General features: G+C 42.6%; 1 protein-coding gene across 6 annotated transcripts; it reads left to right on the top strand.

Annotated features, from left to right (window-relative positions):
* Window positions 1-25,898: 25,898 nt before the first annotated feature.
* On the top strand, window positions 25,899-132,248 carry LOC138675614 (protein starmaker-like). Of its 6 annotated transcripts, none has more exons than XM_069763999.1 (12): window positions 25,899-26,057; window positions 28,246-28,322; window positions 34,509-34,556; window positions 104,498-106,105; window positions 106,192-106,269; window positions 114,155-114,184; window positions 114,761-114,790; window positions 117,950-117,982; window positions 125,807-125,836; window positions 127,661-127,685; window positions 129,168-129,198; window positions 132,100-132,248. In XM_069763999.1, the coding sequence occupies exons 1-11, from the start codon at window positions 26,000-26,002 to the stop codon at window positions 129,170-129,172; spliced, it is 2,022 nt and encodes a 673-aa protein (XP_069620100.1). In that variant the 5' UTR covers window positions 25,899-25,999; the 3' UTR covers window positions 129,173-129,198; window positions 132,100-132,248. The 6 variants fall into 6 exon arrangements, with proteins under 6 accessions (XP_069620100.1, XP_069620099.1, XP_069620102.1 ...); XM_069763998.1 differs by having other exon boundaries at window positions 106,189-106,269; XM_069764001.1 differs by lacking the exon at window positions 34,509-34,556 and having other exon boundaries at window positions 106,189-106,269.
* The last annotated feature ends 11,931 nt before the right edge of the window (window positions 132,249-144,179 follow it).

Below are 144,179 nucleotides of genomic sequence, written 5' to 3'. Positions count from 1 at the left end.
CTTAATTCTGTCTCCTGCAATGTGTGCAATGGCACTAGATCACCAGGGTGAACATGCTCTGTACGGTGCATTTTGAGTAGTGTTTCCATCATTTTCAGATGTTTTTAGACCTTAAAAGGACCCCCGGGGGATCGCGGTAAAAATACTTGGGTCTCCCATAGACTTACATTGGGCTCTTTGTTCAGGCTGAGTACCCGAGTATTCTAATCTGCTCGACCTTAGCAATGTGCACCCAAGCATTTTAGTGCTTGTTCATCACTACATGTCCCCAGTAAGGTCCATCATCTGTTAACGGAAATATAGGGGGCTTCCATAATACTTGTAGTACAAAGGCTCTGGCAAAGCACTATGGCTCCTCTCCCCAATGAATTTTATGCTCCCAAATCCAAATGCCCCTTTCCGGTCCGAGCCCCAGTGTGCCTAAGCCACATTTAGCTATCCACATGTTTGTCATTTCTGTAGTGATGAGAGGGGCCTAATTTATGGGTGCATGTTTCTAGAAGCAAGAGTTGGGCATTACCATGTACTGGACACTACAATGGCAGTTTGCAATTTTGGATCAGTAACATCCAAAAACATCTGGAAAACAATCATGGAGTCAAAATCATCACACTTGTAGATGAAATCTCATGGGGCAAAATTTCCAAAATGGGTTCACTTGAGGTGAGAGTCTATTCTTCTAGCACTTAGGAACTTTGTATATGAAGTTCGCAAACTATTTTAGGAAAATCTGCGTTCCAACAGGCAAATAGTTCTCCGTTCATCACGAGTCTTGACATATGGCTAAGCAGTACTGTACAGCCACATATGGCTTTTGCCACAGTCAGCAGAAATTGTAGGACAAATATTGGTGCCATTTTAAGTGACTTTCCCATACGAAAATGTAAAATCTGGGGCTAAAACAAAATTTGGGCCTTAAGTATGTATTTAGCTTTTCTTCACAATGGTATAAAATTCTGTGACCCCTCTATCGTGTCAATATGATCAGTGCACCATTAGAAGAAATCATTGTGAGGTGTAGTTTGTAAACTAGGGTCACATATGGGGGGTTCTGCTGTTCTGGCATGTCAGGGGCTCTCCCAGTGGGTCATGGCACCCACAAACCATATCAGTAAAACCTGCACTATAATAAAAAAGAGTATTTCCCAATTACATGTAGGGTATTGTCGCACTCTGGAGAAATTTTCACAGGAAGCTGAGGTTCCTAATAGCTCTTTGAAAAATTGAGAATTTGGGGCTAAAACAACATTTTAGTTGTAAAAATGTAATTTATTCTTTCTTCACAGTCCAATGGTATAAAACTCTGTGAAGCACATTTTGTGTCAACATTCTCTCTGTACCCCTAGATGAATTCATTGGGGGTGTAGTTTGTAAAATGAGGTTACTTAGGCTATGTGCGCATGCTAAGTATTTGCTTGCAGAAATTTCTGCAAGGTTTCTGCATCTCTTGGCAAGAAAAATGCTGCATCAAAAATATGCAATTTTGCTGCAATTCTTGGTGCGTTTTTGTATGTGTTCTGTACAGCAATGAAGGCTTTTTTGAGATACATAAAGGTATTAAAAAAAAAAGTTTTGTGATATAATTTCTTGGTTCAACCAGAGGATAAGCTGACTGCTGAGGGCTGATGTTAATATTCTGGAAAGGAGCCAATAGCCATAAAGATTTCCAGGCTTTTAATATCAGCTCATGGCTGTTTGCTTAGCCTTTACTGGCTAGTTTACAGGGGGACCCCAGAAAAAAACTTGACATAAAGTCCTCCAATAAAATCTAAGCAGCAAACGCTAGGCAGACAGCTGAGGGCTGATATTAATAACCTAGGAAACAATGTCCATGCGCCCCAGACTTAAAACATTAGCTCTCAGCTGCCACAGAAAAGGCGCATCTATAAGCTGCGCCAAATCTGGAGCTTAGCCTCGCTCTTCCCACTTGCCCTGTAGCGGTGGCAAGTGGGGTTCAAATTTGTGGGATTTACTGTATGTTACCTTTGTGTTGTCAGGTGAAATCAAGCCCACAGTTTAGCAATGGAGAGGCATCTATAAGACACTTATCCATTAGCACCCCATAGTGATATTGTATAAAAAAACACTCGCACAAAGAAAAAAATCCTTTATGTGAAATAATGACACAGACTCCTTTAATGAATCTTAATTAAACCATACTCACTGAACACCTGATTCACTGATGCAGTCTCCTGCAACAAAAATAAAATAAACCACAATATTCCTCATCTGTCAGCAGAAAAGATAATCCATAATGTCCCACAATGATCCTCATGACATTGAGAGCAGTTACTGATGTGACTGCTCTCAAAGTCAGCTGGCGATACACTGACAGGAGGTAATCGCTCGTGCAGTGTATCACTGAGCTGCCGTGAGAAAGTTCTCACACAGAGGTGCGGTAAATGAGAGCACCGGAGCTGATAAGCTGATGAACTCCAGTGAACTCTCTCATGGCAGCTCAGTGATACACTGCAGGAGCGATTACCTCCTGTCAGTATATCGCTGGTGGCCAGGTAGAGAAGTCACATCTCCTGATTTGACTGTTCTGTTGCATAGTTTGGTCACTGAAGAAACTTGTGAGAATAGATTATATGGGATGATTCAACTTTATCTTAACAGAACATGAGATACATGCATCAGTTTCTTAATACAGCATAACAGGAAGACTAAAGGACCTTTTACCAGAGAGAAAGTGAAACCAAAGTACAACAAGTATATGCATTACATTCAACTAAACATATAACAGTAACAACATCACCATCTACTGTCAGAAAAGTGTAAACTCATCCTGCACACAAATAAGTTTGTATCTGTTGTATATCTTCCAACATGGCAGAGACCGGGGAGCCATGTACACAAGGACAGGGACAGGGGAGCCATGCATACAAGGACAGGGACTGGGGAGCCATGCATACAAGTAGAGGGACAGGGGAGCCATGTAAAAACAATGTTGTCTGTGTATTTTGGGCAAACAGAAAATATGTACTCAAAAGGCAGGTTTATGAAAACAGCCCCTTATCACATGCCTTTTAATGGAATACGCAGGTCTTACAGTAGCCTTTGCTCACAACTCCGCTCTATAAGCCAAAGCATAAAACCTTAGCTAACAGCTGTTTTTCACATTGTTTGTGCGAGCACAGTGTCAATGCTTGAGCTGTACAACTGAGCAACTAGTCAGTGTGGTTACTTGTGAATGCAATGCCTTTCAACCACAATCTTTGTCTATGCCGGGGAAGGCAGCTTAGATGTCAAAGATCAATGACATGTTGACCAACAAGCTTGAAAATTGGTTACTGGTGCTCGTCACAGCACGCATCACACAATGGCAACATAAGTATACTTTCTGATTCTTCTGCTTCACAACCTGTATTGCTACCTGGCTGATTAGCGTTTATTGATATATATAAGGTCTTGCACTCCAGACAACTGCAGTGGCGGTCAGGAGATGAATTTCTGAGCTCAGCATCCAATTATATCTAACCCTGACAATCATCAGTTGCTAATTATTAACGTTTACTGACTCTGATGTGAACACAACCCAGGGGCCTTTGCAGCAAAGTTCAGTCCCTCTATACCAATGGAAGAGCAAATACCAAACTGTTCTTTGTAACATTTTGAGACCTAAAAAGACTGGTGTATTTACTATGCGAATCCAGGTCAGAATGGCTGTATAATAAAGAAATCCTGAAATTAGCACAAGTATTTTATGAGAAGAGCTATAGAATGACAAAAGTATTAACCTGATCGCTAAACAGCGTAGAGAGAAAAAATTCAAAATGCCAGAATTACTTTTTTTTCGTCGCCGCTACATTGCATTAAAATGCAAAAATGGGCGATCAAAAGATTGCCTCTACATCAAAATGGTATCAATAAAAATGTAAGCTTGGGGCATAAAAAATAAGCCCTCACCAAGCCCCAGATCGTGAAAAATGGAGACTATACGGATGTCGGAAAATAGTGCCATTTTGTTTTGTTAACAAATTTTTTATTTTTTTTCACCACCTAAATAAAAAAGAACCTAGACATATTTGGTGTGTATGAACTCATAATGATCTGGAGAATCATAATGCCAGGTCAGTTTTAGCGTTTATTGAACACGAAAAAGAACAAAAAAACAAACAAACACGAATAACTGTGGAATTGCACTTTTTTCCAAATTCACTTAACTTTCAAATTCGAATAATTAAATAATAAGTATGACCATCCAAGAAATTTGAGACCAAAATTTCCTTTCCTAAATTTTTTTTGGCTTACCATATCCGGAGATAAATGACTAGATGATTACCAGCTTGTGGGAAACCGGTGAAAAAGGAACAGATGGACACAACTTTAACATACAATATTCTGCATAACAGTTACATGATAAAAGTCTGTCAAATGGATGAAATCTTGAAAAGACTTCTATGGAAAGAACATTTATCCAGAATTATTTGATGTTTGGTCAAACACCTTCCATTAACTTCGTGGCAAAATTAGGTGTCTCGGCTTATACTTGGGTTGGCTTATACTTGAGTATATACAGTATTTCCTTCTCTGTATATGCAACCCCATCAATGGATAAGAAGTCCATATGAGAAACAATAATTAACCAAGGTAAGAAAAATTAAAAATGAAAGGGGAGAGAGGGAAGAGAAACAGAGAATAGAGAGAAGAGAAAGATTGATCATAAAAATTCAGCTTTGTATACGCAGCACATATTAATCATTGGAATATCCAAATATCTAAGATGCATCTTCAATTGATCTCTGTCCTCATATCCTCTGGCTATTCCCAAGAAACAGAAGCCCCTGTGAAGAAAAATATAAAGAAAAAAATATGGAAGTGATTAAAAACAAATACAGATATGGTACAAATGAGAAAAGGGCATATTCTAAATTAAACACGTGTGTAAATTGTAGTCAACAATGAGGCCCCTAGGTTGTAATGTACCCAGTGTAGAGATCCAACTCAATTCTTTCTTCCTCGGTAATTTCAATCTATCCCCCTCTCTCCTTTGTACTGGAAAACTGTCTATAACCCTAAACCTAAGTTGATTGACCGAAATATCTATATTCAGAAAAGTGTTTAGGAATTGGCAATTCTATCAATCCTATCCTAATAGTGCTTTTGTGCTTACTAATCAGGGCCTTAATTTCCATTGTAGTCTCTCCCACATAGACCAACCCCCATGGGCACACACTCATGAATGCAGCAAAACTAGACATACATGTGTATCTGTTCTTTATTAAATTTGCTTTATTAGTATGAGGGTGATAAAACGAATCCCCTTTTAATCCTTGATTACAAACTAAAATGTGCCCATAAATGCACAGAGAATAGGAAATAAACAAGGAGAACTGGAGCTTCTAAGACACGAAGAGAGATATGATGTCATAGGCATCACTGAAACTTGATGAGATACATTTGATTACAAAGCAAACCTCAAAGGCTGCAAGTTATTTATTAGAAACAGGATTAACAAGAGGCGGGGAAATGTTACATTTCATGTTAGGGAAACATAATATCTCCGTAGAGATTAAAGCTTCAGAGAATGGTAGCTCTGCAGAAACTGTTTTTGTAAGAATACAAGGAAAGAAGAGCAGAACAACATTGTAGGTGTTTACTATAGATAATGAACTCTTTTTGCTTCAGATGTCTCTATTCTCAACAAGTGTGATATAGTGACCATGGGAGCTTTTAACTATGCAGATATTTGTTCAGAATCTCAGGCAAAAATAATGGGTCTGGAAAGTTCTTATCTTCCCTTGCTGACAAATTTATCTTTCAAAAGGTAGAATAGAGAACTAGAGGATCTGCAATCTTGAGCCTAATTCGTACTAACAAGGAGGAAATAATTGAAGAAGCAAAGGAGGCTGGGAAATTAGGAGGCAGTAATTATATTATCCTCAAATTTTGGATTACAAGAGGAGGAAGACCAGCAAGGACTCAGATGTTAAGGTTGGACTTCAGACAAGCAGATTTTAATGGACTCAGAATGAGAGTAGGAAAGAGTCCAATGGCTGGTTGCTCTAAAGGACAGAAATGCCCAAGAAGGATTATTATTAGTGTTGAGTGATACCGTCCGATATTTGAAAGTATCGGTATCGGATGGTATCGGCCGATATCCGAAAAATATCGGATATCGCCGATACCGATATCCGATACCAATACAAGTCAATGGGACACAAATATCGGAAGGTATCCTGTAATGGATCCCAGGGTCTGAAGGAGAGGAAACTCTCCTTCACACCCTGGGATCCATATTCATGTGTAAAATAAAGAATAAAAATAAAAAATATTGAAATACTTACCCTCTGACGCGCCCTGGTCGTCACGGCTGCAACCGCCTTGCTTTTGTTCCGAAGAATGAGCGCGTTAAGGGCCTTCGATGACGTCGCGGCTTGTGATTGGTCGCTGAGCGGTCATACGGTCACTTACAGTAAACTAACTATCAATGAGAGACTGGTAAAGAGGGAAGAGGAACCTGCCCTTGCGGGCTTACATTCTACAGGATTATTGGGAAAGAGACAGTAGGTCGAGGGTTGCAGTAGCTCCGATGGTGTTGAGGTGGCCGTGTGGTCATTACAGGCTGTAAGCTTCTTTGAAGAGGTGGGTTTTCAGGTTTTTTTTGAAGGATCCAAATGTGGTGGATAACTGGACGTGTTGGGGCACAGAATTCCAGAGGATGGGGATATTCAGGAGAAGTCTTGGAGGCAATTGGGTGAGGAGCGAATAAACGTGGAGGAGAGGAGGTCTTGGGAGGACCAGAGATTGCGTGAGGGAAGATATTGAGAGATTAGTTTAGAAATATACGAAGTAGAAAGGTTATAGATGGCTTTGTAGGTCAGTGTTAGTAGTTTAAACTGGATACGCTGGGAAATTGGTAGCCAGTGAAGGGATTTGCAAAGAGGGGAAGCAGGAGTGTAGCGAGGAGAGAGATTAATTAGTCGGGCAGCAGAGTTAAGGATGGACTGGAGGGGTGCAAGAGTGTTAGAAGGTAGGCCACACAGGAGGATGGTGCAGTAGTCGAGGTGGGAGATGATTAGGGCATGCACAAGCAGTTTGGTAGAGTGAGGGTGTTAGGACTGGCGGAACGCACCAAGTACAAGATGAAATGGAACTAGGTGCGTTCGCAGTCCGAGGTCCACCGTGCAGGTAAAAACCCTGCTGCTAGTAAGACGGACTATATGGCGGTACTACAAGTATACACGCACGGGTTAACTGCACCCTGCGTGAAGTAAGTGATCCTGTTGCATCACAGGACTGCGGTACCGCACATAGAGCGCGAGCAATAAGTCAGCGAACTCAACCCCAACTAGAATTGAAGTCCGATTAGACACTTGCTGGCACAACACCGCAACTGGGTGTGTAAGGAAACTAAATAATAATATAAAGGCACAAGAGTGCGTGCGGTGCCGCACAGACAGACGCCACCAACCACCCAGGCTTGGGTCAGGAAAGCGCAGAGCAAGCGCACGGCGCCGTACAGGAACTGGTAGCTGTAATGTGTGTTACCTGCTGTTGGATAAGTCGGGCGCTAGATAGCAAACATACACCTTCCGCGAACAGACATTCAATAGGGAGGGTATTTAAAGAGCGACTTTCACTCACAACACACACACATATTTACAAGACAATACTAGCGCATGGCCTTGCGGTCATGCGCAGTTTATATAGCTGCAGCACAGGAAACAGCTACAGAAGTTTTGCCCTTTCAGGACCAATGGGATGTGCTGCAGTACCTGAGCATGTGACCCTCGATCTCCAACAGGAGATCTTGCCCTGGGCATGCTCAGTGTGTGCAAATAAGGACTTAGATCCAGAAACGTCCACTCGCCGCTGCCCAGCACTGGCTTCAATGGCAGAAGCAGGAAAAGCAGCAGTAACTCTTCGCACAGAGTCAGACTGAGCGAGACGCTGGGATCGACGTCCCTGCTGAGCAGACTCCACTGCGGCTGGAGGAGAATGGGAGACCGCAGCGGAGACGGATCGAGATTCCCCCTGTGCAGCAGAGGAAACTCGACTCCTAACATTACCCCCTCTCCTATGGCCCCCCCTCCTTGGGCCTCGCTACGTTCGAAGGCAGCAATGAGCTGCGGGGCCCGAATGTGCTCAACAGGCTCCCAGGACCTGTCCTCGGGGTCATAACCCTTCCAGTCTACGAAATAAAAAAATTTTGCCACGTACCACCTTGCACCCCAAAATAGCGTTCACCTCATAATCGTCCGTAGATGAACCCGATGTCCCAGCAGATGACTCGGAGAACCGGGACATATACACGGGTTTCAAGAGGGACACATGAAAGGTGTCGGTGATACCCAGGCGTGGCAGAAGGGCCAAACGATAGACCACAGGATTAACCTGCTCGAGGACCTTGAATGGGCCCAAGTAGCGAGGAGCAAATTTAGTGGACTCAACTCACAGCCTGATGTTACGGGCGGAGAGCCACACCAAGTCACCAGGAGCAAAGGTCGGAACGGGGCGCCGATGAGCATCAGCGGAGGACCTCATTCTCTCCTTAGAGGCCCGAATGGCATCCTGAGTGCGGTCCCAAATATCCCGTGCCTCCACAGCCCAGTCTGCCACCCTGGAGTCTGCGGAAGGCACGGGCATAGGCACAGGTACCCGTGGATGCTGACCATAGTTGAGGAGGAATGGGGTTTGTCCAATGGAGTCGGCTATGGCGTTGTTCAGTGCAAACTCTGCCCATGATAGCAAGGATGCCCAGTCATCCTGCCTGGCTGAAACAAAATGTCGCAGGTATGTGACCAAGGTCTGGTTGGCCCTCTCTACCAACCCATTCGTCTCGGGATGATATGCGGAAGAGAGATTAAACTCAATGCTGAGAAGACGACAAAGCTCTCTCCAGAACCGAGACACAAACTGGGGACCCCGGTCACTGACAATTTTGTCTGGCATGCCGTGTAGGCGGAAGATGTGTCTTATGAACAACGCTGCCAAGGCCCGTGCAGAAGGTAACCGTGGGAGCGGCACCAAATGCACCATTTTCGAGAAATGATCGGTAATAACCCAAATGACGGTACAGCCGCGAGACTTGGGCAAACCCACTACAAAGTCCATCCCGACCATCTCCCAGGGCCTGTCTGCCACCGGCAAGGGATAGAGTAACCCAGATGGCCGTTGTCGAGGAGACTTATTTTTGGCGCATGAGACACACACCAGAACGTAATCTCTGACATCTCGGACCATATGCGGCCACCAGTACGTCCTCGCCAGTAGCTCAGATGTCCTCTTTGTCCCAAAGTGTCCACCCACCCTGGACGAATGAGCCCAAGCGAGAACCCCCGGTCGCAAATTAATGGGCACAAAAGTCTTGCCCGGAAGCACAGACTCTAGCGAAACCCGGCGCTACGGTTCTCAGGCTCTCGGAAGGGACAATAAGCCGAGGCTCCTCTTCCTCCTCCTCAGTTGACATAAGGGAGCGAGAGAGAGCGTCAGCACGGATATTCTTCTCCCCGGCGAGAAAATGAAGGGAAAAGTGGAACCGGGAGAAGAACAGGGACCATCTGGCCTGGCGAGAATTTAGCCGCTGGGCTGTCTGCAAATAGACCAAATTTTTGTGGTCCGTGTAAACTTGGAAGGGAAACCGCGCACCTTCCAGAAGGTGTCTCCACTCCGAAAAGGCCAACTTCATTGCTAGCAACTCCCTGTCCCCGATGGAGTAGTTTCTCTCCGCTGGCGTTAAGGTCTTAGAGAAGAAGAAGCATGGATGCTTCCGACCTTGAGCATCCTTTTGATAGAGGACTGCTCCAGCACCAACGGACGAGGCATCCACCTCCATTAGGAATGGCTTATCCACATCGGGAGAATGTAAGATGGGAGCGCTAGCAAAGTGGGACTTTATAGAAGTGAAGGCCCTGGAGACCTCTTCATGCGCCGCCATTACCGCTCAGCGGTCTGCTACTCTATATAAAAGGACCGCCATTTCTTCCTTCACTAGCGCCCCCCGAGGAAGCAACATGTGCGAAACACGCATCGGGGCCTTCCTTTTCCACGCACGAGCAGCAGGTTGGTTCACTGCCTTTACTGTTACTTCTGTTTTTCATCATTATTCTCTGCTACCCTGTAGGAAAAAGCTCTGGCCTTACATACTATACACTTTTATATGGGACTTCCCGAAAATTATCGGCAGATATACGGTGGCGTATAAGGTATACAGGGTTCCTTATGGTATTTGTAGTGCAGTATACATTGCATATGGACGCTTAGGCTTTGAACCTCCTTATGAATATATGACGCTTTGGAGCCGTACATTGGTGGTGTGGCTATTTCTATGCTCTATTAACTATTGATATTATCATCTGATTGTATATAGTGTTATCAGGTTACCAACTTGGATTTCCTACTCAGCATTTATCAACATATTTATTGATATATATAGGTATATGTTGTACGGCTCACCTGCATAGTCTTCTTGTGCGTGGCACTAGTGTTGCCTTACTTCTATCTTTTGCATCGTTTTTATCGTTGTTTGCATTTATGTATTTATATACTTTTTTAGAATTTTGTCTTCAATAAAATTGCTTATTTTTAGCTCCTGTGTCCATCCTTTTTTGGTTTTCTTATATATATATTATGGCGGAGTATTTACAGTTAGGGCCAGAAATATTTGGACAGTGACACAATTTTCGCGAGTTGGGCTCTGCATGCCACCACATTGGATTTGAAATGAAACCTCTACAACAGAATTCAAGTGCAGATTGTAATGTTTAATTTGAAGGGTTGAACAAAAATATCTGATAGAAAATGTAGGAATTGTACACATTTCTTTACAAACACTCCACATTTTAGGAGGTCAAAAGTAATTGGACAAATAAACATAACCCAAACAAAATATTTTTATTTTCAATATTTTGTTGCAAATCCTTTGGAGGCAATCACTGCCTTAAGTCTGGAACCCATGGACATCACCAAACGCTGGGTTTCCTCCTTCTTAATGCTTTGCCAGGCCTTTACAGCCGCAGCCTTCAGGTCTTGCTTGTTTGTGGGTCTTTCCGTCTTAAGTCTGGATTTGAGCAAGTGAAATGCATGCTCAATTGGGTTTAGATCTGGAGATTGACTTGGCCATTGCAGAATCTTCCACTTTTTGGCACTCATGAACTCCTGGGTAGCTTTGGCTGTATGCTTGGGGTCATTGTCCATCTGTACTATGAAGCGCCGTCCAATCAACTTTGCAGCATTTGGCTGAATCTGGGCTGAAAGTATATCCCGGTACACTTCAGAATTCATCCGGCTACTCTTGTCTGCTCTTATGTCATCAATAAACACAAGTGACCCAGTGCCATTGAAAGCCATGCATGCCCATGCCATCACGTTGCCTCCACCATGTTTTACAGAGGATGTGGTGTGCCTTGGATCATGTGCCGTTCCTTTTCTTCTCCAAACTTTTTTCTTCCCATCATTCTGGTACAGGTTGATCTTTGTCTCATCTGTCCATAGAATACTTTTCCAGAACTGAGCTGGCTTCTTGAGGTGTTTTTCTGCAAATTTAACTCTGGCCTGTCTATTTTTGGTATTGATGAATGGTTTGCATCTAGATGTGAACCCTTTGTATTTACTGTCATGGAGTCTTCTCTTTACTGTTGACTTAGAGACAGATACACCTACTTCACTGAGAGTGTTCTGGACTTCAGTTGATGTTGTGAATGGGTTCTTCTTCACCAAATTAAGTATGCGGCGATCATCCACCACTGTTGTCATCCGTGGACGCCCAGGCCTTTTTGAGTTCCCAAGCTCACCAGTCAATTCCTTTTTTCTCAGAATGTACCCAACTGTTGATTTTGCTACTCCAAGCATGTCTGCTATCTCTCTGATGGATTTTTTATTTTTTTTCAGCCTCAGGATGTTCTGCTTCACCTGAATTGAGAGTTCCTTTGACCGCATGTTGTCTGCTCACAGCAACAGCTTCCAAATGCAAAACCACACACCTGGAATCCTCCCCTGACCTTTTAACTACTTCATTGATTACAGGTTAACGAGGGAGACGCCTTCAGAGTTAATTGCAGCCCTTAGAGTCCATTGTCCAATTACTTTTGGTCCCTTGAAAAAGAGGACGCTATGCATTACAGAGCTATGATTCCTAAACCCTTTCTCCGATTTGGATGTGGAAACTATCATATTGCAGCTGGGAGTGTGCACTTTCAGCCCATATTACATATATAATTGTATTTCTGAACATGTTTTTGTAAACAGCTAAAATAACAAAAACTTGTGTCACTGTCCAAATATTTCTGGCCCTAACTGTATATTTACTGCCCCCCTTGTAGGTTTACTGATCTAAGTTTTGTGTGTTTCAGCACTTTCTTTTTCTGGGCTATGGATCTCAAAGCACGGGATCAATCCTGGCTGGCACATATAGATGCAATTTTTAGGAGCGAGGCGACACCTAGTGGTGAAACTGAAAATGGGACTATACTTGAAATTAAAACTAATCTGAAGTTTATGTTGAAAAAACAAATGCGTATTTGGTGTAATAAGGCCACCCTGGAGAGTTATCTATCCAAGAACATGATCCCTAGGGGTCTTCGGGTGAAAATTCTACCATCATTCCCTGTCGAGGATTCTTTTTTTCGCTCCAAATGGGAAGAGGCTTGTAACATATACTCACGTTCTCTTATCGAACTCCTTATTGGATTAAATAAAAAAAGCCTGGAAACAATGGAGGGTGAAATTGAGTCCCTGCAGAAAAAACTCACCGAGTCATCAAGTCCAGGGGATATGGACGCCTTCAAAAAGGAGTTGGATGGGCAGTTCGTCATCTGGGAAAAAGAGATCCAGGAAGTTAAGACTAGTAAATTCCTGCGGGATGTCCAAGACTTTAAAACCAATTCCGTGTACAAATGGTACAAACCACGAACATCTACGAGATCCTCCTCAATCTCCTCCTTATCTTCGGCTGAAGGTAAAAATGAGAATTTGGATGTACAACGTTTCTCTTCTGTTGGCCGAAACAAACGAAAGGGTACCAACTACAACCGGAAGTATAATTCATCTAAGCGTGCTCATACCAATACGGCGGGACCATCCAAATTACAGGTGGTTAATTTCACCTTGATCATACTCACAGATGCACAGTTGGAAGTATTGGGTCTAGGATTATCTTTTTCTCCCACTTCATCTTTCAATTTCTTTACAGCTGTAAAGGATCTCCATTTATTCGCGAGGAAACTGGTACTTCATAAATTACATCAGAGAAGGAATCTAGATAATATGCAATGGACAACTGAAGAGCTAGAAACTATTGCCATTCTAAATGAACTCTGTGAGGAATCTTCCTCTGATGCTTCCAAGGGTAAGTTTGCACTATCTAAGCCTAAACGCTTCCCCCCTTTAAACTTATTCCCTGAGATTGAGCTGTTTGTCAAAGTGGTCACTGAAGGTTTCAAAAAAATTCCAGGGGGCCTTCAGCATGATAATCTGACTCGTGAACAACGACGGGCTTTGTCTGAATTACTATCTATGAGTAAAGTGTTGATCAAGCCTGCCGATAAAGGCGGCAATATTGTGTTGTGGCCCACCGAGATGTATGAAAAGGAGGCTTTTCGGCAATTGCGTGACGACAAAACATACAAAAGATTGAGCTTCAACCCCACCTCTATCTTTCAGGTTGAGCTGTCAGACATACTTGAAGAAGCGTTTATTGACGGACTTATCACCAGGGACTTAAGAGATGGCTTGGTTCCCACTGCACCACGGACATCATGCCTGTATTTATTACCAAAAGTCCACAAAAATCTTACATGCCCAACTGGCCGTCCAATTGTCTCCGGAAATGGTGGACTCACGGAGAATATAGGTAAGATGTTGGACTTTCATCTCAAACCTTTAGTCGAAACATTACCGTCTTACCTTAGGGATAGAGGGGACATTCTTTCCAAAATATCGAACATCAATCTAGAGCCTGATATGTGGCTGGTAACGTTAGATGTAGAGTCCCTCTACACGTTGATTCGGCACGTAGATGGTATGGAAGCTGTTAGCTTCTTCCTGTGCAATTCTGATATGGATGATCACTTCAGCAGATTTCTACTATCTCTACTTGAATTTGCGTTGACCCACAATTTTTTCATTTTTAAGGAGGCACTCTACCTACAGCTCCAGGGAACAGCCATGGGGGCGGCCTTTGCGCCGTCCTATGCGTGTCTGTTCCTGGGGCTGTGGGAGAGAAGAGTTTTTATCACTGATGCTACTCCTCTATCATCGAATGTACTTATGTGGGCCAGGTATATTGATGATGTGTTTGCAATCTGGCAAGGCACTGAAAAAGACCTCTTAAAGTTTATTGATGAACTTAATGTGAACGATTCTAACATCAAGCTTACATGCCATTACAGCCGTGACAGCGTCGATTTTTTGGACGTGTGCATTCGCAGGGATGGGTATGGCCTCCTACAGAGTGATCTGCATAGAAAGGAAACATCGGTCAATAGCTTACTACACTCTACATCAGCCCACCCCAGACATCTAAAAGACAGTATCCCTTATGGTCAATTTCTCAGAACTAAGAGAATTTGCTCGGAAGATGCATCATATCGAAAACAAGCAGAAGACATTTCTAACCGTTTCTTGGATCGAGGCTATTCGTTAAGGACAGTTCGACGGTGTAGGAGGAGGGCCTCACGGGTCGATAGAATGAACCTCCTGAAGACTAAAAAGGAACCCCAAGCATCTAATCAGGTGAGATTTATTGCCACTTTTTCCACCAATTCTACTATGGCAAGGGATATCCTGGGCAAATATTGGCCCATTATTAAGCATGACCCAATACTGACCAACTGTCTCACCAACACACCATCGATTACGTACTGGAGGAACAAAAATCTAAGAGACCTTCTTACCCACAGCCATTACAGGGGTCAGGAATCCAAAGGCACTTTTGGTTCAAAAGGCCCGAGATGGGGTTTTTTCCCGTGCCGGGATTGTACGGCCTGCAGGAACTTGGAACGCTGCTTCACGTGTATGTCCAGCGATGGATCAAAAGAATTCAAGATTACTCAACACATTACCTGCTCCACTGATCATGTGGTGTATTACGCCACATGCCCCTGTGGCCTCATTTATGTGGGCTTGACGTCACATCAGTTACGTATCAGAATTAGGGAGCATATCCATGATATAAAAGCAGCACAGAATTCATCGGCTGATGAATTCCTGAAGCCAATCCCAAGGCACTTTAAAGAGAAACATGGCTGTAATAGTCATTTGTTACGAGTTCGTGGCATTGACCGAGTTTTGATGGATGGACGAGGCGGAGACACAAAAAAACGCCTTGCCCAACTGGAAGCTGAGTGGATTATTCGTATTGACTGCATTCGCCCTAAGGGCCTTAATGAGGTCCTTAGTTTTGTCCCATTTCTTTAGTTTCCCGTGGTTTTTATGGTTTCTGTTGACTTTCTTCTATTTCCATAAAAACCCTTTTATGTCTAGTGTTAGTGGTTTTTAATTCTGTTTTTATTTTCTTGTTACTCACATTGTTCCTTTTTATATCCATTTTTTTTATATCCATTTAACAGATCGTCTTGATTTAATCATTTCTTGTGACCTCAGGAAGCAGTGACAGACGTTGACATCTCAAACAAGAAGCCAAGAATTTTTATTGCTTTTATTATTATTTTTTCTAATAAATATTTTTTCTCTAATCAATATTTTACATTTTTTCATCCTATACATTTTGTTACGTTTTGTTTTGTTCCACTTTGTTATGTTATGTTTTGTATCTACTTCTTTTCTTTCTCAGTAAGTGTTTATTTAATTCTTGTTATGCAGTTTATACAATGCCTAGCCTTAGTCCAATATGCATATATTTTTATGTCTTTTTTCGTATATAATATAATTTTCTCTTGCAGTAATTTGCTTCATACAAAAGAGAGTTAAAATAATTTTTCTTCTTTTTTCACATATTTCTCTTTCCCTATGACTTCTTTTGCTGGTACTTCTGGTCTGGCTTATTGTCCAATGTATTTGCCCACATAGTTTGGGGTCACTCATCATCATCTTTATATCATATTTATATTATTACACATATATATTTTTTATATATATCTTTTTTAATCTCATAGTATTAGGTGTGTACTAATATTACATTGCTCACTTTTCTTCTCTTTTTTCGCTTTTATGCATCTTGGACTTTGGATCTTATATTTCTTATATGTGCATTTACATCGCATTGCAATTGAATTTGTTTCTTTTTGAATACTGCTTATGGCTGGTTCCTATCATCACATTCACTGATCCTGTTCAATATGATTATTAGTAGTGCTCACTGCAATCTTTCTTATTTATTTTTTCTTGCCTGCCACCGGGTGGTTAGTGAGCACTTCACTCACTTTCACTTTCTCTTTCACTATGTCCTTTCACCGGCCGGTCAGGTATGTGCACTTTAGTTCTATGTGCTTCTTGCTTACGTCAGTCGCGCTGTCTCATACTATCTTCTATTGCCTCCCGAGCGGTGTGCGCTTCTTACGGCTGGCACGGCCTGGTTGCCATGGAGATGCGTCCTCTCAGCGTCGCACGGCTGGCCCCTCCCACTGACGCGTCAGTGCGGGGCGCGGCCGTGTGACGGACGCTGAACCCACTGCTTCCGGCCATCGCTATGCCGGGGCAAGCGCCGCCATTACCGCTCAGCGGTCTGCTACTCTATATAAAAGGACCCCCATTTCTTCCTTCACTAGCGCCCCCCGAGGAAGCAACGTGTGCGAAACGCGCGTCGGGGCCTTCCTTTTCCACGCACGAGCAGCAGGTTGGTTCACTGCCTTTACTGTTACTTCTGTTTTTCATCATTATTCTCTGCTACCCTGTGGGAAAAAGCTCTGGCCTTACATACTATACACTTTTATATGGGACTTCCCGAAAAATATCGGCAGATATACGGTGGCGTATATGGTATACAGGGTTCCTTATGACATTTGTAGTGCAGTATACTTTGCATATGGACGCTTAGGCTTTGAACCTCCTTATGAATATATGACGCTTTGGAGCCGTACATTGGTGGTGTGGCTATTTCTATGCTCTATTAACTATTGATATTATCATCTGATTGTATATAGTGTTATCGGGTTACCAACTTGGATTTCCTACTCAGCATTTATCGACATATTTATTGATATACAGTGGGGCAAAAAAGTATTTAGTCAGTCAGCAATAGTGCAAGTTCCACCACTTAAAAAGATGAGAGGCGTCTGTAATTTACATCATAGGTAGACCTCAACTATGGGAGACAAACTGAGAAAAAAAAATCCAGAAAATCACATTGTCTGTTTTTTTAACATTTTATTTGCATATTATGGTGGAAAATAAGTATTTGGTCAGAAACAAAATTTCATCTCAAAACTTTGTAATATATCCTTTGTTGGCAATGACAGAGGTCAAACGTTTTCTGTAAGTCTTCACAAGGTTGCCACACACTGTTGTTGGTATGTTGGCCCATTCCTCCATGCAGATCTCCTCTAGAGCAGTGATGTTTTTGGCTTTTCGCTTGGCAACACGGACTTTCAACTCCCTCCAAAGGTTTTCTATAGGGTTGAGATCTGGAGACTGGCTAGGCCACTCCAGGACCTTGAAATGCTTCTTACGAAGCCACTCCTTCGTTGCCCTGGCGGTGTGCTTTGGATCATTGTCATGTTGAAAGACCCAGCCACGTTTCATCTTCAATGCCCTTGCTGATGGAAGGAGGTTTGCACTCAAAATCTCATGATACATGGCCCCATTCATTCTTTCATGTACCTGGATCAGTCGTCCTGGCCCCTTTGCAGAGATACAGCCCCAAAGCATGATGTTTCCACCACCATGCTTTACAGTAGGTATGGTGTTTGATGGATGCAACTCAGTATTCTTTTTCCTCCAAACATGACAAGTTGTGTTTCTACCAAACAGTTCCAGTTTGGTTTCATCAGACCATAGGACATTCTCCCAAAACTCCTCTGGATCATCCAAATGCTCTCTAGCAAACTTCAGACGGGCCCGGACATGTACTGGCTTAAGCAGTGGGACACGTCTGGCACTGCAGGATCTGAGTCGATGGTGGCGTAGTGTGTTACTTATGGTAGACCTTGTTACATTGGTCCCAGCTCTCTGCAGTTCATTCACTAGGTCCCCCCGCGTGGTTCTGGGATTTTTGCTCACCGTTCTTGTGATCATTCTGACCCCACGGGGGGGGGAATTTTGCGTGGAGCCCCAGATCGAGGGAGATTATCAGTGGTCTTGTATGTCTTCCATTTTCTAATTATTGCTCCCACTGTTGATTTCTTCACTCCAAGCTGGTTGGCTATTGCAGATTCAGTCTTCCCAGCCTGGTGCAGGGCTACAATTTTGTTTCTGGTGTCCTTTGACAGCTCTTTGGTCTTCACCATAGTGGAGTTTGGAGTCAGACTGTTTGAGGGTGTGCACAGGTGTCTTTTTATACTGATAACAAGTTTAAACAGGTGCCATTACTACAGGTAATGAGTGGAGGAAAGAGGAGACTCTTAAAGAAGAAGTTACAGGTCTGTGAGAGCCAGAAATCTTGATTGTTTGTTTCTGACCAAATACTTATTTTCCACCATAATATGCAAATAAATTGTTAAAAAAAACAGACAATGTGATTTTCTGGATTTTTTTTTCTCAGTTTGTCTCCCATAGTTGAGGTCTACCTATGATGTAAATTACAGACGCTTCTCATCTTTTTAAGTGGTGGAACTTGCACTATTGCTGACTGACTAAATACTTTTTTGCCCCACTGTATATAGGTATATGTTGTATGGCTCACCTGCATAGTCTTCTTGTGCGTGGCACTAGTGTTGCCTTTCTTCTATCTTTTGCATCGTTTTTATCGTTGTTTGCATTTATGTATTTATATACTTTTTTAGAATTTTGTCTTCAATAAAATAGCTTATTTTTAGCTCCTGTGTCCATCCTTTTTTGGTTTTCTTATATATATATTATGGCGGAGTATTTATATTTACTGCCCCCCTTGTAGGTTTACTGGGAATTAATAGAAGTGAAGGCCTTGGAGACCTCTTCCGACCACAATTTGGGTTTCGCTCCCTTCTTGGTGAGGGCTACCAAGGGAGCTACCAGAGTTGAGAAGAGGGGAATGAACTGGCGGTAATAGTTTATGAACCCCATAAAGCGCTGCACCGCTTTAAGAGAATGGGGCTCTTGCCAGTCCATCACAGCCTGTAGTTTGGTAGGATCCATAGCCAATCCCTGGGAGGAGATGATATAGCCCAGGAAAGGTAAAGACTCCTGCTCAAACATACACTTCTCCAACTTTGCATAAAGAGAGTTTGCCCGTAGGAGGTCGAAGACTCTGCCAACATCTCTCCGGTGGGAGTCAATATCTGGAGAAAAGATGAGAATATCATCCAGATAGACTACAACTGAGGTGGAAAGCATATCCCGGAAGATGTCGTTGACAAAGTCTTGAAAAACGGCTGGGGCATTACAGAGCCCGAAGGGCATTACCAGATACTCATAGTGCCCATCTCTGGCGTTAAACGCCGTTTTCCATTCGTCCCCCTCACGGATGCGAATCAGGTTGTAAGCACCCCGCAGATCTAGTTTAGTAAACACCCTTGCTCCCCGAAGCCTATCGAAAAGCTCAGATATCAAGGGCAAAGGATACTTGTTCTTAACGGTGATAGCGTTAAGACCCCTGTAGTCTATGCATGGACGTAGTTCCCCATTCTTCTTCTGCACGAAAAAGAACCCTGCCCCAGCAGGTGACACCGACTTCCTGATGAACCCTCTTGCCAGATTCTCTTGAATGTACTGAGACATTGCCTCCGTCTCCGGGAGAGATAATGGATAGACTCGACCCCGGGGAGGCTCAGCACCAGGCAAGAGATCAATAGGACAGTCATAGGGGCGATGGGGCGGAAGGGTCTCCGCCACCTTTTTGGAGAACACGTCTGCATAAGACCAATATTGCTTGGGGAGAGAGGATAGATCTGCGGGTACCTCTGTAGTAGCAACCTGAACGCACTCTCGGTGACACCTACCCCCACAAGATTCACCCCATCCCAGAATTCTGCCTGAGGACCACTCGATGTGAGGAGAGTGGTACTGTAGCCAAGGTATCCTCAACAGGACCTCATCAATTCCCTCAGGAATGATGAGCAGAGATATAATCTCCTGATGGGATGGCGACATGGACAGAGTAAAAGGGATGGTCTGATGTGTTATCTGTGAGGGCAGTGTCGACCCATTCACCACTCGTACCGTTACTGGTTGAGGTAACATAACCAGGGGTATTGCATGACGTTGGGCGAAGGCAGAAGACATAAAATTGCCCTCCGCCCCAGAATCCACGCAGAGCTCTACCGAGTGGGAGGATGAGCCTAATGTTATTGTCCCCTTAAAGGACAATTTGGAGGCAAACGTCGCCGTGTCTAGTGTACCTCCACCTACTACCACTAGACGCTGACGTTTCCTCGTCTGCTGGGAACATCGGGTGGCAAGATGTCCTGACTGCTGGCACACATGACAAACCTGGAGTGCACGAGCGGTCCGGGACTTAGATCCCGCTTGTGACACTACCATAGGCTCATGGGACTCAGGGGCCTGGACTGGAGATTCCAAAGGTTTGGCGAAGGTGGGAGCCAGCCGAAACCTCTGCCTACACTGGGCTCGCTCTAACCTCCGCTCATGAAAACGGCGGTCAATACGAGTGGATACTGTTATTAATTCCTCCAGTGTGGCGGGAATCTCCCTAGTGGCCAGAGCATCCTTAACGTGGTTAGCCAGCCCCCTCCAATATATAGGAATAAGGGCTTTATCCGACCACTCCAGCTCAGATGCTAGGTTGCGGAAGTGTACGGCAAAATGGCTGACCAAGGACGAGCCCTGAGTCAATGCCAACAGTTGGAGCGCCGTATCATGGGTGACACGAGGTCCTAAAAAGACCTGTTTCAGAGTGCTCAGGAATAACAGAGCACTCTGCACCACATGATTGCCACGCTCCCACAGCGGCGTAGCCCACTGCAACGCCCTGTCCGACAGGAGAGACACGATAAACCCCACCTTTGCCCGCTCTGTAGGGAAACGAGAGGCCAGAAGCTCGAGATGTATAGAGCACTGACTCACGAAACCCCTACAAGACTTACTGTCACCAGAAAATTTCTCTGGTAGTGGGAGGCGAGATAGAGTCGGAACAGGGGTGGCAGTGGACAAGTTAGCTGCAGCCACGCTAGCAGCCTGAACAGCGACAGCAGTGACATCCACAGCTGAGGTTGAACGCTCTAGAGCCGCCAACCTTCCCTCCAGCTGCTGGATGTACTGCTGTAAACGCTAATCGTCCGCCATTTACTAGCCAGACCTTGGCGCTAGTATTATGTTAGGACTGGCGGAACGCACCAAGTACAAGATGAAATGGAACTAGGTGCGTTCGAAGTCCGAGGTCCACCGTGCAGGTAAAAACCCTGCTGCTAGTAAGACGGACTATATGGCGGTACTACAAGTATACACGCACGGGTTAACTGCACCCTGCGTGAAGGAAGCGATCCTGTTGCGTCACAGGACCGCGGTACCGCACATAAAGCGCGAGCAATAAGTCAGCGAACTCAACCCCAACTAGTATTGAAGTCCGATTAGACACTTGCTGGCACAACACCGCAACTGGGTGTGTAAGGAAACTAAATAATAATATAAAGGCACAAGAGTGCGTGCGGTGCCGCACAGACGGACGCCACCAACCACCCAGGCTTGGGTCAGGAAAGTGCAGAGCAAGCGCACGGCGCCGTACAGGCGGACACAGCAACTGGTATCTGTAATGTGTGTTACGTGCTGTTGGATAAGTCGGGAGCTAGATAGCAAACATACACCTTCCGCGAACAGACATTCAATAGGGAGGGTTATTTAAAGAGCGACTTTCACTCACAACACACACACATATTTACAAGACAATGCTAGCGCATGGCCTTGCGGTCATGCGCAGTTTATATAGCTGCAGCACAGGAAACAGCTACAGAAGTTTTGCCCTTTCAGGACCTGCCAAATGGACCAATGGGATGTGCTGCAGTACCTGAGCATGTGACCCTCGATCTCCAACAGGAGATCTTGCCCTGGGCATGCTCAGTGTGTGCAAATAAGGACTTAGATCCAGAAACGTCCACTCGCCGCTGCCCAGCACTGGCTTCAATGGCAGAAGCAGGAAAAGCAGCAGTAACTCTTCGCACAGAGTCAGACTGAGCGAGACGCTGGGATCGACGTCCCTGCTGAGCAGACTCCACTGCGGCTGGAGGAGAATGGGAGACCGCAGCGGAGACGGATCGAGATTCCCCCTGTGCAGCAGAGGAAACTCGACTCCTAACAGAGGGTTGAGGAAAGGACGAATTCTGAAAATATTTTTGAGCTGGAGGCGATAGGAAATGGCAAGAGCTTGGATGTGCGGTTTGAAGGACAGGGCAGAGTCTAGGGTTACTCTGAGGCAGCGGATTTTGGGGACAGGGGAAAGTGTGATTTCATTTATTTTGATAGATAGATCAGCTAGGGAAGATATGTGAGATGGAGGAAAGATAATTATTTCAGATTTGTCCACATTGAGCTTGAGTAAGCGAGAGGAGGAGGAGGATATGGCTGATAGAAAATCTGGGATCTGGAGAGCAGAGAGGTGACATCTGGGCCAGAGAGGTAGATATGAGTGTCATGGTAAGGTATGAGGAGATCCAAGATAGGGCAAGGTCTTTGACCCCAAAGGAAGAGAGGAGCTGTAGTAGGAGGCAGTGGTCAACTGTGTCGAAGGCAGAGGACAGGTCTAGAAGGAGGAGTATAGAGAATTGTCTGTTAGCTTTGGCTGTAAGTCGTTAGTAATTTTGGTCAGGTCATTCTCAGTGGAATGGTGGGGATGGAAGCCAGATTGCAGGTTGTCGAAGAGAGAGTTAGATGCAAAGTGAGAGGAAAGTTCAGCATGGACGTGCTGCTCAAAAGTTTGGATGTAAATGGGAGCAATGGTATGGTGAGATAGCTGGACATAGCACTTGGGTCTAGGGATGGCTTTTTGAGGATAGGTGTGATTGCGGCATGCTTGAAAGCAGTGGGAAAGGTACCAGAAGTTAGAGATAGATTGAAAAGATGGGTTAGGGATGGGATTAGTGTGGTGGTGAAGTTGGGGAGGAGGTGAGATGGGGTCAAGTGCACAAGTGGTGAGGTGTGATTTTGAGAGAAGATGAGCAAGCTTCCCTTCAGTCATTTTGGACAGGGAAGTTATAGGGTTTGGGCATTGGTCTGGTATACAAAAAGGTTGTGGTGGTTTGACGACAAAGATTTGCTTTGTTTGGTCTATTATTTTTGAAGTGCATGGCAAAGTGCTTGGCCACGATTAGGAAACTTGGAGGGGGCAGTGGTTGGCAGAGGAGGGAGTTAAAAGTGTTGAACAACTGTTTGGGGTTGTGGGATAGGGAAGATACGAGGGTTGTGAAGTAGGCCTGTTTAGCAGAGGTGAGAGCTGATTTAAATGCGAGTGTTATTTAGCCCCATGATGACCAAAAAAACAGCAATTCCGTTGTTCCATACTTTTTTATTAATTGTTTTAACTCCTTTCACCATGCAGGATAAGCAGTGATAATTTTATCTATTAGGTCATTTCAGGTGTGGCAATACCAATAAGGTATACTTTTTATTATTTTTTTATAGTATAATAAATCTTTTTTTTTTCATAATAGCCACCGACAAGCTGAAGGGATTCTCCAAAATTGACTCTTGATGAAGGATTTAAATGTCTAAGCTGTATTGTGTTCACAAGTATCAAGAAGGTTTGGGTTGAAGCTTTGTATGGTCAAGCTGAAAAGTGGAGACAGACAAAAGTAAATATCCTTCACACCTTTAGAAGATCTCCACTAAAGAATATGATATCCAAGCTTTCATGCAGGTCCTTAATGACCGCCAATAATTATTAAGACGACGGCTGCTAGGGACACTTATTCCCTCATCGCTGTTTTAAAACGGTGATCAGGAATAAGACCTCTCCATGATCTTGGCTACAATTGGTAGATGAGACCCCAGAGAACATGATCAGGGATGAATTTTCTGGTCCCTCTTCATGTGATCACCGTTATTCACTGAATAACGGCAATCACAAAAAAGTCTGCCCACTATTACAATGATTTCATTCTTTTCTGATATGTTATAAAGTACATGTCAGAGGAGAGATAAATGATGCCCTGATTCCTCTGCCATCCCAGACCCTGCTGATCCTTCCCCCATTGCGGCATCTTCTTCCTGGAATAAAAAATTATCGGGCGCATGAGCAGTGCGCCCACTGAGATCTGCCGGCCAGTACCCGGCAACAATAGGGAATGTTTCCTATTGGTTCCTTTAGAACACTGTGATAGACTCTATCACAGTGATCAAAAGAAAAAATAATAATAAATCAAACCTTTTTTACCCCCTGAGCTAGATAAAATTCTAAAATATTTTTTATTTTATTTTTTCCATTCTTTGTAGTTGGGTTTAGGGTTTGGTTAGGGTTGTGTTATGGTTAGCATTGGTGTTAGGGTTGGGGTTAGAGTTGGAGTTGTGGTTAGAATTGTGTTTTTTTTCACAAGTAAGCAAAATGATAATATGACGGTTAGTGTTGAGCACAAGAGCTCTCTACTCGAGTTTGCATCAGGTGCTCGGGTATGCACGCAGTATTGTGGATCCCGGCATGTTTTTTGGGGGGTGCCTAACAGGCATATAACATGCAAGGCAGGGACGCAAGCATTTCACTTGAGCACCTGCGATATTCAGTGCATATCCGAGCACCTGATGCAAAGTCGAGTAGCGAGCATTTGCGCTCAACACTAATGACAACATATTCAATTTGACAACCTCATGTCATCAAATTCTGTGTTGTATCTGTGTGTTCAAAATTCTCACTATACACCTGGATAAAATCCTTGAGGAGTGTAGTTTCCAAAATGGGGTTACTTGGAGGTTTCCACTGTTTAGGCACATCAGGGGCTCTCCCAAATGCGTCCTCTAAATATTCCAGCAAATTTTACATTTAAAAAAGTCAAATGGCGCTCTTTCCCTTCCGAGCTCTGAGGTGTGCACAAACAGTAGATTTGACTTACAAATAAGTTATTAGAATGCTCAGGAGAAATTGCACAACATATTTTATAGTCAATTTTCTCATATTACCCCAGCTAAAATAAAAAAATTTGGATCTAAATTAAATTTTTTTGTGAAAAAAAAAAATAATTGTTCATTGTTTCCTTCCACATGGCTTCAGTTTTGGGTATTTTCCATCATATAGATCCCTCAAAATCACCTCAAATGCGATTTTGGTGTCTACAAAATGGTTTTGTATAGTTTGTTAGAAAAATGAGAAATCGCTGGTCAACTTTAAAACCTTTTAACTTCCTAACAAAAACAAAAAATATGCTTCAAAAAACGTACTGATCTAAAGTAGACATGTGGAAAATGTTACTTATTACCTATGTTGTGTGACATAATGCTCTGATTTAAGGGCATAAAAATTAAAAGTTTGAAAATTGCTACATTTTCTAAATGTTTGACAAATTTCCATCAATGGGATCTGTTGAAGCATTCCAGAGCTATAAACTCATAAATTGAAAGTGGTCAGAATTGTAAAATTTGGCTTGGTCATTAAGGTCAAAATTGGCTTGATCATTAAGAGGTTAAAGTGCCAATAGGGCATAGATTTGATAAGTTATTGAACAAAAAAGGTTGCAGACATTTTAGTTTGTTGCTTGATAGCTAGGTGTTTTGCTCTATGGTTTGTCCATGCTGTAAATCTGCTGACGATACTGTCTATTATATTATGAACTTTGCTGCCTTCCGCACTTGGCAGAGAACATTTATTTGCTTCTTTGTTTTTTAGCTCACTTAATTACTTGTACTGCCTAATTAACTCCACAAAATATACTTTTAATAAACTGATGTCAACATTGTCATCTATATAAGGGTGGAGTCTACATTCATTATGATTTAGGCATCTTACATATATAGACATTTGCAGCTTCTCCAAAGTGCTGTTCATTTTGATTTGCACTGGGCAGCCACAAGGCAAAAGATACTCAAAATGAAGCTAGCCACAACTGTAGCGGTGTTAGCGGTAGCCCTTTTCAGCTGCCTTACTGGTAAGTAAGATGTCATTGAATGCATAGGATTCATACATGTAAAGACTGCTGTGCACAGATAACATATTACAACCTAATTTAGTGATGTGTTAAGAGAATTTAATAGCTAAAGTCCAAATCTGACAATGTTGAATCAGCTTCTTTTGGATAGAAAATCTACTATGAAACTGTCTTGTCTACACATCCTCATAGTTGTTGATTAATAAGTTCTCACCACTAGTGCTGGTGTAATTGGAATCATTATATAGTTTTGTATTAATCACTTTTCCAGTCATTCAGCATTGTATAAAACAGGTTCCAATCAAACTTAGAAAACCAAATATATTTTTCACTTTGAACATTACTTTTATTGTTGTGCATATTAAACATTAGCTTTCGATTTTTTAGTCTACCTTAAATTCAGGATATAATAAGAGGCTCCACAATGATTTCTAATAAACATGGATATTTACGGTAGTTGTTCATGAAAGTTGTAGAAATTACAAGAAAACACAGAGTAGAAAGTGCATTAATGCTTTTTTTCCATCTGTGTTGTTCTGAAGTTTAGCGTGCCCTCACTGGGCTATGTGCTTGTTGTGCACATGTAGAATGGTCTTCTGCTGATTTTTCCGCTGCGGATTTGATAAATCCACAGGGCAAAAACACCGTGTTTTTCCTGCTGATTTACAGCGGATTTACCGCAGTTTTTGTGCGGATTCCACTGCGGTTTTACACCTGCTTTTTTCTATTATGGAGCAGGTGTAAAACTGCTGCGGATTCCGCACAAAGAATTGACATGCTGCGGAATGTAAACCGCTGCGTTTCCGTGCATTTTTTTTTCCACAGCATGGGCACAGCGTTTTCAGTTTCCCACAGGTTTACATTGCACTGTTAACTCATGGGAAACTGCTGCGGATCCGTAGCGAATTCCGCAACGTGTGCACATGGCCTGAGATTACATGAAGAAACTGAAGGATTTGTGTAAGCCTCCATTCACAGAAGATCTGTCTTTAGTCCAAGACTTTTGGAACAACCTTCCTGCTGAGTTCCATCAAAAATTGTGTGTACTTAAAAGGCAAAAGAGAAAATGATTGCGGTCAGATAAAATATTGATTTTTGATTTTTAGATTTTGCGCTTGGTAATTCACTTTTCATGTAAGAATAAACTACTGACACTTCTACTTGTTAAAGTATTCTTCCTGTGTAGCATTTTTCCAAACCTGCCTAAATGCTTTCACTGTATGCTATCTATAGAAAAAATGGTGATTATAAAATCACAAATCTAATAATTTACCACCAGCCGCCATATCCATAAGCGAACAGCAGGCTAGATTGGCGCCAGTACTGGTGCACATGCTCAGGTGCAGTCCAATTCATTTATATTGCACAGTAATGCCCATATTTACGTTTACTAAAAATTAGGACAGGATAAAATTAAGATGGATTATCCTGTTAACTGGACTATTTGCAAGCTTACATACAAGTGACAACCCAGCTGTGCATGCTTTCACATGGTTAATGTGGTCAAACACATAGGATGACTGCACATTTATGTAAAGGACAGAGGAACACTAGTTTTTGCTAAATACCTACAAGGTTAGGGTAACACTAAGAAAAACAGGCTAATTATTCCGATCAGGCAATGATCGGTGTTTGATCAGAGGAAGATCAGAATGGCATAAGTTTTTCTCACATGAAAGAAATAAAGTAAGTTTCTCCACCTTCTCTATTCTTTTAGTTTGCGAAAATGGAAGCGCACACGGACGTAATCCAAGCGCGGTCCATTTGTTTTCATGGACCCATAAACTTGCATCCCTGATTTTGATCTGAAACTTAGATCAAAATCGGACATGCATCCAATTTTTTCGCTGACCACTTAGTCCAGGGAAAAAATAGACATGTACACAGCCGTATAAAGAATTATAGGTATGTGTAATATCCATAAAAACCATGAATTACACCGGCATGAGAAAATTGGTTGTGTACACAAACCCTAATATTTGAATATCCGCATATGCAATGGACTGTTTATCTTGCAACACAAGGACTAGTATCAATGTAATCTACATACTAAGTAATATAATTTTTACATGATTGCTCAATAAAGAAGAAATGCCAATTATCTTCTATTTTCACATATTTGTTTAGAAACAATACACCCTGTTAACAGTGACATTAATAATTGGATTTTTTTTGTGTCTCTCTTTAGACCGTGTTGGAAGCTATCCTTCTGGTGGAAGCAGTGGTTCACATTCATCAGAAGAAACTTCAAGTTTGGAAGATAAGGTTAGTTTTGTTCTCAATCTAAATACGTATAATGACAGTTATATAATAAAGTATAAGAAGGATAAAAAGTCCGGTCTCAAAGGGGTTGTCAGACAATTGATCAAAAACTCTATGGAGATTGTAACAGACTTACATGTAGAATTTCCCACCTTCTTCCTGGCTGATGAGTTCTGCAGTTTCTACTCAATTGAATTGTTATGATGACAAAGGTTGATGGAAAATCAATTTAAAATCCGGTTCCTACACTACAGCACTTCATTAAACATTGTAAGAAATCCAAGTAATATTGGAAATCTGTATCATTAAACTCAGTAAGTGGAAACACGTAAAAATGTCACTGAGCTAAAAGTCAGATAAATTAATACTTATAGTTTGTTTGCTTTCAAGAAAGTGGAAAAATAAAATATTTGCAGCCAATCTTTCTGACCTCCATTCCTCTAATTAACACATTGCAATAAAAACACTAAAAATTCCACATTTCCTTGTAACGCATAGGTATATGCAGTGCAAGTAGAATTTTTGGGTATTGCAGAATCCATACAGTTCAAAGTTGTTACAAATCATGTCTCGCACTGCTTTAAAAAAAAAATTGTTAAAGAAACTGCCATTCTATGTATCTTAAAATCTAAAATTGTTGGCCAAAGCTTAAAGTGGCGTTTCTTTTTCAGTCCATATAAAATGAAAACATAATATATCAATTGAAAGATAATCATATTATAAAAAATGCTGCTTCTGCTATTTCTTAAATACCATGCTCATTAAAGTAAAGGTCTTTACACAACAAAGGCAAATTCTTTTCAGTTTCATGTAGAAATTCATTAGCTGTGAATTCGTAAATAGGGATCATAGTAACCATGTTCTGTTCCTAGTAAACAATAAAACATTACGGTGGAATTTCTTTAGAGAAACTTAGAATGTTCATTTTCATTTAAATTGATTCATTCATTTTCATTGTAATAAATAAAACTGGAGCTACCCTTTATTAATTTTGCAATAAGAAAGTCCTTTATTTCTAAACAGGGAAGTGCCTGCTTATTAGTTTTTGTAATAATGTAACATGCATATTTTGTTCTTTTATTTTGTATGATAATATTACTGCTTCTTTGGTCTGACATTTATTGAAATCATTTTATTTCTATTGAAACTTACTGAGTTTAATGGCATTCGGTCAACAGAAAATGACTGTTCAGACCAAGCACATCAGATTAAATCGGGCATAACCCTAATTAAAACCTGTTTTTACTTTTCACAAAAATAAATCTTTATTTAAATATGTTAATGAGGTTGTCATTGCAGCTTTAGATGTAGACAAACTGTTCAGTGCACTATTTCATCCATCTTCTTCCCTGGTCTTCCTTGATTACATCTCCGGCTTTTTAGTAGTCAAAAGATTGTGAAAGCAAATATACTGAACTGTTTAGCCACATGAACGGTGTACCTTAGTAAGCTTTATCAATAAAGAACAATTTCAAGCAAACACAGCAAAAGATTCCGACACCAAAAGTCGAATTTTGTATTAGGGTTTATCGCTGCCAAGGTGCTATGTTTTGTTTGAACAGCCTCAATTTAAGTTGTTTGCCAAGACAATGATTTTTCACGTGTTCTATCAAGGACAAAGAAAGATGCAGGTATAAATCGGGCCAAGATCGGAATACAGTGCACGGTCTGGCCGACAGCTCTCTTGACTTGAGTGTGACAGCTTCATGTATTTCTATGCGGCAGTCATGATCGGGTCGGGAAAGCCGCCATCCAGTCTGTGCACTGAGTTTTGATTTTGGACCGATTTATACTTGAGCCACCTCTGATGTGCAAGTGGTGTAAAATTTCAGACCTTGAAACATTTAATTCACTCAGAATAAGGGTTTTTCCTAAAAACATGGAAGTACTGTGGAGTTTTCTTTAGTATTGGGTTATGGCAGTTTGTAGTCTTCCATGGAGACTATTGAAGCATGCCAAAAGTAAAAAAAAGCTTTTAAAAATAGAAAAAAATAAAAAATATATAAAAGTTCAAATCACCCCCCTTTTGCCCCATTCAAAAGAAAACAATAAAAAAATCAAACCTACACATTTTTGGTATTGCCGCATTCAGAATCACCCAATCTATCAAAAAAAAAAGAACCTGATCGCTAAACGGCATAGCGAGAAAAATAGTCAAAGTGACAGAATAGTTTTTTTGGTCACCATGACATTATATTAAAATGCAATAACGGCCGATCAAAAGATCGTATCTGCACCAAAATGGTATCATTATAAATGTCAGTTTGGCGCGCAAAAAAATAAGCCCTCACCCAACCCGAGATCATGAAAAATGGAGATGCTACCGTAATGGAAAATGGTATAATTTAAAAAAAAAGTTTAGATTTTTCTTTCACCACTTAGATAAAAAATAACCTAGACATTTTTGGTGTCTATGAACTCAAAATGACCTGGAGAATCATAATGACAGGTAAGTTTTAGCGTGTAGTGAACATAGTAGAACAGCAGAACAAAAAACAACTGTGGGATTGCACTTTTTTTGCAATTTCGCCGCAGTTTTTTTTGTTCTCCAGTTCATGATATGTTAAAAGCAATGATATTTTTTAATAGAACAACTCGTCTCGCAAAAAACAAGCCTTCACATGGCCATTTTGACCAAAAAATAAAAAAGTTATGGCTTGGGGAAGAAGGGGAGCAGAAAACGAAAATGAAAAAACGAAAATACGTCCAGGCGTTAAGGGGTTAACCACACAGATTACATCTTTCAATGTAGCAGGTGGCTACTTTAATTACAACTGTCATTATTAGCTGCTTTTGGACAGATTGTAACTATTCCGTTTTAAAATTGCAATAACTTTTTTTTTTTTGAAAAGCCGTAGAGGGCTGAAATTTCGTGACATCTCTGCAGTTTTGGTCCAGAATATATTGGCCAAATTTCAATAAAAATATATATGAAGGTACAATTGTACCTCTGCAGCCTGTTAACGTTGTAAAATTATGCAGCCTGACGAAGGTTAAATGATTGTGTTTTTGTATTTTGTAGTATTCAGTGTACAGGTATAGCATTGTTAACCCCTTCAATCCCAAGCCTGTTTTCACCTTCCATCCTGACCAGACCAAATTTTACAATTCTGACCAGTGTCACTTTATGTGCTAATAACTCTGGAACTCTTCAATGTAGCCAAGTAATTCTGAGATTGTTTTTGCCACACATTGTACTTCATGACAGTGATCAATTTTGATCAATATATTTGGCATCTATTTGTGAAAATATTTTTATTTTGCCAAAAATGTTGGACATATCGCCGTTGTAAAACATTTAATTTTTATGCCCTTAAAGTATATCGTTCTGTCACACAACATAGTTAATAAATAACAGTTGCCACATGTATCCTTTACTTCAACATCAATTTATAAAAAAATATTTTTTTCACAAGGCTAACAGGAGAAAATAGACCATATAATTTGTTGTGCACTTTTTCCTGAGTACACCAATACTCAATCCATGTGTGAAACTAAAGTTTGAGTGTCTGGATGCAATGTCATATTTGAAAAGCGAAAAACCATAACGAACAAGGATCTCTAAAATATAACTTTAATAGACCAATGTTAAAAACATGTTCAAGGTTGTAGACAAGAACATTAAAAAAATTTAAAAAATATAAAAAAGGGGATAATCATCAGGGAAAAATTACTAATGTGTATCCTAATAGGCCCTAATGGGTAACTATGCTGAAAACTGCCTAACAGTGGAGGTTGGCACCCTAAGCTTCTGCGGTTGGCGCACCCACTCCTCAATGGCTCACCCTGATACCCCTAGTAATCCCCAAATAGGAGAAGAGAAAATCTCCTATTTAGGGATTACTAGGGATATCAGGATGAGCCATCGAAGAGTCGTGGCGCCAACCGCAGAAGCTTAGAGTGCCAACCTCCACTGTTAGGCAGTTTTCAGCATAGTGACCCATTAGGGCCTATTAGGATACACTTTAGTATTTTTTCCCTGATGATTATCCCCTTTTTATATTTTTTTCATTTTTTTTATATTCTTTTTTACAAATTTGAACATGTTTTTAACTTTGGTCTATTAAAAGTTATATTTTAGAGATCCTTGTTCTTTATGGTTTTTCTCTTGTGTAGGATCTTACATTATTGCTCTTTGGTCATATTTGAAAAGCCCCTGACATGCCAAAACAGCAAAAAAATCCTCAATTGACCCCAGTTTGGAAACTACATCTATCAAGAAATTCTTCTAAGGCTGTAGGGGGATTTCTAACCTTCAGGAAATTCATAGAATTATATAACATTAGGCTGAGCAAATGGCTGCTGTCCGGTATGCAGCAGCAATAAGAGAATTTTCCTATTGGTTAATTTTGATCACTGTGATAGACCCAAACAAACTGATCAAAATAAAAAAATTGTAAATCAAACTCCTCTTTCTCATTCCCTTAGTTAGATAAAAATAATAAAATAAAAACATTGCAATTTTTTCCATTCTATGCAGTTAGGGTAAGGGTTGGGGTTAGAGCTGGGGTTATGGTTGTGGTTGGGGTTATGTTAGGGTTATGGTTGGGTTGAGGTTAGGATTGCGTTTCGGTTATGGGCTAAGGATGGGGTTAGAGTTGGAGTTGGGGTTAAGAGTTAGGGTTGTGTTGGGGTTAGGATTGTGGTTAGAGTTAGGGCTGTGTTGTGGATAGGGTTAGGGTTGGGATTAGGGGTGTGTTGGGGTTAGGGTTGGGTTTAGGGTTAGGGGTGTGTTTGGGGTTAGGGTTGGGTTTAGGGCTGTGTTAAGGTTCGAGTTAGAATTGGGGGTTTCCACTGTTTATTTATATCAGTGGGTCTCCAAGTACAACATGGTGCCCGCCATTGATTCCAGCAAATTTTGCGTTCAAAAAGTCAAACAGTGTTCCCTCCCTTCTGAGCACTGCCATGCGCCAAAACAGTGGATTTACCCCAGGTAACAGTGTACTCCGAAGAATTTGCACAATATATTTTTTGGTTCATTCTCTCCTGAAACTCTTGTAAAAAATAAAAAAAAGTTTGGGTCTAAATTACTATTTTTGTGAACAAAGTTAAATGTTAATTTTTTCCTTCCTCATTGCTTTAGTTCTCATGAATCACATGAAGGGTTAATAAACTTCTTGAATGTCGTTTTTAGCAACTTCAGGAGTGCAGTTTTTAGAATTGTGTCACTTTTGGGTATTTACTGTCCTATCGACTCCTCAAAGTCACTTGAAAAGTGAGGTGGTCCCTAAAAATATGTATTTGCAAATTTTGTTGGAAAAATGATAAATCGCTTGTCAACTTTTAACCCTTATAACTTCCTGACAGAAAAAAGTTATATTTCCAAAATTGTGCTGATGTAAAGTAGACATGTGGAAAATGCTATTTAGTAACTATTTTGTGTGACATGACTCTCTGATTTAAGGGCAAAAAAATTAAACGTTTCAAAATTGCACAATTTTCAAAAATTTTTGCCAAATTTCCATTTTTTTCATAAATAAACGCAAGTCTTATCAAAGAAATTTTACCACTACCATCAAGTACAATATGTCATGAAAAAATATTCTCAGAATTAGTGGGATATGTTGAAGTGTTCCAGAGCTTTAACCTCATAAAATGACAGTGGTCAGAATTGTAGAAATTGGCATGGTCATTAAGGTCAAAATTAGCTCTGCCATAAAGGGGTTAAAGCTCTTTCTTATGGCATATTTTTGGTCTTTTTTTACATCATCATTTGTAAGCCAAAACTAGCATACTAGTGGGTGTGACACATGAATTAAGTGTTAATCTTTCTTTTATAGCTTTTTCTTTTTGAAGGTTCATCTTCTGGTTTTTGCTTATAAATACTAATGCAAAATATTGACCAACACACTGACATGTGAAATTCTCTTTAGACTTAGTTTACATCAAATATTTGCCATATAGTTAAGGTGCTTTTTCTTTCTTTTTTTTCTGCAACCGTGATATTTTATTGAACTTCATACAAACATCAATGAAATTGTGTTTTAAGGAACGCAAATTAAATGTTTTGTTTATATGTACATGAAGAATCTAAAGGAAAAAGGCCACCTGCACACAAAAAAGTTACATGACGTGAAAATAAATTCATATACAAACCTGTGGCATGAATGATGTATTGTGAAAGATAATTCACTTCTATGCTTGTTTCAAAATGTTTTTTTTGTGTGTGTGTGTGTGTGTGTGTTTCAGAGTGAAGAACAGCATGATGATACTGAGCATCTCAAGAAGAGAGTTGTGGTAAGAAAATAGCTTTTCAATCAGCACATAAAAATTTAACACATAAAAATCTGTATCAAAATGTTTTCCTCTTAAAATTCTGAAATAACTTTTATGGATTCGATTTCTCATCACATTTTTCATTTCAAAAGCCAAAAGGAAAACAGCTTTCTGGAGCCTAAATATACTGATTGACAGTTCTAATTTCAATAGGAGACGGGTGTGTAGTACCCTACGGCTGCCACTACAAGTAGACAGAGCAGCTCAGCAAATCTACAATTCCGGCTGGTAGCTGCTGCCACCGATAACAGCCAGCTGATCGGCGGGGGCGCAAGGTGTCAGACCCTGGCCGCTCAGACATTGATGACTTATCCTAAGGATAGGTCATCAATTTAAAAGTAGTGGACAACCTCTTTAAAGTAAGACTATACCTTTATAGGTCCTATTACAATAACAAGAAAATGTTAGCAGCATTACTAGCACTATGCCAGCACTGAGAAGTTGTGAAAATTAGCCTGAAAGTGATAAACTTAGACTACATCAACAATCCCGCCATGCACTTCCAGGCTAATTTGGAAGTGACTTCAGAGCTTGATTTCTCAGTACAGACTCATCCTAGACCAGCGTCAACCCCTGACATACCTCGGCAAGTGCCTGGGCCCTGAGCAGGTGGGGGGCCCACTTGCCATCAGGGACACCTGTGCGCTATGGGAGTCCAGTGCCAGCACCCACGAGTGGACCCTCCCCCGCTTTCTCAGGGTCACGGCACTTGTGATACTTACCTATCCCCGTGCCACCATTGCATCGTCTTCGGCATCCCCTGACTCTGTGACGTTTCAGGGCAGAGGGTGCGATGACGTCACTTGTGTGTGCATTCTGTTGTGAACAGTCACAGTGCAGAGAGCCAGAATATGGCGACGCTGAGGCATCTGGAGCAGAGCAGCAGCCAGCGAGGAGAGGTGAGTATTTCATGTTTTTAATGTTTGGAGCAATATATGAGGCCCATCACATACTGGAGTGGTCATCATATACTGGAGCATCATATGGGACCCATTATATATGGAGCATTATGTGGAGCCCATCATATACTAGAGAATTATATGGGGCCCATTATATGTGGAGCATTATATGGAGCCCATCGTATACTGGATCATCTAATAGGGCCATATTATATGTAGAGCAACATATGGGGACCATTATATATGGAGCATCATATGGGGCCCATTATATATGGATCATCATATGGGGCCCATTATATATGTAGCATCATATATATGGGGCCCATCATGAACTGTATGGAGCCTTTTATGGGGCCCATCATATACTGTATGGAGAATTAAATGGGCCCATTCTGTTTGGAGCATTATAGGGGGCCCATCATATAGTGTATGAGCATTTTATGGGGACCATTTTGTTTGGAGCAATATATGGGGTCCATCATATACTGGAGCATTATATGGGGCCCATCATATATTGTATGGAACATTATCTGGGGCCTATTCTGTATTGAGCATTACATGGGACCCTTTCTGTATAGAGCAATATATGGGACCTATTGTATGCTGTATGGAGCATTATTTGGGACTCATGTATGTAGCAATATATGAGGTTCATTATACTGTATGGAACATTTTATGGGGCTCATTATACTGCTTGGATCATTACATGAGGTTCATTATACTGTATAGAGCAATATATGAGGTTCATTATTCTTCATGGAGCATTATATGGGGCCCATTATACTGTGTGGAACAATATATGAAGCTCATTATACTATACTAGATGGCAGCCCGATTCTAAAGAATGCTGTGAGGTAAAAATTCAAAAATCACACCAAAATGGCGGGCGGAGTGTGTCACAGTACGGCACGTTTCTGATTGGTCGCTCGCAGCAGGCGGCAACCAATCAGACACTGGACACTGTTGACGTCACTTATCTCCGGACATTAGCTCCGGACATTAGCTCCGGACATTAGCTCCGGACATTATCTCCGCACATTAGCTCCGGACATTAGCTCCGGACATTAGCTCCGGACAAAGCCACGGAAGTTGGCACAAATTGCAGGAAGTAGTATTCTAGGCAATTAATCTCCGGACATTAGCTCCGGACATTAGCTCCGGACATTAGCTCCGGACAAAGCCACGGAAGTTGGCACAAATTGCAGGAAGTAGTATTCTAGGCAATTATATATTAGACTAGATGGCAGCCCGATTCTAAAGAATCGGGAGTCTAGAATCCATATATACTTTATTTATTCAAATGTAAGAATAATACAATTAATAAATAATAGTAAGAAAGAACAAAAATAATAGGCAGTATATGGAGAAAACACCAAACAAAAGTTCAAAATTGGTGTGAAAATGTCACTGAACCACTTCACAACTAAATATATATAGTTTTGGTAAATGGTATTATCATTTTTTTGACGAAATTCGGCAGGAGCTTGAAGAGCAACGTCACTGGGCCCGCCTCCACGCAGTAGAAACTTGCTGTGAGGTAAAAATTCAAAAATCACACCAAAATGGCGGGCGGAGTGTGTCACAGTACGGCACGTTTCTGATTGGTCGCTCGCAGCAGGCGGCAACAAATCAGACACTGGACACTGTTGACGTCACTTATCTCCGGACATTAGCTTCGGACATTAGCTCCGGACATTAGCTCCGGACATTAGCTCCGGACATTATCTCCGCACATTAGCTCCGGACATTAGCTCCGGACAAAGCCACGGAAGTTGGCACAAATTGCAGGAAGTAGTATTCTAGGCAATTAATCTCCGGACATTAGCTCCGGACATTAGCTCCGGACATTAGCTCCGGACATTAGCTCCGGACAAAGCCACGGAAGTTGGCACAAATTGCAGGAAGTAGTATTCTAGGCAATTATATATTAGACTAGATGGCAGCCCGATTCTAAAGAATCGGGAGTCTAGAATCCATATATACTTTATTTATTCAAATGTAAGAATAATACAATTAATAAATAATAGTAAGAAAGAACAAAAATAATAGGCAGTATATGGAGAAAACACCAAACAAAAGTTCAAAATTGGTGTGAAAATGTCACTGAACCACTTCACAACTAAATATATATAGTTTTGGTAAATGGTATTATCATTTTTTTGAAGAAATTCGGCAGGAGCTTGAAGAGCAACGTCACTGGGCCCGCCTCCACGCAGTAGAAACTTGCTGTGAGGTAAAAATTCAAAAATCACACCAAAATGGCGGGCGGAGTGTGTCACAGTACGGCACGTTTCTGATTGGTCGCTCGCAGCAGGCGGCAACCAATCAGACACTGGACACTGTTGACGTCACTTATCTCCGGACATTAGCTCCGGACATTAGCTCCGGACATTAGCTCCGGACATTAGCTCCGGACAAAGCCACGGAAGTTGGCACAAATTGCAGGAAGTAGTATTCTAGGCAATTATATATTAGATGGAGCAATAAATGGGGTTCATTATACTGCATGGAGCAATATATGGGGCATAAAAAAAATAAAATACTAGCTCAAACAGAACAAAAGCCTGTATCCCAATGTTTAAAATCTTAGGAGATCTAATTGGTTAACTTTAATTCTCATGAAAAATTTTTTTTAAAAATGGTATACAGTAATTAATTGTGAGACACATACTTTAGGAAGGTTTTATTTTATTTTTTAATATTTGTTAACAATATTTCTCATTGGAAAATTAATTTAATTGCATTTTTTCAGTGTATGGTGTATCATAGTCACCTATACATGTGCAAGGCATAATGCACTGTGTTCCAAATTATTATGTAAATTGGATTTAAGTATCATAAAGATTTAATTGTTTTGTTTTTCATATAAACTAGTGGATGGTATTGTGTCTCAGGGCTCAATGGATCACTGAAATTAATCTTAAACACATGTGATAAATAGTTTTCCAGGTGATTCTAATTAAAAGCAAACTACTTAAAAATGATGTTCCATATTATTAAGCAGGCCACATGTTTCAAGCAAGAAATAAAAAGGATCTCTCTGCTGCTGAAAAGAGTTAAATAGTGCAATGCCTTAGACAAGGTATGAAAACCTTAGATATTTCACGAAAACTTAAGAGTGATCATCATACTGTGAAGAGATTTGTGACTGAAACAGAGCACACACAGAGTTCATGCAGATAAAGGCATTATGAGGAAGGTCTCTGCCAAACAAATTCATTGAATTAAGAGAGCAGCTGCCAAAATACCATAACAAAGCAGCAGTTATTTGAAGCTGCTGGTGCCTCTGGAGTCCCTGAAACTTCAAAGTGTAGGATCATTCAAATGCTTGCTGTGATGCATAAACCTACTATTCTGCAACCCCTAAACAGTGTTCACAAGCAGAAACGGTTGCAGTGGGCCCAGACATACATGAAGACTAATTTTCAAACAGTCTTGTTTAATGATGAGTGTCGAGCAACCATGGATGGTCCAGATGGATTTAGTAGTGGGTGGTTGGTGGATGGCCACCATGTCCCAACAAGGCTGGGACGTCAGCAAGGAGGTGGAAAAGTCATGTTTTGGGCTGGAATCATGGGGAAACAGCTGGTAGGGTCCTTTAAGGTTCCTGAAGCTGTGAAAATGACCTCTGCAAAGTACAGTATATAGAGTTTCTGACTGACAACTGTCTTCCATGGTATAAAAAGCAGAAACGTGCCTTCAGGAGTAGTGTTGAGCGATACCTTCCGATATTCGGAAATATCGGTATCGGATTGGATCGGCCGATATCCAAAAATAATCGGATATCGCCGATACTGATACCTGATACTAATGCAAGTCAATGGGACAAAAATATCAGAATTAAAAGAAACCCTTTCTTTCCTTGTAGGTTAATTCTACTTGAAGGAAAACAACTAAGAATAATGTAGGATGTATTGGGGAGGTGGAGGAGACATTAAAGGCATAGAGGTTTAGCCCAATCAAATGGAATAGCAGGAATTAATTTTTTTTAAAGACGTTAGGAGTTACAAAGATATTGACTATGTTAAGATCTTATATACTTTCTCAGATATTTATGTTTCACTACCTTCATGCTCTTCACCTTCTTTTTTACTTCTCCCACACTTTCTTCATCATCCTCAGCAGCAGCATCTTTTTCATCAACTTCTCCTTCACCTTGTTCATCTTCTTCTTCTTCACCTTCTTCCTATTATAATTTTTTTTACATTCTTCATATTCTTTTTATTCAACTATTATTCTTCTTCATATTCTACTTATTCATCTACTTCATATTCTTCTTCTTCATCATATTCTTATTTGTGACAGGCATTCCTGTAGTTGTATCTATAAAAGTTTAAAGATTACACCTTCCGTTCTGCTGATCACAAAAGATTTACAACAGGATTTGTCTGCGTTCAGTTTTACCTGCAGCAGCAGGTTTTTTCCAGGGGCACCACGAGGAGGAACGGACTCACCCCCATACACTGCTTAGTCTTCTTCTGCTTATAATTTAGATAATTTCTTTTGCTCTGATTTTTAGTTCTTATGCTTAGTGTTCTTCTGCTTTTTGTTCTGCAGCTTCTTGTTCTTCTGCATCTTGGTCTCCAGGGTCGTCGTCTCTGGGGTAGTCGTCTTCTTTGGGGTGGTCTTCAGGGTCGTCGTCTCCAGGGTTGTCATTTCCAGGGTCGTCGTCTCCGGGGTCATCGTCTTCTTTGAGGTGGTCTTCAGGATCGTCGTCTTTAGGGTCGTCAGGGAGATCCAGAGTGATTAGCAAAACCATTTCCAAAAGCTTGAACTTGGAAATGTAGCAGAAGGTACAAGAAGGCTGAGGATCTGCCGAGAACCAGCTGACGGTACTGGAACCCGGATGGCTACCGGAAGGTACAAAAGCCAATGGAACTACCGAGGACCAGCTGATGGTACTAGAACCCGGTTACTAAGCAGGAGGTACCCATGCCAGAAAGCACTACCAAGGACCACCAGACGTTGGTGGAACTCAGATATCCAGAAGGAGGCACCTAAGCCAAAGGCAGCAGAAGGTCCACAGGAAAAAAAAATTGCTAGGCCGCGAGCCGGCCGTAGTTACCAAAAACCCACAGTCCTACAGGGGGAGCTTGTCCTATTGGCACTGCGGAGCCAGCCTTGATTGCCAGTTCCCGCAGCCCACATAGGAAGCACCTAAACTGCAGGCACCATAGAGTAGGCTAACCCGACCGCAACCCGACAGGACAACGTATTGGAGGCAAAGTGACCTTGACACTACCCGGAAACAGCTGGCGTGCTGGAACCAGGCTGGGCAGGAGGGAGTACCCGTGCCAAAAACACTGCGAGAACCATCTGACGGTACTGGAACCTGGATGGGTAGCAGAAGGTACAAGAGCCAATGGAACTACCGAGGACCAGCTGATGGTACTGGAACCCGGTTACTAAGCAGGAGGTACCCGTGCAAGAAAGCACTACCAAGGACCACCAGACTTTGGTGGAACTTGGATACCCAGAAGGAGGCACCTAAGCCAAAGGCTCTGCCTGAAACCAGCTGATGGTACTGGAACCAGGGGGAACTATTCAAGATTGTCTTGCAAAGAACCAGCTAATGGTGCTGGAACTCAGATAGGCAGCAGAAGGTCCACAGGAAAATAAAATAGCTAGGCTGCGAGCCGGCCGTAGTTACCGAAAACCCACAGTCCTACAGGGGAGCTTGTCCTATTGGCACTACGGAACCAGCCTTGATTGCCAGTTCCCGCAGCCCACATAGGAAGCACCTAAACTGCAGGCACCATAGAGTTGGGTAACCCGACCGCAACCCGACAGGACAACGTATTGGAGGCAAAGTGACCTTGACGCTACCCAGAAACAGCTGGTGTGCTGGAACCAGGCTGGGCAGGAGGGAGTACCCGTGCCAAAGACACTTCTGAGCAGCAACTAGCAGTGTTGGAGCCAAGGGATTACAGGAGAAACAGAATGTAGTCTGAGCCCTAATTGGAGCAAGTTTAAAATCTGTAGTGGTGTCAATGTGGAGAGAGCAGGAGAAATTGCCACACACACAGCTGGTGATCAGCTCACGTTATGGAACCCCAAAACACTAGAGCATGTGCTGACTTCGCAGACGGCTCTTCCGAGCAGCAACTGGCGGTGTTGGAGCCCAGGGATTACAGGAGAAACAGATTGTAGGCTGAGGCCTAATTGGAGCAAGTTGAAAGGAAACCTGTTACCCCCCCAGGCATTTGTAACTGAAAGAGCCACCTTGTGCAGCACTAATGCTGCAAAAGGAAAAGGTGGCTCTTTTACTTATGATCCTTGCACATGCTGAAGTTAAAACTTATAAAATGTGGCCTCTCATACCGTGAAACTCCTGGAGGTGGGACTTTCCTTCTTAATGAGACGCAGCACAGTCATCATTCATACCCCCTTAGCACCGGGCGCCGCCTCCTCAGCATTGTTTGAATCTGTCCCGAAGCCTGCGCTGTTATGTTATCCCTTGGGCATGCACAGTTAGCGCTGCCCGTATTCTGACATCATTTGTTGTCAGGGTGACTGTGCCTGTGCGGCCGCGCTGCCCGAGATCCCGCCCCGCAGTGTCTTCTGATTTATTCACACTGCGGGGCTGGGATTCATGGTCATGCGCAGTGCATATCTTCACCTTTCACTCATCTCCTTCTGCCTTCTTCAGACTGTGTGGCGTCAGCTGATCCCTAAGTGCATGCCACGGTGCATGCCTTTAATTTCTGTAGTAATGTGAGTGTGGAGGGAGCAGGAGATATTGCCGGATACACAGCAGGGGATCAGCTGACGTTACTGAAGCCCAATAGCACTGGGTCATGTGTTGACTGTGCAGACGGCACTTCTGAGCAGTAACTGGCAGTGTTGGAGCCCAGGGATTACAGGAGAAACAGAATGTAGGCCGAGGCCTAATTGGAGCAAGTTTAATATCAGAAGTATTGCGAGTGTGGAGGGAGCAGGAGAAATTGCCAGATACACAGCAGGAAATCCGCTGATGTTAGTGAGCCCCAATAACACGGCAGCAAGCGTTGACTGTGCAGACGGCACTTCTGAGCAGCAACTGGCAGTGTTGGAGCCCAGGGAATCCAGGAGCAGCAGAGTGTAGGCTGAGGCCTAATTGGAGCAAGTTTAATATCTGTTGTAGTGTGAGTGTGGACGGAGCAAGAGAAATTGCCGGATACACAGCAGGGGATCAGCTAATGTTACTGAAACCCAATAACACTGGGTCATGTGTTGACTGTGCAGACGGCACTTCTTAGCAGCAACTGGCGGTGTTGGAGCCCAGGGATTACAGTTCAGGTGGTAGAAACATGAACACAACAGGAGACCTGGATACTGTTGCCAACCAATTATATAATCTGGAAGAGGAGTGGCAAATTCTTGTGAGATCCAGGCCTTGTTCATTTTCAGAAAAGTAAGCTGGTCAACGTTATCGGAGGATAGTCGCATGCGATGGTCTGTTAGTACACCACCTGCGGAACTAAAGACGCTCTCCGATAATACACTAGCAGCAGGGAAAGCCAGCACCTCCAATGCATACTGGCTAAGCTCTGGCCATGTATCCAGCTTAGAGACCCAAAACTTGAAGGGGGAAAAGCCGTCTGGGAGTACACTGAGAGGGCAAGAAATGTAGTCTGTTACCATCTGACGGAAACGTTGCCCCCTGCTGACTGGAGCCGTCTGTGATGGTGTAGACATTTGTGGCGGGCACACAAAACTTTGCCACATTTGGGCCAAATTGGTCGTGCCTTGTGCTGAGGCACTGCTCCTCTTTGTGCAGAGCTTCCTCCTCTGCTTCGACGCACTGAGCTGCTTTGTAAAGCACTATCAGCACTGCTCTTGGTTGGACTGGAGAAGATGATGGAATGCACCAGTGTGTCTTGGTACTCCCGCATTTTACGCTCCCATTTCCACGGTGTTTTAAGGCTTTGTAAGTTGTCCCGGTAGCGAGGATCTGGGAGGGTGTACACCCAATAATCAGCCGTGTTGAGAATGTGGCCGATGCAGCGGTCGTTTCTCAGGCACTGCAGCATGAAATCAACCATGTGCTGCAGACTGCCAACTCGCCATGAAATGCTGTTTCCTGCTTGAGGCGTGATCTCTGCCTGCTCTGCATCACCCGACCATCGCTCTACATACTGACTACTAGAGCATTGTGTAACTCCCTCCTCTGGACAGATGTCTTCCTCCTCCATTGACTCCTCCTCATCCTCCTCACAAAGTGTCCCCTGCCTAGGCCTTTGTGAGGAACCACATTGCGCAGACTGTCCAGAAGCAGATGGCATTTGTGACTCCTCATCCTCCACCTCTTCCACAACCTCCTCCCTTAGAGCTTGCAGTGTTCTTTCAAGCAGGCAGATAAGGGGGATAGTCATGCTGACTAGTGCATCATCTGCACTCGTCATCCGCGTGGAATCATCGAAGGCACGCAAAACCTGGCAGATGTCCTTCATAGTGGCCCACTCAGTGGTTGTGATGTCTGAACGGCACAGTGCGACTTTTTTGTGCCTGATACAGCTGGTACTCCATTACTGCTGGCTGCTGCTCACACAACCGCTCCAACATATTTAACGTTGAATTCCACCTGGTGGGTAGGTCACATATGATGTGATGTTCCAGAAGGCGGAATCGGCGCTGCAGAGCTGCAATGCGCCATCTTGCCATGCTGGAACGCCACAAGTGAGCACACTCTAGGCGGACCTTGTGCAGCAGTGCATCAAGATCTGGATAGTCCCTCAAAAAACTCTGCACATGTGCCAGACATGGGATGTGAGTGAGGTTGCCTAGGTCCAGAGCTGCCACCAGATTCCGGCCATTGTAACACACTACCATGCCTGGCTGGAGATTCGCTGGCACAAACCACACGTCGCTCTCCTGCTTGATGGCATTCCAGAGCTCCTGCGCTGTGTGGCTTTGATTCCCCAAATAAATTAATTTCAATATGGCCTGTTGACGTTTGGCCCTGGCTGTGCTCAGATCGGTCATAACAGGTTCATGGGTCCATGTGGAGGTGGACTGTAACGGCTCCTGCATCACTGATTCAAGGAACTGGAGTATGAGGAGGAGTCAATGTGTACAGACTGGATTCCTGCAATCCTTGGAGATGGCAGAACAAGTACAGCACCACTGTCAAGATCTGTACCCGGCTCTACAACATTTACCCAATGGGCAGTGAGGGAAAGGTATTGTCCCTGTCCATCCATCCATCCAACAACGGCTTCAATTTGTTCGTCACACAGCAGTGGGGTTCGGCGAGCTTCTACAAAGCTGCGTATGAAGGACTGTTCCCTGCTAAAACTGGGGGATGATGAGTCACCGGTGCCCACAGCATGCACAAAATCCCCACATCCTCTCCCTGCAGAAACTCCACGCCCACGACCACGTGCCTTACTCCCTGCCTTCTTCATCTTTGTAGACTGATAAAGATAGGCAGAAAAGAACTAAGGGCTTAGTGTGCGTATTCCTGACCAGCTGCTAACAGGTATAAGAAACACTAATTTTATAAAGTGTGGACTAGACTTTAATATGAGCTAATGTGGCCTACACAACTGTAAAGTGGAGTGTTTGGTGAACCTTATTAAATTTTTGTTTTTTTTCGCAGAACAGACTACAGCGTGAGCTGAGCTCACACAGAGACCTTGCAGACAGCCGTGAACGGCGCTGCAAGGCCAAAAAACGCTCCTCTATGTACTCCTATTAAGTGTTTTTCCAAAATCTAGCAGGAAATGGATGGAAACCCACTAATAGGATAAATCAGGAAAAATGTGGAGCAGGCAGCACTAATTGAAAAAAGGACAATGGAATAGTATGAGGCAAGTGACGCACGCTGAGCTAACTACAACCAGCTGTGGCTGCAGAACAGACTACAGCGTGAGCTGAACTCACACAGAGACCTTGCAGACAGCATAGATAAGGGGAAGGGGTACCCTAAAAGAACTAAGGACTGGGTACAAAAACGGGTCACCTCCTAGCAGAAAACACAGAGAAGGCTGCAAAAACCAGTAGAAAACAGAAACTAAGGCTAGCAGAACCAGAGGGACCAGCACAGCACAAATAACACACACAGAAGACAAAGCAAAGCACCAATCTAGAGCTCAAGCACGTAAACACTGTTGTCCAGCAAGGACTGGGAGGCAGGTGCTGGTTAATAAAGAGTGAAACAAACGCCTGACCCAAGACAAACCCAGCACCAGAGGAAAAAGACCAGCAGCCAGAACTACACAAGAAAATGGTGGATAGTCACAAACTAAACAGATTCTAACAGGAGCACCATTTCACTTTTTGAATGCAAAATATGCTGGAATAATTAGCGGTTGCCATGTCGCATTTGGAGAGCCCCTGATGTACCTAAACAGTGGAAATCCCCAAGAAGTGACACCGTTTTGGAAACTATATTACTACCATATTACAGTGCAGATTTAGCTTCACTTGTTTGAAGGTGCCATGTTACATTGGCAGAGCCCCTGAGGTTCCAGAACAGAAGAACACCCCATAAGTGTCCACATTTTGGAAATTATAACCTTTGGGAATTTATCCTCAGATGTAGCGACAATTTTGACTTCATGGGTATTTTCCAGAAACAGGCAGCATTGGATGTTGCTGAGTGAAAATTGCAAACTGCCGTTACAGTCACGATTACATTATGCCCAGCTCATGCTTCTGAAGACACACACCTGTAAGTTAGGTGGGCTCTCATCACTACATAAAAGCCAAACATGTGGGCGCTATATGTGGATTAGGCACACTGGGGGTCAGAATGTATGGGGGCATTTTTATTTTGGGAGGGAGAATTTGCTAAATTTCTCTTGGTGGGTGAGGTGCCATTTCGCCTTTCCAGAGCCTTTCTGCTACAAGTAATGTGGAAGCCTCCTATATTTATGTTAACAGATGACAGATCTGAGTGGGATCTTGCTTGTGGATTGTATGGAAGCTTTTAGTGGGAACATTTTACATAACGTTTGGGATCACGTTTATCTGGTGCTCTACACTGACCACTTACTTTGGGGTTTCCATCTAAATCTCTGAGTGACATGATTCAGATGAAACCCCGAGGAATTCATTCACTATAATGAGGCAGCAGAGTTAGGCTAGAGTCACACTCAGTGTAAGACAATACGGTCCGTATATTACGGCCGTAATATGCTGAAAAGTCCCCAAAATAGTGGTCCGTAGCTCCTCCGTAGGCAGGGTGTTTCAGCGTTTTTTGCGCATGGCATCCTCCGTATGTAATCCGTATGGCATCCGTACTGCGTGTTTTTCTCACAGGCTTGCAAAAACCGACATACAAGGGATCCATGTGTAAAAAAAAAAAAACATATATACTGTCTATATATATATATATATATGTCAGTAGATACATATATGTATATATATTATTACTTCATACATCGCTAGATAGCTTTAAAGCCGGTAATTCAATTACCGGCTTTTGCTCTCTCCTTCCTAAACCCGACATGATTTGAGACATGGTTTACATACAGTAAACCATCTCATATCCCCATTTTTTTTGCATATTCCACACTATTAATGTTAGTAGTGTGTATATGCAAAATTTGGCCGTTCTAGCTATTAAATTAAAGGGTTCAATGGCTGAAAAAATTGGTGTGGGCTCCCGCGCAATTTTCTCCGCCAGAGTAGTGAAGCCAGTGACTGAGGGCAGATATTAATAGCCTGGAGAGGGTCCACGGTTATTGCCCCCCTTGGCTAATAACACCTGCCCCCAGCCACCCCAGAAAAGGCACATCTGGAAGATGCGCCTATTCTGGCACTTGGCCACTCTCTTCCCATTCCCGTGTAGCGGTGGGATATGGGGTAATGAAGGGTTAATGTCACCTTGCTATTGTAAGATGACATTAAGCCAGATTAATAATGGAGAGGCGTCAATTATGACACCTATCCATTATTAATCCAATACTAGTAAAGGGTTAAAAAAAAAACACAAACACATTATTAAAAATTATTTTAATGAAATAAAAACAAAGGTTGTTGCAATAATTTATTCTTCGCTCAATCCTTCTGAAGACCCTCGCTCTGTAACAAATAAAAAATAATTAACCAACAATATACATACCTTCCGAAGATCTGTAATGTCCCACGATGTAAATCCATCTGAAGGGGTTAAAATATTTTGCAGCCAGGAGCTCTCCTAATGCAGCGCTGCTTCTGGCTGCAAAACCCCGGGGAATGAAGGTAAAGTAGGTCAATGACCTATATTTACCTTCATTTGCGGTGAGGCGCCCTCTGCTTGCTGTTCCTGGAGCGTGGGAACTTTCCTAGAAAGCTCCCAGGCTCGAGTTCATATGAGGGCGCCCTCTGCCTGTTTTTAGCCAGGGGGGGGCCAATAACCGTGGACCCTCTCCAGGCTATTAATATCTGCCCTCAGTCACTGGCTTTACTACTCTGGCGGAGAAAATTGTGCGGGAGCCCACGTCAATTTTTTCCCGCCATTTAACCCTTTAATTTAATAGTTAGAATGGCCAAATTTTGCATATACACACTACTAACATTAGTAGTGTGGAATATGCCAAAAAAATGGGGATATGAGATGGTTTACTGCATGTAAACCATGTCTCATATCATGTCGGGTTTAGGAAGGAGATAGCAAAAGCCGGTAATTGAATTACCGACTTTAAAGCTATCTAGCGCTGGATGAAATAATAATATATATACATATATGTGTCTCACTGTCATATATATATACCTATTCTATGTGTACACATTTATTCTACCTATTCTAATGTAAGCTGTCAGTGTGATTTTACTGTACACCGCACTGAATTGCCGGCTTTTCTCTCTAACACCGCTGCGTATTTCTCGCAAGTCACACTGCTGGTCCGTGTGTAATCCGTATTTTTGGGGCTTCCATAGACTTTCATTGGCGTGTTTTTTGCGCAATACGGTGACAAACGCAGCATGCTGCGATTTTCTACGGCCGTAGAAAGCCGTAAAATACTGATCAGTAAAATACGGCAGATAGGAGCAGTGGCATAGAGAATAATTGGGACGTTTGTTAGGCGTATTTTACGGACGTATTTTATGCACTCATACGTCCGTAAAACTCGCTAGTGTGACGCCGGCCTTAGTCTGGACTCCATCTACCCTCTGATCCCCAGTGTCCTTCTTTTCAGAAGTGCACAAAACTGTGGCTGACGGCACTTTTATGCAATCCTAAAATGACAGATACTGCCAGACTACAGGTCAAAACTCAAAAGGTGTCCACAGTGCCTCCATCTGCCTCATTATAGGGAATCTTCAGCCAAATGTTCTGTCTGAATCACGTAGAGATTTACACGGACACCCAAATGTAAGAGCTCAGCACAGAGCATAGAGTAAATGTGCGTTGAGCCTTACTGCATCTTTGGGACGCAGAATGAAAAAATCAACAGCATTTGAAGAATTAGTTTTATTTATTTTTTATGCAGTTCCTCGTGCGGTATAAGTGAATTTATTCTTTGGGTTGGTGCGATTACAGTGATACCAGATTTATATTGGGTTTCTATGTTTGGCTGCTGTCCACACACTAAAAGACGCTTTTTATTGCGAACACTAGTTTCTGCGTCACCATATTTTGAGAGCTATAATTTTTTTCACAGTTCAGCCGACAGAGTCATGTGAGGGCTTGTTTTTTGCAGGACGAGTTGACTTTTCTATTGGTTCCATTTTTGGGCACATAACATTTTTTGATCGCATTCTATTCCAATTTTTGTGAGACACAATAAACAAAAATCAGCAATTCAGAAATTGCTTTGCTTTCTTTTTTTTATTGTTCCGCATGTGGTAAAATTGGTAAGGCAGCTATATTCTTGGGGTCAATACGATTACAGTGATACCATTTATATATTTTTTTACGTTTTGGCACTTTTACACAATAAAAACTATTTTATAGAAAAAATAATTATGTTTGTATCAGTTTAGTCTGAGAGCTATAACTTTTTTATTTTTCTGCTGATAGAGTTGTATGGCGGCTTGTTTTTTTGCGGGATACGATGACATTTTCAGTGGTACCATTTTTATTTACATCTGTTTTCTTTATTGCGCTTTATTGCATTTTTTGTTCGGCAGTCTGATGATAAAGCATTGTTTTTTGCCACATTTTTATTTATTTTTTGTAAGGTTTTCACTGAAAGGGTTAACTAGTGGGACAGTTTTATAGAGCAGGTCTTTACAGATACGGAGATACCAAATATCTGTACTTTTATTTATTTATTTATTGAAAAATATTTATTTCTTTTTTTGGTCTTTATTTAAGGATTTTTTATTTTTAAATATTTTTACACTTTATAATTTTTTTAAACTTTATTACTAGTGATGAGAGAATGTACTCATTACTCGAGATTTCTCGAGCATGCTCGGGGGTCCTCCGAGTATTTTTAAGGGCTCAGAGTTTTAGTTTTTCTTTACAGATTTACATCTGATAGCCAGCATAAGTACATGTGGGGGTTGCCTGGTTGCTAGGGTATCCCCACATGTACTTATGCTGGCTATCAGATGTAAATCATTCAGCTGCGGCAAGGAAAACTAAAACTCTGAGCTCTAAAAAATACTCGCAGGACCCCAGAGCATGCTCGAGAAATCTCGAGTAATGAGTATATTCGCTCATCACTGTTTATTACATTGTCACAGTATGGGACATTACTATATAACATCAGATCGCTGATCTGACACGCTGCACTGATCTGAAAGGCAGGGAAGGAGGCTTCCCAGGTCCCGCTCTCAGCAGGCGCTCACAAGCCACCTTCCTGCAGGTCCTGGAAGGATCCCAGAGCCAACTTGGTGCTATCCATGGAGACCATCAGAACAACATGATCGTATTGTGTTGTTCTGATTGCAGTGTGCAGGGAGCCCCCTTCTTGAGCGATGCTTCTTCATGCCACTGTCACTATTGACAGCGGCATCAGAGGGGTTAAATGCCTACGATTGGTGTTGGGCATTGATTGTGGGCATTTCTGCGGGGTGTCAGTTGTCACATACAGCTGACACCCACAGGCGATCGCCACAGTGCTCAGCTTGAGACTGCGGTGATCATGGCGCCATACTACTACTTCTCTGGGCTCGAATGCACCTCTTGCAGATCAGTAATAGTACGGTGAAGGTCACAAAGGGGTTAAAATATGTTGCAAAGCATTTATATAAAGGCCTCAGTATTATACCTCATAATTTCTTCTATTAGGAAAAAATAATAGGGTCATGTTTACAAACGCATAGTGACTGGCAAGTGCTTTACTTGTATGAGGTGTTTAATGCATACTGTATCTCCCAAGTTTTGAAGAACGGAAAGACGGACAGATCAGGTGGCGTGTGCAATGAGTAGTGGCAATTTTGCCCATGCTCTTGGCCACACCCCATTCCATGCCCATTTACCATTTCTTTCTCTCCTGGCAGGAGGAGGTGTCAGAGCAGCGCTGGTAGTGAGGGAAATTCAGCAGACACCCGAGACTGCAGGGCATAGGCCCAATTTCAGGACGGTCCTACAATTAGGAACAGAGATGAGCAGATGGATTCACGGGTCTCTGGTTCAGGGTCCACGTCTGTGGTACCTGATGGCTGGACAGGAGGCCACGAATCTCTAACCTTCTGGGTTACCCAGCGCAGCTTTTGATCACCCAGGGCTGGTGCAATGTTTTCTGTGCATCCTGTTCATCTCTAGTTGGGACCTGTGGATTATTTCTTGCTCCTTCATTCACAATTGCAGCTGCCAGAATTTTCTCGTCTTTATGTAGCTTCACTATATGACATCTGGCTTTTTTATATCTGTAAGGTTGTGTTCACATGCTGCAGAAGTACTGTGTTCCTTGTTTTCTGCAGATGTACTCAGGAAACTACACAATAACAAGCGTCTTCTCCTTATTTGATGCATTGTTGGTGCAGATGTGAAGCCACATTTTTAATGACCTTTTTTAGAACAGAAAAGCTTTCATATTGCACTTAATGTAACTGCAGTTTTTACATACTTTTTTTTAAGCTCCATATAGAAGACAAGATGGAAAAAAAATCACCAAAACTGCACAGTCCATCAGCATCCTTGGGTTCACAGTGGGTGCCTTTTTTGTTAAGGTAGTTTTTATTGAGGATTTTATACATAAACTAGATGGTGGCCCGATTCTAATGCATCGGGGGTTCTAGAATATGCATGTCCACATAGTATATTGCACAGCCCACGTAGTATATTGCCAAACCACGTAGTATATTGCCCAGTCATGTAGTATATTGCCCAGTCACTTAGTATATTGCCCAGTCACGTAGTATATTGCCCAGTCACGTAGTATATTGCCCAGTCACGTAGTATATTGCCCATTGACGTAGTATATTGCCCAGCCACGTAGTATATTGCACAGCGACGTAGTATACAGCACAGAGCCACGTAGTATATTGCCCAGCCACGTAGTATATTTTCCAGCCACGTAGTATGTTGCACAGCGACGTAGTATACAGCACAGAGCCACGTAGTATACAGCACAAACACATAGTATTCTGATCAGTCATGTAGTATATTGGCCAGTCACGTAGCATATTGCCCAGCCACGTAGTACATTGCCCAGTCACATATGTAACAGGTTAAAAAAGACTTAAAATAAAAAATAAACATATACTTACCTTCCGAAGGCCCCCTGTAGTCCTGGCACCTGTGTGCGGTGCACGCAGCAGCTTCCGGTCCCAGGGTTGGTATGAGCGCAGGACCTGTGATGACATCATGGTCACATGACCGTGACATCATGGCAGGTCCTTCTCACATAGCATCCTTGGCACCGGAACCTGCCACTTGCACTGCCGAGGACAGGGCGTGACGTCAGAGGGTGAGAATAACGTTTTTTTTTATTATTATTATTTGTAACATTAGATCTTTTTACTATTGATGCTGCATATGCAGCATCAATAGAAAAAAGTTGGTCACACTGGGTTAATAGCTGCGTTAATGGAGTGTGTTACACCATGGTCCATTTATGCTGGCATTAACCCTGTATGAGGGCTGACTGGAGGGGAGTATGGAGCGGGCAGTGCCTGTCGCTGATTGGTCGTGGCATTGGTCGTGGGCGTTCTGCCACGACCAATCAGCGACTTGGATTTCCATGACAGACAGAGGCTGCAACCAATGAATATCCGTGACAGACAGACAGAAGGACAGACAGAAAGACGGAAGTGACCCTTAGACAATTATATAGTAGATAGGGCAAATGAAAAACGAAGAGACATATAATAAATACACAGTAATAGAGACACAGCAAGAGCAAACTAAAAAAACTAAACTAAAAAAACAAAAACAAAATTTGGTGGAAAGGGTTAAGGATGAGAAGGGGAAGGAAAATATGGTTTATTAAGGAAAATGGACAAAAATAATAAAGCGATAGAAGGAAAATGTACAGAATAGGCTATGGAAAGAGGTTACCGTACACATATAAGATACCTCATATACAGTATAAAGAGGTGAGAGGGAAAGAAAAGCAATGGGAAAGGCAAGAAAAGAAAGGGGAAGTGAAGAACAGCTGTAAGAACAGATGGAGAGTAGTGATGAGCGAATATACTCGTTACTCGAGATTTCCCGTGCACGCTCGGGTGTCCTCCGAGTATTTGTAAGTGCTCTGAGATTTAGTTTTCATCGCCACAGCTGGATGATTTACAGCTACTAGCCAGCATAAGTACATGTGGGGGTTGCCTGGTTGCTATGGAATCCCCACATGTAATCAAGCTTGCTAACAGATGTAAATCATTCAGCTGCGGCTTTGAAAACTAAATCTCCAAGCACTTACAATACTCGGAGGACACCCGGGCGTGCTCGGGAAATCTCGAGTAACGAGTATACTCGCTCATCACTAATGGAGACTCAAGCAATCACTAATGGAGACTCAAGCAATACAAGTGCCTCTCACTAAATTAGAATATCATAAAAAAGTTAATTTATTTCAGTTCTTCAATACAAAAAGTGAAACTCATATATTATATGGAGTCATTAGAAACAGACTGATCTATTTTAAGTGCTTATTTCTGTTAATGTTGATGATTATGGCTTACAGCCAATGAAAACCCAACAGTCATTATCTCAGTAAATTAGAATACTTTATAACACCACCTTGAAAAAATGATTTTAAATTCTGAAATGTTGGCCTACTGAAATGTATGTTCAGCAAATGCACTAAATACTTGGTTGGGGCTCCTTTTACATCAATTACTGCATCAATGCGGCATGGCATGGAGGCGATCAGCCTGTGGCACTGCTGAGGTGTTATGGAATCCCAGATTCCTTTGACAGCAGCCTTCAGCTCATCTGCATTGCTGGGTCTGATGTCTCTCATCTTCCTCTTGACAATACCACATAGATTCTCTATGGGGATAAGGTGTTCAAGTTTGCTGGCCAATCAAGCACAGTGATACTGTTGTTTTTAAACCAGGTAATGGTACTTTTGGAAGTGTGGACAGGTGCTAAATCCTGCTGGAGAATGAAATTTACATCTCCAAAAAGCTTGCAGGCAGAGGAAAGCATTGAAGTGCTCTAAAATTTCCTGGTGGACGGCTGCGCTGACTTTAGTCTTGATAAAACACAGTGGACCTTCACCAGCAGATGACATAATTTGAGCATCTAGTCGATGTTATACAGGCCTCATCGACATGCCCAAAAAAATTATTGTTACTAATGTAATACAGTAGGGGACATCTCACCTACAGATTGCTTGGAACATGTAGTCAATGTTATACAGACCTTATCCACACAAAAAACAGAAAAATAGTCTGTTACTAATCATACAGTAGGGGACATCTCACTTTGAAATTTTTTGGAGCAGATCTTCTTTGTCATACAAGCCTCATCCACACTGAAACAATTCTTCTGTGAGTAATGTGATTCATTACGCCATATTTCACCTTGTAATTTTGTGCTGCTAAAATTCAGCTGTGTGCAGAGGCTGTGCAGAGTGAAACATCTAATTTTTAGTTGCTGATAGTGTGCTCCTAGCACAATAGCTGAGCAACATGACTGGGAAAAAGCGAGGTTCTGGTGGAAGTGGGATTTGGCTTGGTGTTAGAGGTATGTGTGGTATAGGTGTTAATGTTTCTGAAAGCACTAGAGAACCACTAACATGACGTCCTATCCAAAGACAACTGACAAATTCTGTTTCTGGATGTTGTAGTTTTTAGTGTCCTGTACTGTTCTCGCGTAATTGCAGTCTCTGATATTTTTAGTGGGGCTTATGTGCCTGCTGTTGCAGGAGATGTTAACACTAATTTTTGGAAATGTGAACAGTCCTGCTGTGTTCGTGTAGTGAAAGACCTGTGGGTCCCTATTATAATATTTCTATTGTGTTAAAATTAATGCCACTTTGTTGGTGTTTTCCACTAATTTTTTAAAATGTGAACACTTCTGGTTGGGTGTCCATCTACTGTGTTGGGTGTAGTGGAAGACCTTTCTGTCCCTATTAGACTATTTCTACTGTGGTGAAATTGATGTCACTATGTTGGTGCATGCAAATTAAATTTTGTAAATGTGTAGATTCCGCAATGAGTCTCCTTCATGTGTGTTGCCTGTAGCAGTAGACCTTTGATACCAGCAGTCCTCAACTGTGTTTGAATCAACTACCTGCATTACTATCCTTACTAGTGATGAGCGAGCACTAAAATGCTCGGGTGCTCGTTGCTCGGGTCAAGCAAATTGGAATACTTGGGTACTCGACCAGAGCAACGAGCCCAATATAAGTCTATGGGAAACCGTAGTAATTTTACCGTGACCCCCCCGGGGGTCCTTTTAAGGTCTAAAACGTCTGAAAATGATGGAAACACTGCTCAAATGACAAGGAAACATCATGAGGATCGCTCCTGGAAGCATTTCTGACTCCACAGTCACAACTGTAAGCAATATTGTCAGAGTTTCACGCCATTTCTACAGGTGCACCAAAAAACATACAAAACATAAACCAAAATGGATTTTACTGGGAAATATGTTAAGGTACATCCTTTCCAGGGTAATGACTTGTATATAAGGCAAAATAATTAACCCCAGACCAAAATGTTCCTTCACCACTTGGGCTATGTTCACATGCAGCGTTTTTGATGCGTATTTCAACTTTAACATTGCTTTCAACCAATACAAATGCATTTGCTGGGAAATGTCATTCTAACATTAACAACCCTAGTGATGTGGTGTGTGACACATAAGGAGACACATCTTGCCTCATTTCTGAAGGAGGGACTCTTAAAGTCACAGAGCCTATTTTTAGAGGGGAATCAGGCGGCATTAATATTCTTAAAGGGCCTTTATTAAACAGTGGGTCTCCTATGCTGTTATTGCCTATGCAGTGAGTGGCTGGGTTGCCAACAATTACAACGCACCCCAATACCTCTTTCACAAGAGGTACTGAAAGGCTTCCTGAAAAAACGTTGCATTGATTGCAAGGCCTGCCCTGCTATCAAGTCATATGCACCCCAATAAGCCTTTGAACCCAGGTACTGGATGGCCACAGGAATACCCACTTCACATTTTTCAGTTGGTCCTGCCATTCTGTTTTCTTATGTATTACCTGCAAGGCCTGCCCTGCTACCAAGTCATATGCACCCCAATTAACCTTTCAACCCAGGTACTGGACGGCCACAGGAAAACCCACTTCACATTCTTCAGTTGGTCCTGACATACTGTTTCCTTATGCATTGAATGCAAGGGCCGCCTTGACCCAAATATGCACGCATCCCAATCCCCCTTGGAAGAAACATGGAGGAGGGCCTCATAAAAAACTGTCCCATTACAAAGGAGCGGGTCTCTTAGACTCGTAATGCCCATATACTAAGTGTACGGTCTGATAAACATTTTCTCCTGGGGGGTACACATCAACATACTGTGTAAATATTTTTATCACAGGCGTCATAAACACCCTTGCAAAAAAGTATATTGGCTGTTGAAGCACGGAACATGTTAACCCTGGTGATCTAGTGGCGGTGGATGATGAGCCGTGGAGGAAGGCCTCATTAAAACATTGGCCCGATTTAAAGGAGTGGGTTTCCAAGACTTGAAATGGCAATACACTAAGTGTACAGTATGGGCTGACAAACATTTCCCCATGTGGGATAAAATTAAAAAAAAAAATGTTTACTGGCATCATAAATACCATTGCAAAAAAAAATAGGGGCTGTAGCAGCACAGAACACGTTAACCCTGGTGATCTAGTGGCTGTGGATGATGAGCCGTGGAGGAAGGCCTCATTAAAAAATAGGCCCAATTTAAATGAGCGAGTGTCCTAGACTTGTAATGCCCATAAATTAAGTGAATGGGCTGACAAACATTTCCCAATGGGGATAATTTAAAAAAAAAAATGTTTATGGGCGTCATAAACACCCTTGCAAAAAACTGGTGATCTAGTGGCGGTGGATGATGAGTTGTGGAGGAAGGCCTCATTAAAAAATAGCCCCAATTTAAAAGAGCGGGTCTCCTAGACTTTTAATGCCCATACATTAAGTGTATGGGCTGACAAATATTTCCCCATGGGAGTACATTTTAAAAAAAAATTGTTTTATGGTCATCATAAACACCCTTGCAAAAACTAGAGTGGCTGTAGTAGCACAGAACACATTTACTCTGGTGATGTAGTGGTGGTGGATGATGAGACATGGAGGAAAACTTCATTAAAAAATAGGCCCAATATAAAGGAGCGGGTCTCCTAGACTTGTAATGCCCATATACTAAGTGCATGGGCTGACAAACATTTCCCCATGGGGGGTACATTTTTAAAACTTTTTTTATGGGGATCATAAACACCCTTGCCAAAAATATGACTGGCTGTGGCACCATAGAACACGTTCACCCTGGTGTTCTAGTGGTGGTAGAAGATGAGAATGAGAACAAGGAGGAGAAGTACACCAAATAGCCAAAATCAGGAAGCGTATACCCATGTGGGGGTGTGAAGAAGTGCATGGTAATACACCTCCCAAAAAGACACTGTATTGGAGGTTATGTTTTGCTGTCATTTTGGTGGTGTAGAGAAGTTCTGCCCAATCCAGCCATTGTTCATTTTTATAAGAGTCAGCATGTCTGCATTTTCCATTGATGGGCGAATGTGCCTGTGATAATTCCACCAGCGGCACTAAAAATCCACTCTGACAATACATAACGGCAGGGCACGCCAGGACCTCCAAGGCATAGAGAGACAGTTCATGCCACGTGTCGAGCTTGAATACCCAATAATTAAAAGGCACAGAGGAATCACGAAGGACATTGGTACGGTCAGCAAGGTATCCTGTTGTGAATTCTGCTTTTGGGCTCCCTCCGGTGGTTGTAGGTGGTAATGCAGTTGTCTCTGGGCTGCAGTCCTGGACAGGTGTATCTGCTGATTGCAATTCTGACTGGGGTATTTAGGTTTGCAGGACTCATTAGTCCTTGCCAGTTGTCAATGTTTTTTGGGAAGTGATGGATCTCTGTCTGGCTTCTCCTGCTTAGCTGCCAATTCAGCAAAGATAAGTGTCTGTTTCTTTTTCTATGGCACACAAGCTGTGTGCTTGTTTTTTTGATTTTATTCCTGCTCTGAGTTTAGTAGTCTCTGGAGTTGCAGATATACGTTCCACGTCTTTAGTTAGATGGAGGAATTTTTTGTATGATCTGCTGTGGATATTTTTGGAAGGATTTTAATACTGACCGCACAGAACTCTGTCCTATCCTTTCCTATTTTAGCTAGAGTGGCCTCTTTTGCTAAATCCTGTTTTCTGACTGTGTGTGTCTTTCCTCTCCTACTCACAGCCAATATTTGTGGGGGGCTGCCTATCCTTTGGGGTTCTGCTCTGAGGCAAGGTAGTATTCCTATTTCCATCTTTAGGGGTATTTAGTCCTCCGGCTGTGATGAGATGTCTAGGGCTTGTTAGGTACACCCCACGGCTACTTCTAGTTGCGGTGTTAAGATCAGGATTTGCGGTCAGTATAGTTACCACCTACTCCAGTGAAAGTTTTCATGCTGCTCCAAGATCACCGGATCATAATAGTATCCCCTCAGCATCTTGGAAAACATTCCATTTCTTGTTACATTACCTCGCGTCTCAGGGAGATGGGAGGGTCTCAGAAAACTGTCCCAGAACTTTGCCAGTGTTCCCCTGCCTCTGATGGATTGGAGTTAGGTCTCTATCGCATGCACTCCTTGGTTGTCCAGCGATTTGTTATGTCTGCCGCCAGCGTTTTGAGATGGGAATTATTTTTACTAATTCTACAACAATGGCCCTCTGGTAACGCACCATTTTAGTACACATGTCTGCCTCTGGAAGAAAAGATTAAAATTTCTAGCGTGGTCTAGTAGCGTGGGTCTAAAAAGTGTCACTACCCAGTAATGACTGTCACCCAAAATTTTTGCAATACAAGGGTCACGGGAAAGGCAGCACAACATAAAGTCAGCCATGTGTGCCAGACTGGTAACAGCCAAGCCTTCTGTGTCCTCACTAACAGGAAGACTAACAAAGGTGGCCTTCTACTCCTACTCTTCCTCCCTGTCCTCAGGCCATCCTCGCTGAGCAGTCAGTATGAAAGTTGTGCTTGTAGTACCATCTACAGGACATGAAAGTAGCTCATATTCTTCCTCCTCCTCTTCCTCATAGTCAAACAATCCACTTTGGGATGACATGAGGCTTGGCTGTGTGTAATCACCCTGTATGGTTCCTTCCTCAATGTCTTCCTGCCCGGCCTGCAATGCATCCTCTTTTATTGTGAGCAGAGAGCTTTTCAGAATGCAGAGAAGCGGGATAGTGACACTAATTATGGCACCATTGCCATTCACCATCTTGGTGGACTCCTCAAAGTTTTGGAGGATGTCACATATGTCTGACATCCATGTCCACTCCTGACGTCTTATGTGTGGAGTCTGACCTGATAATGACAGCCTTGTTGATGCTGGTATTCAACAACTGCTCTATTCTGCTCTCAAATCTTTTCCAACATCTGCAGTGTGGAGTTCCAACGAGTGAGTACATCACACACCAGTCAGTGAACCGGAAGCTGCAATTGCTGCTGAAGCACGGCAAGGGTGGATGAAGCTATAACTGACTTTCTAAAATGGGCACACAGGCATCATACTTTCACAAGCAAATAAGGCAGCTCTGGGTACCTTTTTAGAAACCTTTGAACAATGAGGTTAAGCACATGGGCGAGGCATGGTACACGTGTGAGCTCAACTCGCCTCAAAGCCGCCACCATAATCCTGCAATTGTCACACACAACCATGCCTGGCTGGAAGTTCAGCGGTGTCAGACAGATCTGCCTGCTCTTTCAGAACTGTCCACTAGGGTTGAGCGACTTTTAGTTTTTCAGGGTCGAGTCAGGTTTCACGAAACCCGACTTTCTCAAAAGTCGGGTCGAGTGAAATCGGCCGATCCTATTGAAAAGTCGGGGTCGGGGATCGGCCGAAACTCGAAACCCAATGTAAGTCTATGGGTTTTTTTTTTTTTACATTTCCTTCAGGGCGATATAGCAGAAAAGTCAGTAATTCAATTACCGGCTTTTCATTTCTCCTGCCAAAACCCGACATGATATGAGACATGGTTTACATACAGTAAACCATGTCATATCCCCCTTTTTTTTGCATATTCCACACTACTAATGTTAGTAGTGTGTATATGCAAAATTTCGGCACTGTAGCTCTTAAATTTAAGGGTTAAATAGAGGAAAAAATTGGCGTGGGCTCCCGCGCAATTTTCTCCGCCAGAGTAGTAAAGCCAGTGACTGAGGGCAGATATTAATAGCCTGGAGAGGGTCTACGGTTTTTGGCCACTCCCTGGCTAAAAACACCTGCCCCCAGCCACCCCAGAAAAGGCACATCTGGAAGATGTGCCTATTCTGGCACTTGGCCACTCTCTTCCCATTCCCGTGTAGCAGTGGGATATGGGGTAATGAAGGGTTAATGCCACCTTGCTATTGTAAGGTAACATTAAGCCAGATTAATAATGGAGAGGCGTCAATTATGACACCTATCCATTATTAATCCAATTGTATGAAAGAGTTAAAAAAAACACACACAATATTAAAAAGTATTTTAATGAAATAAACACACCATTTGTTGTAATATTTTATTGTACGCTCAATCCACTCACTGAAGACCCTCGCTCTGTAACAAATAAAAAATAATAAACCAACAATATCCATACCTTCTGTAGATCTGTAATGTCCCACGTTGTAAATCCATCTGAAGGAGTTAAAATATTTTACAGCCAGGAGCTCTGCTAATGCAGCACTGCTCGTGGCTGTAAACCCCAGCGAATGAAGGTAATGTAGGTCAATGTCCTGTAGTTACCTTCATTCGCGGTGATGCGCCCCCTGCTGATTGAAGTAGGGCCTGCAATCCTTGGCATCGGGAAGACGTGTTCCATCCCAAGGTCTGACTGGGTCCCGGCTTCCACTCCGTTAACCCAGTGTGCCGTCACTGAGATGTACCGTCCCTAGCCACAAGCACTTGTCTACGTGTCCATGGTTAGGTGTACTTTCCCAGTAACTGCATGTTGAGGGCACGGTAATGTTGTGGGACACGTGCTCTACGAGTCTAAAAGGCAACATTTTCAGGGCAAGAAGATGAAAAATGTGCACATTTAGTACTGTGGCCTGTGGGGCGTTGCAGCGTATTTCTGATGGCGTTTCAATGACTGGGGTATGGATAACTGAAGGCTGTGCTGGGACAAGGATGTGGACATGCTTAATGATGGTGCTATTTGAGTGTGGGCAGCGGCAGGTGCAGGGCAAGAGGCATCTTCATATGCACCGGGGATAGGGGATTGGCTTGTGTGCGCAACACTGGAAGAAGCAGTGATATCACCCGCAGACACTGTTCCTGAGCCTGAAGTTGGGCCCACGAAGTCAGGTGCTTTGTTGCCATGTGTGTGATCATGCTGGTGGTGATAAGGCTGGTAGTTTTGCTACCTTTGCAGATGCTGGCATGACCGGTGATGCAAATGGCCTGTTTTGGAGTATCATCAGAGTCTTTAAAAAATAACCAGAATCGGGAAGACTTAAGACTTAACAGTTGGACTGTCAACTTCTGTCATGTTGGTGTTAAGGGGAACGGTTGCCTGCCTTCTGTCTGCAGCCATCACACTGCTTCTACCTGCCTGAAGTGGTGCTATGCCTCCATCCCCCTGTGTGCTGCTGTCCTCGCTCTGCATGTCCTTCTGCCAGGTTGGGTCAGTTACTATACCATCCACCGCCTCATTTTCCACTTCCGCACCCTGGTCCTCGTCCTGACTTTCTGGCAATTCTTTCTCATCATCGTCCACCTCCTTTGACCTTGGCTGCTCAAATATTTGGTCATCACTACATTGAATCTCATCTTGCCCTGCTTCAAGTGAACGGGCGAGAAGCTTGAATCTAAAAATGGAAAAGTGAACAGCTCTTCGGAGTGTCAGAGGGTGGGATCAGTTGTCTCAACATGGTGGGAGGAAGGAGGATCAGAGTGAGTAATATGCAGTCTAGATTCAAGGCTACTCAGACTTGACCATGTGGAAGACAGGGTGCTGTTGGTGGTGGCCAAGTAACTGAAAGTATCTGCTATTCAATCAACAACCTTTTCACACTGCTCTGGCTTCAATAGTGCTGTCTTGCTGCTATCCTCTAGGACTTCAGACATAAATGTCCAGCAAGAAGAGGTGGGTGTTTTTTGCGGCCCAATTTCAGCTTGCCCACGGCCTTAGCCTCGGCATGCACATCACCATCACTTCCACTTCCCCTTTCCTTGCTACGCACCTTGCCCATTGTAAATTGACTAGAATATTTTACACTTTAACTACAAATGGCTGAACTTTGAGCTAACTTGTATGTGATACGTGTGCAGAAAAACTACACTCTAAACTATCTGGACTGTAGTTAAAAATGATTTCTTGGTTATCAAATTTGTGTCAATAAGTAGGGTAACAGACACCAAAAACACAAGAATATGTAGGCCTAAAATGGCCAATTTTTTTAGCACAGATAGATGAGGCCTGTGACAGAGATACCACACTGCAAAATATGTGGCCTGTATTTTTTATTGTTTTTAATGCAAAATAGTGCTGTATATAACTAGATTAACAGACAGGAAAAACACTGGAATACCGGCCTAAAATGCCATCGCCGCTCACCATCTTGGTGGACTCCTCAAAGTTTTGGAGGATGTTACATATGTCTGACATCAATGTCCACTCGTGAGGTCAGCATTGCTGAGGGCATGGCTAATGTTGTGGGACACGTGTTGGTGTAATGCTGCTATGGCACACCGGGAGAAATAGTGGTGAATGGGGACAGAGTACCTTGGGAAGGCAGCCGCCATGAGGTTGCGGAAAGCTTCCTTTTCAACGAGCCTAAAAGGCAACATTTTGAGCGCAAGCAGATGAGAAATGTGAAAATTTAGTATTGTGGCCTGTGGGGCATTGGCTGGGTATTTCCACTTGCGTTCCAATGACTGGGGTATAGACGACTGAAGGTTGCGCTGGGACGAGCTTGATGATGGTGCTGGTTGACCGTGGGCAATAACAGGTGCAGGGCATGAGGCATCTTCGCATGCACCATGGACTGGGTTTGGCTTCTACGCAAAACAGTGGAAGAAGCAGTGGTGTCATCTGCAGACAGTGTTCCTGGAGCTTGGGGTTCGGCCCACAAAGTCGGGTGCTATGGTGCAATGTACCTGATCATGCTGGTGATGGTCAGGCTGGTAATTTTGATAGCGCCACTGATGCGGGCTTGGCAGGTGCTGCAAATTACCTGTTTGGGGTTATCGTCAGAGTCTTTAAAAAATAACCAGAGTCGGGAAGATCTAACAGTTGGAATGGCAACTTCCGTCACGCTGGTGTTACGGGGAAAGGATTCACGCCTTCTGTCTGCAGCCACCACACTGCTTCTTCCTGCCTGTTGGGGTGCTATGCCTCCTTCTCCATGTGTGCTGCTGTTTTCGCTCTGCATGTCCTCCTGCCAGGTTGGGTCAGTTACTATGTCATCGACGACCTCATCTTCCACATCTGCACCCTGACTTTGTCAATTGTGTCTCATCATCGTCCACCTCTTGTGACACTTTCCCACCTTCACCTTCGTGTGACCATGGCTGCTCAAATCTTTGGGCATCACTAGATGCGATCTCATCTTGCCCCACTTCAAGTTGACCGGCCGAGAGTCCAGAATCTTTAAAGGCAAAAGTGAACAGCTCTTCGGAGTGACCAAGTGCGGAATCAGTTATCTCAGGGCACTCGGCATGGTGGGAGGAAGGATGATCAGGGTGAGCAATATCCAGTCCACATTCACGGCTACTCAGACTTGACCATGTGGAAGACGTGGTGGTGATGGTGGCTAAGTGACTGGAAGCATTATCCGCTATCCAACCATCAACCGTTTCGCACTGCTCTGGCATCAATATTGCATGCAGCACCAGCAGCACGTCCACTTCTCCATCCCTTGCCCCTTGACTTGCCCATTTTAAATGGACTACTGAAATATTTTAAAAGTTCAATACAAAATAATTAATTTTGATAAAACTTGTATGTGATCAGTGTGCCGAAAAAACACACTTTTAATTCAATGGAATGTTGGTAATTTGTTTATTTTGTTTTTAACAAATGTTATTAATAGCTAGGGTAAGACACACCAAAACCAGTTCAAAGGAGCACTCAAATGCAACAATTTTTAAAACACAGATAGATGAGGCGTCTGAAAGAAAAACCACAATGTTCAATATGTGGCCTTTTTTTTATTTTTTGAACAATTACTGTCACGAAGTAGGCAGATACAATGCCAAAAAAGTGGAATGTATGCCTGAAAAGCAAGTATTTGGCGTCTCACTGAGATAAAAGACTATTTCAAATTGTGGCCTTGATTTTTTTTTACATTTTTTTAACCACAAAATGCTGTATAGAACAAGGGTAGCAAATAAAAAAAATGGAATGTATGCCTGAAAAGCAAAGATTTGAACACCACACATAGACCGGGCGTCTGACTGAGATAACAGACTGTTTCAATATGTGGCCTGTATTTTTTTTAAATGTAACCACAAAATAATGTATAGACCAAGTGTTGCAGTCAAAAAAGTGGAATGTATGCATTAAAATCAAAGATCTGGACACCACAGATAGACCAGGCGTCTGACTGAGATAACAGACTGTTTCAATATGTGGTCTGGATTTTTTCAAATTTTTTAACCACAAAATGCTGTATAGACCAAGGGTAGCAGATCAATAAGTGGAATGTATGCCAGCTACAGATTTTTTGGTTAGCAAAATATTGTCCAAAAATGTTGTAAGACACTCCAAAAAATACTATAGTACCAAAAAAGGCCAGAATTTTCTGCTCACTCACATCTGATGCCTGTGACAAAAGAGGTTTTTAAATTGTTAGATTTTCACGCTCTTGTATTGAAATGACCTGGCTGTAGTCTGCAGTGTGACCAAGCAAATAAATGTAGAAAAACGGAGGCTATGGATTGCTTTGTAGTAAAATTAGCAGGCTTAAGGTGCAAAAAAAAAATTCTGGCCACGGATACCTGCAGCTACGTGTGCAGTGCCGGCAAAAAAAATCTTTACAAGTTCAATGAAACCACAAAATCTTAATATTCAAGTGGATTCAGGTGTTTTATTGAGGATATTTTATTATAATTAGTATTTTGTCATGTCACCCTTACATTTTATCACCATCTGCAGTCGTTTTGGCATGGATTCAGCAAGGCTGGCTAAGTATGTGGAGTCCATGTTTACCCACAGTGTCTTCAGCACCTCCTTTAGTACTGTATATTTTGGGTCATACCGTGACACGGTACTCGGACGACGCACGACCTTTTAGCCACCCTTGACCAGCCTGAAAGTGCTCTCATCACTAAACATCACTTTCTTCCACTCTTCAGATGTCCAATCTTGATATTTCTTACAAAAGGCAAGCCTTTTCTTCTTCATTGCTGCTGTGAGCAGGGGCTTCTTTGCGGCATGGCAACTTGGTAGACCCAGGTCCTTCTGCAGGCGGTGACGAATTGTCCTAGTTGCGATGTTCTGGAGGAGCATAGGGTACTTGTTTTTTAGTTCAACAGCAGTTATAGAAGGATGTGACATCACTTCACGCTTCAGAAGCTTATCAGTCCTTGGTGAAGACTTCTTAGGTGTGCCAGAGCCGGACTTCCTCTGCGGTACCATCCCAGGAGGCAATGATGCCGCCGACCGATTCAGTTGATAAATTGCTTCTCTTGACACTCCCAGATCTCTAGCTACAGCAATCACCGAATCCCCCTTCTCGAGCAGAGTCAAGGCACGGGATTACTCTTCCATTTTAAGCTTCTTTCGACCCATTGTGGGAGATAATTAAAAACTGAGGGAGATAATAAAAGACTGCCTATTAGCAAAACTGGCTGGGCTGCACGTAACAACCAATCAGAGTGCAGCTTTCGCTTAACCAGAGAAGTGAAAACTGAGCATTGATTGGTTGATATTTGCAACAAAGCCAGCTTTAATATTAGACAGTTTTTTATTATCTCCTCCATTGTGTACACTTTTAAAAAGTGAAATTATGATGTGGATTTTATATGTAAAGTTTTCTTTTGCTGCGCAAGTGTAAAGATTTTTTTTGCTGCCACTGTATATAAAATATGCAGCAGCAGACAGTAATGGAAACTTTTGATGTATGTATTGAGATCTATATACTCACAAACAGTGCCTGCATGCCTTGCACTGATGTGGATATGTGCACATAGACTCCCATGCCTACCTATCACTGCAATCTATGTACCCCCGAATTAGCCCTAAAATGGACTTATTTTATCAGGATTTGCGGATTGAACACTAGTAGACCCACACTAACTAATTAAAGTAAGAATCTGACCCTATCTCAGCAGCAGCTCTCCCTACACTAGCTGACTTGGTCTTTTACAGACCTGATGCCACTGTGCGGCCAGCCAATCACTGTAATACCACAATAAAGATTGCTGCAGTATTACAGTGCATGGCAGACAATCCCTGCATGTTTATTGGCGCTCTAAGGCTGGTTTCACATGTGCGTTTTTTGCCGCTGCGTTTTAGCGCAAAAAAGCATGCTTTTTTTCCCTATACTTAACATTAAAAACGCATGCGTTTTTTTGCATGCATTTTGCCGCGTTTTGCTGCCGCATGCATTTGCGGCAAAAAAACGTATTGCTGTCTATGTAAACGCATGCGTTTTTAAGCACAAGCGTTTGGTTGCATTAAAAACGCATGTGTTTTTATAGAAAAAACACAGAAAACACACTGATATGCCACCCCCCACCATAAAGGTGATAAAGGGATCCTAACCCTAAAGGGATCCTAACCCTAACCCTAAAGGGATCCTAACCCTAACCCTAACCCTAGGGATCCTAACCCTAAACCTAACCCTACCCCTAACCCTACCCCTAACCCTAACTGGAGCGCCCCGAGACACAGGGCCACGCGTTCTTGGTACCGGGCCTCTCTGGTTCGGTTCTGAGGCTGTCACGGTGGCTAGACCCGGTCCGCGACCCTGCTAAGGGGCGTCCAATAAAGGTGATGCAGTCTGTCAGGGGCTCGTGACGCCACCTGTGGTGTTCGGTCAGGGTGACCGACGCTGCTGTGGGGTCCGCTGGGGTGATGGAATGGCAGCTGGATGGTATACCTTCCCACAGGTGAAGTACGTCCCCAGGGCTTTCCATTAAGGTAGATAGTAATGGTGTGAGGTGCAGTCAATAACGAGGACACAGGGTTGCAGTCTCTTTACCTCTTTACTGAAGACTTCAGGATCCTCAATCCAGAGCACGTTTAACATGGCTATCAGAGACAGGCCGGCCTGATGGGCACTTCCAGAGTTTCCCTCGCAGATGGAAATCGTTGCCCACCACTAGCGCCTATGTGTTGTAGTCCTACCCTGCTGAGCATTCGGAATAGTCCTCACAACTGCTGTTCTCGTTCGTCGTTCTCTACAGCTCTCTCTCTTTAGTTCCAGATGTTGCTAGTTTCTTGTCCCCCAGTATGTTTTGGCTAGGACGCACCCCTATGACCGGAAGGCCTGGAGGTCTTCCGGGACCCTAGACATGCCCCTCTCCCATCCTTCCCTTCTTGTCTCTTTCTTAGGATACCGCCGCAAGGAGTTGCAGGCGCGGCTCCATTACGTTCTGCTCTGTTCGCTAGGCACCTGCCAGGTTCCCACGCCTGACAGGGACCCCCCTGTGTCTTCTCCCTGCAACACCCCCTGCCACGGGATGTTGCCTGAATCCAACCCAGTCAGCTTCTGACTAACTTTCTATCCAACCCCTAGTTTTACCAGTGTGAGGAGAGGCCCAATAAATAAAGCCTTTTGCTCCCCCTAGTGGCAGGAGTGTGAAGTGTAATGTGTGCTGGTGATAACTGGTCAGGAGAATTCCTTCAGTGCCATCAGACGTACCATCACTCCCCTTAGTGGCAGAGTGTCATACTGCAACGACCAGGTCTCTGGGGCGCTGCACTCCCCCCCGGTTAAATCCAGTACTCCTGGACTGGGAAGAAGAACAACAATACATAGTAGCAAAAGACATAAAAAAAATTTGAAATGCTAAACAAGTAAATAGAACAATGCTTCCCTTTATGGGAGGTGAGAACTAGAGTTGAGCGACCTTGACCTTTTTAGAGTCGAGCCGGGTTTCGCGAAACCCGACTATCTCAAAAGTCGGGTCGAGTGAAATCGGCCGATTATGGCGAAAAGTCGGGATCGACCGAAACACGAAACCCAATGCAAGTCAATGGGGCAGCATAGTCGGCAGTGAGTGGGGGCCAGGAAAACACCTAGAGTGCCCATTTTAATGTCAAAACCATCCATTCTTCTTAATGAAGCTTGTCAAGCGTAATTTACCTTATAATAATTGGAAGGCATTTGAAATTGGGGGTCATTTGGCTAAAGTTGTGTGGGGTAGGGCTGGTTCAAGTAATTAGTGGGCCCAGGAAATCTGGACCACGTCACGGCAGTGGAGCAGGGAGAGGTAAGTATTTCAACTTTGCAAGTGCTGTGATCCTGAGCAAGCAGGGGGGGCCCACTTGTTGGCATTGGCACTGGCACAGGGCCCCTCAAAGTACTGCGGTGTGTTTGCACGGCGGGGGCGCCTCCCACCGGCAGCAACACTTTTGCGTACTATGAGAGGCCCTGTGCCAGTGACGTCGCCAACTAGTATTCCTCCCCCCACCTGATGAAGGAACCTGCACTTTCATCTGCACCTTCCTCTTTGTCCCCGTGTAAGGTGGTATGGTATGCGGGAAGAGCAACCTGACTTTCAGCAGGGTCACAATGTTGTTGTGTAGCATGCACGGGGAATGTTGCGTTATGGGTCAATGTACCAGCAGACTCATCTATCACTGGCTGGGCAATGGGCACGATGAAGTGGAAACACAGATATAGGCCCAAAGAATAAAGTGGGCTAAATGCAGTTCAAAATTGGTAACACAGGAATAACCAGGGGGCATTGCAGTGGAGGACAACTGGAATGAGAGGCTGACACAGAGAGTAGGGCCAAATCAGTAAGTAGTCGAAATGCAGTACAAAATTGGCAACCGTAGTAAACAGGCGGCACAGCTTTGTTCAGTGGAGGAGAACAGCAAGGAGTGGCAGACACCGATAGTAGGCCCCAACCCAACTAGTAGGCCAAATGCAGTCTAACATTAACAACTACTTAACGAGAGCCTGAAAATGGAATTTCAGGACAGGAAACCAGGAGAACAGCAAGGAGTGGCAGACACCGATAGTAGGCCCCAAACCAACTAGTACGCCAAATGCAGTTGTTCCATTTAACCCCAATTTAATGAGAGCCTGGAGATAGAAGCTCAGGAAAGGCAACCTGGGGAACACCTTGGAGTGTAACACACCATCTCTCTCCACCCCATACCCATTTTGTAGGCCTAATGCAGCGTACTTTTCTACAACTACTAAACGAGAGTCGGAAGACCGAAGCAATGGCAAGGAAACCTGGGGAACACCTTGGAGTGTAACACACCATCTCTCTCCACCCCATACCCAATTTGTAGGCCTAATGCAGTGTAGTTTCCAAGAACTACTAAACGAGAGCCGGAAGATCGAAGCTCAGGAAAGGCAACCTGGGGAACACCTTGGAGTGTAACACACCCTCTCTCTACACCCCATACCCAATTTGAAGGCCTAATGCAGTGTAGTTTCCAAGAACTACTAAACGAGAGCCGGAAGATCGAAGCTCAGGAAAGGCAACCTGGGGAACACCTTGGAGTGTAACACACCCTCTCTCTACACCCCATACCCAATTTGAAGGCCTAATGCAGCGTAGTTTCCAACAACTACTAAACGAGAGCCGGAAGATCGAAGCTCAGGAAAGGCAACCTGGGGAACACCTTGGAGTGTAACAAACCCTCTCTCTACACCCCATACCCAATTTGTAGGCCTAATGCAGCGTAGTTTCCGACAACTACTAAACGAGAGCATGAAGATCGAAGCTCAGGAAAGGCAACCTGGGGAACACCTTGGAGTGTAACACACCCTCTCTCTACACCCCATACCCAATTTGAAGGCCTAATGCAGTGTAGTTTCCAAGAACTACTAAACGAGAGCCGGAAGATCGAAGCTCAGGAAAGGCAACCTGGGGAACACCTTGGAGTGGAACACACCATCTCTCTACACCCCATACCCAATTTGAAGGCCTAATGCAGCATAGTTTCCAACAACTACTAAACGAGAGCCGGAAGATCGAAGCTCAGGAAAGGCAACCTGGGGAACACCTTGGAGTGTAACACAACGTCTCTCTACACCACGGAAGGGCTGATTCTTAGGAAGGAAGGCTGTTGGAAATAAGCATTGCGCGTCCGAGGGTGATTATATTCTTATTAGGTATATACTCACCCTCGGACGCGCCCTGCTTCTTTATTTGGAATGAATGTTTATTTGCAATGTGGTGTTGACTTTCTCTATTATTTTGGTAATTAATGATTTTATTATTTTCATTGTTTTGCATCTTCTCGGCAATAATATAAAGAAGACGCGACAGGACAACACTCGGTGGATGCCATATCTGTGTTTTCAATTTAAAAAACCTTTCAGTTAAATACTTGCAGGATAAAGTAATTGTAGCTGGTGGCCATTTTTAGTGCTGTACCAGATTTTAGTTGTGTGTTTGTTTTAATGTTAAAATGTCTGCATTTGATATCTCACCAGTATTTTCTTTTTTATAAGCAAAATACTTTTTTTTTATTTTATGATGTTGGTTCAAGGGGTACACGGGCAGCAGTAGACAGGTCAGTGGAGGCCTAGTGGAAGGAGGGACCGCAGACAGGCTTCGAAGGCCTAACATAATAAAATGGGCTGGCTGTAGGCAATTTAAAATTGGTTCCAGGGGAACACGGGCAGCAGTAGACAGGTAAGTGGAGGCCTAGTGGAAGGAGGGACCGCAGACAGGCTTCGAAGGCCTAACGTAATAAATTGGGCTGCCTGTAGGCAATTTAAAATTGGTTCCAGGGGAACACGGGCAGCAGTAGACAGGTAAGTGGAGGCCTAGTGGAAGGAGGGACCGCAGACAGGCTTCGAAGGCCTAACGTAATAAAATGGGCTGGCTGTAGGCAATTTACAATTGGTTCCATGGGAACACGGGCAGCAGTAGACAGGTCAGTGGAGGCCTAGTGGAAGGAGTGACGGCAGACAAGCATCAAAGGCCTAACATCATAACATTGGGCTGTTGGCAATTTAAAATTGGTTCCAGGGGTACACGGGCAACAGTGGTCTGGTCAGTGGAAGTCTAGTGGAAGGAGTGACGGCAGACAGGCATCAAAGGCCTAACATAATAACATTTGGCTGTTGGCAATTTAAAATTGGTTCCAGGGGTACACGGGCAACAGTGGTCTGGTCAGTGGAAGTCTAGTGGAAGGAGTGACGGCAGACAGGCTAAGAAGGCCTAACATAACAAAATTGGGCTGGCTGTAGGCAAGTTTAAATTGGTTCCAGGGGAACACGGCCAGCAGTGGCCTGGTCAGTGTAGTAGTTGTAGAAAGAACGGACCGCAGACAGGCTTCGAAGGCCTAACATAACAAAAATGTCAAAACAATGGTATTGTCAGTGCCAGGCATTGAAGGATGTCAGCGCATAGACTAAACATTGGTGAAGCTGTGAGAGATAATTTTGCTAGTGGTAGAGCACTGTTTGAGCTGGGGGGGGGGGGAACTGTCTTGTGGCCGGCGGTACAGGCCTTGGCCCCTCATATTACAATGGTGTGTCTGACGTTGGGTGCGCACCACCACCGCCAGAGACACTTTATTGTACTATGAGGGACCCAGTGGCAGTGCCGTCGACCAAAAGCGGGCACACCCACCTCTTCAGACAAACAGCACTCTCATGGGTGCTGGCGCAAAGTGGCGATACCACGGCCCCGTGTGGGGAGTTTGGCCATTTTGTTAGGAGTAAACATGTCGTATGCTGGACAATCAGGTGCAGAAAATTACGAGATTGGAAAAGTCATTCAGAAGAGTCCACAGGCAAGACCTTTTCATAGGAAAGTTAGGTGTCAGCCGGGCAAGGTGGGGCAAAAGATTTCGAAATCCAGTTGTGGTTCATTTTAATGAAGGTTAGATCATCTACATTTTGGGTAGCCAGACGAGTCCTTTTTTCAGTTAGTATTGAACCTGCAGCACTGAATACTCTTTCTGATAGGACACTAGCTGCCGGGCAAGCAAGCTCCTGCAATGCATATTCTGCCAATTCTGGCCAGGTGTCTAATTTGGATGCCCAGTAATCAAATGGGAATGACGGTTGAGGGAGAACGTCGATAAGGGATGAAAAATAGTTTGTAACCATACTGGACAAATGTTGTCTCCTGTCACTTTGAATTGATGCTGCAGTACCTGTCCTGTCTGCGATCATAGCAAAATCACTCCACAACCTGGTCAGAAAACCCCTCTGGCCAACGCCACTTCTGATTTCTGCCCCTCTAACACCTCTGGTCTGCTGGTCCCTGGAGCTCGTGTGAGAACGATCACGGGCGCTGTGTGCAGGGAATTCCAGAAGCAAACGGTCAACAAGAGTTGATTGTTTTGTTGCTAATATTAGTTCCAAGTTCTCATGTGGCATAATATTTTGCAATTTGCCTTTATAGCGAGGATCAAGGAGGCAGGCCAACCAGTAATCGTCATCGTTCATCATTTTTGTAATGCGTGTGTCCCTTTTGAGGATACGCAAGGCATAATCCGCCATGTGGGCCAAAGTTCCAGTTGTCAAATCTGCGGTTGTGCTTGGTTGAGGGGCAGTTGCAGGCAAATCTACGTCACTTGTGTCCCTCAAAAAACCAGAACCCGCCCTTGCCACGCCACCAATTTCCAATGACCCCGGGAAAGCTTCCTCATTAAAAATATACTCATCCCCATCATCCTCCTCATCCTCCACCTCCTCTTCGCCCGCTACCTCGTCCTGTACACTGCCCTGACCAGACAATGGCTGACTGTCATCAAGGCTTTCCTCTTCCTCTGGTGCAGACGCCTGATCCTTTATGTGCGTCAAACTTTGCATCAGCAGACACATTAGGGGGATGCTCATGCTTATTATGGCGTTGTCTGCACTAACCAGCCATGTGCATTCCTCAAAACACTGAAGGACTTGACACATGTCTTGAATCTTCGACCACTGCACACCTGACAACTCCATGTCTGCCATCCTACTGCCTGCCCGTGTATGTGTATCCTCCCACAAAAACATAACAGCCCGCCTCTGTTCGCACAGTCTCTGAAGCATGTGCAGTGTTGAGTTCCACCTTGTAACAACGTCTATGATTAGGCGATGCTGGGGAAGGTTCAAAGAACGCTGATAGGTCTGCATACGGCTGGAGTGTACAGGCGAACGGCGGATATGTGCGCAAAGTCCACGCACTTTGAGGAGCAGGTCGGATAACCCCGGATAACTTTTCAGGAAGCACTGCACCACCAGGTTTAAGGTGTGAGCCAGGCAAGGAATGTGTTTCAGTTGGGAAAGGGAGATGGCAGCCATGAAATTCCTTCCGTTATCACTCACTACCTTGCCTGCCTCAAGATCTACAGTGCCCACCCACGACTGCGTTTCTTGCTGCAAGAACTCGGACAGAACTTCCGCGTTGTGTCTGTTGTCGCCCAAACACTTCATAGCCAATACAGCCTGCTGACGTTTGCCAGTAGCTGCCCCATAATGGGAGACCTGGTGTGCAACAGTGGCAGCTGCGGATGGAGTGGTTGTGCGACTGCGGTCTGTGGATGAGCTCTCGCTTCTGCAGGAGGACGAGGAGGAGGAGGAGGAGGAGGGGGTGCGAACGGCTACAGCCAACTGTTTCCTAGACCGTGGGCTAGGCAGAACTGTCCCAAACTTGCTGTCCCCTGTGGACCCTGAATCCACCACATTTACCCAGTGTGCCGTGATGGACACGTAACGTCCCTGGCCATGCCTACTGGTCCATGCATCTGTTGTCAGGTGCACCTTTGTGCTCACAGATTGCCTGAGTGCATGGACGATGCGCTCTTTAACATGCTGGTGGAGGGCTGGGATGGCTTTTCTGGAAAAAAAGTGTCGACTGGGTAGCTCGTAGCGTGGTACAGCGTAGTCCATCAGGTCTTTGAAAGCTTCGCTTTCAACTAACCGGTAGGGCATCATCTCTAACGAGATTAGTCTAGCTATGTGGGCATTCAAACCCTGTGTACGCGGATGCGAGGCTAAGTACTTCCTTTTTCTAACCATAGTCTCATGTAGGGTGAGCTGGACTGGAGAGCTGGAGATCGTGGAACTAGCGGGGGTGCCGGTGGACATGGCAGACTGAGAGACGGTGGGAGATGGTATTGTTGCCGCCGGTGCCCTAGATGCAGTGTTTCCTACTACGAAACTGGAGATTCCCTGACCCTGACTGCTTTGGCCTGGCAAAGAAACCTGCACAGATACTGCAGGTGGTGCAGAAAATGGTGGCCCTACACTGCCGGAAGGGATGTTGCGTTGATGAGTAGCTTCATTGGCCGAGGGTGCTACAACCTTAAGGGATGTTTCGTAGTTAGTCCAAGCTTGCAAATGCATGGTGGTTAAATGTCTATGCATGCAACTTGTATTGAGACTTTTCAGATTCTGCCCTCTGCTTAAGGTAGTTGAACATTTTTGACAGATTACTTTGTGCTGATCAATTGGATGTTGTTTAAAAAAATGCCAGACTGCACTCTTTCTAGCATCGGATACCTTTTCAGGCATTGCAGACTGAGCTTTAACCGGATGGCCACGCTGTCCTCCAACAGGTTTTGACTTTGCCACGCGTTTTGGCCAAGATATGGGCCCGGCAGATGGAACCTGTTGCGATGTTGATGCCTGCTGCGGCCCCTCCTCCTCCGCTTCAGAACTGCTGCCGCCTGCACCCTGTTCCCCCAATGGCTGCCAATCGGGGTCAAGAACTGGGTCATCTATTACCTCTTCTTGTAGCTCGTGTGCAACTTCGTCTGTGTCACCGTGTCGGTCGGTGGTATAGCGTTCGTGATGGGGCAACATAGTCTCATCAGGGTCTGATTCTTGATCAGCACCCTGCGAGGGCAATGTTGTGGTCTGAGTCAAAGGACCAGCATAGTAGTCTGGCTGTGGCTGTGCATCAGTGCACTCCATGTCAGATTCAACTTGTAATGGGCATGGACTGTTAACTGCTTCACTTTCTAAGCCAGGGACGGTATGTGTAAAGAGCTCCATGGAGTAACCCGTTGTGTCGCCTGCTGCATTCTTCTCTGTTGTTGTTTTTGCTGAAGAGGACAAGGAAGCGACTTGTCCCTGACCGTGAACATCCACTAACGACGCGCTGCTTTTACTTTTACCAGTTTCACGAGAGGAGGCAAAAGAGCTAGAGGCTGAGTCAGCAAGATAAGCCAAAACTTGCTCTTGATGCTCCGGCTTTAAAAGCGGTTTTCCTACTCCCAGAAAAGGGAGGGTTCGAGGCCTTGTGTAGCCAGACGACGAACCTGGCTCCACAGCTCCAGACTTAGGTGCAATATTTTTTTTCCCACGACCACCTGATGCTCCACCACTACCACTACCCTCATTACCAGCTGACAATGAACGCCCCCGGCCACGACCTCTTCCACCAGACTTCCTCATTGTTTTAAAAACGTTACCAAACGAACGGTATTTGTTGCTGTCACACAACTTACACGGTGAGCTATAACTTCAGTATGATTTAGCTACCCCTTTACAGGTGGGTGAGACCACAACGAAAATCAGCCACAATGTTACACACTCTGTTGTTGTTGGCAACAAATGAGATGGCACACACGCAGGACTGTCACTGAAGCGCAAATGTTAATATTTATCTCCCACTGATTTGTGTTTGTTTTTTTTAAAAGGGAGACTTCAGAAAAAAAAAAATTAAAAAAAAATTATTTTTTACAGAAGAATTTATAAAACAAATAAAATGAAATGATTGTTTCAGGGAGAATTTAGGAAAAAAAAAAAAAAAAGGCTTTGTAGGGCCCACTGAGTGAGAGAGGACGCACACAGGAGTCAGGAGTGGCACACAAGCCCAGAGGCCAATATTAATCTCCCACCGATTGATTTAGTTATTTTTTTTGGTAGATTTTGGAACCCAAATCAAGCAAAAAAATTAATAGGCTTTCTATGGCCCACAATTGGGGAGAGAGAGAGAGATGGCACACCCAGGAGTCAAGACTGGCACACAAGCAGAAGGGGCAATATGAATCTCCCACAGATTTTTTTTTTTTTTTTTTTCAGGGAGACTTTAGAGAAAAAAAAATACAAAAAAAATGATTTTTTTCAGGAATAATTTAGAAACCAAAGAAAATAAAATGATTGTTTCAGGGAGAATTTAGAAAACAAATAAAACATAAAATAGGCTTTCTAGGGCCCACTGAGTGACAGATGACGCACACGAGTCAGGAGTGGCACACAAGCCCAGAGGCCAATATTAATCTCCCACTGATTGATTTAGTGATTTTTTTTGGTAGATTTTGGAACCCAAATCAAGCAAAAAAATTAATAGGCTTTCTATGGCCCACAATTGGGGAGAGAGAGAGAGAGATGGCACACCCAGGAGTCAAGACTGGCACACAAGCAGAAGGGGCAATATGAATCTCCCACAGATTTTTTTTTTTTTTTCAGGGAGATTTGAGAGAAAAAAAATACAAAAAAAATGATTTTTTTTAGGAATAATTTAGAAACCAAAGAAAATAAAATGATTGTTTCAGGGAGAATTTAGAAAACAAATAAAACAAAAAATAGGCTTTCTAGGGCCCACTGAGTGACAGATGACGCACACAGGAGTCAGGAGTGGCACACAAGCCCAGAGGCCAATATTAATCTCCCACTGATTGATTTAGTGATTTTTTTTGGTAGATTTTGGAACCCAAATCAAGCAAAAAAATTAATAGGCTTTCTATGGCCCACAATTGGGGAGAGAGAGAGAGATGGCACACCCAGGAGTCAAGACTGGCACAGAAGCAGAAGGAGCAATATGAATCTCCCACAGATATTTTTTTTTTTTTTTTTTTTCAGGGAGATTTGAGAGAAAAAAAAATACAAAAAAAATGATTTTTTTCAGGAATAATTTAGAAACCAAAGAAAATAAAATGATTGTTTCAGGGAGAATTTAGAAAACAAATAAAACAAAAAATAGGCTTTCTAGGGCCCACTGAGTGACAGATGACGCACACAGGAGTCAGGAGTGGCACACAAGCCCAGAGGCCAATATTAATCTCCCACTGATTGATTTAGTTATTTTTTTTTGGTAGATTTTGGAACCCAAATCAAGCAAAAAAATTAATAGGCTTTCTATGGCCCACAATTGGGGAGAGAGAGAGAGATGGCACACCCAGGAGTCAAGACTGGCACACAAGCAGAAGGGGCAATATGAATCTCCCACAGATTTCTTTTTTTTTTTTTTTTTTCAGGGAGACTTTAGAGAAAAAAAAATACAAAAAAAATGATTTTTTTCAGGAATAATTTAGAAACCAAAGAAAATAAAATGATTTTTTCAGGGAGAATTTAGAAAACAAATAAAACAAAAAATAGGCTTTCTAGGGCCCACTGAGTGACAGATGACGCTCACAGGAGTCAGGAGTGGCACACAAGCCCAGAGGCCAATATTAATCTCCCACTGATTGATTTAGTGATTTTTTTTGGTAGATTTTGGAACCCAAATCAAGCAAAAAAATTAATAGGCTTTCTATGGCCCACTATTTGTGAGAGAGATGGCACGCTCAGGACTGGCACACAAGCCCAGAGGCCAATATTAATCTCCCATTTTTTTTTTTTCCAGGGAAAATGTATAAACCCAATAAAAAAATAATAATAAATAGGCTTTCTATGGCCCACTATCTGAGAGAGAGAGATGGCACGCTTAGGACTGGCACACAAGCCCAAAGGCCAATATTAATCTCCCACTGATTGATTGATTGATTTTTTCAGGTAGAATTATGAACCCAAATCAACCAAAAAAATAAATAGGCTTTCTATGGCCCACTATTTGTGAGAGAGATGGCACGCTCAGGACTGGCACACAAGCCCAGAGGCCAATATTAATCTCCCATTTTTTTTTTTCCAGGGAAAATGTATAAACCCAATAAAAAAATAATAATAAATAGGCTTTCTATGGCCCACTATCTGAGAGAGAGAGATGGCACGCTTAGGACTGGCACACAAGCCCAAAGGCCAATATTAATCTCCCACTGATTGATTTATTGATTTTTTCAGGTAGAATTTAGAACCCAAATCAAGCAAAAAAATTAATAGGCTTTCTATGGCCCACTGAGTGAGAGATGGCACACACAGGAGTAAGGAGTGGCACACAAGCCCTGAGGCCAATATTTTTCTCCCACTGATTGATGTTGTGATTTTTTCTGGTAGATTTTGGAACCCAAATCAAGCAAAAAAATAAATAGGCTTTCTATGGCCCACTGAGTGAGAGATGACACAGACAGAGATGGCACTCTAGCAGAAATGTCAATCTTAATCTCCCACAAAAAAAAAAAAAAAAAAAAAAGGAACTGTCCTTCAATTACTATCTCCCTGCAGTAATCTCAGCCAGGTATGGCAGGCAGCAATAAGGAGTGGACTGATGCACAAATTACATAAAAAGTGTGGACAAACAAACAAGATAGCTGTGCAGAAAGGAAGGAACAAGAGGATTTGTGCTTTGAAAAAAGCAGTTGGTTTGCACAGCGGCGTACACACAGCAATGCAGCTATCAGGGAGCCTTCTAGGGCAGCCCAATGAGCTACAGCGCTGAGGAAAAAAAAAAAAAAGGAGCTTCCACTGTCCCTGCACACCGAAGGTGGTGTTGGGCAGTGGAAATCGCTACAGCACAAGCGGTTTTGTGGTTAATGGACCCTGCCTAACGCTATCCCTGCTTCTGACGAAGCGGCAGCAACCTCTCCCTAAGCTCAGATCAGCAGCAGTAACATGGCGGTCGGCGGGAACTCCCCTTTATAGCCCCTGTGACGCCGCAGACAGCAAGCCAATCACTGCAATGCCCTTCTCTAAGATGGTGGGGACCAGGACCTATGTCATCACGCTGCCCACACTCTGCGTTTACCTTCATTGGCTGAGAAATGGCGCTTTTCGCGTCATTGAAACGCGACTTTGGCGCGAAAGTCGCGTACCGCATGGCCGACCACGCACAGGGGTCGGATCGGGTTTCATGAAACTCGACTTCGCCAAAAGTCGGCGACTTTTGAAAATGTTCGACCCGTTTCGCTCAACCCTAGTGAGAACACTTGAACGTTACAAGCAAAATTAAATATTTTTAAATAACAGGTTGATTATAAATAACTCTCAGTACCCAGCCGGGTATTCTACCAAGTGCAAACTCTGAACAATAAGTTAACTTTTCCTTTAAGGGCGTATACGCTGAACCCACTAAAGGCCTATGATAAAATACTAAATAACTCAACTTTTCTTTCCGTTCTAACTTCCCCAATGCAGGACCGCCTAGCTCCTTGGCTGGGCCTACTGTCATTGTGCCGACCATCTTTCTACAGTTCTCAGGAGGACTCTCTCTCTAACCCCAATGGGTTCACTTTCAAGCTTTCCTATCCTCAGTCTCTATCAACATTATCAAACTTTCTAAATTTCAACATTATTAACGTTTCAACTTTTATTGAAGCAATCATGTAAACATTCCCTTTAAGAGGGAACCAAGTCTCTAGAAAGTAGTGAAGATTCTCTCTGTCTGCAAGTCCACTGAAAGCAAGACCTTCTGCGTCATGTCCAGAAGCATTATCTTCGCAAAGTCTTCTTTCACTTGTAAAACCAGTAGGGAGCACCTTTAAGAAGGTGCAAACTATATACAAAACAGTTTTGAATCATTCACCGTCCATGATCCGGCAGTCTTTGGAACAATAATAACTCTGTGCAAAAGTAGAAAAAGAACTATAAACAATAGGGATCCCGGGTAAACACAGTGATCCCTAGGAGTTAACCCTGGATGGATTTAAGGTAGCAGTTTGAAGATAAAGAGTTAACTATGTACATATTCGGATCTCCGAGGTTTATTTCCTCGGCGTTAGTGGTCGTGACAACTCCACCGGCAGCAGTGGGCGGGGCCACCCCGCCGGGTACTCGTGGGCACTCGGCGTGGTCACTGGAGATCCCGGGCTCCAGTCAGGGGTCTGTGTGGCAATTGTCCTGGACCTCGCAGCAACCGAGGTGCCAACCACTCCTGAGGTCGAGCTCTCTGCCACCGCCGTAGTAGCAGTGTCCACGGTGCAAGTGGTGGTTTTCACTATGGTGCAAGTAGGGGTCACCACCGTGGTCTTGGTGACGGTCGTGGTCCAGTCACAAGGGGGCACCCTCGCTATGGGGGACGGCTTCTCCGCCGCTTTGACTGGTGATATCATGGGGACTGGTCACTTGCGCACATTCAGGGCGAACCACCCCCTCTCCCCAAAATGTCGGGTGTAGGTGACTTCGTCCCCCTTGTATAGATCCCGGTCTGGGTGGCCTTCCTTGAGATGGGACTCCACATCCCTCCGGTTTACGAAAACCTCGGAATATAGATCCGGCTCCTTAATGAAGCCCCATCCCCCACGGAGCTTGAAGTCCACAACGGTGCCCTGCCTGCGTGAGGCCTGGTGGGTGGTGCGGTCCTTGCGGGCCCGATCCTTCACCTCGAGGTCCCACCAGTAGTGGGCCTCTCGCTGAGCCTGGTGCTGTTTCTCCTGCTCCTCCCACTGCCGCTCCAGTTGGGACTGGTATTCTTCCCAGCTAAGGGCCTCCACCATCTCCCCTTCTCGTGTCTTCACCCCGGGGAACCCCATAATCCCATAATATTCGACCCCGGGTTCACCCAGCGACAGGTGGTGCGCTCTGCGTAGACCTCGCCTGGCATGACGGTCGGCGAGATCAGGGCCTTGTAGAAATGCTCCATGCCGGTGGCTCGGTCCCAATGTGGAAGAAGCTTGCGAGCATGGGGCCCGGGGGAAGGAGGCGCCGTGACCGGGCCTATCAACAAGTCCTCCGCTGGTAGGGTGGGGTTGGTGGACTCACCGGTCAGTGCGGCTTCCTCCGTTGCAGCCGACTCCAAGGACGGTACAGGATCCGGAGTCGGGAGTTCCTCCGCGGGTACCTCCTGGCACGAGGCCTCTGTCTCAAGCCTCCACTGGAGAAGCTGCTCCACAAGGCCCTCCATCTCACCCTGCAGGAGACCGGTCCCGGATGTGAGGCTCTGGCTGCTGCACTCGACCGGGTAGCTGTGGGAGCCCTCCGCTTCAACGCCACTGTCTGGGTCTGAGCGGCCGGCCATGGTGTCCTCTACGTGGGTCGCCTCTTGGTCTCTTTCCCGCTCTCTTCTTCATGGGCGGTTTCGTTTCTTGTTCCTCCGCCCCCATTGAGGATCAGGAGGTGGATCTCAGCTGCTGACGGACACGTCCTCAAGGTACAGAAATATTTAGACGGGGCGGCCATTATCTTTCGCGCTCTTCAGCTCGCTCACGCCCACTTCCACGCCCTTCTTCTTCTCTTGCGCTCCTAGTGGCGCTGTAATGGTGGCAGTTTTGGCGGGAATCTTGTGGCAGATAGCAATACACAGTCTTTGCAATAAATCACAGTCCAACACGTTTCAATCACAGTTCCAAGGCACACATGACCTGCTTCTCAGGCTTAAGTAGGATCCTGTTCGTGACGCCAAGTTGGAACACCCCCAGACACAGGGCCATGCGTTCTCGGTACTGGGCCTCTCTGGTTCGGTTCTGAGGCTGTCACGGTGGCTACACCCGGTCCGTGACCCTGCTAAGGGGCGTCCAATAAAGGTGATGCAGTCTGTCAGGGGTTCGTGACGTCACCTGTGGTGTTCGGTCAGGGTGACCGACGCTGCTGTGGGGTCCGCTGGGGTGATGGAATGGCAGCTGGATGGTATACCTTCCCACAGGTGAAGTATGTCCCCAGGGCTTCCCAGTAAGGTAGATGGTAATGGTGTGAGGTGCAGTCAATAACGAGGACACAAGGTTGCAGTCTCTTTACCTCTTTACTGAAGACTTCAGGATCCTCAATCCAGAGCACGTTTAACAGGGCTATCAGAGACAGGCCGGCATGATGGGTACTTCCAGAGTTTCCCTCGCAGATGGAAATCGTTGCCCACCACTAGCGCCTGTGTGTTGTAGTCCTACCCTGCTGAGCATTCGGAATAGTCCTCACAACTGCTGTTCTCATTCGTCGTTCTCTACAGCTCTCTCTCTCTTTAGTTCCAGATGTTGCTAGTTTCTCGTCCCCCAGTATGTTTTGGCTAGGACGCACCCGTATGACGGGAAGGCCTGGAGGTCTTCCGGGACCCTAGAGATGCCCCTCTCCCACTGTTGCCCCCTATGTCTTCTTAGGAAATTTAACCCCTTTACCCCCAAGGGTGGTTTGCACGTCAATGACCAGGCCAATTTTTACAATTCTGACCACTGTCCCTTTATGAGGTTATAACTCCGAAACGCTTCAACGGATCCTGGTGATTCTGACATTGTTTTCTCGTGACATATTGTACTTCATGATAGTGGTAAAATTTCTTTGATAGTACCTGCGTTTATTTGTGAAAAAAACGGAAATTTGGCGAAAATTTTGAAAATTTCGCAATTTTCAAACTTTGAATTTTTATGCAATTAAATCACAGAGATATGTCACACAAAATACTTAATAAGTAACATTTCCCACATGTCTCCTTTACATCAGCATAATTTTGGAACCGATTTTTTTTTTTGTTAGGGAGTTATAAGGGTTAAAAGTTGACCAGCAATTTCTCATTTTTACAACACCATTTTTTTTTAGGGACCACGTCTCATTTGAAGTCATTTTGAGGGGTCTATATGATAGAAAATGCCCAAGTGTGACACCATTCTAAAAACTGCACCCCTCAAGGTGCTCAAAACCACATTCAAGAAGTTTATTAACCCTTCAGGTGTTTAATAGGAATTTTTGGAATGTTTAAATAAAAATGAACATTTAACTTTTTTACACAAAAAATTTACTTCAGCTCCAATTTGTTTTATTTTACCAAGGGTAACAGGAGAAATTGGACCCAAAAAGTTGTTGTCCAATTTGTCCTGAGTACGCTGATACCCCATATGTGGCAGTAAACCACTGTTTGGGCGCATGGGAGAGCTCGGAAGGGAAGGAGCGCTATTTGACTTTTCAATGCAAAATTGACAGGAATTGAGATGGGACGCCATGTTGAGTTTGGAGAGCCACTGATGTGCCTAAACATTGAAACCCCCCACAAGTGACACCATTTTGGAAAGTAGACCCCCTAAGGAACTTATCTGGATGTGTGGTGAGCACTTTGACCCACCAAGGGCTTCACAGAAGTTTATAATGCAGAGCCATAAAAATAAAACAAAATTTTTTTCCCACAAAAATTATTTTTTAGCCCCCAGTTTTGTATTTTCCCTAGGGTAACAGGAAAAATTGGACCCCAAAAGTTGAAACCCCCCACAAGTGACACCATTTTGGAAAGTAGACCCCCTAAGGAACTCATCTTGATGTGTTGTGAGAGCTTTGAACCCCCAAGTATTTCACTACAGTTTATAACGCAGAGCCATGCAAATAAAAAATATATTTTTTTCCACAAAAATTATATTTTAGCCCCCAGTTTTGTATTTTTCCAAGGTTAGCAGGAGAAATTGGACCCTAAATGTTGTTGTCCAATTTGTCCTGAGTACGCTGATACCCGATATGTGGGGGGGAACCACCGTTTGGGCGCATGGGAGGGCTCGGAAGGGAAGGAGCATCATTTGGAATGCAGACTTAGATGGATTGGTCTGCAGGCGTCACATTGCGTTTGCAGAGCCCCTAATGTACCTAAACAGTAGAAACCCCCCACAAGTGACCCCATATTGGAAACTAGACCCCTCAATGAACTTATCTAGATGTGTTGTGAGAACTTTGAACCCCCAAGTGTTTCACTACAGTTTATAACGCAGAGCCGTGAAAATAAAAAATCTTTTTGTTTTCCCACAAAAATTATTTTTTAGCCCCCAGTTTTGTATTTTCCCAAGGGTAACAGGAGAAATTGGTCCACAAAAGTTGTTGTCCAATTTGTCCTGAGTACGCTGATACCCCATATGTTGGGGTAAACCCCTGTTTGGGCACACAGGAGAGCTCGGAAGGGAAGGAGCACTGTTTTACTTTTTCAACGCAGAATTGGCTGGAATTGAGATCGGACGCCATGTCGTGTTTGGAGAGCCCCTGATGTGCCGAAACAGTGGAAACCCCCCAATTATAACTGAAACCCTAATCTAAACACACCCCTAACCCTAATTCCAACGGTAACCCTAACCACACCTCTAACCCTGACACACCCCTAACCCTAATCCCAACCCTATTCCCAACTGTAAATGTAATCTAAACCCTAACCCTAACTTTAGCCCCAACCCTAACTGTAGCCCCAACCCTAACCCTAACCCTAGCCCTAACCCTAGCCCTAACCCTAGCCCTAACCCTAGCCCTAACCCTAGCCCTAACCCTAACCCTAGCCCTAACCCTAGCCCTAACCCTAGCCCTAGCCCTAACCCTAGCCCTAACCCTAGCCCTTACCCTAACCCTAGCCCTAGCCCTAACCCTAACCCTAGCCCTAGCCCTAACCCTAGCCCTAACCCTAGCCCTAACCCTAGCCCTAGCCCTAACCCTAGCCCTAACCCTAGCCCTAATGGGAAAATGGAAATAAATACATTTTTTTTTATTTTTCCCTAACTAAGGGGGTGATGAAGGGGGGTTTGATTTACTTTTATAGCGAGTTTTTTAGCGGATTTTTATGATTGGCAGCCGTCACACACTGAAAGACCCTTTTTATTGCAAAAAATATTTTTTGCAATACCACATTTTGAGAGCTATAATTTTTCCATATTTTGGTCCACAGAGTCATGTGAGGTCTTGTTTTTTGCGGGACGAGTTGACGTTTTTATTGAAAACTTTTTTGGGCACGTGACATTTTTTGATCGCTTTTTATTCCGATTTTTGTGAGGAAGAATGACCAAAAGCCAGCTATTCATGAATTTCTATTGGGGGAGGCGTTTATACCGTTCCGTGTTTGGTAAAATTGATAAATCAGTTTTATTCTTCGGGTCAGTACGATTACAGCGATACCTCATTTATATCATTTTTTTATGGTTTGGCGCTTTTATACGATAAAAACTATTTTACAGAAAAAATAATTATTTTTGCATCGCTTTATTCTCAGGACTATAACTTTTTTATTTTTTTGCTGATGATGCTGTACGGGGGCTCTTTTTTTGCGGGACAATATGACGCTTTCAGCGGTACCATGGTTATTTATATATGTCCTTTTGATTGCGTGTTATTCCACTTTTTGTTCGGCGGTATGATAATAAAGCGTTGTTTTTTGCCTCGTTTTTTTTTTTTTTTTCTTACGGTGTTTACTGAAGGGGTTAACTAGTGGGACAGTTTTATAGGTCGGGTCGTTACGGACGCGGCGATACTAAATATTAGGGTTGAGCGAAACGGGTCGAAATTGTTCAAAAGTCGCCGACTTTTGGCAAGGTCGGGTTTCATGAAACCCGACCCGACCCCAGTGGGGGGTCGGCCATGAAGTCGGCGATCTTTTGAATCTGGAATCGGAATTCCGATCCCGATTCCCGATATGTTTAAGATATCGGGAATTGGTATCGGAATTCAGATTAAAGTGTAAAATATAGAATTAAAATAAAAAATATTGCAATACTTACCCTCTGACGCGCCCTGGTACTAACCGGCAGCCTTCCTCCTTCGAATCCGCGCTTCTAGGACCTTGCCGTGACGTCGCGGTGACGTCGCGGCTTGTGATTGGCCGCGCGGCCGCCCATGTGACCGCTCGCGCGGCCAATCACAAGCCGCGACGTCACCCGCGACGTCACCGAAGGTCCTGGAAGGGCTGATTCTTAGGAAGGAAGGCTGTCGGAAGGAAGCAGGGCGCTTCCGAGGGTGAGTATATACCTAATAGGAATACCTATTAGTACCTAATAGGAATATACTCACCCTCGGAAGCGCCCTGCTTCCTTCCGACAGCCTTCCTTCCTAAGAATCAGCCCTTCCAGGACCTTCGGTGACGTCGCGGGTGACGTCGCGGCTTGTGATTGGCCGCGCGAGCGGTCACATGGGCGGCCGCGCGGCCAATCACAAGCCGCGACGTCACCGCGACGTCACGGCAAGGTCCTAGAAGCGCAAATTCGAAGGAGGAAGGCTGCCGGTTAGTACCAGGGCGCGTCAGAGGGTAAGTATTGCAATATTTTTTATTTTAATTCTATATTTTACACTTAAATATGGATCCCAGGGCCTGAAGGAGAGTTTCCGCTCCTTCAGACCCTGGGAACCATGGAAACCCAATGCACTGCATTGGGTTTCGAGTTTCGGCCGACCCCGACCCCGACTTTTTTATAGGATCGGCCGATTTCACTCGACCCGACTTTTCCAAAAGTCGGGTTTCGTGAAACCCGACCCGATCCTATAAAAGTGAAGGTCGCTCAACCCTACTAAATATGTGTACTTTTATTGTTTTTTTTTTTTATTTAGATGAAGAAATGTATTTATGGGAATAATATTTTTTTTTTTTTTCATTATTTTGGAATATTTTTTTTTATTTTTTTTACACATTTGGAAAAATTTTTTTAAACTTTTTTACTTTGTCCCAGGGGGGGACATCACAGATCAGTGATCTGACAGTTTGCACAGCACTCTGTCAGATCACTGATCTGACATGCAGCGCTGCAGGCTTCACAGTGGCCCAATAAATAAAGCCTTTTGCTCCCCCTAGTGGCCGGAGTGTGAAGTGTGATGTGTGCTGGTGATACCTGGTCAGGAGAATTCCTTCAGTACCATCAGACGTACCATCACTTCCCTTAGTGGCAGAGTGTCATACTGCAACGACCAGGTCTCTGGGGCGCTGCATAACCCTAACCCTAGGGATCCTAAGCCTAAAGGGATCCTAACCCTAACCCTAAAGGGATCCTAACCCTAAACCTAAAGGGATCCTAACCCTAACCCTAAGGGTAGGGTTAGGGGTAGGGTTAGGGTTAGGGTTAGGATCCCTAGGGTTGGGGTTAGGGTTAGGATCCCTTTAGGGTTAGGGTTAGGATCCCTTTAGGGTTAGGGTTAGGATCCATAGGGATCCAACCCCTAACCCTAACCCTAACCCTAGCTATTTCTGTTTATAGTGGGTTTTTTACTTGATTTTGATGATTGGCAGCTGTCACACACTTCTCAGCATGCGTTTTAAAAACGCAAACGCAGGCAAAAATGCATGTAAACGCGTCAAAATGCTGCATTTTTTTCACATGCAAAAATGCATGTGTCAAAAAAATGCAGCGTTTGCACGCGTTTCCATGCGTTTTTTTCACCACATGCGTTTGCGTTTAAAACGCTGCGTTTTTAAACGCAAATGTGAAACCAGCCTAAAAAGCTGCATTCTGTGCAACCCGGGGTGTGGCCTCCCTGTTTCTGAGCTAGAAACTATATAAGGCTTCCCCAGTCTAGTGTTTCACTGTTTGGGCTCAGTCCTTTCGTCTGCCCTTATTCACACTGAGGTCAACATTGACACATGGTAAGGTTTTAATATTAGATAGTGTAGGACTGTCCCGATCAGAGTTACCGTGACCAGGTGGGATGGCTTTTGTGCTATTTTTTTTAATCAAAAAACAGTATTACTAAAAACTCTGTGTTATTTAAATGCACTTTTGCTTTTTTACTTAGTTATATCAGGGTTTTCATTTACATTTTTCTTTTGTAGGTTTTAGAGTGCCCACAGAGGCTTACCGACACAGTACTCCCTCAGATAAGGGAACAGAGTATGCTCAGCGACTTACAGGCACAGTATTTTCACAGAACTGGATGCAGAGTACTAAGACTGGTGTCAGCACCCGGCCGCCCCGAGCAAGCGGGGGAGGGCCCACTCGCCATCGGGGACACCAGCAATCTATGTGGATCCGGTGCCTGTGCTGGCACCTGCGAGTGGGCCCCCTGTCTGCTCAGGGCCCCAACCCTTTTGATAATTACCTCTCACGGCTCCACCGCTGCGGAATCTTCCGCATCTTCAATCTGTAATGATCAGTTCAGAAGGCGCGATGAAGTCACATCTGTACGCCCTCTTCCTGAACAAATAAATGTAGAAACTTGGAGAAAAAAGAGCCAAATAGGGTTTTAACTGTAAAACATGAGGAAAAACAGAGAAGGATTCCGCTCACATGGTAAAGCTGCACCTAAGCAATATGTAAAAATCACTTATGTCAGCTGCTGCATGATACGAGTCCAAAGGACTTAGGGAGAATACATATCCGTATCCATGTATTTTCTTTTTTCCTAAACAGTCACAGTGTAGAGAGCCGAAAGATGCTGAGAAGTCCGGAGCAGAGCAGCAGCCAGCGAGGAGAGGTGAGTATTTCATTTTTTTATGTTTGGAGCAATATATGGGGACTATCATACAGTGGAGCATCCTGTATGGGGCCCATTATACACTGGAACATCATATATGGGCCCATCAAACACTGAAGCATCATATATGGGGTCTATTATACACTGAAGAATCATATATGGGCCCATCATACACTGGAGCATCAAATATGGGGCCCATCATATATGGAGCATTATGTGGGCCCATCACACTGGAGCATCATGTATGACGCTTATTATATATGGAGCATTAAATGAGGCTCATTATACATGGAGCATCATATGGGTCCCATCAAATATGGAACATTATATGGGGCCTTTTCTGTATGGAACATAATTTGGGTCCCATTTTCTATGGAGCAATATATGGGGCCCATGACATAGTATATTGAGGATTATATGGGACTCATTACACTGTATAGAGCAATATATGGGGATCACTATACTTTATGGGGCCCATCCTATACTGTATGGCGCATTATATGGGGCCCATTATACATGGAACAATATATGGGGCCCATCATATACTGAAGCATTATATGGAGCTCACCATATACTATATGAAACCTTATATGTATGGAGCAATATATGGAGCTCATTATTCTTTATGGAGCATTATATGGGGCCCTTTATACTGTATGGAGCAATATATGGGTCTCATTATACTGTATCGTTAAATATACAGGGCCTATTATATACTGTAGGGAGCAATATATTGGGCCCATCATATAGTGGAGCATTATATGTAGCCAATCCTATACTATATGGAACATTATATGGGACCCATTATGTATGGAGCAATATATGGGGCTCATTATTCATTATGGAGCATTATATGAGGCACTTTATACAGTATGAAGCAATATATGGGGGAGGTGCCTGGTATGAACCCCGAACTTTACAGTTTCGGTTTGCTCATCCTTTACTCCTTAATAACCATCAATATGCTGGCAGCAGTAATGGCCGCAGTAAAGGGTACTTAACCCCTTTACCCCCAAGGGTGGTTTGCCCGTTAATGATCGAGCCAATTTTTACAACTCAGACCACTGTTCCTTTATGAGGTTATAACTCTGGAATGCTTTAACGGATCCCGTTGATTCTGCCACTGTTTTCTCGTGACATATCGTACTTCATGATAGTGGTAAAATTTCTTTGATATTACTTGCACTTATTTGTGAAAAAAATGGAAATTTGCTGAAAATTTTGAAAATGTTGCAATTTTCCAACTTTGAATTTTCATGCCCTTAAATCACAGAGATATGTTACACAAAATACTTAATAAGTAACATTTACCACATGTCTACTTTACATCAGCACAACTTTGAAACCCCAATTGTTTTTGTTAGGGAGTTAAAAGGGTTATAATTTGACCAGCGATTTCTCATTTTTACAACACCATTTTTTTTAGGGACTACATCACATTTGAAGTCACATTGAGGGGTCTATATGATAGAAAATAGTAAAAAATTGACACCATTCTAAAAACTGCACCCATAAAGGTGCTGAAAACCACATTTAAGAAGTTTACTTACCCTTCAGGTGCTTCACAGGAATTTTTGGAATGTTTAAAACAAAATGAACATTTAACTTTTTTTCACAAAATAATTATTTCAGATCAAATTTGTTTTATTTTACCAAGGGTAACAGGAGAAATTGGAACAAAAAACGTTGTTGTCCAATTTGTCCTGAGTACGCTGATACCCAATATGTGGGGGTAAACCACTGTTTGGGCGCATGGCAGAGCTCGGAAGGGAAGGAGCGCCATTTGACTTTACAATGCAAAATTGACTGGAATTGAGAAAGGATGCCATGTTGAGTTTGGAGAGCCCCTGATGTGCCTAAAAAGTAGAAACTCCCCACAAGTGACACCATTTTGGAAAGTAGACCACCTAAGGAACGTATCTAGATGTGTGGTGAGCACTTTTAACCCCCAAGTGCTTCACAGAAGTTTATAATGTAGAGCCGTAAAAATAAAAAAATCATATTTTTTTCACAAAAATGATCTTTTCTTCCCCAATTTTTTAATTTCCCAAGAGTAACAAGAGAAATTGGACCCCAAAAGTTGTGCAATTTATCCTGAGTACGCTGATACCCCATATGGGGGGTAAACCACTGTTTGGGTGCATGGCAGGGCTCGGAAAGAAAGGAGCACAGTTTGACTTTTTCAATGCAGAACTGTCTGGAATTGAGATCAAACGCAATGTTGAGTTTGGAGAACCCCTGATGCGCCTAAACAGTGGAAACCCCCCACAAGTGACCCCATTTTGGAAACTAGACCACCTAAGGAACTTATCTAGATGTGTGGTGTGCACTTTAATCCCCCATTTGTTTCACTAAAGTTTATAATATAGAGCAGTGAAAGTTAAAACATAATTTTTTTCCACAAAAATGATATTTTCACTCCCAATTTTTTATTTTCCCAAAGGTATCTGTAGAAATTGGACCCCAAAAATTGTTGTGCAATTTCTCCTGAGTACGATACCCCGTATGTGGGGGGGGGGCACAGTTTGGGTTAATGGCAAAGCTCAGAAGGAAAGGAGCGCCGTTTTGGAATGCAGACTTTAATGGAATGGTCTGTGGGCATCAAGTTGCGTTTGCAGGGCCCCTGATGTACCTAAACATTAGAAACCCCCCACAATTGACCCCATATTGGAAAATAAAACCCCAATTAACTTATCTAGATGTGTTGTGTGAACTTTAAACCCTCAAGTGTTTCACTTTAAGTTCAAGTTTATAACGCAGAACCGTGAAAAAAAAAAAAAATTTACACAAGAATGATTTTTTAGCCCCCAGTTTTGTATTTTCCTAAGGGTAACAGGAGAAATTGGACACCAAAAGTTGTTGTCCAATTTGTCCTGAAAACGCTGATACCCCATACAGTATGTGGGCTAGTCACCATTTGGGCGCACATCAGGCTCGGAAGAGAAGTAGTGACATTTTGGAATGTAGACTTTGATGGAATGGTCTGCGGGCATCACGTTGCGTTTGCAGAGCTCCTGGTGTGCCTAAACAGTGGAAACCCCCCCCAAATCTAACTCCAACCCTAACCCCATTACATCCCTAACCATAATCCCAACCCTAACCACACCCCTAATCATAACACACCAATAACCCTAATCACAACCATAACCCTAACCACACCCCTAACCCAAACACACCCCTAACTCTAATCACAACTCCAACACACCCCTAATCCCAAAACACCTCTAACCCTGATCACAACCCTAACCATAATCCCAACCACATCCCTAACCCTGTCACACCTCTAACCCAACTGTAAATGTAATCCTAACCCTATCCCCAACTCTATCTATCTATCCCCAGCCATAACCCTAACCCTAATGGGAAAATGGAAATAAGTACATCTTTTTTATTTCAATATTTTTCCCTAACAAAGGCAATGATAAAGGGGGGGTTGATTTACTATTTATACCGGGTTTTTATAGCGTGTTTTTATGTTTGGCAGCTGTCACACACTAAAAGACACTTTTTATTGCAAAAAAATAGTTTTTGGGTCGTAACATTTTGAGAGCTATAATTTTTCCATATTTTGGTCCACAGAGTCATATGAGGTCTTGTATTTTGCGGGACGAGTTGACGTTTTTATTGGTACCATTTTTGGGCACATGACGCTTTTTGAACGCTTTTTATTTCAATTTTTGTTAGGCAGAATGAACAAAAAACAGCAATTCATGAATTTCTTTTTGGGGGACATTTATACCGTTCTGTGTTTGGTAGAATTGATAGAGCAGTTCTATTCTTCGGGTTAGTACAATTACATTGATACCTCATATATTTTTTTTTGCTTTGGTGCTTTTATACAATAAAAACTATTTTTTCTAAAAAATAATTATTTTTGCATTGCTTTATTCTGAGGGCTATAACATTTTTATTTTTTTGCTGATGATGCTGTATGGCAGCTCGTTTTTTGTGGGACAAGATGATGTTTTCAGCGGTACCATGTTTATTTATATCCATCTTTTTTATCGCGTGTTATTCCACTTTTTGTTCGGCAGTTTGATGATAAATCATTGTTTTTTGCTTTTTTATGGTGTTCACTGAAAGGGTTAACAAGCTGGACAATTTTATAGGTCTGGCTGTTTTGGATGCGGTAATACTAAATATGTGTGCTTTATTGTTTTTTTTTATTTACATAAAGAAATGTATTTATTGGAACAATATTTTTTTTATTTTTTTTCTTTATTTAGGAAATATTTTTAAATATTTTTACACAGTGTAATTTTTTGAAAAATTTTTTTACATTGTCCCAGGGTGAGACATCACTGTATATTGTCAGATCGCTGATCTGACACTTTGCATAGCACTGTGTCAGATCAGCGATCTGACAGGCAGTGCAGGAGGCACTTTGGCGGAGAGCCCACATCAAAGCCGTGACATGTCAGCTGTTTTGAACAGCTGACACGTGCGCGCAATAGCGGGAGTGGAATCGCGATCCATCCGCTGCTGTTAACTAGCTAAATGCCGCTGTCAAAAGCTGACAGCGGCATTTAACTACCGCTTCCAGCCGCGCAGCCAGTAATGCTCGCATTGCCGACCCCCGTCACATGATTGAGGGTCAGTGATGCGTCGGCATAGTAACCAGAGGTCTCCTTGAGACCTCTATGGTTACTGATGCTGGCTTTATGTGAGCGCCACCCTGTGGACGGCGCTCATAGCAAGCCTGCAATTCATCTACATAGGAGCGATCTGATGATCGCTGCTATGTAGCAGTGCCGATCAGGCTATGCCATGTTGTGGATTCTGTTTTTGGGCTCCCTCTGGTGGTTACAGATGGTACTGGGTGACTTGTGTTCTCTGCGGTCTCTGGTGTCTACCTGTTCTATCAGGATATGGGAGTTTCCTATTTAACCTGGCTTTCTTGTCATTTCCTCGCCGGCTATCAATGTAATCAGTGTGTCTTGTTACCTCTGCTTCCCGCTTCTGTATTCTTCAGGACAAGCTAAGTTTTTGATTTTCCTGTTCCACGTTTTGCTTAATTTTTGTCTTAGTCCAGCTTGCAGATATGTGATTCCTTTTTGCTGGTTGCTCTAGTGGGCTGATATTACTCCTCATGTTCCATGAGTTGGAACATGAGTTCAAGTAATTTCAGGATGGTTTTTTGTAGTGTTTTTCGCTGACCGCGCAGTTCACTTTTGTATCCTCTGCTATCTAGCTTTAGCGGGCCTCATTTTGCTGAATCTGTTTTCATAACTACGTATGTGCTTTCCTCTCATTTCACCGTCATTACATGTGGGGGGCTGCTATTTCTGTGGGGTGTTTCTCTGGAGGCAAGAGAGGTCTGTGTTTCTTCTATTAGGGAAAGTTAGTTCTTCGGCTGGCGCGAGACGTCTAGAATCATCGTAGGCACGTTCCCCGGCTACAGCTAGTTGTGTTGAGGTTCAGGATCGCGGTCAGCTCAGTTTCCATCACCCTAGAGCTTGTTTTGCTTTTTGTGCTTGTCCTTTTGTGATCCCCTGCCATTGGGATCATGACAGTATAGCCGGCCAAAAAGTGGTAATCGTATTGGCTGAAGTAGGAGGAAAAGTAGTCTGAGGAAGTTTTTTTTTTTTTTTTTTCCCCTCAGAGTTTGCTGCATAGCCTTAATTGCAGCCTGGCTGCGTCTTACCTCCTCTTAATCCTTGAATGGCTCTGACCTCAGCTGTTTATCATGGACGTCCAGAGTTTGGCTTCCAGCCTGAATAATCTTGCTGCTAAGGTTCAAAATATACAAGATTTTGTTGTACATGCTCCTATGTCTGAACCTAGAATTCCTATCCCAGAGTTTTTTTCTGGAGATAGATCTAGTTTTCTGAATTTTAGGAACAATTGCAAGTTGTTTCTTTCTTTGAAATCTCGCTCTTCTGGAGACCCTGCTCAGCAAGTCAAGATTGTTATATCTTTCCTGCGGGGTGACCCTCAGAATTGGGCATTTGCATTGGCACCAGGGGATCCTGCGTTGCTCAATGTGGATGCGTTTTTTCTGGCATTGGGTTTGCTCTATGAGTAACCTAACCTAGAGATTCAGGCTGAAAAAGCTTTATTGGCTCTCTCTCAGGGGCAAGATGAAGCAGAAATATATTGTCAGAAATTTCGGAAATGGTCGGTGCTTACTCAGTGGAATGAGTGCGCCCTGGCTGCAAGATTCAGAGATGGCCTTTCTGAGGCCATTAAAGATGTCATGGTGGGGTTCCCTGCGCCTACAGGTCTGAATGAGTCTATGACTATGGCTATTCAGATTGATCGGCATTTACGGGAGCGCAAACCTGTGCACCATTTGGCGGTGTCTTCTGAACAGGCACCTGAGACAATGCAATGTGATAGAATTCAGTCCAGAAGTGAACGGCAAAACTATAGGCGGAAAAATGGGTTGTGTTTTTATTGTGGTGATTCAGCTCATGTTATATCAGCATGCTCTAAACGCACAAAAAAGGTTGATAAGTCTGTTGCCATTAGTACTTTACAGTCTAAGTTCATTCTGTCTGTGACTCTGATTTGTTCATTATCAGCCATTTCCGTCGATGCCTATGTGGATTCAGGCGCTGCCCTGAGTCTTATGGATTGGTCATTTGCCAACCACTGTGTGTTTAGTCTGGAGCCTCTGGAAGTCCCTATTCCATTGAAAGGAATTGACTCTACACCTTTGGCTATGAATAAACCTCAGTACTGGACACAAGTGACCATGCGTATGACTCCCGTTCATCAGGAGGTGATTCGCTTCCTGGTACTGTATATTTTACATGATGTCTTAGTGCTTGGTCTGCCATGGTTACAAACTCATAACCCAGTCTTGGACTGGAAAACGATGTCTGTGTTAAGCTGGGGATGTCAGGGGGTTCATGATGATGCACCTCCGATTTCTATCGCTTCATCTACTCCTTCTGAGGTTCCGGTATTTTTGTCTGATTATCGGGATGTTTTTGAGGAGCCTAAGCTCAATTCGCTTCCTCCTCACAGGGATTGCGATTGTGCTATAGATTTGATTCCTGGCAGTAAATTTCCTAAAGGTTGTTTATTCAATCTGTCAGTGCCAGAGCATACTGCTATGCGGGATTATGTTAAGGAGTCCTTGGAAAAGGGACATATCCGTCCATCTTCGTTCCCTTTTGGAGCAGGTTTTTTTCTTTGTGGCCAAAAAAGATGGTTCCTTGAGGCCTTGTATAGATTACCGTCTTTTGAATAAGATTACAGTTAAATATCAGTATCCTTTGCCATTGTTGACTGATTTGTTCGCTCGCATTAAGGGGGCTAAATGGTTCACTAAGATTGATCTTCGGGGTGCGTATAATCTTGTGCGGATAAAGCAGGGTGATGAGTGGAAAACCGCATTTAATACGCCTGAGGGCCATTTTGAGTATTTGGTGATGCCTTTTGGACTTTCTAATGCTCCTTCTGTCTTCCAGTCCTTTATGCACGATATTTTCCGTGAATATCTGGATAAATTTATGATTGTGTCTTTGGATGATGTTTTGGTTTTTTCGGATGACTGGGAGTCCCATGTTCAGCAGGTCAGGAAGGTGTTTCAGGTCCTGCGGACCAATTCTTTGTTTGTAAAAGGTTCAAAGTGTCTCTTTGGAGTCCAGAAGATTTCTTTTTTGGGGTATATTTTTTCCCCTTCTACTATTGAGATGGATCCCGTCAAGGTTCAGGCTATTTGTGACTGGACGCAGCCTACATCTCTTAAGAGTCTACAGAAGTTCTTGGGCTTTGCTAATTTTTATCGTCGTTTCATAACTAATTTTTCTAGTGTTGTTAAGCCTTTGACGGATTTGACTAAGAAGGGTGCTGATGTTGCTGATTGGTCTCCTGTGGCTGTGGAGGCCTTTCAGGAACTTAAGCGCCGGTTTTCTTCTGCTCCTGTGTTGCGTCAGCCAGATGTTTCGCTTCCTTTTCAGGTTGAGGTTGATGCTTCCGAGATTGGAGCGGGGGCGGTTTTGTCACAGAGAAGCTCCGATTGCTCAGTGATGAAGCCATGTGCGTTCTTTTCTAGAAAGTTTTCGCCCACTGAGCGGAAATATGATGTTGGTAATCGGGAGCTTTTGGCCATGAAGTGGGCATTTGAGGAGTGGCGTCATTGGCTTGAGGGTGCTAGACATCGTGTGGTGGTCTTGACTGATCACAAAAATCTGATTTACCTTGAGTCTGCCAAGCGTCTGAATCCTAGACAGGCTCGTTGGTCACTGTTTTTCTCCCGTTTCGATTTTGTGGTTTCATACCTGCCAGGTTCAAAGAATGTGAAGGCGGATGCTCAATCTAGGAGTTTTGTGCCTGACTCCCCTGGAAATTCTGAGCCCACTGGTATCCTTAGGGATGGGGTGATTTTGTCGGCTGTCTCCCCAGACTTGCGACGTGCTTTGCAGGAGTTTCAGGCGGATAAACCTGATCGTTGTCCGCCTGAAAGACTGTTTGTTCCGGATAATTGGACCAGTAGAGTCATCTCCGAGGTCCATTCTTCTGCGTTGGCAGGTCATCCTGGAATATTTGGTACTAGAGACTTAATACTATCTAATAGACCTGACAGAATAACAAATCTGCAGGTGGTTGGGCATCTAGGAAATAGCGACCACAATATTGTACAGTTTCACCTGTCTTTCACTAGGGGGACTTGTCAGGGAGTCACAAAAACACTGAACTTTAGGAAGGCAAAGTTTGACCATCTTAGAGATGCCCTTAATCTGGTAGACTGGGACAATATCCTCAGAAATAAGAATACAGATAATAAATGGGAAATGTTTAAGAACATCCTAAATAGGCAGTGTAAGCGGTTTATACCTTGTGGGAATAAAAGGACTGGAAATAGGAAAAACCCAATGTGGCTAAACAAAGAAGTAAGACAGGCAATTAACAGTAAAAAGAAAGCATTTGCACTACTAAAGCAGGATGGCACCATTGAAGCTCTAAAAAACTATAGGGAGAAAAATACTTTATCTAAAAAACTAATTAAAGCTGCCAAAAAGGAAACAGAGAAGCACATTGCTAAGGAGAGTAAAACTAATCCCAAACTGTTCTTCAACTATATCAATAGTAAAAGAATAAAAACTGAAAATGTAGGCCCCTTAAAAAATAGTGAGGAAAGAATGGTTGTAGATGACGAGGAAAAAGCTAACATATTAAACACCTTCTTCTCCACGGTATTCACGGTGGAAAATGAAATGCTAGGTGAAATCCCAAGAAACAATGAAAACCCTATATTAAGGGTCACCAATCTAACCCAAGAAGAGGTGCGAAATCGGCTAAATAAGATTAAAATAGATAAATCTCCGGGTCCGGATGGCATACACCCACGAGTACTAAGGGAACTAAGTAATGTAATAGATAAACCATTATTTCTTATTTTTAGGGACTCTATAGCGACAGGATCTGTTCCGCAGGACTGGCGCATAGCAAATGTGGTGCCAATAATCAAAAAGGGCTCTAAAAGTGAACCTGGAAATTATAGGCCAGTAAGTCTAACCTCTATTGTTGGTAAAATATTTGAAGGGTTTCTGAGGGATGTTATTCTGGATTATCTCAATGAGAATAACTGTTTAACTCCATATCAGCATGGGTTTATGAGAAATCGCTCCTGTCAAACCAATCTAATCAGTTTTTATGAAGAGGTAAGCTATAGGCTGGACCACGGTGAGTCATTGGACGTGGTATATCTCGATTTTTCCAAAGCGTTTGATACCGTGCCGCACAAGAGGTTGGTACACAAAATGAGAATGCTTGGTCTGGGGGAAAATGTGTGTAAATGGGTTAATAACTGGCTTAGTGATAGAAAGCAGAGGGTGGTTATAAATGGTATAGTCTCTAACTGGGTCGCTGAGACCAGTGGGGTACCGCAGGGGTCAGTATTGGGACCTGTTCTCTTCAACATATTCATTAATGATCTGGTAGAAGGTTTACACAGTAAAATATCGATATTTGCAGATGATACAAAACTATGTAAAGCAGTTAATACAAGAGAAGATAGTATTCTGCTACAGATGGATCTGGATAAGTTGGAAACTTGGGCTGAAAGGTGGCAGATGAGGTTTAACAATGATAAATGTAAGGTTATACACATGGGAAGAAGGAATCAATATCACCATTACACACTGAATGGGAAACCACTGGGTAAATCTGACAGGGAGAAGGACTTGGGGATCCTAGTTAATGATAAACTTACCTGGAGCAGCCAGTGCCAGGCAGCAGCTGCCAAGGCAAACAGGATCATGGGGTGCATTAAAAGAGGTCTGGATACACATGATGAGAGCATTATACTGCCTCTGTACAAATCCCTAGTTAGACTGCACATGGAGTACTGTGTCCAGTTTTGGGCACCGGTGCTCAGGAAGGATATAATGGAACTAGAGAGAGTACAAAGGAGGGCAACAAAATTAATAAAGGGGATGGGAGAACTACAATACCCAGATAGATTAGCGAAATTAGGATTATTTAGTCTAGAAAAAAGATGACTGAGGGGCGATCTAATAACCATGTATAAGTATATAAGGGGACAATACAAATATCTCGCTGAGGATCTGTTTATACCAAGGAAGGTGACGGGCACAAGGGGGCATTCTTTGCGTCTGGAGGAGAGAAGGTTTTTCCACCAACATAGAAGAGGATTCTTTACTGTTAGGGCAGTGAGAATCTGGAATTGCTTGCCTGAGGAGGTGGTGATGGCGAACTCAGTCGAGGGGTTCAAGAGAGGCCTGGATGTCTTCCTGGAGCAGAACAATATTGTATCATACAATTATTAGGTTCTGTAGAAGGACGTAGATCTGGGGATTTATTATGATGGAATATAGGCTGAACTGGATGGACAAATGTCTTTTTTCGGCCTTACTAACAATGTTACTATGTTACTATGTTACTAGAGACTTGGTGGCCAGGTCTTTTTGGTGGCCTTCCTTGTCGAGGGATGTGCGTTCTTTTGTGCAGTCTTGTGAAGTTTGCGCTCGGGCTAAGCCTTGCTGTTCTCGGGCCAGTGGATTGTTGTCACCTTTGCCTATTCCGAAGAGGCCTTGGACGCACATTTCCATGGACTTTATTTCGGATCTCCCTGTCTCTCAAAAAATGTCCGTCATCTGGGTTGTGTGTGACCGCTTTTCTAAGATGGTTCATCTGGTACCCTTGCCTAAGTTGCCTTCCTCCTCTGAGTTGGTCCCTCTGTTTTTTCAGAACGTGGTTCGTTTGCATGGGATTCCGGAGAACATCGTTTCTGACAGGGGATCCCAGTTTGTGTCAAGATTTTGGCGGACGTTCTGTGCTAAGATGGGCATTGATTTGTCCTTTTCGTCTGCATTCCATCCTCAGACGAATGGCCAGACGGAACGAACTAATCAGACCTTGGAAACTTATTTAAGGTGTTTTGTTTCTGCTGATCAAGGTGACTGGGTTACCTTTTTGCCGCTTGCCGAATTTGCCCTTAATAATCGGGCTAGTTCTGCTACCTTGGTTTCTCCTTTCTTTTGTAATTCGGGGTTTCATCCTCGTTTTTCCTCTGGTCAGGTGGAGCCTTCTGATTGTCCTGGAGTGGACATGGTGGTGGATAGGTTGCATCAGATTTGGAGTCATGTGGTGGACAATTTGAAGTTGTCCCAGGAGAGGGCTCAGCAGTTTGCTAATCGCCGTCGCCGCGTGGGTCCTCGACTTCGTGTTGGGGACTTGGTGTGGTTGTCTTCTCGTTTTGTTCCTATGAAGGTCTCTTCTCCTAAGTTCAAGCCTCGGTTCATCGGTCCCTATAGGATCTTGGAAATTCTTAACCCTGTGTCGTTTCGTTTGGATCTCCCGGCATCGTTTGCTATTCATAATGTGTTCCATCGGTCGTTGTTGCGGAAGTATGAGGTACCTGTTGTTCCTTCGCTTGAGCCTCCTGCTCCGGTGCTGGTGGAGGGAGAATTGGAGTATGTTGTGGAGAAGATCTTGGATTCTCGTGTTTCCAGACGGAAACTCCAATATTTGGTCAAGTGGAAGGGTTATGGTCAGGAGGATAATTCTTGGGTGGTTGCCTCTGATGTTCATGCTGCTGATTTGGTCCGTGCATTTCATAGGGCTCAACCTGGTCGCCCTGGTGGTTCTCGTGAGGGTTCGGTGACCCCTCCTCAAGGGGAGGTACTGTTGTGGATTCTGTTTTTGGGCTCCCTCTGGTGGTTACAGATGGTACTGGGTGACTTGTGTTCTCTGCGGTCTCTGGTGTCCACCTGTTCTATCAGGATATGGGAGTTTCCTATTTAACCTGGCTTTCTTGTCATTTCCTCGCCGGCTATCAATGTAATCAGTGTGTCTTGTTACCTCTGCTTCCCGCTTCTGTATTCTTCAGGACAAGCTAAGTTTTTGATTTTCCTGTTCCACGTTTTGCTTAATTTTTGTCTTAGTCCAGCTTGCAGATATGTGATTCCTTTTTGCTGGTTGCTCTAGTGGGCTGATATTACTCCTCATGTTCCATGAGTTGGAACATGAGTTCAAGTAATTTCAGGATGGTTTTTTGTAGGGTTTTTCGCTGACCGCGCAGTTCACTTTTGTATCCTCTGCTATCTAGCTTTAGCGGGCCTCATTTTGCTGAATCTGTTTTCATAACTACGTATGTGCTTTCCTCTCATTTCACCGTCATTACATGTGGGGGGCTGCTATTTCTGTGGGGTGTTTCTCTGGAGGCAAGAGAGGTCTGTGTTTCTTCTAATAGGGAAAGTTAGTTCTTCGGCTGGCGCGAGACGTCTAGAATCATCGTAGGCACGTTCCCCGGCTACAGCTAGTTGTGTGTTGAGGTTCAGGATCGCAGTCAGCTCAGTTTCCATCACCCTAGAGCTTGTTTTGTTTTTTGTGCTTGTCCAATTGTGATCCCCTGCCATTGGGATCATGACAATGCCAGCTTTTAGCCTCCCTTGGAGGCTATTGAAGCATGGCAAAAGTAAATTAAAAATGTTTAAAAAAATAATAAATAAATTAAAAAATTTAAAGTTTAAATCACCCCCCTTTCGCCCCATTCAAAATAAAACAATAAAAATCAAATAAAATATGCACATATTTGATATCACTGAGTTCAGAATCGCCCGCTCTATCAATAAAAATAAAGGATTAACTTGATCCATCCAACCCTAACTCTGCACCGCTTAAGTCTTTTCCCACCACAAAGCATGGTGGGAATAATGCAGAACAAAAAGAAAGTCATACTGATGTACCAACCAAGGGGCATGTAAAACCTGTACACCATATATTAATGTACAAACTAAACAAATACCTAATTTGACTCTGATTTGTCCCTGCTTGGCCATGCTAGTTGGCACCTTAAAATTAAGCAATGTCAGCTGACCCTGAGTGTCCTTAACATCACTCTCAACTACACACAAAGTATTGACTATATCAACGCATAGCATAGTACACATAGACAGAGGGTGAGACATAGGGCTAAAGATTTATTAACACCATCATACATGAAAGAAGAAATAAAAAAAAAATGTAAGTAAAAAATACCTTTGGTATACGTGAAAACCCCCAGACCCTGACTGTAATAAATCACAAAAGTGCTGAGAAGGGGAACATGCAGACAAACCACAGGAGAAGCAATAGAAAAAACCTCAGCAAGATAATCCTTCACTGGGGAGCAGGGACTCATGACATTTGCACTGAGCCTCATGGCAGCACCATAATTAGCATATATGATTAAACTTTAGTTTTTGCAGAATGTTGAAAAAAATAGAACAGTAAAAGTTTAAATTTTTAAGATGCTTTATCAGCTAAAAAGCTGCAGCCTTGATTCAACAAATTATGCACACCAGAATTCACAATGGCTAGCTATGCCAAGGTGGGTAGAGCTGAGGAGGAAAGACATGATAATGCCTATATGACAAATTAATCAAAAGTTACAATGTACACAATGCCAGAAATGTTACTCCAGTCATTCCACTGAGAAGAAGCTCCACAACTCAGACAACACTATTTCAATCACCGTTTTTTCACCAAGTAAAATACCAACTTCAATACTTATTGACTCCATTTGAGTGGTGATGGCATTGGCTATCTCATTGTTATGTCACGCGATCCCTGAAGCAAATCAGTGAATGCATTAGGCCGGCCTCACACTCAGCATATAAAAATACGGTCCGTAATTTACGGTCGTAATACGCAGAAAAGTCCCCAAAATAGTGGTCCGTATCTCATCCATAGGCAGGGTGTGTCAGCGTATTTTGCGCATGGCATCCTCCGTATGTAATCCGTATGGCATCCGTACTGCGAGATTTTCTTGCAGGCTTGCAAAACCGACATACGGACATACAATGGATTCATGGGCTCCAAAAAACATAAAAACATATGTACTGTCTATATATATAGACAGTCCTGGTACCTGGGGCGGACGTGCTAGGTACCGGCCCATATCCACTCCCCCGTACTTACCTGGTAAATATTATCTTTCACCGCCATTACCACTCACTATGTTAATGCTGGGTTGCTAAGGCTGAGCTGCAAACACTGGTTTGCACAGGTTTCTCTGTATACTGTTTAGCATTTAGGCTAATTTATTGTTAGTGAGGACTTGTTATATTCTGTATTTATAGCACCCACTTTTCTTGGTAATAGGATATTATGGTCATACTATGGTCAGACTGACATCTTTGAGGAGTATTGGCGGGCTGTACTAGGAGATGTTTGGTATAAGGGAAGGTGGAGGGGAGGGTGACTTACCTTAAAATTTGTTAAAGGGACACTATCACCTGAATTTGGAGGGAACAATCTTCAGCCATGGAGGCGGGGTTTTCGGGTGTTTGATTCACCCTTTCCTTACCCGCCGGCTGCATGCTGGCTGTAATATTAGATTGAAGTTCATTCTCTGTCCTCCATAGTACACGCCTGCGCAAGTCCCCTGTATATGGTACCAGGTCCTGGCGTGGCCAATTGTTTTTATTTCATTTCACGGTGTGATCATTTCTGTACATGTACTTCCCGTATCCCCATACACTATATTTTATTAATAAAGTTTTTGTATTTTTCTATAATCAACAAATGACCCCGGTATCATCTTTTGTGTAGTATATATATCTAGTCTTGATGATGGGTTGAAATAGTCCAGATAATCTAAAGCACATGATTGTGATGTCAATTTCAAAATGTGTGGTTGTTATTTAAAAAGGTATTATCTGATTTTCTAAGGCCGTAGAAGACCGTATAATATGGATCAGTAAAATACGGCTGATAGGAGCTGGGGCATAGAGAATCATTGTACCGTATGCAATCCGTATTTTCTGCACCTCTCTTACGTCCGTAAAACACGCTAGTGTGAGGCCGGCCTTACTGTCTCCTCCATCAGATAAATCAGAAATCTTAAGGAGGAGATAGAGAAGCCACAGCAAGGAAAGAGTCAGTACTGACACAGCTGCTACAGAATCAGAGGAAAATGTAGGTGATATTATTTTACTTGGTGGAAACATAATTTAGAGGGAGTAGTCCAAATAGTGGACAACCACCTTAAGTGGTGTGTATGTATTAAAGAGGACCTGTCAGTATGATTTTGCATGTTACAGCAAAGGCATGGCCATGATGGTGCTATAAAACAGTTTAAATATATACCTTTGATAAAGAAATCCACATAGTAGTTGTTCTTTAATCACCATTAAAATATTTGGTGTAATAAGCTGTCGGTGCAATGGAGCAGGACTGTGACTATGGCTTTCGGCTCTTGCCCTGATCCTTTACCTGTCTCTGGTGTCTATATTAAAGGTCACTAATTTGTAAATGATCTGTCTACTGTTTGAAAGTTTGAGCTGGTGCCATTCAAGTGTTTATGGCACTTACTGTGTATGGCACTTGGCAGATGTAATGGGGAACCAGCCAAAGAACATACCCACAGTGCCTCCACAATGTATGGAAATCTTATTACACCAATACTTCATAAGCTGATTAAAGAACAATCACCATGAAGATTTCTTCACTAAAGGTATCTATTTAATCTGCATAACTGCAGAATTATGAACTTGCTTTTAATTTAATATGCAAAATTGTGTGGAGATATTATTCCTAAACACTCTTCATTAAGAATGGTGTGCAAAAAGCAAGTTTAGATGAATAGAAGCCTATGAGCTAAGTGTATACAGTCAATGTGAGCTTACAGATTTCCTTTAATGTTCATTAATAAAAAAAATAGCAGAACTGTACATAACTTTTAAGTTATAAATAATAATATTACAATCTAAAAAAAGAATATCCATGGCAAAAAAAAGTATGAGGAAAAATACCACATTCTTATAAAGCACATATAAAATTAGAAAGCACATATAAAAGAAAATTACTTATTCCATATTAATAAAGTTTTTATTATTCTATTCAAGTGTACAGAAGAATATTATGAAGACACAGATATTGAAGAAGAGGAAGAAGAGTCTGAAGAAGTGATTGATACAGAAGTAGAACTGAGTGATGAAGAAGAATCATCACCTGAACTTACAGAACATTCATATGAAGAAGATGAACAAGAACATGAAACTGAAGAGTGGGAAGAAGGGGAAGACGACAAAGTAGATCAGGAAAGTGATGAAAGTGAAACAGAAGGTGAAAGTGAAGGATCTTCATATGATGTATTAGCTCACCCTTCAGAAGAAGCCCAACAAACATCTGATGAATATATTGAAAGTGTTTCAGAAGAGAGTGATGTTGATATTAGTGAGCCATCGTATATTTATGAATCCGACACTATTCCTCAACAGCAAATCACTGAAGACACTTCTAGTGAAGAGGAACAAACAGAAGATCAGCATGTTATTGAAGTGACTGATGAGGAAGAATCATCACCTGAACCTACAGAAGATTCATATGAAGAAGATGAACAAGAACATGAAACAGAAGAGCGGGAAGAAGGTAAAGAAGACAAAGGAGATCAGGAAAGTGATGAAAGTGACACAGAAGGTGAAAGTGAAGGATCTTCATACGATGTACTAGCTCATCCTTCAGAAGAAGCTCAACAAACCTCTGATGAATATAGTGAAAGTATTTCAGAAGAAAGTTTTGTTGATGTTAGTGACCCTTCATCTTATGATTCCGAAACTACACCTCAAAAGCAAATCACTGAAGGCACTTCTAGTGAAGAGGAACAAACAGAAGATCACCAAGTTAGTGAAGTGACTGATCAGGAAGAATCGTCACCTGAACTTACAGAAGATAAACAAGAACATGAAGCGAAAGAGTGGGAAGAAGGGGAAGAAGACAAAGCAGATCAGGAAAGAGATGAAGGTGAGACAGATGCTGATGTTAGTGAGCCAACGTCTACTTATGAATCCGACGCTACACAACAAGAGCAAATCACTGAAGACACTTCTAGTAAAGAGGAACAAACAAAAGATCACCTAGTTAGTGACGTGACTGATGAGGAAGAATCATCACCTGAACCTACTGAAGATAAACAAGAACATGAAACTAAAGAGTGGGAAGAAGGCGAAGAAGACAAAGCAGATCAGGAAAAAGATGAAGGTGAGACAGATGTTGATGTTAGTGAGCCAACGTCTGCTTATAAATCCGACACTACACAACAAGAGCAAATCACTGAAGAAGGTAAAGAAGATCAAAGATATCAGGAAGGTGATGAAGGTGAGATAGAAGGTGAGAGTGAAGGATCTGCAGCCGATGTATTAGTTCCCTTTTCAGAAGAAGAAGCACATCTACAGCCATCAAATGAACATAGTGAAAGTGCTTCTGAACAGAGTCTTGTTGAAGTTAGTGAACCATCATCTACCCATGATACCAGTACTAGACCCCCAGAGCTAATCACTGATGGCAGATATGAAGAAGATCAGCAAGATATTGGAGTTACTGATGAAGCAGAGTCATCTCTTGAACCTACAGAATCTTCATTCACACATGATGAACAAGAACATGAAGATAAAGAAAGGCAGGTGATGTCAATTGAACATCGAGCAGATTTTCCCCACTCATACAAAATCAAGGTAACAATTTTAATTTATTTTTTAAGTTGTTAACCAAAGTCTGATTTATTTATGAATAACCTATATTACTACTTTACCATCAGCAGTATGAAGAAGAAGATGTACAGGAAAACTCACAGTACACAGATAGTTATGACAGTGCTCATTATGAATGTCCTTCAGATGTAAGTATTTTTTTCTTGTTTTTTTTTTTTGCTTATTTAAAAGCTTTTAAGGCATTTGATTTTTAATTGAACTGTATACATAATTAACGAAAATATATACTGTAGCTTTACCACCCAGTTGATAGTTCTGGCAAATTCTATATCTGTAGGTGTCCATATTTAGACATTTGGATCTTCCTCCCTTCAGGCATGCTCTTGATTTAATTGTAATTTCCCAATTCTGAAACCAAGGTGAGAAAGAGTACTCACTGCTGAGATTACATCATTCAGATGAGGTGAATCCTCTAAACCTTAGGCTGTAGTGGGCACACGGACCCTGGGCACTTAAACAGCAGGTAAGAAGGCACATGGGCAGTGAGAACTTGGCACACCCAGGAATATCAGGAGCAGCATGATGGATGAAGTGGAAACCAGAAGGGATGAATGCAAGCATAAACACAAAAAGCACAAATGGTTTTGTACATGAAACATAGGTGTAGAATCTTAATACTAAGTGTATGTGTTATAGGGCCTTGAATAATGTAATTATATATTGATTGCTGACACTATGTACTTCCACTAGCACTTTGCCCTATTTAGAGTTTATATGTTAAGGGGGTTCTTTGGAAAGGGTGCCGATGTATTTTAATTATGTTTTAATTTTTGTTTATGCACCAAATAAAGTTTGTATTTTTCTTATTACTGTGTGGTGTAGTGTGCGGGCTCTACGGTAGTGCTTTTTTCTTTATTCCTTTCCATCTCCATTAAATCCTGCTCCTGCGACTTCTATTTCTGTCACAAGGTGCCACTGTTTTTACTATGCGGGCAGCACTGATGAAAGAATTGTCAGAACCAGAAGCTTTTGATGGCATGCTCTGTCCAGTCACTAAGTTGGAATGGATGGGACCTGTAAAGCTGTCCAATCTTGCAATTTGGGTGTGTGTGCTTTCCTGCGGAAGTGATTAGCTTCCTGCGCCAGCCAATTGGAGGACACCAGACCATACTTAGGCTTCTAAGTTGCTTCTGCAAGCTGCCAAATATACAGTGGGGAAAATAAATGTTTTATACCCTGCCAATATTGCAAGTTTTCCCACCTACAAAGAATAGAGAGGACATTATTAATTTTTATCATAGGTACACTTCAACTATGAGAAACAGAATCTTAAAAAATATCCAGAAAAGCACATAGCATAGTATTTACATAATTAATTTGCATTTTATTGTATGAAATAAGAAATTGATATAATAGAAAAACAGAACTTCAAATTTGGAACAGAAACATTTGTTTGCAACTACAGAGGTCAGACATTTCTTTTAGTTCTCTAACAAGCTTATAAACACTGTAGCAGGGATTTTGGCCTTCTCCTCCATACAGATCTTCACCAGATCTTCCAGGTTTTGGGCTGTCACTAGGCAACATCGAGTTTCAGCTCCTTCCAAAGATTTTCTATTGTGTTAAGGTGTGGAGACTGGCTAGGCTATTCCAGGACCTTGAAATGTATCTTACGGAGCCACTCCTTAGTTGCCTTGGCTGTGTGTTTCAGGTTATTGTCATGCTGGTCAAAATATCGTGATACATGACCCCATCTATCCTCCCTACAATAACATGCAGTCATGCTATCCCCTTTGCAGAAAAGCACCCCCAAAGTAAGATGTTTCCTCCACTACGCTTCATGGTTGGGACATTTTTTTTGGTGTTGTACTCATCCTTCTTCTTCCTCCAAACATGGTGAGTGAAGTTGATGCCAACAAGTTCTATTTAAGTCTCATCTGACCACATGAGCTTCTCCCATGCCTCCTGTGGATTATCTAGATGGCCATTGGCAAATTTCAACATGTGCTAACATGAGCAGGAGGACCTTGAATGCCCTACAGGATTTTAATTCATGATGGCGTAGTGTGTTACTAAAGGAAATATATGAGATTGTCATGACAGCTCTCTTAAGGTCATTGACCAGATCCTGCCATGTAGTTCTGGGCTGATTTCTGACCTTTCTTACAACAATCCTTATCACACCAGGCGAGATCTTGTATGAAGCTCCAGGTAAAGGAAGTCTGATATCCATCTTGTGTTTCTTCCATTTTCTAATAATTGCTGCAACAATTGTTGCCTTCTCAGCAAGCTGCTTGCCTATTGTGCTGTAGATTATCCCAGGCTTTTGCGGGCTACAATTTCAATACTGATGTCCTTTGACAACTCTTTGGTCTTGGCCATGGTGTAGAAGTTGGAATGTAATTGATTGTTTGGACAGGTGTCCTTAATACAGGTAACAAGTTCATACAGGTCAAATTAATACAGGTTATAAGTGCAGAGTAGGAGGGTTTCCTAAAGAAAAACTAACAGGTCTGTGAGAGCCAGTATTCTTGCTGATTAATAGGTGATCAAATACCTATTTAATGTAATAAAATGCAATTTAATTATTTAAAAATCATACAAAGTGATTTTCTGTTTTTTAATTTTAGATTCTGTGTGTCACAGTTGAAGTGTACCTATGATAAAAAAAATAACAGACCTCTCCATTCTTTGTAGGTGGGAAAACTTGCAAAAGGGTTATTGTATCAAAAAATTATTTTCCCCACTATAGTTTAGTGTTCTCCTTGGCAAGGTTGGCATCTTTTGCTCCTGTTTTGTTGAGTGTATTCCTGTTTTGAACTCAGTTTCTGACTTTTTTAATGCATCCTGATTTTCTCCTTGACGTGTCCTCTTGGCTTGGCGTCCAAGCCCACGCTTGGATGGCAGCCCCTCTATGGTAGAATTCCATTGGGTCCTACTGTAAAACCACATCCCTGTACAGGGTTAAAGGGCATTGTGATTTCTCTGGAGTCTTGGGCATGCCTTGGTTATGCAAACATAACTCAGTTGATTGGCACCTGGGTGACATTGTGCACTGGAGCCCTAAGTGTCAGCAGAAATGTATGTCCTTTTTTGTGAAAGTGCCTATAGCCATACCCAATGGTTTACCTCATGCATTTAGAAATTTTACTGAGGCGTTTTCTTTGTCCTAATCTTAAAAACTACCCCCGCAGAAATATTATGATTGTCCCATAGACCTGGTACCTAACTCCCGTCTCCCCAAAGGTAAAATATACAATTGTGTTAAAAAGTGTTTGCCTCTTCTTGACTTCTTATTCTTTTAATTGTTTGCCACAAAAGTGATAAAAGTTTCAGATCACCAAACACACTTCTTTTTTTTTACCATGTTCAATGAATGCTAAAGCTGACCTGTCATTATATTTCTCCAGGTCATTACGAGTTCATAGACACCAAACATATCTAGTTTCTTTTTTATTTAAGTGGTGAAAAAAATCCAAACTTTGCTAAAAAAAATGGTGCCATTTTCCGAGAATCGTAGCATCTCCGCTTTTCATGATTTGGGGCTGGGTGAGGGCACCAAGCTGATACTTTTATTGATACCATTTTGGGGCATATACAATCTTTTGATTGCCCGTTATTGCATTTTATTGCAATGTAGCGGCCACCAAAAAAAAACGCAATTCTGGATTTTTGAATTCTTTTTCTCACTGCGCAGTTTACCAATTAGGTTAAATTTGGTTTATATTAGCACCAGATGTAACAAACAGCTATTAAGAGTAGATCTCTAGGTGGTGACTTGTGTGTAGCCATACATAGAAGAGCAGATAGGAATGGGGGAGATAGGAAACCCTGGAGTCTGGCATACTGCCTTGGTGTGATTTCAGTGAAAAGGCTTTGGCTGTCATTATATCAGTAATATGGGACTCTGGGTGTCACTATTTTGAGTGAGGATTGAGCTGGATGTGGATAACGACTGTCTCTCAGAGCTGAAAGTGGCTCTCAATAAAAATAATCCCATATATTAATTTGATACTTAGCTTAATGATGACATTGCATGATCCTGATGCATCCCCCCCACATAAAACTCTTTAGGGTTTATCAAGAGATTCTTTTGAAGAGATGGAGCTATGCTGCAATGAGCATTTGAGGCCTCAATAGCAGTGGGACATTAAGGGCACTCTAATGTCGGTGTATAGTAGAATAACGACAGGGGAATTACATTAATTCCCCCGACATATCTAGAAATAGCATAGATTTGTGCTAAAACCCATATGTGCTCCAGCAAAGACAGTGCTATTAGTTATGTTGCATTACCGAAAGTGATGTAAGCAGCCGCCAGTTACAGAAGACAGACAGTAACACCCCTGCATGACGTCACTGAAAATGAAATGACTACTGGAGGTAAACAGTAACGCCCCTGTATGACATTACTCAGGATTGATGTTGGTACATAGTATGCGCAAATGTATATATTACGCATAGTCTGTGCATAATATATGCAAATAGACTTGATAATATTGCAAACAGGTCTTTGTAAGGGCCATATAGTCACTTTCAGCATTGAGAACATGAAAAAATGGGCAACATTGAGGATCATAGACATAGTAGTCAACCAAAGACACATATTGCAGCTGTTTATTTCCATTTTATATCGGAAAATGTCCAGCAATACCGTCAGCTCAGAACTGACAACAGCCAATTGGACCCAACTACACTGATCTACTGTTTGGAGAAATCTGTCCAGAAGTGACGTTCATGGAATAATTGTAGCCAAAAAGCCATACCTTCAACATCGAAACAAGGCCAAATGACTCAACTATGCATGGAAACATCAGAACTGAGTACAGAAAGAATGGAAGCAGGTTCTCTGAATTGATGAATCAAAATTGGAAATATGTTTCTGTAACAGAAGGATGTTTTCTGAAGGACTGAAGCGTGGTACAATAATGAGTGCCTGTAGGCACCAGTGAAGAATGGTTGACTTTCCTAATAAGACTGGGGCTGCATTTTAATAGATAGAGTTCTGGATTTCGTGAAGATTATTGGTGTTCTCATTACTGAGAAACACAGGCAGATACTTGGCTATCATTTATTACAATCAGGGAGGCATCTGATTGGTTCCAAATGTCTGATTGGCTCCAAATGTATTCTGCAGCAGAACTACAATCCCAAACATTCAGCAAATTCAGTAAAAACTATCTTCAGCATTAAGAAGATCAAGGAGTCTTGGCAGTGATGGTATGCTCCCCACAGATCTCTGACCTCAAAATCAGCATGTCTATCTCATATTACATGGAGAGGTAAAAAGATTTGAGCACATCCATGGAAGATCTGTAGCTAGTTCCCCAAGGTATTTGGAACCATTGTGTGCAAGTGTACCTAGAAGAGTTGCATCAAATATTGATTTGAATTAGATTTTTACTTTCCTCATTCACTTTGCATATTGTTTATTGATAAAAATAAACTATTAACATTTATATTTTTTTACAGGAAAGATATATATCTTGGTACCGTGCGTGTTAGTCAGTGAACAGAAAAATATTTAGAATTGATACTCTCAATTCTAAATATTTTTATATTTTTTGAAGCATTCTTAGTACCGTATATGTATATACATGTATATATATATATATATAAATATATATATATATATATATACAGTACAGACCAAAAGTTTGGACACACCTTCTCATTTAAAGATTTTTCTGTATTTTCATGACTATGAAAGTTGTACATTCACACTGGAGGCATCAAAACTATGAATTAACACATGTGGAATTATATGGTTAACAAAAACGTGTGAAACAACTGAAATTATGTATTATATTTTAGGTTCTTCAAAGTAGCCACCTTTTGCTTTGATGACTACTTTGCACACTCTTGTGGTGTACCTAATTATTTGTAATAAATGTCCAACTGGGGGTCTGTATGTGGGAGAGACAGGGCAAAAACTGAGGACAAGGATGAATTCTCACCGCCATACAATAAGAGAAAAAAGAATGGATCTACCTGTGGCAATACATTTTTGTCTCCCCAATCATAATGTTATGGACATGAAATTACTTGTTTTAAAAGGTAACTTCAAATCTCAAAGAGACAGAAGAATATGGGAATATAAACTGTTGATGACCTTTGACAGTCATAGTGCAGGAATGAATGTGTGCATGGATTTATGTCCTTTACATTAACTAAGGAATTAAGGAATTTGCCCTTTAGACCATGTGGAGTCATCACAAGAGAACCAGACCCCAATCAGAGGCCAATAAAACATTCCCTATCTAAGAATTGGTCCAATATTTATGGACATAACTGTTTATCAGCCATGGCAATTCTGCTTCATGTCACCTGTCTTATCCATATTTTTTCCCTGTGATGTTTTGTGCATAAATATGTGATTCTCCAGAATGTATTTTAGTCTATGCCTAATGAAGAGGCCTGAGTAGTTTCGAAAGCTTGCAATTTGTTACCATCTTTTCAGTTAGCCATTAAAAGGTATTAACCACTGAGGACTCTCAATTGTAAATATTTTTCTTGCACAGTCTGGGCATTCTCTTGATGAGCTTAGAGAGGTAGTCACCAGGAATGGTCTTCCAAAAATTTTGAAGGAGTTCCCAGAGATGCTTAGCACTTGTTGGCCCTTTTGCCTTCACTCTGCAGTCCAGCTCACCCCAAACCATCTCGATTGGGTTCAGGTCTGGTGACTGTGGAGGCCAGGTCATCTGGCGTAGCACCCCATCACTCTCCTTCTTGGTCAAAGAGCCCTTACACAGCCTGGAGGTGTGTTTGGGGTCATTGTCCTGTTGAAAAATAAATGATGGTCCAACTAAACACAAACCAGATGGAATAACATGCCACTGCAAGATGCTGTGGTAGCTATGCTGGTTCAGTATGCCTTCAATTTTGAATAAATCCCCAACAGTGTCACCAGCAAAGCACCCGCACACCATCACACCTCCTCCTCCATGCTTCACGGTGGGAAACAGGCATGTAGAGTCCATCCATTCACCTTTTCTGTGTCACAAAAAGACATGGTGGTTGGAACCAAAGATCTCAAATTTGGACTCATCAGACCAAAGCACAGATTTTTACTAGTCTAATGTCCATTCCTTGTGTTCTTTAGCCCAAACAAGTCTCTTCTACTTGTTGTCTGTCCTTTGCAGTGGTTTCCTAGCAGCTATTTTGCCATGAAGGCCTGCTGCACAAAGTCTCCTCTTAACAGTTGTTGTAGAGATGTGTCTGTTGCTAGAACTCTGTTTGGCATTGACATGGTCTCTAATCTGAGCTGCTGTTAACCTGCGATTTCTGAGGCTGGTGACTCGGATAAACTTATCCTCAGAAGCAGAGGTGACTCTTGGTCTTCCTTTCATGGGGCGGTCCTCATGTGAGCCAGTTTCTTTGTAGCACTTGATGATTTTTGCCACTGCACTTGGGGACACTTTCAAAGTTTTCCCAAATTTTAGGACTGACTGACCTTCATTTCTTAAAGTAATGATGGCCACTTGTTTTTCTTTTCTTAGCTGCTTTTTTCTTGCCATAATACAAATTCTAACAGTCTATTCAGTAGGACTATCAACTGTGTATCCACCAGACTTCTGCACAACACAACTGATGGTCCCAACCCCATTTATGAGGCAAGAAATCCCAATTATTAAACCTGACAGGGCACACCTGTGAAGTGAAAACCATTCCCGGTGACTACCTCTTGAAGCTCATCAAGAGAATGCCAAGAGTGTGCAAAGCAGTCATCAAAGCAAAAGGTGGCTACTTGAAGAACCTAGAATATAAGACATAATTTCAGTTGTTTCACACGTCTTTGTTTTTTGTTAAGTACTGTATATAATTCCACGTGTGTTAATTCATAGTTTTGATGCCTTCAGTGTGAATGTACAATTTTCATAGTCATGAAAATACAGAAAAATCTTTAAATGAGAAGGTTTGTCCAAACTTTTGTTCAGTACTGTATATCTATCTATCTATCTATCTATCTATCTATCTATCTATCTATCTATCTATCTATCTTATATGTGCACATGGGGATACAAACTCTTTAAACAGTGCATTACTAAATACATTAAAATTGTTATCCTGCAGGATGATAAAGATGATGGCTATTCTGAGCAGGTGTGTGCTTTCAAATTACTTTAATAATAAACTAGTTGTGAAAATTAAAAATAGCTATATATAAGATAAGTCATGATTTTATCTGTCCTGCTTGAGGTATCTATACGGCATTCTTTGTATTGCAAAAATGAATTTTCAATTGAACTGACAAGTCAATAAAACAGTACAATTATGGCAATACAAAACTTACATAGATTTTTGTTAACTAAGTAGTAAAAAAAAAATCTGAAGTTTATAAAAAAAAAAATTTGTGTTGCCAATTCTCGAGGAGACTTTTGGTGTTTTTATTTTATAGAATTTAGTTAATTAGTGAGTTAATTTTCACCTAATTTTCATCCTGAAAGCTTATTAGATTATTTTGTGGAAACATAGTAAGGAATACTTATCAATATTGTTTAATTCTGAAAATTAATCAAAGTAGTTTATGATGTTTGATAAATCTGGATTATTTTTAGACTGTCGAGTAATTTTATGCTGCCTATTAGTTGGCTTACCTTGTGTGTGGCTCGATTTTTGTGCCTCGCTTTAGTGAAGTAAGTTACACAAGTTACACTTTATTCTCTTTTTTTATGTTAGGACCATTTTAAGGAAAAACCTATCGAGGAGGTCAGTATATATAAAAAATAGATATAAGACAATAAGTTTCCAAATCTGTTGCTATTGAAGAAAAGGGAACTTGTAAATCAATTCTGTTCATACCCAGAGTAGCAAATATCAGTGACTGACAGCGTTTGAAAAGGTTGTCCAAGGCTAACATTCTGCTGACCAATCAAAACAATAGGTCATCAATAAGAGATTGATGAATGTCCGACACCCCCACCAATCAGCTGATATCTGCTCCGGCATTAGTCGGATGTAAATGGACACAGCAGTTCTATGCATTTAATGGCTGCCGCCAAGTAATGCAATTTATCTCCCGTTCACGTGATATACTCATTTATTATGATCAGTGCTGGTAACCTGGAGATATGAGGTTAATCTGCAGGTTAACATCATTATGATGCTGCCCGGTGCCTGCACGCCGCAGGGAGAAAATGATCCTTATTGTCCCCACCAGCATTCGGTGTTCAGTCATAGGGGCGGTGCCTACACTGGCTGTACATTGCAGCTGGCTGTCAGTCAGGGGCCGGGGGCTTGGTTACAGTGGCCTCTTGGTATTCTCAGAGCAGTGACTAAATTGGTGCCGCCCCTACCCCTTACAGCCTAATATTTAACTGTGTCTGCCTTTATCTGAATTAGTGTTCTACTTGTTGATCTTTAGTTTTATTTTTCTCGTTTTAGGTTGACTTTTCAGAAGCAATTATTAGTTTTCCATAGGGTTATAGTTTAAAGTGGAGATATTTACATATACGGACTCGCACACTGGGCTGGACTGATTTTTGTTGATTTTTAATGTTACCTTCTCATTTACTTGGTTAAACTATAGCAGTATGTGTCCACGGGGCATAATGGCTGCGCTTTGGATGCAGCAGATACCCCGCTCCACTCAAAGCACCGCCCCCTTTGTACGCGCTGTGAATCACCACATCCTATCCATAGACTGGGTTATTTATCTTGCCGTCTCCACAAGATAAATAGACATGCTGCAGTCTAGAAAGACGCACCGCATGTCCGGATACACAGGGCTGCCAGATGTGGCCATGCGCACATGGTGGAGAAGGGATTTCATAAAATTCCCTCCACTATGCTGTAACATCTGGATGCTGCGGATTGCGTTCAGCTGCAGCATCCAATTTGCAGCACATCCTGATGTAATCTGCCACGTGGAAGCATACCCTTACAGTGACTTGATATTTTTAGGAACAGCTTGACGCTCAATGGTGTTATAATTTAACCTCTTCATGATGGGAGCTTTTTTGGTTTTGTATTTTCGTTTTTCGCTCCCCTCTTTCCCAGAGCCATAACTTTTTTACTTTTCCATCAAAATGGCTATGTGAAGGCTTATTTTTTGTGGAATGAGTTGTACTTTTGAATGATACTATTGGTTTTACCATGCCATGCACTAGAAAACAGGAAAAAAAATCCAAGTGCGGTGAAATTGCAAAAAAAAGTGCAAACCCACATTGTTCTTTTGTTTGGGTTTTTTGGTAGTTTCACTAATTGCTAAAATTGACCTGCCATTCTGATTCTCCAGGTCATTGTGAGGTCATAGACACCAAACTTGCCTAGGTTCTTTTTTTATCTAAGTGGTGAAAAAAATTCCATACTTTGTTAAAAAAGAAAAGCGCCATTTTCCAATACCTGTAGCGTCTCCATTTTTCAGGATCTCGGGTTGGGTAAGGGCTTATTTTTTCCGGGCCAAGCTAACTTTTTTAATTATACTATTTTCGTGCAGATACTATTTTTTGATCGCCCGTTATTGCGTTTTAATGCAATGTCGTGGTGACCAAAAAAAGTAATTCTGGCGTTTTGACTTATTTTCTCGCTAGAACATTTAGCGATCAGGTTATTCCTTTTCTTTTATAGATTGGGCAATGCTGAATGTGGCGATGCCAAATATGTTATGTTTGATTTTATTTTTATTGTTTTATTTTGAATGGGGCAAAAGGGGGGGGGGTGATTTAAACTTTTATATTTTTTTATTTTTTTATATTTTGAAACACATTTCTTTTTTACTTTTGGCATCATTCAAATGTCTCCATAGGAGACTAGAAGCTGTCATTGCCCAATCGGCTCTGCTACAAAGAGGCGATGGTCACATCGCCTCTATGTAGTAGAATTGCTCACTTGCTATGAGCTCATGGGTGGTGCTCACAGCAATCCGGCACTCACAACCATAGAGGTTTCCAAGAGACCTCGGGTTGTCATTCCGACACATCGGTGACCCGTGATCACATGACGCAGGTCACCTGTGTGCGTATTTCTGGTGCAATTGCTGGAAGCGGGATTTAAATGCTCATGTCAGAGTTTGACAGCAGCATTTATCTAGTTAATAGCTGTGGGAGGATCGCGATTCCACCCGCGGCTATTGCGGGCATATGTCAGCTGTTCAAAAACAGCTGACATGTCCTCGGAAAGATGAGGGCTCCCTGCCGGAGCCCACATCAAAGGGAGGGATACCAACATCGATGTACTATTACTCGTGATGTTGGTAAAGGGTTAATGGAGCATCCCATGAAAAATCTCCATTTTTCCACATATGAAATAGGGGAATATGATGATATAATAGAGCTTCTCAGAAGTCTGTGAGCACTATGTTGTCTCTGTACATTGTAACAAAGCTGTTGGCGCTCGTGCACATGAGTTCTTAAAGGGGTTGTCCACTACTAGGACAACTCTTTCTTAAACTAAATGTTCAGACCAAAAAAAATAAATAATCCTATACTTAACTTCCAGGCCTGCGCCATTCCATTAGTGTCAGCACTCACGGTCCCAGGGATGTGAAGCGGGGACAGTGATTCCAGCGCATATTGTCCATCACGTGTCATTCCACCACATCACATCCCCAGGACCGCGAGTGCCGACACCACAGAAATGACCCCAGCAAAGGAGGTGAGTGTAGGTTTACTTATTATATCAGGGCCGATCATTTGGTTAAAGAAGGTGTTGTCCTAGTAGTGGACAACGCCTTTAATTATGTGACTCTTCTAACACCATGGAATTACTTTTGGGTTGAAACATCTAAAATTGTAATCATTACACTTTTTCTTCAAATGAGTTATCTCAATAATGTTAGGAATATCAAAAATCTAAATTAGTTATTGTAAAAAATGTAAATTTCACTACTTGCACAATTTTACACATGTATTCTCTGTTTTGTTGTAGAAACATTCCAAAGAAGATTCAGCTTCCAAAGAGGTTAGTTTCTGTAAAGGCGAATTATTCTATTGGATAGTCCATTGCTTATGGAAAAAACATCCAATACTCTAAATAATAGAATGATAAAATGAATGCACTGATGACATACCAAGTGTGGGCCTGACAGGGTTTTGCTTGACACAGGGATTCAAAAAGTGACATGGTCAGCAGCAGGCATAATGCAGTAACAGTTTAGCATGGGTAACTCCGGCTTAATACAAACCTATACTACAAATCAGAGCCTTCTGAAAAATATTGCAAGTCACAAAGTGCCAATAAATGGGAATTGGCCAGCAGGTTTTTTGCAGAATCCAATGATGTATTGCTTAAATTACTGGGTGCAACCGCTCTGCCACAATCAGATATTTTAGATTTAGCAATGAAAAGCTGGAAAAAATGCTGTCCCTGCCCACATCAGGTTCTGTAAGTGCAATGTCCATAGACAGTGAGCTGCAGATCATAGGAAGGGGCGTGTCAGACCGGGTCTCACAAGCCCAGCTAGTCACATCAATGATAAGCTACTTGTGCTAGAACAATCATTGCAGGACAACAAAACCTCACAGCTTGATAAGAGAGGCAAAGCTGAAATCTGTGCTGTAACCCCTACAGCATGCTTTCTTTAGCTTACAGAGCAAAAACCTGCTGACAGGTTCCTTTTAAGAAGGACCAGCTAAACCGTACCCTAAAATGTAATATGTTATTAGTGCTCAAGAAGTTCTTTTTATGTTGTAATAACCTCTAGGTACCACTCATTGCATCCATTACAATACATTTCTCTAAATAATGGAAGTAACACATTTAGAATCCCTGTTTTATAATAATTTCATGAGCAAGACAATTCATGTGCATTTGTAAAGCAGGAAATCAGTTGCAAATCACAGATGAGCACAAGGCTGAAACAGACAACAAACTATTTATTGCTTCCGGTATGGCATAAACCTGTGAAACTTGGGAAGCAGTTTAACAATAAAAACAACAAAAACACAAGTTGGCTAAACATTGCACAACATGCAATACATCTTGAAGTTTAATCTGAATAATCAGAGAAGTCTCTTAAAGGATTATACAGCTGTCTCTCTGATAGGGATGGTACACCAGTTCCTGGTAGAACTGATATGGTATCTCCTCTTGACATAATGGTCCTGGGGAGATCACCGGGTTTTCCCACTAGTCTGCAAATCCTTCTAATGATCTCTATCAAAGAATGCTGAGTCTCTTTTCGCTCATCCAATACCAACCCCACCTGTTGTCCTAGTCAAGCCCAACCCATATACAGTACGTTGGTGTCAGAAACAATGGCCCAGCTCAGCTATGTCTTTCTCATATCAACCCAGGCATCCTCCCCCAGTTGAATTCTCCTCTTGGATCCTCCTGGGAACTTTTCGGAATATTTTCCCACGCTCGAGTTCATATGAGGACATCCAGCAGAGGGCGCCTCACCGCAACTGAAGGTAGCTACAGGACATTGACCTACTTTCCATTCATTCGCTGGGGTTTTACTGGCATGAGCACAGCTGCATTAGCAGAGCTCCTGCTTGTAAAATTTGTTAACCCCTTCAGATGGATTTACAGCGTGGGACGAGACTGATCATCGGAAAGTATGGGATATTGTTGTTTTTTTATTTTACCTTTTTTACAGAGCGAGGGTCTTCAGGTGGATTACCAGTATAATAAACTATTCCAACAACCTGTGTATTTATTTCATTAAAAGACTTTGTAATAATGTGTGTGTGTTTTTTGACCATTTCATACTATTGGATTAATAATGGATAGGTGTCATAATTGACGCCTCTCCATTATTAATCTGGCTTAATGTCACCTTACAATAGCAAGTTGACATTAACCCTTCATTACCCCATATCCCACCGCTACACGGGAATGGGAAGAGAGTGGCCAAGTGCCAAAATAGGCGCATCTTCCAGATGTGCTTTTTCTGGGGTTGCTGAGGGCAGATGTTTTTAGCCAGGGGGGCCGTTAACCATGGACCCCCTCCAGGCTATTAATATCTGCCCTCAGTCACTGGCTTTACCATTCTGGCGGAGAAAATTGCGCGGGAGCCCACGCCAATTTTTTCCGTGATTTAACCCTTTAAATTAATAGCTAGAGCGCCCAAATTTTGCACATACACACTACTAACATTAGTAGTGTGGAATATGCAAAAAAAAGGGATATGAGATGGTTTACTGTATGTAAACCATGTCTCATATCATGTCGCGTTTAGGAAGGAGATAGCAAAAGCCGGCAATTGAATTACCTGCTTTTAAGCTATCTAGCGCTGTATGAAATATTAATATATATACATATATGTGTCTCACTCACATATATATATATATACCCCTATACTATGTGTAGACATTTATTTTAGCTATTCTATTCTAACCTGTCAGTGTGATTTTACTGTATACCAGCACTGAATTGCTGACTTTTCTATAGAACACCGCTGCGTATTTTGCGCAAGTCACACTGCTGGTCCGTTTGTAATCCGTATTTTTCTGGCCCCCATAGACTTTTATTGGCGTATTTTTTGCGCAATACAGTGACAAACGCAGCATGCTGCGATTTTCTACGGCCGTAGAAGACCGTATAATACGGATTAGTAAAATACAGCTGATAGGAGCTGGGGCATAGAGAAGCATTGTACCGTATGCAATCCATATTTTCAGCACCTCTCTTACGTCCGTAAAACACGGTGGTGTGACGCCGGCCTAAAACAGGTTTGGCTCAAGAATATGCCTGTATTTCTCATCATCCATCTTCTCCTCCTTAACTACATTGACCATTTTCCCTGTCCCTGCCGCCAAAAAAAAATCCCAACAGCGTTATGCTGCCACCACCATCTTTCACTATGTGGATGGTGTTCTTCGGTAATGAGCTGATTGGTTTGGCGACAGACATAGGGCTTAGCTTGGTGGCCAAAAGGTTTAATTTGGGTCTCATCTGACCATAGCAACTTCCTCCATACATTTGAGGAGTCTCCTGCATGACTTTTGGCAAATTCAAATTGAGCCTTACAATTTTTGTGTGTAAGTAAAGGCTTTTTTCTGCCCACTCTTCCATAAAGGCCACCGCTATGGCATGTACAGCATATTTTGGCTGTATGGACAGATACTTTAATCTCAGCATGGGAACTCTGCAGCTCCTTCATGGTTACCTTTGGTCTCTGTGCTGTCTCTCTGATTTATGCCCTCTAAGGCTGGACTGAGAGTTTTAGTGGACGACCATCTCTTGGCAGATTTGTTGTGGTACCATTTTCTTTTCATTTGATGATAACGGACTTGATGGTGCTCTGAGCGATCATCAGAGTAGGATGTTTTTTGGTAACCCAACCTTGACTTGTACTTCCTAATAAATTTGCTCCAGACTTATTTGGAGAGAGAGATTGGGGCTGCACTACTCAGGTGACCATAGTGGAGACTATGGGTAAGGATATCATTGTACACCCCTAGTAATGTGAACGTATCTTAAAGTGATACATACCTAATTGTGTGCTGGATCATATTGTGACTGGTTTTGATTGTATTACTGTTTTTCAGTTTTCTTATAGCAGCACCTTATATTTTGACTTTGAATTAATGGATATACTGTTGTAGAAGCTGCTCTAATTTATCGTTCTGAGCACTTTGATATTCCCTTCCAGTGACACTTTTTTGTGATAGCATATTATAGATTGTTTGTGGGATTGGTATGTGGTGTCCTCCCATCCACTTTGATATACACGGCTTCTGGGTTTTATACCTGTAATGTTAGCTATTTCACTTTATCTATTTGATTCTTTTGTGGTATTTTGTAGTGTCTACCTGTATTCTTGGAATAAATTATTACTTAGATTTTATTCGGGACTTTTTGTGCTTTTTTTCTTTCTGTGTTACATGAATATTTAAGAGTGCTCTGAGCTAAAATAACACCCCTATCATGTAAATTAAGGGAATAAGCAATCTAGGAAATGTTTTCTGTTCTAAAGTTTGTGTTTCTTATTTGGAGATCTCCTTGGTCTACATGGTGCTGTTTGGTTAGCGATGCCTCGTGCTTAACACCTTCCCGACATGTGCCATACAGATACTGCTCTGTGGGAGTTGCATTCCCGCAAACAGCAGTATATGTACGGCGGCACGATCACATAGCCTCACGCTCAGCACCGCGGCGATCATGTGCAGGTGTCAGATCTTTGTGCTAGAACCAATTGCATGCATTTAACCCCTCTGATGCCACTCTCAATAGTGACAGCAAAATAGAGGAGCATTGCGCAGGGACCTCATTCCATCAGGACAATGCAATTCGATCACGCTATCCTGATGGCCTCCATTGAGACCACTGGCAGCGGTGAGATGGCTGCGGGGTCCATCAGGGTCCTACATGGAAGGTGGTTTGTGAGCGTCTGCTGAGAGCAGGTACGGACATGCCTCCTTTCTTGCCTGTCAGATGCTGATGTGATAATCTGCAACGCAGAAGCATTGCAGAGTATCAGATCAGCGATGTGACACTATACATTGACGTTCCGGGATGGGACAATGTAAAAAAGTAAAAAAAATATATTAAAAAGCATAAAAATTATTTTGAAAAAATCCCCAATTAAAGAAAAAAAAGAATCAAATATTTTTCCAAAGAATACATTTATTTATGTAAGTAAAAACATAAACAATAAAAGTACACATATTTGGTATCGCCGCATTCTCTGTCCCACTAGTTAACCCCTTCAGTACATACTGGTAAAAGAAAAAAAAAAGAAACCCAATGGTTTATCATAAAACTGATGAACAAAAAGTGCAATAAAATGCGATAAAAAAGACTAATGTAAATAAAAATAGTAACGCTGAAAACGTCATCTTGTCCCGCAAAAAACAAGCTGCAAAACAGCTCCATCAGCAGAAAAATAAAAAGTTATAGCTCTCAGAATAAAACGATGCAAAAATAATTATTCTTTCTATAAAATAGTTTTTATTGTGTAAAAGTGCCAAAACATAAAAACATACTATATAAATTGGGTATTGATGTAATAGTACTGACCCGAACAATAAAGCTGCCTTACCAATTTTAACACCAGTGAAAGAAATATCATGTGCCCAAAAATGATACCAATTAAAACATCAGCTCGTTCCACGAAAAACAAACCATAACAAGACTCTGTTGGCCGAAATATGTAAAAATTATACCTCTTAAAATATGGTCATGTAAAAGCTAGCTTTCGCAATAAAAGGTGTCTTAGTGTGTCTTAGTGTGTGACAGCAACCAAACATAAAAGCCAAAGTAAATCTGGTATCAGTGCAATCGTACCGACCTGAAGAATAGTCACCTAATCACTTAGGCCGGCGTCACACTAGGCGTAAGTAAATACGGTCCTTTTTTTTACGACCGTAATACGCAGTAATTGTCCCAAAACACTGTTCCGTATTCAATGCGAGGATGCGATTTTTACGCACAAATTTATCCGTGTGTCATCTGTATGGCATTCGTATGGCTTCCGTACGGCGATTTTTTCTCACAGGCTTGCAAAATGGACATATCATGGATCCATCGGCTCAAATATTCTTAAAAACATATATACAGTCTATATATATATATATATATTTCAGTGAGATATATATATATATATATATATTTAATTCAGCACTAGATGGCAGAAAAGCCGGTAATTCAATTGCCGGTTTTTCCTATCTCCTTCACAAACCCGACAGGATATGAGACGTGGTTTACATACAGTAAACCATCTCATATCCCTTCTTTTATTACATATTTCTCTTTAGTAATGTAAGAAGTGTCTTTGTGTCAAATTTGGGCGCTCTAGCTATTACATTAAAGGGTTAAATCCCGGAATAAATTGGCGTGGGCTCCCGTGCAATTTTCTCCGCCAGAGAAGGAAAGCCAGTGACTGAGGGCAGATATTAATAGCCTAGAGAGGGACCATGGTTATTTCCCCCCCCCCGGCTAAAAACAACTGCCCCCAGCCACCCCAGAAAAGGCACATCTGGAAGATGCGCCTATTCTGGCACTTAGTCTCTCTCTTCCCACTCCCCTGTAGCAGTGGGATATGGGGTAATGAAGAGTTAATGTCACCTTGCTATCGTAAGGTGACATTAAGCCTGGTTAATAATGGAGAGGCTTCAATTATGACATCTATCCATTATTAATCCAATAGTACGAAATGGTTAATAAAACACATTATTAAAAAGTATTTTAATTAAATAAAGACGCATGGTGTTTTAATATTTTATTATACTCTTAATCCACCTGAAGACCCTTATCACCTGAAACAAAGTTAAAAAAACAAACAACAATATTACATACCTTCCATCGTGACAGTCTTATCCCACGCTGTCAATCCATCTGAAGGGGTTAAATCATTTTACACCCAGGAGCTCTGCTAATGCAACTGTGCTCCTGACTGTAAAACTTAGTGAATGAATGGAATGCAGGGGAATGTACTGTAGTTACCAAGAGTCACGGTGCTGCGCCCTCTGCTGGATGAACGCATATGAACTCGAGCCTGGGAACTTTTCAGAATATTTTCCTATGCTCGAGTTCAGCCGGCCAGGGGACAGTACAGAAATGCGTAAGAGAAAAATATACCGTACCTTAGCTGCAATCCCGCTGCCAGGTTCTGATTGTTGCTGCTAGGGTTGAGCGAAACGGGTCGGCCACTTTCAGAAGTCGCCGACTTTTGGCAAAGTCGGGTTTCATGAAACCCGACCCGACCCCTGTGTGGGGTCGGCCATGAAGTCGGCGATCTTCTGAATGTGGTATCGGAATTCCGATCCCGATTTCCGATATGTTTGCAATATCGGAAATCGGTATCGGAATCCATATTTAATGTAAAATAAAGAATTAAATTAAAAAATATCGCTATACTTACCCTCTGACGCGCCCTGGTACTAAGCAGGAACCTTCCTTCCTTCGAATCAGCGCTTCCAGGACCTTGCGGTGACGTCGCGGTGACGTCGCGGCTTGTGATTGGTCGCGCGGCCGCCCATGTGACCGCTTGCGCGACCAATCACAAGCCGCGACGTCACCGCGACGTCACGCAAGGTCCTGCAAGCGCTGATTCTTAGGAAGGAAGGCTGCCGGAAAGAAGCAGGGCGCGTCCGAGGGTGAGTATATACCTAATAGGAATATACTCACCCTCGGACACGCCCTGCTTCTTTCCGGCAGCCTTCCTTCCTAAGAATCAGCGCTTGCAGGACCTTGCGTGACGTCGCGGTGACGTCGCGGCTTGTGATTGGTCGCGCAAGCGGTCACATGGGCGGCCGCGCGACCAATCACAAGCCGCGACGTCACCGCGACGTCACCGCAAGGTCCTGGAAGCGCTGATTCGAAGGAAGGAAGGTTCCCGGTTAGTACCAGGGCGCGTCAGAGGGTAAGTATAGCGATATTTTTTATTTTAATTCTTTATTTTACACTTAAATATGGATCCCAGGGCCTGAAGGAGAGTTTCCGCTCCTTCAGACCCTGGGAACCATTGGAAACCCAATGCACTGCATTGGGTTTCGAGTTTCAGCCGACCCCGACCCCGACTTTTTTATAGGATCGGCCGATTTCACTCGACCCGACTTTTGAAAAAGTCGGGTTTCGTGAAACCCGACACGATCCTATAAAAGTAAAGGTCACTCAACCCTAGTTGCTGCCCCTTGGTTTGGGCAGAATCAAACAGATGACAGATTCTCCTAAACCACATCAATCTAATATTTAAAGTTGTATTCATCATAATTTTTTTCTTTCATATAGTTATCTTAATCGGTGGTCGAATATCTCAGACCTAAATTAACTAATATAAAAATGTGTATTCTGCTATTTGCACAAAGTTACACGTGTAATCTCCATGTTTTGTTGTAGAACTCCAAAGAAGATGATTCTCCCACAGAGGTTAGTTCCTACAAACACACATTATTGTACATGAAAATAGATGTTTCTTCAAATTCTACAAACAGAATAGATAATGTACGGTATATCATAATCATCTGTCAGTCCAAGGTCTGAAGAGACAAGGGAGACACAAGGGTTCTGACATTGTCATGGTCTGCAATAGGTATAACCCAATGGGGCATATTTATCACTACCATCTAATCCTGAGACAGTGCACACTAAAGACACATTTACACTGCAATATTTACAAAAGATGCTATTCTTTCTTAAAGGGGTTTTACTGTGAATACTCTACAAACAAAGTACTCTCAAGTAGCAGTTGTAAAAAAAATACAAACTGTCACTCTATGTTACCTGAAATAAGCTAGCCACACATGAGCCATTATTTCCTTGCTATTTTTTACTCTTTATCATGTTAATAATTTTCCTAGCTTGGGTATGCATGAAGACAATTATCATAAAAATGATGTATAATCGTGGTTTATGTTTAAATGCTGCACCCTTTTTCATGTGCAGTAATAGAGTTCACATTTACAATCTAAAGAGGTTGAATGCTTTCAGTAATCTGTTATTACTTTGTAGATCTTGTGTTTTTTACATGTATTTGGGCATATTTTTTATACTCTCCATTTGTCATACAATGGAAACTTGAGAAGTGCAAGATTTACTATAGTAGTTTATACCCTATATATACACAGGGTGGTCCATTTATATGGATACACCTGTGTGGGCCATTTATAAAGTTGGGTCCAACCAACTGGTTGGTGATATCAACTTCCTGTATGTGGCACATTAGTTTATGGGAGGGATAAAACTTTTCAAGATGGGTGGTAACCATGGTGGCCATTTTGAAGTCGGCCATTTTGGATCCAACTTTATTTTTTTTCAATGGGAAGAGGGTCATGTGACATATCAAACTTATTGAGAATTTCACAAGAAAAACAATGGTGTGCTTGGTTTTAACGTAACTTTATTCTTTCATGAGTTATTTACAAGTTTATGACCACTTATAAAATGTGTTCAAAGTGCTGCCCATTGTTTTGGATTGTCAATGCAACTCTCTTCTCCCACTCTTGACACACATATAGCAACACCGCAAAAAAAATACTAGCACAGGCTTCCAGAATTTATTGTTTCAGATGCTGCACATCTCGTATCGTCACAGCATAGACAATTGCCTTCAGATGACCCCAAAGATATAAGTCTTAGGGGGTCAGATCAGGAGACCTTGGTGGCCTGGAAAGTAGATTGGCCGTCATGGACCAAGGTCTCCCAATGTAACCCCCTTAGACTTTATTCTTTGGGTCACCACCATCTTGAAAAGTTTCCCCCTCCCATATGCTAATGTGACACAAACAGGAAGTTGATATCACCAACCATTCCCATTTTATTTATGTGTAATTGTTTCCATATAAATGGACCACCCAGTATTATGAAATGTTCTTCAGTATCAGCATTCAAGAAAAAGTATGTGGAACTATATTGTAATGTTAAATAAATTTAGGAGAGGCATAAACTTCAGAGTTAAGGAGGTTCTTTGAGAATAGAAAAAGTAAATAAGTAATTGTCCTTGTAAATAAATCCTAAATAGTAACTGCATATAATTGGCAAATTGCAATCGCTTTGTTTATGAAAATAATGACAATAAAAGTAAAACGGCCGCCAACTTGTTGCGCTAAAAAAAAACTATCCTAGAATGTTAGGCTAGTTGCCAGTATTTAAGAATTTATTTATAATGATATTTGGATAGATGGATGGTTGGATAGCTAGACAAGTTTTATTTTCATTGAAATCAACCATTGTTTAATTATTTTTCCATTTCAGAAAAATCAGGCAAATCATGAAACAGGTTTGTACACATTATATTTCTATCAGAAAGACTTGCAATTACACAAACTCAAACCACTAAAGCCATGTCAGCATTAAAAAAGGCCAAATGGCAGAATATATCAGGGTCCTATTGACAGTAATTATTGGAGCACCCCACTGATTAGGATTAGGAGCAGTGTAGTAGTAGTCTTGGTCAGCAGAACACATTGATGCTTAGATATGGGCGAAGTGCGGCCCGCGAGCCACATCCCACCCTCTGGCAGGCACAGTTGGGCCTTCTGACCCAGACAGACTAAGGGCTGAAACAGTGTCCCACGGGCCGCACCATGCCATCCCTCACTTGCCGTCCATTCATTACCGCCGCTCGCTGTCACCACTCTGCGCATCTCTGGATGAAGACGACAGTGAATACATTGGTGAAGATTGACGCTGATAGCTCCATCTTCCACCAATCAGTGTGGGAGTCAGCATTTGTGATGAAGACATTAGATCACATCAGCTGTGCCTGCGGTGAGTCAGAGCAGAGGTAGAGCATGGGGGAACTGATGCAAAGTGAATAGGTTTTGTTACTTTTTTTCACATGTATGGGATATTTGCATATACAGAGGCTGTGTGGGTACATACTGTATATAGGGGGCTCATACTGTATATAAGAGACGATGTGGGGCTTATGCTGTATATAGGTGGACTATGTGGGACTCATACTGTAGATAGGTGGCTATGTGGGGCACATGCTCTATATAAGAGTCTACGTGAGGGCTCATGATCTATATAAGAGGCTATGTGAGGGCTCATGCTGTACATAAAGGCCTATGTGGAACACATGCTGTATATCAGAGGCTACGTGGGGCATATGATGCATATCAGAGCCTACATGAGGCATATGCTGTATATCAGAGGCTACATAGGGCACATGCTGTATTTTAGAGGCTACAGGGGATACATGCTGTATATAAAAGGCTAAATGGGGCATATTTTGTACATGAGAGGCTACGTGAGGCTCATACTGTACATGGGAGGCTATTTGGGGGGCTCATACTGTATATAGCAGGCTATGTGGGGACTCTTATGGTATATAGGGGTCTGTGTGTAGATTCTTAAGGTTTATAGGTGGCTTTGAATGGGCTCTTACAGTATTTAGGGGGCTGTGTGTGGGCTCATATGGTGTATGGGGGATGTTAGCACACTTAATTGTGCTCAATATTAAGTTATACAATTCATACTTATATAAAATAATTATAATTAATATGTTAATATTAGCCTATCATTTCAGCCCTCCACAACAGTCATGGTCTCTCATGTGGCCCCAAGGGAAAATGAATTGCTCACCCCTGATATACAGTATTAGTCCTCCTTATACCACTTTCCTAAAATAACAGGCCTAAGTCCACATGCTAGATTTGTGAAATCCAAAGAATTAAAAATCACTTTAGTTAATTGTTTTTTTTATGAAACATAAGTATGTTGCAAAATCTAATTATGTATTATATTTTACTTCTAGTTTAACATTACAGCAACTCCTCATTTAAACTGTGAGTATTGCCTACAACAATTTAGTTTTTTTTATTTGATTATTGGTTTCTAGATTTTACTTATTTTGAAACTCCCATACATTTTTTTAGGTTGGAGAATCAGCATGCTTGTTCAGATCTCCAGATCACCTGATTTAGGACTCCCCATGCGCATTAAACTAATTTCACCATGTACGGGCTAATGGGCTCGGCTGACTGCCCTATGTGATATTGGGGAAATAATGTGCACATTATATTGGGGGAATAAATGGTTAGGCTATTTGAGTTTTAACACCCAACTTTTTTTTATTCAGGAAATAAGTCAAAGCGACAAAATGCATGTGTATTCAGCAAAACCAAATATTCAAATATATGGTGGAGTTGGGAGAGATTTATGAAAGAGGAAATAGCTCACAACGGGATGTAAATGTGTGTCCAGTCTATGGAATTTCTCTACAGCTATACATGACACTTTATAAAAATGCAACTGTCAACATTGTGTCAAGTTCCCAATAGACTTCTAAATGGGTTGTCCGGGCATATAATATTAATAACTAATCCTTGGAATTTGTCATAAAGTTCATATAAGTGGGTTCTGACTCCTGGCATCTCCCGCAACCAGCTGTAGTTAGCATAGCTGGCAGCCAGATGTAAGCAATGAATTGAGCTGAAAAGCACAGCTCTATTCAAAGTTTCCACGTAGCTGCCGCAGGAGCTAATAACTGCTGATACTGCGGACGCTGGTTGTCGTATCACCACCCAACTGATATCAATATTAGTTGCCTGGAATACTCCATCGAATGGAATATTAAGAAGACCTTTCATGAAATGTTTCATGTCGAACTGGATACTTGATGTACTAAGATCAGAATATCAGAGTACAGAGAAAACACACCACTGAGCTCAAAGCTACGATTGGCAATAGTTCCAGCATAGTGAGCCAGCTAAATGGCCAAGCAATCACCCTAAAATGGTGACACATGGAAAATTTCCAGCAGGCTCGGCTTCATTGGTCTACAAGGAATTTCCATACACAATCATGGCTGTCATTAAGTGTCACACAGGGGCAGTCTGTTCTGGGCTACTTTTGTGTGATATGCAATGACAGTCTTTTCTGCTGATCCCTTATGTCCAACAGACATAAGTGTGATTACTAGTGTTGAGTATTCCGATACTGCAAGTATCGGGTATCGAACGATATTTGCTGTATCGGAATTCCGATACCGAGTTCCGATATTTTTGTGATATCGGAAATCAGAATCGGAAGTTTCTAGTCATCTTCGGCGTGTGCTGTGCGTGTGGTTCCCAAGGTCTGGAGGAAAAGAAACTCTCCTTCAGGCCCTGGGATCCATATTAATGTAAAAAATAAAGAATAAAAATAAAAAATATGGATATACTCACCCCTCCGGCGAACCCTGGCTGTCACCGCTGCGAGCGTCTGCCTCTGTTCCTGAGAATGCACAGAGTGAAGGACCTTCGATGACGTCGCGGTCACGTGAGCGGTCAGGTGACCGGTCAACTGACCGCGACGTCATCGAAGGTCCTTCACTCTCTGCATTCTTATGAACGGAGGGAGACGCTTGCAGCGGTGACAGCCAGGGTTCGTCAGAGGGTGAGTATATCCATATTTTTTATTTTTATTCTTTATTTTCTACATTAATATGGATCCCAGGGCCTGAAGGAGAGTTTCCTCTCCTTCAGGCCCTGGGAACCATGCAGGATACATTCCGATATTTGTGTCCCATTGACTTGCATTGGTATCGGCTATCGGTATCGGCGATATCCGATATTTTTTGGATATCGGCCGATACCATCCGATATCGATACTTTCAAATATCGGAAGGTATCGCTCAACACTAATGATTACTAATACATCTCTGGATAGACAATGTGAGATGAGAAGCAGGTTAGACCTGAAAATGAGGATTATGTGTCATTACATCTCACACACTGAGAAACCTTTAATAAGCTAGAGTGAATGCATGTTCTTTCTCTAGTGTATTGCTGCCTGCTTATGCTGGGTCAGCATCATACCTACATTCACAATGAAGAGGTGGAATTTTAAAAAAATGTATTCCACTCTGCACCACTAATACAACTTACCGTATGCAAAATTCAATGCACACAAAAAAATGACACAGCTACATGCAAAAATTATTACCTCCTGTGATTTTACAATAACATACTCCTTGAGTTCTCTGCAATGCCTTAGCATATTACATGGCGATATGCTCAAACACATAGTAATGCAGCAGCCTCTGTCATCTATTTCTGTTGAAATTGTAATTGTAATTTAGAGTATTAATGAAAAGCTATAACCAACGATCACATAGATTTAATTTCTTTGCTTGTGGTATACCCTCCTGGATTTTCAAGAAATCTTCAGAAAAGGTCGGAGGACTACTACCTAGACCTTCAGATGAACAGTTTTGCCTCTTAAAGAGCCTGGAGTTTGGTCTAATGGACAACTCAAAAGGACCAGTGTGGGCTGTCTTTGCGCTCAAGACATGAGTGCCAAAATGTCTGCTTCTCACAGGGTCCACTGGCATGATAGTTATCAAATTATAGCTGCCAAATGAAATGTATTATTAAATGTAGGGAAATGTATTATTACATGGCAGCCAGGCAAATTAATCGCTTTCTTTGTTACACAAGAACTGCTTGAGGTTTCCAAAAGGGGAGCTGCACTCCCATGGTTTTCTCTATGAGACACCTCTTCAATTTGTCTGACAAGACACCATAGAGAGGTACCTACTGAATTGGAGGGGGTCCACCTGCTGATGCCCACATGGTCCAGTGGTTACCCACTAGATCAGAGGATATTTACGGTATCACTTTTAATAGTTTAATTGAAAGCTTTTACTTTCTACCCAATATAATATCATACAAGTTTAACAATATTTTGTTTGCTTCTTTCTCCAGGAAAATATTCAACTGATGAATGAAGGTTTTACGTTGGAAGATAAACTGAAGATGTATTATTTTTGCTCCTTAAATGATATGGAGATTATAGTGTAATGTTATTTCTTTAAATGTACATTTAAATTGAATAAAGCCCATTCAGCATACTACGAGATTTCTCCTTTTGTCATATTTCAATAGTGCTTATAACTTTATTTTCAGTGAATTCTTACATTGGGTCCGTTTAATCAATCAAGGAAAAATTACTGCATATCTTCAATTGTCTAGGTTATTCCAAAGTCCACCTGACTAATGGATATTATCATGACAACAAAGTCCTTAACGACCTTGGACATATAGGTACGTCCAAATTTATCTCCCTGCATTTCATGCGGGCACCGGTGCTAAGCCTGCATCTTTCCCTGCACATGACAGATGTGATCAGTTGTCATGTGCCTCTAACAGCCGTGGGTGGATTCACAATCCACCCGCTGCTGTAACATGTGAAATGCTGCTGTCAATCTTGACAACGGCACTTAACACTTGCCAGACGGAAGCGTATAACAAGGCACGCCCATCGATGCCCCGTCACATGATCACAGGGCATGCCGATGTGTAGTCATGACATCAGGGGACTAGAGTTGAGTGAATATGTTCAGAATCGGTCCCCGAATCTGAATTTGCTATATTCGTGCCATACTGTTACCCTATTGATCGGTTACGAACATATTCGGCAATTTCTACTCCCATTGACTCCAATGACTTTCGTCTGTGTCCGGCGAACATTGCAAAAACAATATTCGCCCCCGATTGTAATCGGAACCGAATTTTGAAAAATTTGCTCAACTCTTCCAGGGACCTGCAGAAAACCACTATGCCTCTCATTGTAAATCTCCTATGAACACCAACGCATGGCCGGTGTTCATAGGAGAACATAATTTATGCTACACATAGCAGGGCTGAAGCACAGGCGATCAGATGACTGCAGCTTTAATTCTCCGAAGGAAACTATTGAAGCCAGTAAAAATTAAAACAAAAGTTTTAAAAATTATTAAAGAAACACAAAAGTTCAAATCAAGCCCCCGCATTCAAAATAAAATAATAAAAAATATAAAATGAATCCAATCGGTAAATGGTGTAATGAGAAAAGAAAGTTGAAACACCCGTATTACGAGTTTTGGCCAATGCAAAATTGCAATAAAATGCAAGAACAGGCGATCAAAACATTATACCTCCTCCCACATGGTATTAATAAAAACGTCTTCTCAGGGCACATGAAATAAGCCCTCATCCAGCTCCAGATCCTGAAAAATGGAGATGCTACAGATCTCGTAAAATGGAAACTTTTTTATCTTACAAATTCTGGAATTTTTTTTCACCACTTAAATAAAAAAGAACGTATATATAAGTTTGGTATCTGCATACTCGTACTAACATGGAGAATCACTATGGCAAGTCAATCTAAGCATTTATTGCACATAGTAAATAAAAAATACAAAAACTATTTTTAAATTGCACTTTTTTGCAATTTCAGCGCACTTGGATTTTTTTTCCCCCGTTTTGCAGAACATTTTGTGGTTGAATCAATGGTGCCATTCAAAATTATAACTTGTCCCTCAAAACACAAACTCATATATGGCTATATGACAGAAAATGTAAAACAAGTTATGGATCTGGGAAGAAGGGGAGCAAAAATGAATGCTCAAAAATAGAAAACTGCAAGGTGGTGAAGGATTCAAGGGGGTCTTCCTATCCACAAGGATAACAAAGATGACTGATACATGCAGGTTCTCACTGCTGCAGCTTTTATCATCTCTCTTGCCAATGTAGCTCAGAATATGCTAGTTTTTGAACATTTTGGGTGAATTCACACACCACATGACAAAATTCTTTAACTATGGCATTTATGTGAATAGGGCTTGCAGATACCCACCCACCTACAAAACAAACCAGAGATTTCTGAAACAAATCTGCCTTGTGTGGATATATCCTTAACTTAAAACTGCCTAGGCAATCTGAGCTTTAGTTGGCCAGACACAGGGGAGGACATGCCGCTCGTTGCAACCGATGCAGCTGCACCGGGGCCAAGGCAGGAGGGGGCTGAGGAAAAACGAATGTCAGTGGTGCATAATCGATCACAGAGCCAGCGGCAGCATCATCGCTAACAGGAGAGTCCGGCCCATTCTGCTGCACACAAAATTATGCTGAGGGGCCCTGTCCTCATCTGGTAAGTTCTGATGCTGCTGTCCGGTCTCATCTATGTGGAGACACTGCGGGGAGAATGGAGTGTCAGAGAGGTAAGTATTTGATTATTTTGTTGTTGTTTTTTTTAAATATGGAGCATTATATGGTTTCCATTATTCTGTATGGAGCATTATATGGGGTACATTATTCTCTGTGGATCATTATATGGGGCTCATTATTCTGTATGGATCATTATATGGGTGTTAGGGTTGGCAGATTGCACTAAATAAAATTAATAATAAAGTATAATTGCAAACCGGGGTCCACCGTGCTGCTAGTGTGAACAAATGACCGATAAAAAAACTAGGGAACGCACTGCGTTAAAATCACACAGAGCAAACGGGATGCAGGGTGCCAAGCTCAGATAACCACAAAGTGGCACATAAAATATAAGTACCAAAATGAGCTAACCACCGAGCAGCAAAGAAAATATACAGTGGGGCAAAAAAGTATTTAGTCAGTCAGCAATAGTGCAAGTTCCACCACTTAAAAAGATGAGAGGCGTCTGTAATTTACATCATAGGTAGACCTCAACTATGGGAGACAAACTGAGAAAAAAAAATCCAGAAAATCACATTGTCTGTTTTTTTATCATTTTTTTTTGCATATTATGGTGGAAAATAAGTATTTGGTCAGAAACAAACAATCAAGATTTCTGGCTCTCACAGACCTGTAACTTCTTCTTTAAGAGTCTCCTCTTTCCTCCACTCATTACCTGTAGTAATGGCACCTGTTTAAACTTGTTATCAGTATGAAAAGACACCTGTGCACACCATCAAACAGTCTGACTCCAAATTCCACTATGGTGAAGACCAAAGAGCTGTCAAAGGACACGAGAAACAAAATTGTAGCCCTGCACCAGGCTGGGAAGACTGAATCTGCAATAGCCAACCAGCTTGGAGTGAAGAAATCAACAGTGGGAGCAATAATTAGAAAATGGAAGACATACAAGACCACTGATAATCTCCCTCGATCTGGGGCTCCACGCAAAATCCCACCCCGTGGGGTCAGAATGATCACAAGAACGGTGAGCAAAAATCCCAGAACCACGCGGGGGGACCTAGTGAATGAACTGCAGAGAGCTGGGACCAATGTAACAAGGCCTACCATAAGTAACACACTACGCCACCATGGACTCAGATCCTGCAGTGCCAGACGTGTCCCACTGCTTAAGCCAGTACATGTCCGGCCCCGTCTGAAGTTTGCTAGAGAGCATTTGGATGATCCAGAGGAGTTTTGGGAGAATGTCCTATGGTCTGATGAAACCAAACTGGAACTGTTTGGTAGAAACACAACTTGTCGTGATTGGAGGAAAAAGAATACTGAGTTGCATCCATCAAACACCATACCTACTGTAAAGCATGGTGGTGGAAACATCATGCTTTGGGGCTGTTTCTCTGCAAAGGGGCCAGGAAAACTGATCCGGGTACATGAAAGAATGAATGGGGCCATGTATCGTGAGATTTTGAGTGCAAACCTCCTTCCATCAGCAAGGGCATTGAAGATGAAACGTGGCTGGGTCTTTCAACATGACAATGATCCAAAGCACACCGCCAGGGCAACGAAGGAGTGGCTTCATAAGTAGCATTTCAAGGTCCTGGAGTGGCCTAGCCAGTTTCCAGATCTCAACCCTATAGAAAACCTTTGGAGGGAGTTGAAAGTCCGTGTTGCCAAGCGACAAGCCAAAAACATCACTGCTCTAGAGGAGATCTGCATGGAGGAATGGGCCAACATACCAACAACAGTGTGTGGCAACCTTGTGAAGACTTACAGAAAACGTTTGATCTCTGTCATTGCCAACAAAGGATATATTACAAAGTATTGAGATGAAATTTTGTTTCTGACCAAACACTTATTTTCCACCATAATATGCAAATAAAATGTTAAAAAAACAGACAATGTGATATTCTGGATTTTTTTTCTCAGTTTGTCTCCCATAGTTGAGGTCTACCTATGATGTAAATTACAGACGCCTCTCATCTTTTTAAGTGGTGGAACTTGCACTATTGCTGACTGACTAAATACTTTTTTGCCCCACTGTAAGTACCAAACTCAGCTAACCACCGAGTGGCACAGAAAATATAAGTACCAAGCTCAGCTAACCACCGAGTGGTACAGAAAATATAAGTACCAAGCTCAGCTAACAGAGGAGCGGCACAGAAAATATAAGTACCAAACTCAGCTAACCACTGAGTGGCACAGAAAATATAAGTACCAAGCTCAGCTAACCACCAAGTGGCACAGAAAATATAAGTACCAAGCTCAGCTAATGACCGAGTGGCACAGAAAATATAAGTACCAAGCTCAGTTAACCACCGAGCGGCACAGATAAATAAAAAAAGTGCAAAATCCTGTTAAACCCACAGAAGTTAAAGCAAATGGCAAGCTAGGTGTGGAACTCTATCACTCACCCAGGGAAGTCTAGGTTTGTGGTTGGACTTGCTCTTTAACTCAGCTGTACTAATTGCACACATGACCGGAGATAGATGCTAAGCCAAGCGGGGTTTAGCCACCCTACCACCTTTTATGCACTAGGCTCCACCCCAAACACTAATGACCAGACTGACAGGGCTGCCACATCACCATAGCAGTCAGTGTCCGAGCACCAATGAAAAGGTGCCTGCGGTGGGGTATGCGACAGAGCAGGAAGAGACACCAGGCCGATAAACAATCCAGCAAGATTTATTGGAACAGAGAACTGAGACAACTCAAATGAAAGTAATTCTGCAGCGTTCATAAGTAGCCCACAATGAGTTCGCACAATGAGTCCACACAAAGAGAGCAGATCCTGGGGCGCCACCCAGCAGTCCGACGCCAGGGAAATAGAAATAGTTCTTGAGTGAATTCAATGGCTCCAGCAATTGAGGGACACAACACAGTCCCACGTGGCAGCTTCTAACAATACACACGTTCACCGGGATCTCGCCTCAGCATAAGATTCCAGCCCTTCGCAAGTCACCACACAACTTCAGATTCAGTCCTTAAATCCAGTAGGGTGGTGAGACATCACAATTCCATGTGGCAAAATGATCTCCAATCTCCATACATGATACCAGGATCCAGCTGTAGCTGCAGATCCTTGTCCTTCAAAGTACACAGCATCTTCTAACAGAACATGTGGCTTGTTGTCCTACCACTCTTAGTATCTCTGCCCAACAAAGGGGCTGATCCCAACACACCCACCCCCTTAAACATAGCTCCAAGGATTAAGAACATTCCAGATACCCTGTCTGCAGTCTCTATACAGGTTTGTGTATTGGAGATGCACCCTGCAGATATAGGGCAAGGAATGCTAATGTAAGCCTGATTACAGTGTGGTCCATGTGTACAGGCTGGGGTGACACTCTGTTACAGCGCCACATCATGGGCATGCTCAGTAAGACAATTTCTGGACTTAGACTCCAGAGGGAAGGGCTGCCTCTGTATACCACTGGTTACCATAGACTTAGCTAGAGAGCCAATAGTAACACATGGACACTACAAAGCAGTGCAAGATGCTGGGACCAAAGTCTGTGCTAATCCACAATCCCAGTGGCTGAACCTGGATGGGAGACAGCAGAGGCAGAGATGGCCTGGGATCCATCATGCACCACGGAAGAATCCCGGCGCCTAACAATGGGGCTCATTTTACTGTATGGTGAATTATATGGGGTCCATTATTCTGTTTGGAGCATTATATGAGGTCCATTATTCTGTATGGAGCATTATATGGAGTCCATTATTATGTATGGAGCATTATATGAGGTCCATTATTCTGTATGGAGCATTATATGGAGTCTATTATTCTGTATGGAGCATTATATGGGGTCCATTATTCTATATGGAGAACCTTATGGGGCCATTTTACTGTATTGTGCAAAATATGAGGCTCATCATTCTGTATGGAGCACTATGCGGTGCCCATAATACTGTCCGGTTTCTGAGCTATTAATATCAGTTATGTAATGTAAGAAGAAAGGGAAATCTTTGGCAGTGTACTATATCTATATTTCTCTGCCGTATCTGTGCATCATGAATCATGGTATGTGTTAAAGGGGCCCACTGAGATTCTTTCACTCGGGGCCCATGAAAACCTGGAGCCGGCCCTGTGTATCTGTCTGTACATTTGTGTGTATGTTTATACATGTGTGTGCATGTGTTTATGCATGTGTGAGTTTGTATTTATTTATGCATGTGTATGTATGTATTTATCATGTGTGTATGTGTGCGTCTGTGTATGTATGTGTGTTCTGTCCTCACTAAATGAGGCAGGCTCAAACTTAGTTATACAGTCAGCTAAACCGCTATACCGGGGTCCAATAAGTAGACTGTGGTTGAGTCTGTGCTTTATTAAACGTAGTGGTATATTGATGCGGTGAAACTGTGAACAATGATATACATAGAATCAGTGCATGGCATAGAACAGATACATAATACACATGATATACATTATGCATAACATTTAGAAAGCTAGTGACTAAACTAGGAGTACAACTAAGCTAATATAGAGCAGAAATATCTATAGGAAGCATAAAGACATACCGGCAATGCAATCGCAAGGGGGATGAAGTGAAGCGTCTTTCCTTGAAGGCAAACCGAAGAAAGTGAAAGGAAAAATGGAGGGAAATGGAGGCTGAGCTACCATAATGCATTGCAAAGGAGGAGGAGAATCAGACATGGATAATACAAAAACAAGATTGAACTGCCAACATAACTCTGACCGCTAGAGGGAGCCAAAGCACTAAAAACAAATAAAGATATGAACATCCATACTGAGAAACCTGCAATTACGCAAACAGATAATCAGGGTAACAATATTAGATGGCGGAGACAGAACAATGTGTATGCATATTTGTATGTAACTGTGTGTGTGTATGCATGTGTATGTGTGAACTTATTTGTTTTGGTTCATGTATGATACTGTATTTGTAAAGAACAGGAAAATCAACCTGGCTCTTTAACCCCTTTCTGACCTAAGACGGGATATTACGTCCGAGGTCAGATCCCCTGCTTTGATGTGGGCTCCGGCGGTGAGCCCATATCAAAGCTGCGACATGTCAGCTGTTTTGAACAGCTGACATGTGCGCGCAATAGCGGTGAGTGGAATTGCAATACACCCACCGGTATTAACTAGTTAAATGCTGCAGTCAAACGCTGACAGCAGCATATAACTACTGCTTCGGGCCTCGTGGCCAGAAATGCGCTCATCGCCGACCCCGACACATGATCGGGGGTCAGCGATGCATCAGGATAGTAACCATAGAGGTCCTTGAGACCTCTTTGGTTACTGATGCTGACCTGCTGTGAGCGCCACCCTGTGGTCGGCGCTCAAAGAAAGCCTGTAATTAAGCTACATAGGAGCGATCTGATGATCGCATGCTATGTAGCAGAGCCGATCAGGCTATGCCAGCTGCTAGCCTTCCATGGAGGCTATTGAAGCATGGCAAAAGTAAAAAAAAATGTTTAAAAAAAATGAAATAAATAAAAAAAAATATAAAAGTTTAATTCACCCCCCTTTCGCCCCATTCAAAATAAAACAATAAAAAAAATCAAACGTACACAAATTTGGTATCATCGCGTTCAGAATCGCCCGATCTATCAATAAAAAAGTGTTAACCTGATCGCTAAACGGCGTAGCGAGAAAAAAATTTGAAACGCCAAAATTACGTTTTTTTGGTCGCCGTGACATTGTATTAAAATGCAATAACGCGCGATCAAAAGAACGTATCTGCACCAAAATGGTATCATAAACATCAGCTTGGCACACAAAAAATAAGCCCTCACGCTACCCTAGATCACGAAAAATGGAGACGCTACAGGTCTCAGAAAATGGCGCAATTTTATTTTTTTTTAGCAAAGTTTGGAGTTTTTTTTCGCCACTTAGATAAAAAATAACCCAGACATGTTTGGTGTCTATGAACTCACAATGACCTGAAAAATCATAATATCAGGTCAGTTTTAGCATTTATTGAAGTTAGCAAAAAAGCCAAACAAAAAACTTGCATGGGATTGCACTTTTTTGCAATTTCACCACACTTGGAATTTTTTTCCTATTTTCTAGTACATGTCATGGTAAAACCAATGATGTTGTTCAAAAGTACAACTCGTCCCGCAAAAAAATAAGCCCTCACATGGCCATATTGATGAAAAAATAAAAAGTTATGGCTCTGGGAATGAGGGGAGTGAAAAATGAACGTGGAAAAAATGGAAAACCCCAAGGTCATGAAGGGGTTAAAGGGTTATTCACCAAATAAACAATTATCTCTGTGATCCATAGGATCTCCCCCTGAGATTCTGAGAACAGGACTCTGCAGACCCGTCTTGAATGGAGCAGAGTTGTGTCTGCTCGGCCTCTGCTCCCCATTATCTATAGAGCAACTGAGTGCTGCGCTGGGCTATTCCATCAGCTCCATAGACAATGAATAGAGCAGAAGTCAAGCATGCGCCCCTCCAATCCATTCATGGCTGAGCTGCAGTGTCCTGTTCTCAGGAATTTTGGGGGTCCCAGTGGTCAATCCCCCAACAGTCAGTAAGTTATCCTTTATTATCGTGATCGGGGATAACTTGATTTATTTGGGGAATAACCCTTTAATAGATACCAGATGGTATAGATACCAGACATTCAGTTTTAATATGCAACATGGTTGGGCTGAGCAGAACTGATTCCTAATCGAGATAAATATCTCCATCTCAGTAAAAAAAAAATATATATATATATTTTTTTAGAGGTGTGGGGAGGCCCAAACAGAAATTTTACTATAGGGCCCTGTGATTGCTATGTACACCCCTTCTTGCAGGGCGGTGATAAATTGGGCAATACTGACTGTTTCTCAGAGCCTGAGGCTCCAGGGGTCCCATGGCCAGATTGTGCTCATCATAAGTGGCATCCCATGCAGGGAGGGGGACCCAAATATATTTCTTGGCCATGGACCCCAAGCTATCAGTGTCCGCCCCTGGCCAGACATGTTGGTCTACTGTTACGTTCAGTATAACTAAAGCAAATAGTACAATATATACTTACTGGTGTCTTTAGTTATGAAATGAGTAACTTTCTGTGCAGATAAGAGCTGTTTCAGAAAATCACATCTGGTAATGACTGAACACCTGGTTGGACACATCACATCAAAGTGTACAGTATGTACAGAACATGAAGATAGGGATAAAGGGGGTATGCACTATTCACGAGTAAAGCAAAAAAAAAGTTAAACATACCTCAAATAATAAAGTAGACATGCAGTATAAAACCAATCAAAAAGAAGTTATTAGGAGATTGAAAAGTTTGAAAGTAAATGAATTAGCATGCCAAAGGCCACAGACTACATACAGTACATCAACACATGCACCAACACCGCACCTAAATGTCATCAATAGGACAGTTACAAAATGAAATGGGAAATAGAAAAAAGCTAGAATTTGCACCATTTAAGCTAAGTGACAATATAATGCAGCTTCAAGATCAAAATGAAAAAGATTTAATATAAGTTTAAGATAAATGTTATAAATCTATGTAGGTTCAGAACAAAAGGTATATAGTCCCTCCTAAATAAGCATTCTGAGTAAATGGTGGAGTATTCCTATAGCATAAACCAAAAGACTAAAATAAAATTGAGTAAGCAAAGACTATCGACCAAAGGGACTGAATAAAATCACCTTTTATTAACTCTATGTTAAAAAAAATCAATTCCAATCAAGGAAATACAGATAGGAATAATAAGGAGGAAATGGTTGGGAAAACATCAGAATCCAAAGCCAAACATATAATTAGTACCAGCAAGCACCTTGCTGTCATTAAATCCTTGTGTAGCCTGAGCTGCTCCCCTGGACACCTGATATGTGGCTGAGAATCCTCTTGTCACGATCAGCTGCGGCCGCCAATGCGGCCCAGCCCATTGACGCCCCCAAGCCGACCAACCTCAGAAGGCGATGGGCGCGCGTCCCCCGGGGAAGCAATATGGACCCTTTAAACCATAGAGGGGGACCCGGCCTACTCGAACTAGGAGAGGGCAGAGACCAGGGTTCTGTGGCAGCTGAGCATGTGGACAAAGAAAGAAACACATAGGACTTGATTACACCGATACTTCAGGTATAGAGAAAATAAAGTTTACTAAAGTAAAGTCACACAGTACATAAACAAAACATGACGATGTCAGGCTCCCGATTCCACATCTCAGAAGGCCAGTGGACCCCAAGGCACCAACGGATCACCGAGGCACAGATAGGCGGGATATCAGGACCCAGGCAGGACATCAGGGCACAGGCAAGACATCAGGATACAAACAGGACATCAGGACATCTGGATTCAGGAAAGACCTCAGGACATCAGGACACAGGCAAGGCATCAGGACACAGGAATACCGGATAGACATATGGGACACTGGCGTGGCAGCCCAGGTCATCGGCTGGGACACTGGCATGGCAGCCCAGGAAATCAGGTACATCAGGATATGAGACACAGGGAGGACATCAGGACATCAGGGTCCATGAGGTCATCAAGACACATGCAGGACATCAGGACATCTGGGCCCAGGGTCACCGGCAGACATCAGACAGGAGTCATTCAGTTCCAGACATCCGACACGACCTACAGGCACCACCAGAGACATCAGGCTCCAAGATCCAGACAGCGGTCATCAGGTTCCAGACTGCGGTCGTCAGACTCCTGGCATAGGACTTAGGAGGGAACTCAAGCGTTATGGTGCAGACACCGCCGTACTGGACATGAGCCAGACGGGGTTAACACCGCATGGTAGTCAGAGCACAGAGAAGTAGATGCTCAGCAGAAACACCGGTTTCAAGAGACTCAGTCACTGGGAGTGAGGCTCCAGATGCAGAGGGATTCCAGGAACATAATCACAGCAGACACAGTTCAGACAGGTTCAAGTACAGGACAGGTACAGGTTCAAGGATTCGGGCCTGGATTTACCACCTCCAGGACAGGCGCCAGAACAGAACAAAACAGGAATCAAGGCAAGGACTTTAGTACCAAAACTGTCATGATCCCAATGGCAGGGGATCACAAAAGGACAAGAACACAAAAAACAGAACAAGCTCTAGGGTGATGGAAACTGAGCTGACCTAATTCACAACACTAGCAGTAGCCGGGGAACGTGCCTACGATGATTCTAGACGTCTCGCGCCAGCTGAAGGACTAGCTTCCCCTATTAGAAGAAACAAAGACCTCTCTTGCCTCCAGAGAAACACCCCACAGAAATAGCAGCCCCCCACATGTAATGACGGTGAAATGAGAGGAAAGCACATACGTAGTAATGAAAACAGATTCAGCAAAATGAGGCCCGCTAAAACTAGATAGCAGAGGATACAAAAATGAACTGCGCGGTCAGCGAAAAACCCTACAAAAAACCATCCTGAAATTACCTGAACTCATGTGCCAACTCATGGAACATGAGGAGTAATATCAGCCCAATAGAGCAACCAGCAACAAGGAATCACATAACTGCAAGCTGGACTAAAACAAAAATAAAGCAAAACGTGGAACAGGAAAATCAAAAACTTAGCTTGTCCTGATGATTACAGAAGCGGAAAGCAGAGGTAACAAGACACACTGATTACATTGATCGCCGGCGAGGAAATGACAAGAAAGCCAGGTTAAATAGGAAACTCCCATATCCTGATAGAACAGGTGGACACCAGAGACCGCAGAGAACACAAGTCACCCAGTACCATCTGTAACCACCAGAGGGAACCCAAAAACAGAATCCACAACAGTACCCCCCCCTTGAGGAGGGGTCACCGAACCCTCACGAGAACCACCAGGGCAACCAGGATGAGCCCTATGAAATGCACGGACCAAATCAGCAGCATGAACATCAGAGGCAACCACCCAAGAATTATCCTCCTGACCATAACCCTTCCACTTG

This window comes from Ranitomeya imitator, chromosome 4, assembly GCF_032444005.1.
Source record: "Ranitomeya imitator isolate aRanImi1 chromosome 4, aRanImi1.pri, whole genome shotgun sequence".
Taxonomy (NCBI): Eukaryota; Metazoa; Chordata; class Amphibia; order Anura; family Dendrobatidae; genus Ranitomeya; species Ranitomeya imitator.
Note: the sequence above shows the minus strand (reverse complement) of the source record. Positions and strands in the feature narration are given on the sequence as shown.

What these genes read in the sequence shown, in the direction of transcription:
- LOC138675614 (XM_069763996.1), top strand. Translation starts at nt 26,000, where the DNA reads ATGAAGCTAGCCACAACTGTAGCGGTGTTAGCGGTAGCCCTTTTCAGC. An exon ending in AGGAAAAACCTATCGAGGAG is followed by an intron (nt 114,791 to 117,949) that starts GTCAGTATATAT and finishes GTTTTGTTGTAG; the next exon opens with AAACATTCCAAAGAAGATTC. An exon ending in AAGATTCAGCTTCCAAAGAG is followed by an intron (nt 117,983 to 125,806) that starts GTTAGTTTCTGT and finishes GTTTTGTTGTAG; the next exon opens with AACTCCAAAGAAGATGATTC.